Raw genomic sequence first — 144,179 nt, forward strand, 5'->3', positions numbered from 1 at the left:
TAGGACGGTTGCTTCCACAGGGCACTTGTTATGTGCAGTGAGCCTTGCTACTGCTGCTTTCACCAGACTTCTCAAAAGGAAATCCAGATCATGTCCTGGATCTCTATAGCACTTGAGTTGCACTGTGCTCTCTGCAGCCCTGTGTCCTAATGTTACACTGTGCTTGGTGCAAGAGACTGTGGAGTATTCCTCCTTATCTTTTCCAAACAGCTCAGACGTCTTAGTTTCCAGCTTAGAGGCATTCTGCATGACCAATCTCTGCATAATTGCCCCCAAACTTGGCTCACTCTATCTCTTCCCTTCTCTTAAACTCTTCAGTCCTTTTAAATCCCTCATTCTCAGGACTTAAATTGTTCTTATTGCTGGGGTTATCAGATGACCGGGGATTTTCAGATTCTGAAGGCAGGACAAGCAAAGAGAAAGAGGTCCACTCAGTACTCTGGTCTTATGGTAGAGTCCCTAAAAGAAAGTTAACATTTTGCACTGTTAAAATTAACCTCCCGTCAAGTTATATGGTGACAAATAGTAGCTACATTTGTGGTGAACATAGCATAAATAGCATAGTATAGGGCTGTGGAACCTCTATGTTATATACCTGAAATTAATGCAACATTCTATATCAACTATACTCCAAAAAAAAAAAAAATTAGCTTCCATCTCCTTGGCTTTAATTATATTACCAAGGCTTCTCTTTGTTTTCATAGCTGTCATACATACCAGGATTCAAAAAGGAAATATGTGAGAGAAGTTTGCCCTACCATGCCTTGTACCACTACATCTTCTAGAATTTAAGGAGAATATACTTTCAGTTTACATTTGAAGCATTTCCCCCCTTTTCCTCACCTCCAATTTTCTCAAGTAAACTTTGGGAGTGAGCACATGGGGAAAGTGGAGACTTGGCTCAATGAATAGTATGAGAAGAAAAATCACGTGTTACTTAAAATTATTCCTAATCCCAGTCTTTGGTACTAGATTAGGCTTGTCTGCTTCTCTTTCTCTCTTTAAATTATAGCATACCTTACACATATAAAAAGTGTCAAAATTATGTAAAGACCCCCAACTCCTATGTTCACCCCCCCAAATATAATGAATATTTATGTTTTGCCATATTTACTATTAAAGTTAGGCATTTCATTCCCCTACTTCTTTCTGGAGAGGTGGCTCCTATTTTGAAGTTTTGTGTGATGCTGTTGCATGTTTTTACAACTTGGTCACACATTTATGGGTACACAGCTATATGTAATATTATATATATCTGTATAGATATTAAAATATTAGTTATATATAATATTGGCTTGTATATTATATTTGTGTCTTAGAATAGTACATGAATGTATCACAGTTCATCAATCTATAATTTCCTTTCTTAGCTCAAGAAAATGTTTTTGAGTTTTATTTTGATGCATATACAGTTTAAATACTTTAATTATTATATATTATGTATAAATATACCACAACTTATCCATTAGCTCCTGTCAGTGGACACTTAGATTGTTTCAATTTTTTCTATTACTAATAATGTGTCCCTAATAGCTATTGCTTTTTGGATCTTAAAATTAAGCAGTTTTTCTAGGTTAAATTCTAGAAGTGAAATTGTTGGGGCATAGAGTATACACATCTTTAACTTTACTCAATATTGCCAAATTGCTCTCTAAACTCTTACGCCAACTTGCATTCCCTCATTTTCTCCCAACATTTAGTATTGCCAGGCTTTTTTGATAATCAGATGAATGGCAAGTTATTATTATTTTAAAATCTGAATTTCTCTGATTACTCCATAGATTGAGCATCTTCTACCCGATTATTGATCATTTGAGTGTCCTTGTGTATGAATTGCTTTTCACATCTTTTGTCAATTTTTCTCTTTTTTTTTTCTTTATGAGTTTTTAGAAGTTTTTTATATATTCTGGATACTAGATGGGTTGTTTTTAGTCAAATGGAAGTTTTAAATATCTGTGTACTCAAATATCTATGTGATCTATATAATCAGGTCTTCCCCTTCAGAGTTCATGTGTTTAGGGTCTTGTTTAAGAAATCTTCCCTATCTCGAGGAGGAGGAGTCAAGATGGCGGAGAAGTAGCAAGCTGAGACTGCTTCAGCTAGCCGGAGATCAGCTAGATAGCTTATCTAAAGATTGCAAATACCGGAAAATCCATCGGCAGATCGAAGAGAAGAACAGCAATTCTGGAAACAGAAAATCAAACACTTTCTGAAAGGTGTTTTCTTTTTTTAAAAATTCTTTTCTTTTCTTTTTTTTCTTTTTCTTTTTTCTTTTTTTTTTTCTTTCTTCCTTTTTGAACCTCTTTTTATCCCCTTTCTCCCCACTCACGATTTTGGATCTCTTCTAATTTGGTTAAAGCATATTTTCCTGGGGTTGTTGCCACCCTTTTAGTATTTTACTTGCCCCTTCATTTACTCTTATCTGGACAAAATGACAAGACGTAAAAATTCAACACAAAAAAAAGAACAAGAGGCAGTACCGAAGGCTAGGGACCTAATCAATACAGACATCGGTAATATGTCAGATCTAGAGTTCAGAATGACAATTCTCAAGGTTCTAGCCGGGCTCGAAAAAGGCATGGAAGATATTAGAGAAACCCTCTCGAGAGATATAAAAGCCCTTTCTGGAGAAATAAAAGAACTAAAATCTAACCAAGTTGAAATCAAAAAAGCTATTAATGAGGTGCAATCAAAAATGGAGGCTCTAACTGCTAGGATAAATGAGACAGAAGAAAGAATTAGTGATATAGAAGACCAAATGACAGAGAATAAAGAAGCTGAGCAAAAGAGAGACAAACAGCTACTGGACCACGAGGGGAGAATTCGAGAGATAAGTGACACCATAAGACGAAACAACATTAGAATAATTGGGATTCCAGAAGAAGAAGAAAGAGAGAGGGGAGCAGAAGGTATACTGGAGAGAATTATTGGGGAGAATTTCCCCAATATGGCAAAGGGAATGAGCATCAAAATTCAGGAGGTTCAGAGAACGCCCCTCAAAATCAATAAGAATAGGCCCACACCCCGTCACCTAATAGTAAAATTTACAAGTCTCAGTGACAAAGAGAAAATCCTGAAAGCAGCCCGGGAAAAGAGGTCTGTAACATACAATGGTAAAAATATTAGATTGGCAGCTGACTTATCCACAGAGACCTGGCAGGCCAGAAAGAGCTGGCATGATATTTTCAGAGCACTAAATGAGAAAAACATGCAGCCAAGAATACTATATCCAGCTAGGCTATCATTGAAAATAGAAGGAGAGATTAAAAGCTTCCAGGACAAACAAAAACTGAAAGAATTCGCAAATACCAAACCAGCTCTACAGGAAATATTGAAAGGGGTCCTCTAAGCAAAGAGAGAGCCTACAAGTGGTAGATCAGAAAGGAACAGAGACCATATACAGTAACAGTCACCTTACAGGCAATACAATGGCACTAAATTCATATCTCTCAATAGTTACCCTGAATGTGAATGGGCTAAATGCCCCTGTCAAAAGACGCAGGGTATCAGAATGGATAAAAAAACAAAACCCATCTATATGTTGCCTCCAAGAAACTCATTTTAAGCCCGAAGACACCTCCAGATTTAAAATGAGGGGGTGGAAAAGAATTTACCATGCTAATGGACATCAGAAGAAAGCAGGAGTGGCAATCCTTATATCAGATCAATTAGATTTTAAGCCAAAGACTATAATAAGAGATGAGGAAGGACACTATATCATACTCAAAGGGTCTGTTCAACAAGAAGATTTAACAATTTTAAATATCTATGCCCCCAACGTGGGAGCAGCCAACTATATAAACCAATTAATAACAAAATCAAAGAAACACATCAACAATAATACAATAATAGTAGGGGACTTTAACACTCCCCTCACTGAAATGGACAGGTCATCCAAGCAAAAGATCAGCAAGGAAATAAAGGCCTTAAACGACACACTGGACCAGATGGACATCACGGATATATTCAGAACATTTCATCCCAAAGCAACAGAATACACATTCTTCTCTAGTGCACATGGAACATTCTCCAGAATAGATCACATCCTTGGTCCTAAATCAGGACTCAACCGGTATCAAAAGATTGGGATCATTCCCTGCATATTTTCAGACCACAATGCTCTAAAGCTAGAACTCAACCACAAAAGGAAGTTTGGAAAGAACCCAAATACATGGAGACTAAATAGTATCCTTCTAAAGAATGAATGGGTCAACCGGGAAATTAAAGAAGAATTGAAAAAAATCATGGAAACAAATGATAATGAAAATACAACGGTTCAAAATCTGTGGGACACAACAAAGGCAGTCCTGAGAGGAAAATATATAGTGGTACAAGCCTTTCTCAAGAAACAAGAAAGGTCTCAGGTACACAACCTAACCCTACACCTAAAGGAGCTGGAGAAAGAACAAGAAAGAAACCCTAAGCCCAGCAGGAGAAGAGAAATCATAAAGATCAGAGCAGAAATCAATGAAATAGAAACCAAAAAAACAATAGAACAAATCAACGAAACTAGGAGCTGGTTCTTTGAAAGAATTAATAAAATTGATAAACCCCTGGCCCGACTTATCAAAAAGAAAAGAGAAAGGACCCAAATAAATAAAATCATGAATGAAAGAGGAGAGATCACAACTAACACCAAAGAAATACAAACTATTATAAGAACATACTATGAGCAACTCTACGGCAATAAATTTGACAATCTGGAAGAAATGGATGCATTCCTAGAAACATATAAACTACCACAACTGAACCAGGAAGAAATAGAAAGCCTGAACAGACCCATAACCAGTAAGGAGATTGAAACAGTCATTAAAAATCTCCAAACAAACAAAAGCCCAGGGCCAGACGGCTTCCCGGGGGAATTCTACCAAACATTTAAATAAGAACTAATTCCTATTCTCCTGAAACTGTTCCAAAAAATAGAAATGGAAGGAAAACTTCCAAACTCATTTTATGAGGCCAGCATCACCTTGATCCCAAAACCAGACAAGGATCCCACCAAAAAAGAGAGCTATAGACCGATATCCTTGATGAACACAGATGCGAAAATACTCAACAAAATACTAGCCAATAGGATTCAACAGTACATTAAAAAGATCATTCACCACGACCAAGTGGGATTTATTCCAGGGCTGCAAGGTTGGTTCAACATCCGCAAATCAGTCAATGTGATACAATACATCAATAAAAGAAAGAACAAGAACCATATGATACTCTCAATAGATGCTGAAAAAGCATTTGACAAAGTACAGCATCCCTTCCTGATCAAAACTCTTCAAAGTGTAGGGATAGAGGGCACATACCTCAATATCATCAAAGCCATCTATGAAAAACCCACCGCAAATATCATTCTCAATGGAGAAAAACTGAAAGCTTTTCCGCTAAGGTCAGGAACATGGCAGGGATGTCCATTATCACCACTGCTATTCAACATTGTACTAGAGGTCCTAGCCTCAGCAATCAGAAAACAAAAGGAAATTAAAGGCATCCAAATCGGCAAAGAAGAAGTCAAATTATCACTCTTCGCAGATGATATGATACTCTATGTGGAAAACCCAAAAGACTCCACTCCAAAACTGCTAGAACTTATACAGGAATTCAGTAAAGTGTCAGGATATAAAATCAATGCACAGAAATCAGTTGCATTTCTCTACACCAACAGCAAGACAGAAGAAAGAGATATTAAGGAGTCAATCCCATTTACAATTGCATCCAAAACCATAAGATACCTAGGAATAAACCTAACCAAAGAGACACAGAATCTATACTCAGAAAACTATAAAGTACTCATGAAAGAAACTGAGGAAGACACAAAGAAATGGAAAAATGTTCCATGCTCCTGGATTGGAAGAATAAATATTGTGAAAATGTCTATGCTACCTAAAGCAATCTACACATTTAATGCAATTCCTATCAAAGTACCATCCATCTTTTTCAAAGAAATGGAACAAATAATGCTAAAATTTATATGGAACCAGAAAAGACCTCGAATAGCCAAAGGGATATTGAAAAAGAAAGCCAACGTTGGTGGCATCACAATTCCGGATTTCAAGCTCTATTACAAAGCTGTCATCATCAAGACAGCATGGTACTGGCACAAAAACAGACACATAGATCAATGGAACAGAATAGAGAGCCCAGAAATAGACCCTCAACTCTATGGTCAACTAATCTTCGACAAAGCAGGAAAGAATGTCCAATGGAAAAAAGACAGCCTCTTCAATAAATGGTGCTGGGAAAATTGGACAGCCACATGCAGAAAAATGAAATTGGACCATTTCCTTACACCACACACAAAAATCGACTCAAAATGGATGAAGGACCTCAATGTGCGAAAGGAATCCATCAAAATCCTTGAGGAGAACACGGGCAGCAACCTCTTCGACCTCTGCCGCAGCAACATCTTCCTAGGAACAACGCAAAAGGCAAGGGAAGCAAAGGAAAAAATGAACTATTGGGATTTCATCAAGATCAAAAGCTTTTGCACAGCAAAGTAAACAGTTAACAAAATCAAAAGACAACTGACAGAATGGGAGAAGATATTTGCAAACGACATATCAGATAAAGGACTAGTGTCCAGAATCTATAAAGAACTTAGCAAACTCAACACCCAAAGAACAAATAATCCAATCAAGAAATGGGCAGAGGACATGAACAGACATTTCTGCAAAGAAGACATCCAGATGGCCAACAGACACATGAAAAAGTGCTCCATATCACTCGGCATCAGGGAAATACAAATCAAAACCACAATGAGATATCACCTCACACCAGTCAGAATGGCTAAAATCAACAAGTCAGGAAATGGCAGATGCTGGCGAGGATGCGGAGAAAGGGGAACCCTCCTACACTGTTGGTGGGAATGCAAGCTGGTGCAACCACTCTGGAAAACAGCATGGAGGTTCCTCAAAATGTTGAAAATAGAACTGCCCTATGACCCAGCAATTGCACTATTGGGTATTTACCCTAAAGATACAAATGTAGTGATCCAAAGGGGCACATGCACCCGAATGTTTATAGCAGCAATGTCTACAATAGCCAAACTATGGAAAGAACCTAGATGTCCATCAACAGATGAATGGATCAAGAAGATGTGGTATATATACACAATGGAATACTATGCAGCCATCAAAAGAAATGAAATCTTGCCATTTGCGACAACATGGATGGAACTAAAGCGTATCATGCTTAGCGAAATATGTCAAGCAGAGAAAGACAACTATCATATGATCTCCCTGATATGAGGAAGTGGTGATGCAACATGGGGGCTTAAGTGGGTATGAGAAGAATAAATGAAAGAAGATGGAATTGGGAGGGAGACAAACCATAAGTGACTCTTAATCTCACAAAACAAACTGAGGGTTGCTGGGGGGAGGGGGTTAGGGAGAAGGGGGTGGGATTATGGACATTGGGGAGGGTATGTGCTTTGGTGAGTGCTGTGAAGTGTGTAAACCTGGTGATTCACAGACCTGTACCCCTGGGGATAAAAATATATGTTTATAAAAAATAAAGAATTAAAAAAAAAATTAAAAAAAAAAAAAAAGAAATCTTGCCTATCTCAATGTCATTAAAGGAGTCTGCTACATTTCTTTCCGAAACGTTTTATAATTTTCACTTTATATTTTGTTCTTCAATTTACCTGGAACAGAAGGATACAGGAACCTAATTTTATCTTTCTCCAATGGTTGAACAATTGCTCTGTTACAGTTCATGTATAAGTAGATCTGGTAGGGGCTTCCTGTTCTTTTTCAAAGGTATTTTTGTCTCATACCAAACCAGATTATTTCAATTACTCTAGCTTTATAATGAGTTTTGTTTTCCTGTAGGACAAGTGCCCTTCTCTTATTTGCCTTGAAAACTAAGTTGCTTATTCATATGAATTTTAGAATCAGCTCATCAAAGTACGTGGAAGACCCTATAGGGATTTCAGCTGCAACTGCATTAAATGTAAAGATTAATTTGGGGAGAAACTGGTCTCGTTGTGATGGTGATTCTTACCATTCTTTTTTTTTTTTTTTTTAAAGATTTTATTTATTTATTTGACAGAGAGAGATTACAAGTAGGCAGAGAGGCAGGCAGAGAGAGAGAGAAGGAAGCAGGCTCCCTGCTGAGCAGAGAGCCCAATGCGGGACTCGATCCCAGGACCCTGAGATCATGACCTGAGCCGAAGGCAGCAGCTTAACCCACTGAGCCACCCAGGCGCCCTGGTTCTTACCATTCTTGATCATGCTATAGTCCTCATTTACTTAGGTCTTCTTAAATGTTTCTTTACTAAATTCGATACATTTTCCCATAAAGATTTTTGCATTTTTTTCTTAAATTAATTTCTTGACATTTTTGTAATTATTTGTTGCTAGTTTATAAGAATATGATTGATTTTGGTATCACAATTTTGTATTCAGTAATTCTATATGATCTTATATGTTCTAATTATTCCAAGATTTTCACACTGACAATCTTTATGGTATCAAAGTCAAAGTATACATTAAAGTGTATCCCAAAGTCAAGACTCATTACAATGTCATAGTTAAGACTCTTCAGGGGCTTTAACCTTCTGCCTTTGGCTCTGGTCATGGTCCTAGGGTCCTGGGATAGAGCCCCAAATCAGGCTCTCTGCTCCGAAGGGAGCTTGCTTCCCCCTCTCTCTCTGCCTGCCTCTCGGCCTACTTGTGATCTCTGTCTGATAAATAAATAAAATCTTTAAAAACAGAAGACTTCAAATTACCAAGTAACAAATAGACCATTTAGAATTGTGTTTGTTCTTTTCAATCTCTTTTTCTCTTAAGTATCTTATTCTCCCTCTTTTCCCCATCACCTCTTAAACTGACTAGGACTTTCAGAGACTCATCTGAACATAGTTTTCATAGCCAAGTAGTACAAAAAGGCCCTGAAGAGAAAACAGCTGTCCTTTGCTATCTATCCAGTTTTTATAAAATCAAAGCTAGTGGTTTAATTATCATAACCACATAAATATTATTCACAGCACAGCCACACAGGACTTTTTCTTTTCTTTTATCATATTTACTTGTCTTGGAGTTTATAATGCACCTATTAATTTCCAAATTCTCTGTTATTTATTTGTTTCTGTTTTTCATGTTAGAGGTTTACCTCACAGGCCTAGTGATCATTGCCTATCATTTCACTTTTAAGAGGAGGCACTTAAAAAGCTGGTTTCAGTCTCTGCATGAATAAGTAGGATTTGCTGACCAAAGGGTATTATTTTTGAGCTATCTATTTAAGTTACAAATGTCAATATTTTCCCTTGGCTATTCTGTTGGGCTGGGGTGGTGCTACAGACAAAATATTTGTGTCTTCACCTAAATTCCTATGTTGAAGCTCTAATGTGATGGCCCTTGAAAGTGGGGCCTTTAAGAGGTATATCATCCATGAAGATGGAAGATGGAGACCACATGATGGGATTAATATCCTTATAAGTAGAGGAAGAAAGTTAGCCTTCTGCCAGGTAAGGATAGCATGAGAAGATGTCCTTCTGCAAACAAGGATGCAGGCTCTTACAAGACACAGGATCTGTTGAGCAACTTGATCTTGGATTTTTCAGCCTCCAGAAGTGTGAAAAATAAATGTTTGTTATTTAAGCCACCCAACTAATGGTTGTTATTCTTGTTACAGTAGCTTGAACTAAATAAGGTGGGAAGGAAATATAGAGAGAAGTTATAAGCAACCCATTAGGAAAAGGAGCTCCAGGTCTTGCTATACAAATTTTTAACTTAGCCCTCCTCTTTTAAATCCAGGCCCTTGCCAATTCTAGAGTCTTGAAGTCCAGAGCCACCCATGACAGCCTTTCTCCAAAGTAAAGGTCAAATCATCTTTCACCGAGTGGGGCAAAGGGGCAGTTAACTGCCTGTGGACCTGACAGGAAATTTCACAGTGGAAGGTGTTTATAGCCCCTAGTCAGATATCTAATGTATCCTCTTGTTTTCAGGACCATACTCTTTTCCCCATGTTCATGATTAGCCCAATTCCTGAATCTCGGTAGAATTCTATTTTTCTTCTTAGTATTTTTATTATGAGATTTTAAAAACAAGACTTTTTTATTAATACAGACTTTGACAAATAAAAGCATGTATGTCTATGATTCTTACAAGTATAACTCTATTCCACCAGTTTCTTGTTTCTTTTGATTTTTATTTATTGGGTGTTTGTCATGCAGAATTTTTTGTTTTGTTTTATTTTTTTTTAATTTTTTTTAAAGATTTTATTTATTTATTTGACAGACAGAGATCACAAGTAGGCAGAGAGGCAGTCAGAGAGAGGAGGAAGCAGGCTCCCCGCTGAGCAGAGAATCTGATGTGGGGCTTGATCCCAGGACCCTGGGATCAGGACCTGAGCCAAAGGCAGAGGCTTTAACCCACTGAGCCACCCAGGCGCCCCCTTTGTTTTATTTTTAAAAATGATTTCAAAAGTTATGCCTTCCGTGTTTTATGTTATAAAATTTTTTTCTACTTCAAGAGTTAAAAAATTTTCTTCTTTCTTTCAGAACCTTATAGTCTCTCCAAGGCTTTACATTTGGTGGGGACAATTATCAATTATAGTAATATATCAGGTAGCAACAAGTATGCAACATTTTTTTCTTCCAGTTGGCTATTAGTTGTTTCAACACAATCCTTTGGATTATTTATCTTCTATTAAACGATGAGAAATGTCATTTTTATTTTAAATCCCAATTTGAATTAAGGTCCTTCCTAAACTATTCTTTTTCATAGACTTTTTTTTAAAGTACAAATTCATACTCCATTATCACGCCTTTTCGATTATTATTGTAGTTTAATAATAGGTTGGATAATCTAAGGTTGCTAATTTGGGTTTTAATAGGTTTTGCTACCCACCCCACCCCCATAGCATTCTGGAGAACATCTCAGTAAAACTTAGGTCAAGTCCTCACCATGACCCTTCCTATTTCTCTCACATTCTACACACAATCCATCAGCTATTCTGATCCATTCTACTTTAAGAACATATCCTGAGTTTGACCCCTTCTTGCTCCATCCTACCCAAAGCTACCTTCATTTCTCTCATCTGGATTATTGCAGTAGCCTCCCAAATGCTTTTCTTGCTTCCGGGCCTAGAGTCCCTACAGTTCATCTCCATACAAAAGTGTGGAACACATGTAAATCAATGTCAGCATCCTGCTCAAAAACCCTCTGGTAACATTTGAGCTTACTCAAAGTAAAAGACAAATACTCACTCAGCCCCACTGACTTCTCTGACTTCCTAGACTCCCACTCCCTCCAGTTCCAGGAGCCTCCCTGCTATCCTTCAAATACATAAACAAAACCACTTAGCATAATTTACCGCAGGCCTTCGCATTCGCTCATCTACTACCTGGAACTTACTTCCTTTGTATATCTACTTCAGTTGCTGACAAAGAGGGAAGTAAGAAGTTCAGATATTCTGTTATAATTTCTTAAGAAGTAGCTTCTAGGCACTATCCTAACAAACAGAAGATAGAGTATATTTCATAATAAAGTTAACGGCAAAAAGCAAAATACAAACTTCCCAAGTTTTCAGGATACATATACCAGCATAAAACAAACACAGGACATATAGTGAGAAATTATATTTAAAAGGCTAAAAATAAGAAAGAAATAATAAACAATGATAGAACTAAAACATACCTATTATATCCATATATGTAAATATGCTAAAACATACCTACTAAAAAAAAGACTCTGGTTGAATTATAAAGCAAAGAGCATTCCATATTGTACATTCTGTACATAGAGAAAACACTAAATTAAAATTACTCAGAATATTTGAAAATAAGATGAACAAAGATATTCTATGAAAATACATAAAAAGAAAGAGGGGTTGCAATATTAATATCAGATGAGATTAAATTCTGGAAAATAATTACAAACATGACACTTTATAAAGAATGCAATATACAATGAAGGTTTTATGATATGCCCAGCTTATATGTACAATTTTACTCAAATAGCTGGAAGTTGCAGGTGAGGTTGGGAGTGGGCAATGGTAGAAAATCTGGCAGGCTCATGCGTTGCTTTCTGTGGCCTTGAACCATCATTTAAGCACCAACTCTGCTTTTAAGGTCATATCCAATTATTGCCTGTCTAGTTATTTACCAAAATTTTTTAATGGCACATTTCCTTTTTTTTTCACGTTTTTATTTAAGTTTCTGTTAGTTAACCTACAGTGTAATATTAGTTTCAGGTGGAGAATTTAGTGATTTAACACTTCCATACATCACCTGGTGTTCATCACAACAAATGCACTCCTCAATACCAATCACCTGCAGGTGCCTGGGTGGCTCAGTCGGTTAAGTGTCTGCCTTCAGCCCAGGTCACGACCCCACAGTCCTGTAATTGAGCTCAGCATCTGGCTTCCTGCTCAGTGGGGAGCCTGCTTCTACCTTTCTCTTTACCCCCTCCCTCTGCCTGCCATTCTTCTGCTCTCTCTCTCTGTGTCACATAAATAAATAAAATCTTTAAAAAAAAAATTTCCAATTACCTATATCATCCATCCTGCCACCGACTTCCCCTCCAGTAACCCTCAGTTTGTTCTCTATCATTAAGAGTCTGTTTCCTGGTTTTCCTGGTTTTCTTCTCTTTTTTCCCCTCCTATGTTCATTTGTTTTTCTTTTTTTCCCTTAAGTTCCATATATTAATGAAATCATATGGCATTTGTCTTTTTCTGACTGATTTATCTCATTCAGCATAATACCTTCTACTTTCATCCATATCATTGCAAATGGCAAGCTTTGATTTTATTGTATGTATATACATCATCTCTTCTTTATCCATTCATCAGTCAATGGACATTAGGGTTCCTTCTATAACGTAGCTATTGTTTGTTGATAATGCTGCTATAAACAGGGTGCATATCTCCCTTCAAATCTGTATTTTTGTATTCTTTAGGTAAATACTTAAATAATAGTGCAGTTGCTGTATTATAGGGTAGTTCTATTTTTAACTTTTTGAGGAAACTCCATACTGTTTTCCAGAATAGCTGCACCAGTTTTCATTCCCACCACCAGTGTAAGAGGATTCCCCTTTCTCCACATCCTTACCAACATCTGTTGTTTCCTGTGCTGTTAATTTTAGTCATTCTGACAGGTGTGAGGTTATATCTTGTTGTAGTTTTGATTTGTATTTCCATGATGACGAGTGATGTTAAGCATCTTTTCATGTGTCTTTCAGACACATGTCTTCTTTGGAAGAATGTCTATTCATGGCTTCTACTCATTTCTTAATTGGATTATTTGGTTTTTGGGTGTTGAGTTTGATAAGTTCTTTATAGATTTTGGATACTAACCCTTTATTAGATGATGTGTCATTTGGAAATATCTTCTCCTAAAAGCTGCCTTTTAGTTTTGTTGTTTCCTTCACTGTGCAAAAGCTGTTTAACTTGATGAAATTCTAATAGTTTATTTTTGCTTTGTTTTCCTTGTGACAAGAGACATATCTAGCAAGAAGTGTCAGAAAGGTTACCACCTATATTCTCCTCCAGGATTTTGATAATTTCCTGTCTCACATTTAGGTCTTTCATCCATTTCAAAATTATTTTTGTGTATGGTGTAAGACAGTGGTCTGGTTTCATTCCTTTGCCCATTGCTGTCCAGTTTTCCCGACACTGTTTGTTGAAGAGAATTTTTTCCATTGGATATTCTTTCCTTTTTTTTTTTTGTTAGAGACTATAGTTGTGGGTATATGTCTGGGTTTATTCTGTTCTATTGACCTATGTGTCAATAGAGACCCAGCTATTCTGGGTCTTTTGTGGTTCTACACGAAGTTTAGGATTGTTTGTTCTAACTCTGTGAAAATGTTGTGGGTATTTTGATAGGGATTGAATTAAATGTGTAGATTTCTATGTAGTATAGACATTTTAACTATATTTATTCTTCCAGTCCATGAGCATGGACTGTCTTTTCATTTCTTTGTGTCATTTTCAATTTTTTAAAATGTATGTTTTATAGTTTTCAGAGTACAGATATTCTACCTCTTTGGTTAGGTTTATTCCTAGGTATCTTATGGCTTTTGATGCAATTATAAATGGAACTGAATTCTTGATTTCACTTTCTGCTGTTTCATTTTTGGTGTACAGAAATGCAACAGATTTCTGTACATTAATTTTATATCCTGTTACTTTGCTGAATTCCTTTATCAGTTCCAGCAATATTTTGGTGGAGTCTTTTGGGTTTTCTATACAGAGTATCATGTCATCTGCAAATAGTGAAAGTTTTACTTCTTCCTTACTGATTTGTATGCCTTTTACTTCTGTTTGTTGTCTGATTGCTGAGGTTAGGACATCCAGTAGTATAATAACAGTGGTTAGAGTAGACATATCTGTCATATTCCTAACTATAGAGGAAAAGTTCTTAGATTTTTCCCATTGAGGCTGATATTAGCTGTGGGTTTCTTGTATATGACCTTTGTTGTGTTGAGGTGTGTTCTCTTTCAATCTTCTTTGTTACGGTTTTGTTAAAATAATTTTGTTTTAAATAATGAAGGGATATTTTATTTTGTCAAATGTTTTTCTGCATCTGTTGAGAGGATCATATACTTCTCATCTTTCTTTTATTTTTTAATTATTTTTATTAACATATAATGTACTATTTGCCCTAGGGTACAGGTCTGTGAATCATCAGGCTTACACACTTCACAACACTCACCATAACACATACCATCACCAATGTCCATAACCCAACTAATCTCTCCCTATCCCCCCACCCTCCAGAAACCCTCAGTTTGTTTTGTGAGATTAAGAGTCTCTTATGGTTTCTTTCCCTCCTGATCCCATCTTCCTTCAATTTTATTTCCCTACCTCCCAAATCCCTGCCCTACCTCTCAAATTCCTCATATCAGGAAGATCATATGATAATTGTCTTTCTCTGACTGACTTATTTCGCTCAGCATAATACCCTCTAGTTCCGTCCACATCATTGCAAATGGCAAGATTTGATTTCTCTTAAGACTGCATAGTATTGGGGTGCCTGGGTGGCTCAGTGGGTTCAGGCCTCTGCCTTCAGCTCAGGTCATGATCCCAGGGTCCTGGGACCAGGCCCCGCATCGGGCTCTCGGCTCAGCAGGGAGCCTGCTTCTTCCTCTCTCTCTGCCTAGTTGTGATTTCTCTCTGTCAAATAAATAAAATAATAAAAAAAAAGACTGCATAGTATTGTATTGTATATGTATTTTCCACATCTTATCTATTCATCTATTGATGGACATCTAGGTTTTTTCCATAGTTTGGCTATTGTGGACATTGCTGCTATAAACATTCAGGTGCACAGGCCCTTTGGGATCCCTACATTTGTATCTTGAAGATAAATACCCAGTAGTGTGATTGCTGGATCATAGGGTAGCTCTATTTTCAACTTTTTGAGGAACCTCCATGCTGTTTTCCAGAGTGGCTATACCAGCTTGCATTCCCACCAACAGTTTAGGAAGGTTCCTCTTTCTCTGCATCCTCATCAACATCTATCATTTCATGACTGTTAATTTTAGCCATTCTGACTGGTGTGAGGTGATATCTCATTGTGGTATTGATTTGTATTTCCCTGGTGCTGAGGGATGTTGAGCACTTTTTCATATGTCTGTTGGCCATCTAGATGTTTTCTTTGCATAAGAAACAAAATCTTTATAGATTTTGGATATTAGCCCTTTATCTGATATGTCATTTGCAAATATCTTCTCTCATTCTGTCAGTTATCTTTTGGTTTGGTTGACTGTTTCCTTTGCTGTGCAAAACCTTTGATGCTCTCATCAAAGATTAGTTGACCACAGAGTTGAGGATCCATTTCTTGGTTGTCTGTTCTGTTCCATTGATCCATGTGTCTGTTTTTATGCCAGTACCATACTGTCTTGATGCTTACAGCTTTGTAATAGAGCTTGAAATCTGGAATTGTGATGCCACCAACTTTGGCTTTCTTTTTCAACATTCTTCTTGCTGTTCAGGGTCTTTTCTGGTTCCATATAAATTTTAGGATTCTTTGTTCCATTTCTTTGAAAAAAATTGATGGTGTTTTGATAGATATTGCATTAAATGTATAGATTGCTTTAGGTAGCATAGACGTTTTCACAGTATATTTTCTTCCAATGCATGAGAATGGAACGTTTTTCCATCTCTTTTTGTCTTCCTCCATTTCTTTCATGAGTACTTTTTAAAATTTTTCTATTTTTAAACATTTTTTATTTTATTTTATTTTTTATTATTATCTGAGTACAGATTCTTTGTCTCCTTGGTTAGGTTTATTCTTAGATATCTTATGGTTTTGGGCGCAGTTGTAAATGGGATCAACTCCTTAATTTCTCTTTCTTCTGTCTTGCTGTTTGTGTATAGAAATACAACTAATTTCCGTGCATTGACTTTATATCCTGACACTTAACTGAATTCCTATATGAGTTCTAGCAGTTTTGGAGTGAAGTCTTTTGGGTTTTCCACATAAAGTGATAGTTTGACTTTTTCTTTGTCAATTCAGATGCCTTTTAGTTCTTTTTGTTGTCTGATTGCTGAGGCTAGGACTTCTAGTACTATGTTGAATAGCAGTGGCGATAGTGGACATCCTTGCCTTGTTCCTGAGCTTAAGGGAAAAGCTCTCATTTTTTCCCCATTGAGAATGATATTTGCTGTGGTTTTTCATAGATAGCTTTGATGATATCGAGGTATGTACCCTCTATGCCTACACTATGAAGAGTTTTGATCAAGAAAGGATGCTGTTCTTTGTCATATGCTTTTTCAGCATCTATTGAGAGTATCATATGGTTCTTGTTCTTTCTTTCATTAATGTATTGTATCACGTTGATTGATTTGCAAATGAACCAACCTTGTCACCCAGGAGTAAACTCCACTTGGTCATGGTGAATAATCCTTTTAAGATACTGTTGGATCCTGTCGACTAGCATTTTGGTGAGAATTTTTGCATCTGTGTTCATCAAGGGTATGGGTCTGTAATTCTCCTTTTTGATGGGGTTTTTGTTTGGTTTGGGGACCAAGGTAATGCTGGCATCATGAAATGAGTTTGGAAGTTTTCCTTCCATTTCTATTTTTTGGAACAGTGTCAGGAGAATAGATATTAACTCTTCTTTAAATGTTTGGTAGAGTTCCCCTGGGAAGCTCTCTGGCCTTGGGCTCTTGTTTTTTGGGAGGTTTTTGATGACTGTTTCAATATCCTTACTGGTTAGGAATCTCTTCTATTTCTATTTCTTCCTGGTTCACTTTTGGTAGTTTATATGTCTCTAGGAATGCATCCATTTCTTCCAGATTGTCAATTTTGCTAGTGTATAGTTGCTCATAATATGCTCTTATACTTGTTTGTATTTCTTTGATTTTGGTTGTAATCTCTCCTCTTTTATTCATGATTTTATTTATTTGGGTCCTTTCTCTTTCTTTTTGATAAGTCTGGCCAGGGGTTTATCAATCGTATTAATTCTTTAAAAAACCAGCTCCAAGTTTTGTTGATTTGTTCTACTGATCTTTTGGTTTCTATTTCGTTGATTTCTGCTCTGATCTTCATGGCTTCTCTTCTCTTGCTAGTTTTAGGCTTACTTTGCTGTTCTTTGTCCAGCTCCTTTAAGTGTAGGGTTAGGTTGAGTACTTGAGATCTTTCTTGTTTCTTGAGAAAGGCTTGTATTGCTATATACTTTCCTCTCTTGACCGCCTTCGCTGTGTCCTAAAGATTTTGAACAGTTGCATTTTCATTTTCATTTGTTTCCATGTATTTTTAAAATTCTTCTTTAATTTCCTGGTTGGCCCATTCATCCTTTAGTAAGGTGCTCTTTAGCTTCCATGTATTTGAGTTCTTTCTAGCTTTCCTCTTGTGACTGAGTTCTAGTATTAGAGAACTGTGGTCTGAAAATATGCAGAGAAAGATCCCAGTCTTTTGGTACCAGTTGAGACCTGATTTGTGACACAGGATGTGATTTATTCTGGAGAATATTCCATGTGCTCTAGAGAAGAATGTTATTCTGTTGTTTGGGGATGGAATGTTCTGAATATATCTGTGATGTCCATCTAGTCCAGCATGTCATTTAAAGCCTTTATTTCCTTGTTGATCTTTTGTTTAGATGACCTGTCCATTTCAGTAAGGAGGGTGTTAAAGTTCCCTACTATTATGGTATTATTATCAATGTGTTTCTTTGATTTTGTTATTAATTAGTTTATATAATTGGCTGTTCCCATGTTAGGGGCATAGTTATTTAAAGTTGTTAGATCTTCTTGTTGGAAAGACCATTTAAGTATGTTATAATGCCCTTCCTCATCTCTTCTTATAGTCTTTTTCTTAAAATCTAATTTATCTGGTATAAGGATTGCCACCCCAACTTTCTTTTGATGTCCATTAGCGTGGTAATTGTTTTCCACACTCTCATTTTCAATCTGGAGGTGTCTTTGGGTCCTATATGACTTTTTGTAGATAGCATATTGATGGATCTTGTTTTTTTGTCCATTCTGATACTCTATGTCTTTTGATTGGGGCATTTAGCCCATTTACATTCAGGATAACTATTGAAAGATATTAATTTAGTGCCATTATATTGCCTGTAAGATGACTGTTACTGTATATTTTCTCTGTTCCTTTCTGGTTTACTACTTTTAGGCTCTCTCTTTGCTTCGAAGATTCCTTTCAATATTTTCTATAGGGCTGGTTTGGTGTTTAAATTTTGTTTGTTCTGGAAGCTTTTTATCTCCTCTTCCATTTTCAATGACAGCCTCACTGGATATATTATTCTTGGCTGCATATTTTTCTCATTTAGTGCTCTGAATATATCATGCCAGTTCTTTCTGGCCTCCCAGGTCTCTGTGGATAAGTCTGCTTTAATCTAATATTTCTACCATTGTATATTACAGACTTCTCGTCCCAAGCTGCTTTCAGGATTTTCTCTTTGTTATGAATACTTATAAGTTTTACTATTAGATGACAGGATGTGGATCTATTTTTATTGAGTTTGAGGGGCATTCTCTGTGCCTCCTGGATTTTGATGCTTGTTCCCTTTGCCATATTAGGGAATTTCCTCAGTTAGGGAAATTCTCTACTATAATTTGCCCCAATATACCTTCTGACCCTCTCTCTTTCTTCTTCTTCTGAAATCCCAATTATTCTAATATTGTTTCATCTTATGGTATCACTTATCTCTTGATTTCTGCCCTTGCAGTCCAGTAGTTGTTTGGCTCTCTTTTACTCAGCTTCTTTATTCTCCGTCATTTGGTCTTCACTAATTCTCTCTTCTGCCTCATTTATCCTAGCAGTAAGAGCCTCCATTTTTGTTTGCACCTCATTAATAGCTCTTTTGATTTCAACTTGGTTAGATTTTCATTCTTTTATTTTTCCAGAAAGGGATTTTCTAACATCTTCCATGCCTTTTTTGAGCCCAACTAGCACCTTGATAATGTTCATTCTGAATTCTGGTTCTGACATATTACCAATGTTCATATTGATTAGGTCTCTAGCTGTCGGTACTGCCTCTTGTTCTTTTTGTTGTTGTTGTTGTTGTAAGTTTTCTGCCTTGTTATTTTATCCAGAGAAGAATATATGAACAAGAGAATAAAATACTAAAAGGGTGGCAAAGACCCCAGAAAATATACGCTAACCAAATCAGAAGAGACCTGAGACTGGGGGGAGAAGAAAGGAGGAAAAAATAAAACTAAAAAATTAAATAAATAAAATTAAATATATATATATATATATATATATATATATATATATATATATATATATTACTGGTGAATAGAACAGAGCCACCACTTGATTTTTTTTTTAAAGATTATTTATTTATTTATTCGACATAGAGACATCACAAGTAGGCAGAGAGAGAGAGAGGAGGAAGCAGGCTCCCCGCTGAGCAGAGAGCCCGATGCGGGACTCGATCCCAGGACCCTGAGATCACGACCCGAGCCGAAGGCAGTGGCCCAACCCACTGAGCCACCCAGGCGCCCCACCACTTGATTTTGAATGTATTCTGGTCTCTTAGAAGAAACTAACTCCCAAAATGTTAAAGAAAAAAAACCTTATATATAAACAAAAATAAAGGTAAACATGATGAAGGGATGGAATATGACTGTAAAGATGAAAATTTTATAAAGATTCTGAAAAAGGAATTGATAAGTTGGTTGGAAAAGAAAAAAAGAAGAGGAGAGAATGAACAGGCTGGAGACTAGAAGAAAGCAAATGCCATATTTAGGGTATATTTTGATCTATTAGAATAAATTATATTCCAAAATTTTAAAGAAAAAAAACTATATGTATACAAAAATAAGGTTAAATACAATGAAGGGATAAAATATGACTATAACAATGAAAATTTTAAAGTTTTTTCCTTAAAAAGGTATTAAGATAAAATAGTTTAAAAACATTAAAAGAGGAAAGGAGAAAGGTTTAAAAAAATAGAATAAGAACATAAATTCTTAATTTTTTTTTATAATGTGTTAGAACTTTTCTTTTTTTTTATTTTTGCATTATTATTTTTTTATTTATAATTTTTTATTTTTTATAAACATATATTTTTACCCCCAGGGGTACAGGTCTGTGAATCACCAGGTTTACACACTTCACAGCACTCATAAATTCTTAAAATTTAACTTTGTAAGACTAAGGAATCATGGGGGAAAAGCTATGAATTCTATGCATTGCTTTCCCTTAGCTCTGGAGTTCCATAATTCTTGTTGATGGGTGAACTTCATCTTGGCTGGAAGTTCTTGCTGATCTTCTGGGGGAGGGGCCTGTTGCAGTGCTTCTCAAATGTCTTTGCCCAATGGAATGGCACTGCCCTGTGGCTGTATTCTTATAACATTTTATCTTCAGAAACAGATAGTCAGTCAGTTTTGACCCATGGGCAATAGTTTGCCAATCTCTGTAGAGATAGGCAAATCACAGACTTAAACCCCTGAGAGATGGAGCCCAAGACACCTCCAGTTTATATTGGCTCTTGGAGTATGTATAAATGTCATTTTTCTTTTATTAATGTGGTATAGCATATTGATTGATTTGTGAATATTGAATCACTCTTGCAGCCCAGGAATGAATTGCACTTGGTCATAGTGAATGATTCTTTTAAGGTACTATTGAATTTGATTTGTTAGTATTTTGTTGAAAATTTTTGTATCCATGTTCTTCAAGGATATTGGGCTGTAGTCCTCCTTCTTAGTGGAGTCTTTGATTTCAGAATCAGGGCAGTGCTGGCCTCATAGAATGAGTTTGGTAGTTTTCCTTCCATTTCTATTTTTTGGAATATTTTGAGAACATACATATTAAATCTTCTTTAAATGTTTGATAGAGGAGGGCTTGGGTTGTACAGTTGGTTAAGTGGCTGACTCTTAATTTTGGCTTAGGTGGTGATCTCAGAGTTCTAAGATCAATCTCCTCATCAGGCTCCACACTCAGTGAGGATTCTGCTTAAAAGATTCTCTCTTGGGGCACCTGGGTGGCTCAGTGGGTTAAGCCTCTGCCTTTGGCTCAGGCCATGATCAGGGTCCTGGGATTGAGCCCCACATTGGGCTCTCTGCTCAGCAGGGAGCCTGCTTCCCCCTTCTCTCTCTGCCTGCTGCTCTGCCTACTTGTGATGTCTATCTCTCTGTCTAATAAATAAATAAAATCTTTAAAAAAAAATAAAAGATTCTCTCTCCCTCTCCGTCTGCCCTGCACTTGCACACATACAGGTGTACTCTCTCACTCTCTCTCTCTCAGAAAAATAAATAAATCCTTAAGGAAAAAAAAAAGTTTGGTAGAATTCTCCTGAAAGCTGTCTGGCCCTGGACTTTTGTTTGTTGGGAGATTTTTGATTAGTGATTCAATTTCTTCATTGATTATCAGTATGTTCAAGTTTTCTATTTCTTCCTGTTTCAGTTTTAGTAGTTTTTGTGTTTCTAGGAATTTACCCATTTTTTCTAGGTTGCCCAATTTGTTGACATATAATTTTTCATAGTATTCTCTTCTTATTTTTCTGTTTCTGTGGTGGTGTTCTTATTTCTCTTCTCTCATTTGTGATTTTATGTATTTGGGTCCTCTCTCTTTTCTTTTTGATAAGTCTGGCTAGGGGTTTATCAATTTTATTATTTTTTTTGAAAAACCATCTCCTGATTTCATTGATCTGTCCTAGTGTTTTTGTTTTTGTTTTTTAGTTTCTATATAATTTATTTCTGCTCTAAACTTTATTTCACTTCTACTGGCTTTAGGCTTCATTTGTTGTTCTTTTTCTAGCTCCTACAGGTGTAAGGTTAGGTTGTGTATTTGAGGTTTTTATCACTTCTTGAGATAGGTCTATATTGCTATACAATTCCCTCTTATGACCATTTTTGCTGCATCCTAAAGGTTTTGGATAATCGTGTTTTCATTTTCATCAGCGTCCATGTATTTTTTAAATTTCTTCTTTGAGTTCCTGGTTAATTCATTATTCTTCACTAGCATGTTGTTTAAAATCCATGTTATTTGTGGTCCTTCCAGAATTCTTATGGTTGACTTCAAGTTTCATAGCATTGTGGTCTGAAATATGCATGGCATGATCTCAACTTTGTTGTACTTGAGGCATGATTTGTGACCTGGTATGTGATCTATTCTCAGAATGTCCCATGTGCACTTGAAAAGAATGTATTTTGTTGTTTTAGGATGACATGTTCTGAATATATCTGTTAAGTCCATCTGGTCCAGTGTGTCATTCAAAACCATTGTTTCCTCATTGATTTTCTGCTTAGATGATGTGTCCATTGATGTATGGGGCATGTTATAGTCCCCTACTAGTATTGTAATATTATCAGAGTTCCTTTATGTTTGTTATTGTTTTATATATTTGGGTCCTCTCATGTTGGGGGCACAAATATTTACAATTGTTAGATCTTCTTTTTGGATAGTCCCTTTTATTATAATACAGGGCTGTTCATCTCTTATTAGAGCCTTTGGTTTAAAATCTAGTTTGTCAGGTTATACATATTGCTACTCTGGCTTTCTTTTGACATCCATTTGCTTGATAAATGACTCACCATACCTCAATTTCAATCTGCAGTTGTCTTTAGGCCTAAAGTAAATCTCTTGTAGGCAGCATATAGATGGGTTTGTTTTTAATCCAATCTTACATCCCATGTTTTTTTGATTTAAGCATTTAGTCCACCTGCATTTGCAGTGATTATTGATTGGTATGTATTTAGTGTCATTTTATTGATTAAGTCATTGTTTCTGTAGATTTTTTCTGTTCCTCTCTAGTCTTTGTCATTTTGTCACCATGTACATTTGAGTGATTATTGATAGATATGTATTTCTGTTAAATATTTTTTCTGGAGATTTCCTTATTCCTTTCTAATGTTTTTCTCTTTTGGTCTTTCTTTCCCACTCAAAAAGTCCCCTTTTATTTTTCTTGCAGGGCTGGTTTCATGGGCATGAATGCTTCTAGCTTTTGTTTGTCTGGGAAACTCTTTATCTCTCCTTGTATTCTAACTGATAGCCTCGCTGGGTAGAATATTATTGGCTGCAGATTTTCCCCATTCAGCACATTGAGTATACCATGCCATTTTTTTTTTTTTCCAAATTGCCTGGTTTCTGTGTAGATATTTTCAGCTTGCCTTATGTTCTTCTCTTGTAAGTAGGGGCTTTTGTCTTGCCACTTTTAGGATATTTCACCACTATATTTTGCAAATTTAACTACAATATATCTTGGTGTTGGTCTGCTTTATTGATTTTTATGGGAGTTCTCTGTGCCTCCTGGATTTATATGCTTGTTTCATTCCCCAGATTAGAGAAGTTTTCAGCTATTATTTTTCAAATAAACCTTCTTCTCCCTTCTCTCTTTTCTTCTGAGACTCCTATGATATGAATGTTACTATGTTTGTTGGAGTCACTGAGTTCCCTAAGTTTACTCTCATGATTCATAATTCTTTCTCTCCTTTGTTCAGCTTCATTATTTTCATAATTCTATCTTCTATATCACTTATTCATTGCTCTGTTTCTTCCATACTTTTGATCATTGCATCCACTTTATTTCAAATCTCAGTTATTACATTTTCTTCATTTTGACGTAATTTTTTTAACTCTTTTATTTCCACAGTAAGGGACTCCCTGATGTCTTCCATGATTTTCTCAAGCTCAGTGAGTATCTTAATGGTTGTTGCTTTAAATTCCCCATCAGACATATTACATTATATCTATTTTGATTTTATCTCCAGTTGTGACCTTTTCTTACTCTTTTTGAATGAATTCCCCTGGCTTGGCGTTTTGTCTAGGTTTCTGTCTTTTTCTCTGTGTTGGAGAAGCTTGTTGTATTTCCTGCTCTGTAAAGTAATGGCTTTATGAAGAAGAGGTCATATAATGTCCAGAGCCTGGAGCTTCAGGGAGTGTCTCTGATGTGTACTGCATGACACTGATGCTGTGTTTTGGCTGCTATATCCCTCAGGTCAGTTGTCAGCAGAAGGCAGTGTTTGGACCTTGTCTAGAGTATGGTGAGTTTTAACTACGTACGATGTTTTGCTTGTTAAATGAGACCTGATGCTAATTCTATTAGAACTGAAGCCTTTCAGAACTCTGTGGTTGGCAGACATGATATATATATAGGGGTTTGTGCTGTTCTCCTGGGGAATGAGCCTGCTATGCTGGTCCTAAGACACCCTTGCCTGAGAAAAGCAGTATCAGGAGAGCATAGGTTTGGGTGGGACTTGGTGTAAGCAGGTTAGGCAGCATTATGGGTGCTGTGCTGTTTATTAAAGTTGGTTTACACTGAGGGATGGGGGAGAGAAATTGTACCAGCCAGCACCTTTGTCCCCAGAGGGGGAACCTCGTGCTTGCTGCTTTCAGAGATGTGCTCCCAGAGAAACAAATAATTTCCCCCTTGTGTGTTCAAGTATTTTTTTGATCACTGTTTTCATGCTGTCTGTCTCTGGGTTGCTTGTCTGCCTGGAGCAGCACAGTACACTTTGGGCTGTATTCCAGCCAAGTCTGCTAACTTTCAAAACTCCAGACTTTAGGGATGTGGTATAGACAGGGTCCTGTGCTGGTCTTCTGGTGGACTGCCACACTGGGACTGATGCAGGTTTGACCAAGAAGGGGAGTGGCACCAGGATGTAGGAGAGTGGGATATGGAGCAAAGCAGGCTAAACAACCAGTGTCCAGGTTAGCCACCCTTAGCAGATGTTTTTGTGCCCATGCTGAGGTGCAGGGGAGGGAAATGGCACCTTCTGGCTCTTTTGTTCCAGGAGAGGGAACTCTGTGACCAGCACATCTCACATATGTGCTCCAAGAAGAGCTAATATTCTCTTCATGCCTTAGGCTATTTTCAGATAGTGCCATCTGCCCCAGGGTTGCTCGTGTGCCTTCTCTCCAAGAGCAGGACAGTACATTCAGGGCTCTATCCCAGCCAAACCCTTGATCTCTAATCTCCAGTCTTTGAGCCCAGCTGGTTGCAAAAACTCACAAAAATCAGCCCCTCTTGATTTCCCAGCTAGTGGCTTTGGGGGAGTGTTATCTTTGTGCATATCCTTGTGCATTCTACCCACTCACCTTTTTCTGCAACCAGTGCTCCATTTCCTCTGCAGCACCCAAGATCGGTTTCTCTCCCAAACCATGTCTCTGCACTTTCTACTTTCTTTGATGTAGCATCATTTCTCCTTCTATTTGTGCAGTTTGTTTTGTCAGTCCTCACATCAATTTCTTGGGTATTCAGGATGATTTGATAGTTAATCTAGTTGTGTTCAAGGGAGAAGGCAAGCCTAGGGTCCTCCTACTATGCCACCATCTTAGCTCCCCCTCCCAATCACATGTTTCTTAACTGAAATAAGTTTAACAAAAAGAGTTAAATGAGAGTTAAGCCCCCCCCCCAAGAAACCCAGCTGTTCCTCACATCTGAAAAATGTGTTCCATGTTACCAAATTATTCAAATGAAGCAGAAATCCATCTTATTATATAAAATCTTCTGACTTTTTACTGTTAGCTTGAAGAAACAAACAAAAACTGCCTGTTTCTCTTTTGACCACGGGTCTACCAGCACTCAGTTGTTGTGTTAGTAGGTACTGAGGACAAACAAATATATTTCCTTTATTGTCTCCTCCCTCCAGCATCAGCCAATTGTTCTTACAGTTCAGTTACCCCTACTCCTTCTCCCTTCATCCTCAGCCATTGATAATGCCTCTTATGAATTGCCTGGACTGTGAACTCTTTAAGAACATCCTTTCTTATTACATCCCCTCTCCACTTCCTCCTGTCTACCATAGTTTCTGGTACTTAATGGTGTCATGCATTTATTTGTTGATTCATATACTCACTCAACAAATGTTAGATAGCAGAGAAACAGAAGAGTTTATAGGCTAAATGAAAAGTTTTATAATAAGTATAATAAGGACTTGAACAAAAAATAAGAATAGTCCTGTGGGATGCAAAGACGGGGCACCTAATCCTAAATGAAGGGCTAGAGATGCCTCCCCCACTCCCCAGAGGAGGCAATATCTGGAATAATTCTTTGATTCTTGAAGAAACTGGTTTTATCCAGAAAAAAGAAAAAAGGTGTGCAGAGCCATTCCAAGAAGAGAAAGCAGTCTGATATGGGAGCTCATTCCAGAGCATTGGTTGGGAATGCTGGATGATGGTGCCAGAGGGTAGTCAGGATTGGTCAAAAAGAACTACATTGAAGGCGGCACCTGGGTGGCTCAGTCAGTTAAGCATCTGCCTTCAGCTTAGGTCATGATCCCAGGGTCCTGGGATTGAGCCCCACGTCAGGCTTTCTGCTCAGTGGAGAGTCTACTTCTCCCTCTCCCTCTCCCTGCCTTTCCACCTGCTTGTGCACTCTCTCTCTCTCTCTCTCTGTCAAATGAATAAAATAAGATCTTAAAAAAACTACATTGAATAAGTTCATGTGAGACCAGCACACAATGCAAAATAATGCCTCTCTCTCTCTCTCTCTTTTTTTTCCAATTGTTTTATCCCCCCAGTCTATAATTTCTTTCAATTCTCTGACTGGGAAAATCTCACTTATCCAGTGAGATTTACTAGTACAAATTCCAGTTTTTCTGGAAAGATGGTCTCAACCTCCCTCTAACCCTTATGAACAGAATTTGAGTTGATTGAACCTTTGTACTTTGCACATATTTATATTTTCATTCTAATTATTTTGTTTTATATTTATTATCAGTTTTTCAGCTAGGCTGGGATCATCTTATGTTTATAAAGTTAATTTTTTTAAGTTCATCTTGGTATCTAAAACATCCATTAGATATTTCTTATTTGTTCCTTGAATGAATAGATTGTCATCAGCTTCTCAGAGGAAATAGCATTTTAGATGGATGTTGAGAATAAGTAACATTAGACACACACACATGCATGAGGGATGGCATATCATGCAAATGGAAAAGGAGCAAAGATTTTTTTTTCTTAAAGTTTTTATTTTAGAGAGAGAGAGAGAACACACAATTTTGAGGTAGAGGGAGAGGGACAAGCAGACTCTGAGCTGAGTGTTGAGCCTGACCCAGGGCTTGATACCATGACCCTGAGATCATGACCTGAGCTGAGTTGGATGCTCAACCAACTGAGCCACCCAGGTGCCCCAGGAGCAAAGATATTTCTTATTAAATCATTTTGGTTAAAATGACTGCCCAAGTGATTAGAAAAGATAAAGAAATTTTTTAAAAGTTTATTTATTTATTTGAAAGAGAGAGAGAGAGAGAGTGAAAGAGAACATGAGAGGGGAGAAGGTCCGAGGAAGAAGCTGACTCCCCATGGAGCTGGGAGCCCAATGTGGGACTCGATCCCAGAATTCAGAGATCATGACCTCAGCTGAAGGCAATCGCTTAACTAACCGAGCCAGCCAGGTGCCCCGAGGATAAAGAAATTTTGATGACATTTGCTAAAAGGAAGGCTGTCATGAAATTCCGTTTCACACTGAATTCTTCCACTGCTTTGACCTATGTTCAAATATTTCTGAAAAGGTGAAAGTATTTATTTATGCAAGTGCAGTTGAAAAGACAACTATGACAGGTCTTTCTTTCCTTATTGTGTGTATTTTAATACCCAGTTTATATTTGACTTTCTCTATGCAGTCTTTTCCAATTATTGAAATCCTAGGGGCTCCTTTCTCGTTTCCAAATCCCTCCAGACTTTCTGCTGGTACTTCTTCCAATAAAGATTATAACCCCTGAAGAGATGCTTACTTCTTTTGTAATTGCATATTTTATACTTTGAATTGTATTTATAAAATTACTTTTTTAGCATGTGGTTGATATTGTAAGACATCATATTTACCACACATATGCGTATAGAACAATATACATACATTATTGACTCTTCGTTTTACCTTCTCACAGAATTATAAATATATGGAATCCTTACTAAGAAGGAAAAAAAAATCTCAAACTTCAGAAAAATAATATTAGAGAAATGTTCACTCAAGAAATGTATTATTTTAAATATTTCCTTTGTTTAAAATATATTTGAAGACAATGGGAGATCAAAAATTTTATTTGATATTATACATGAAGCTTCTTAGAGCTCGTTTTTTCTCAGCCTACTGATAAGGAACAGTCTGAGATCGCTTGCTTGCTTTGATCTTCCTACTATTTGTAGTTTGATTCTGCCCTCAGGGTTTACATTCTCCTCTTTTTCTCCTAGGACACTAATACAAAATTTAGCTGATTGGAATGGCTCCTTTGAAATCAATTGGTACACTCCCTCTAGTCAACAGTACTCCAGTTTTCCTGATCTTGATTAAACGTTAATGAGAAACTTTTATAAAAGAGACTTTTCACCACCCTGGTATCTTGGAATAGAAAGGCGTGCCCAGGACTCCCCCTGGTGGTGATGGTCACTGGGGACATACATGGGAATGTTTAGAATTTTGCATTTCTCACTAGGCTTTCCTTCTTTTTTTTTTCCCCCTTATTTATTTATTTATTTTGCTAGTTCCATGGATTCTTTCTTTCTTTCTTTTCTTTTTTAATTTTTTCAATTTATTTATTTTCAGAAAAACAGTATTCATTATTTTACCACACCCAATGCTCCATGCAATCCGTGCCCTCTATAATACCCACCACCTGGTACCCCAACCTTCCACACCCCTGCCACTTCAAACCCCTCAGATTGTTTTTCAGAGTCCATAGTCTCTCATGATTCACCTCCCCTTCCAATTTACCCCGACTCCCTTCTCCTCTCTAACACCCCTTGTCCTCCATGATATTTGTTATGCTCCACAAATAAGTGAAACTAGGCTTTCCTTCTATGGAGTGGTTACTAATAGATGAGGCCAAAGGAAGAAAGGGGAAGGATGACATTTAGGAATGTCATTTGGGTTACTTCTCTCAGTTTAACTTTCCAATCTCATCAACTCTGTGTGGTGTGTTTATTGTTTTTGTTCTTTTTTAGTTACTTGGTCTTAGACTGTATCTATCAAAGGATATATTAATCGAACCAACTTTGTACTCAAATTATAGTTTTTGATCAAGAAAAAGATTTCTTTGAATTAAAATGGTCATGGTAATATAGTAGTAATGGCTCATACAGCATTCTGATATGCTAACAGGTGAACAAGAATTGACAGTAGTGAACAATTGAGCATACTTTCCAGGTGTTGGGCACTATGTAAAAGACTTCATATACATTTTATATGCATTCATCTTCATGACAGTGCTATGAGATAGTCCTATTATCCTTGTTTTACAGGGACTCAAATAGATTAATTGGTCAACTAAGGTCATAGAGTCGAAAAGGTGGAGTCTTTAGCTCTTGGCTTTGTTAGGAAACTTCCAACATACTTACTCACTGATGGTTAATGAATACCAAGAATGGTTTTAGTATAAATATCCACTTAATTTTCCTCTTCAACATTACATTATGGTATAGTTTAACTTAAAAATCACTATTATTACTGAGATTATGAAACCTTTCATATTCAGATCAAGTATTTTTCATTATGCAGTGAGAACATTATAGAACACCATTGATTTAACTTCTTGTCCTCTCTGGTGACATGATCAAGGTTGAATACAGGACCTTTTAAGTTCTCGCTAAAGCAATAAGGGCTAACCTCTTCTACCTGGGTTTAATGCTAACTTTGTCTGCTTTCATCTGGTTAGTCAGGGATGACAACTGGATTTTATCTTACACATTAAAAATTAGGAAAAAAAATACTGAGAATACAATCATTCCACAAGAAGTTGCACTGCTGACATAACAAGTTTAGGTAGAGCCAATCAGGGCCATGTTGGATGAGAGGGTAAGGTGATCTCTGGTCTTCCAGACTTGAAACTTTCTCTTCCCCTTCAAACACGAGTTTACTCATTCTGCCTTAACCTGGTTCTGGATTTTTGCCCCTTGTACTCTTACAGTGTTTGTACTTATCTCTGTAAGGGCTATTCAGCTAGAGCAGCCCCACCCCATTTTGTTGTTTGTGCGGTAAAACTAAATTGACCCTGCCCCCCAGGGGAACTTAAAAGCAAGTCCGGGAAACCAGTCCCAGGCAACAAAGCCCAAATACAAGGGTGGGTCTGGTCAAGTGGAGTCAGTGGGGGCACATACTGTCTCCTAGCTACCAAGAAGTATAGGCCGTGCCCTTAGGGTGCCTTTTGGGTGCTAAGGTGGTAGGCTAATTCAAAGAGATACTATGGGGTGACTTGTCGTTCAATTGGCCACCCGTGTTTGACCTAGCATGACTGTGCAGCTTTCTCTGTGTATTGCAATCTCATTGGCCACCTGTGTGTGGTCAGGCTCAACCACATGGCCTTTGCTCTATAAAAGTTAGTCTGAGGCAGGGAGTGGTCATGCTCTCTGTAAGAGGTGTGGCCCCGGCCAGTTGGTTTGATTCTCGATGCTTGGCATGAAATAAAGCTTTGCTTGACCTTCGCTTTCTATCAGTCTCGCTCCTTTAATCACAGACTCATTATTGGGGGACCTAACATTGAAGACCCAACAATCTCCTTCACCTCATCTCTCTAATCATACTAATAAGGGCCTGTTGTAATACCACCTTTTACCCCTCCTAAGACTTGGGGGCTGATAAACTCTGTAAAGGCAGGGATTGTTTGAGTCTTGTTACTTACAGCCTGGCAAACAGTAGGTGCAGAGTAATTAGTTGTAGAAATTACTATAGAAAGACCTTATAATTAACAACAAAACCTGCTTTTTTCCCCAGGAAAAACTGGAGACTATTTTAGAAAAATGTCCTGGGAATGTTAACAGAAGTATGCCAATATTGAATCATTTCTCGGTATTATTTGTGTAGAAAACAGCTCTGAATCTTTTTGTACTACTTTTAGCAGGAGACACGCTTTTGCGGTAAGGAAGCCAAGACAGTTTGTATTATGTGATTAGAAGGAATTGGCTCATGAGATTGTAAAGGCTGCTGACAAGTCCCAAGATTTGCAGGGTGAGTCAGCAAGCTGGGGACCTCAGAGATCCAATGGTGTAGTTTCAGTCCAAAGACTGGCAGTCTTGCAAGAGTCACTCTCGGGAAGAGCAGATGTTTCAGTTCAAAGGCAGTCAGGCAGGAAGAATTCTTCCTCTGGGGAGGGTCAGCTTTTTTGTTCTATTCGAGCCTTCAGCTGGTTGGATGTGGCCTACTCAACATTAGGGAAGACAATCTGCTTTAGTCTATCAATTTAAATGTTAATCTCATCTAAAAACACCCTCATGGAAATAATTAGAATAACATTTGGCCCAATATCTGGGCAGTCTGTGGTTTGGTCAAGTAGACATATATAACTAACCATCACAGAGGCCCACAGAAAATTATTTCTTCGAGTAGCAGAGCAGGGATTTTAAGATGTCTGATTTAAAGAGCTATATTGTTGTGTCAGGGCACACACTGCCTCCAAGGAGGTAATAAATGCAATTAGAAAGCCTTCCAGGTTGACAAACTTCAAAACTTTTAGTCTTTTTCATAGCAGTTCCCCCCTCCCCCCCAAAAAATCCTAAAGCAATGTCCACAGATTTTAAATATTCTAAGTACCATAATTTTCCCCCAATTATAATGCATCATGCACATACTGTCCTCAAACAAGCTGATTTGGGTTGTAGGATTTGTTGGTTTTTATACTAGAAGTTTAGGCATGTTTAAGTATTACTTAGACTAAATTATATCACTAATCTTGTCAGGGTAAGAGAGCTACTTAGTAAATTTTCCTAATAAGCATGTCCAAAGGTATATATGCTGGATGTAAAGGAGCAAATTTGAAAAAAGGAAAGATAACCAGGACTTGGGGGTAAAACAAGACAAAAATATTGACTTTTGGGGGATTATCATTGTATCCTTTTAAAATTACATTCCAATCTCTTACTAATTAAAACAAGTCTTTATTGAGTACTTGCTATGTGCTTATATTGTTCTGGGTACGGGGTATATTGTAATTAGAACTTGAAAATTTTTCCTTCTCAGGGGTTCAAAAAAAAGTGAGTCATGTAGCATGACCAAGGACTTTGGCAAACAAGATGACAAAAGCATAAGGAGTAACAAAGCCAAAAACTGCAAACTGCTGTAAGTGACCAGCCTCTTGGGGGTACAAAGATACTAGAGGAACAGGGACTTGAGTGCATACACTGGATGGCAATGTTTTGAGAAATGTAACTTATGGTTTAAAATTTTTATTATCAGAGAATCTATACTAGGTGGCATCCGGGGTTCGAATGGAAGTGGTAACCAGCAATGGAAAACCAATGTATTTTAGCTTCTGTGCTAGAAGCAACTTCCCAGTGGATGCCGGAAGAAATAGTATTAAAGAACTAGTTGCTTAAGTGATGATCAAAATGCTCTCCATTTGAAGAGACACAGAGATGAAGAGATCGGAGAAAGGGTCATGTGATGACTCCAGGGCAACTGCAAGTTGGGAAGATGAAGGCTGAGGAATTTTAAAAGTATAAAATAATAGTATTAAAGTGAATATACAGCCTTCTTGTTTAGAATGAAGCAAGCCTGTAAGCCTGTATCAAGAAAGTCTCGGATAAAGAAAACGGATTTCTGTGCAGATGGAGTACATAAATGAAACTCTTTCATGGCTGGGAGATTTTGAAATATAACAGATTTAGCTAAGTATAATGGATGATACGGCTGTTAAGAGACATACTCTCTCTTGTCTATCTTGAATATGGAGTTAGATCAGCCACTCACTGCCTAATCCAATAATGAAAATGTTAGTAGACAGGATTACCAGCAGAAGAAATAATTTATCCCCTAGTAATGAGCATGTAGGCAGGTGGGCAATATTCACAATTATTTTAAACATAAGGCTGGAAATCTATACGACTCTATACTTACTAATGAAAACAACTTTTGAACTCAGGAAAACCAGGTCTTAACAGAAATTGACCTCTGCTTATCTGTAAAAGAAAGGCTGAAAGAACAAGAAATAGTCTATTCTCACAGGTAACAGGGGTGGCTGAAAACCATTTAGTTTACGCAATGTCTGGCTGACATTCTGAGCTTGGCATTCTACTCTTCATGTTTGAGGCTGTACTGCCTTTTTGTTATTCAGATTTTAGGGGTAATACCATATCAATACCCCTAATCTATAATCCTAACTATATTCACCAATTTATTGATTAAAATTTTATTCCGTCTTTCCTCTTTGTCATAATTCCTGGCAACTTTAGTTAACTTATACCATTCTTTTGTTTATGAAATACTTAAGTCCACAAAAACATAGATTTTTCTCAGGAAAGGCATATACCCAATTAACGATCCTTTCTAAATTTCTGTGTTGTATATTTTAATGCTTTAAATAATGGATTAAGATGGATAGCCATTATTCTTAGTTTGGACCCATTCCATGATCGTACATCTGAATGGAAATAATAATGATTTCTTGGGGTGCCTGGCTGACTCAGTCAGTTGAGCATCTGCCTTGGGCTCAGGTCATGATCCCAGGGTCCTGGGATCCAGCCCCAGTGTCAGACTTCGTGCTCAGCAGGGAGCCTGCTTCTGCCTGCCATTCTGCCTGCTTGTGCTCTCTGTCAAACAAATAAAATAAAATCTTAGAAAAAAATTCATTCTTAAAAAAAATGATTTCTTCTAAATTTACTTTGCATGAAACCTCAACACATTGTAATCATATGTGAAAATTTTCAAATATATAAACTATCAGAATGAATAAAACTGTATTGTTTTAATATCCTAATAAAACAGTAAGTCCCAGAACTTTAGATAGGATCACAGGTTAGTGTTTCCCAGGTTTCCAGATTTCATGTAGTTAAAAAAAAAAAAAAAGTGGGGACCAATACAGAGCTGTCAACTTTTTATTTTGCCAAGTAAGGATACTTTAAAGCAACTAATAATACTATCAACATTTCATAAAAGGATATTTCAATACCACAAAAGTTGGAATGATCTTATAATAAGAATTAAAGTCAAGCTACCTATCAGCCTTTTACTTTTTTTCCCCCTTCTGGATGCTGAAAATTTAGGGTTGTCCTAAAATTTGCAAATAAATTGCCTAAAATCCCATTTTCTCCAACCATTTTAAATAGAGGCTGAAAGGTGAGTGGCTTTGTCTGAAATCAGCTTGTGTTAAACTCAGAGAGGAAGCATAGCTTCTGACAACTAGTAGATAATACACTCTCACAGAAACATAATCACTAAACATGTTGCTGATTAGGAACCTTAATCAATGTTTATCTTCAAACCAAACCAAACCCAAATCCTTCCTAACTAATGAAAATTCAAATCCACTTACTTTGTAGTATAAAGACTTGTTATACGCAGCCATACATATTATAAGGAAAACCCCAAATCATAAATTATAATTATGTAACCTATATCATAAATGATATAATCTTATCTGTAAGCTTTTAATTATCCAAAATGTTTCATTCTTAAGTACATGGTCTATGGAAGATGCTTAATAAATGTCTGTTGTACTAACAGAGGAGTGTCACTTTCAATCACTGCAAAACAAGATTCTTCCTAACATTAGAAACTCTCAACTTAGCATGGAATCCTATTTTGGAAATCACTGGAACATTAATGTATAGAGAAAAAAAGATAGTGGTGGTGTTGGGGAACCCAATTTGCCTGACTTCTCAAAAAAAAAAAAAAAAGCAATCAGATACTTTGCGGTGCTTAATGAGAACAGTATTTGCACACAGTGATTTTTGGGTAAAAACATCACATTAATTTAACCATACCCACTTAACCTTTTTAGGATAAGTAACAGGAAAGTCTTAATATTCTAAAGGAATTCTAGTTCAAGAGCATGAAACAAATTTTTACCATCACCCTGAGGACACATTTATCTAATTATTTTGGACTAACAAAATTCTACAGTAGATCTGCATTTCAATTAGGCGATCACCTCTAATTCCACCATAAACGTACACATAATCTTATTCCTTTGAAAAATAGTTTTGAGAATTGGCACTAATTCCCCCCCATAGCTATAAAAATGCATGACCAATAGTGTAATTTCAAATTTAAAATTAAAAATACAGTTTAGTGTGTTAAAGGGATGCCCCTTTATCAGAAACCAGGAGTTCATGGATTTTTTTTTTCCTTAAATCAACCAACCTTTAAAAGCATGATGCTTCTTTTGCAGACCCGCTCATACTTAAAACAGGGAGCAGAGGTAAGGAAAGAAATTCACCTTAAGAAACTGATAGGCAGAATCAGGGTTTGTAGTATTTTACATTATATATTTAAGATGTGCCTTTAAGACCCATCCGTATTAAGTCATATAGGCTGCTTACTATCAGTATACACAATTTTGGTAAAAACTTTACCTATTGTAATACACAAAATTGTACATTTAAAAAAATATCACTGATCGTACATGAAATATAGGAATGCTAATATTTGGTTTAATTCCTGTGACTTCCATGGTAATTCTGGGTTTTGGCATACAGAAACTTGTTATTGACTACTACTGAGAATTCAAGTAGACTAAAAGAAATGGTAAGAATATTTTTGTTACCTTTGTCAAGTTGTTTGTATTACATATATATTCTGTCCTGGCTTTTCCTTCTAATCCATAAAACCCAAAGAACTAATCTCTAAAAATTCACCCGTTAACTACTCCTGTCTTAATATTTTTATTGCTAATTATTTTCAGCTTTCACTTTTTTTCCTGAATCAGGAATGAATGCAATATTTCTGAGTCTTTGAAAAATATTATATAAACAAAAACTTGTCTTCAAATTTTTGCTTTTAAGATCATGTAATTTAATAGAATGTAGTTGTTTTTTCCCTCCAAGTTTCTTTACTAGAAATATGCACGTGCCTGATTTTCGAGAGTAGGAAATAAAATCTACCTGTGCCTTTGATCTAGCTTTGTGACTACTATTTCTGTCATGGATGTGTGGCTTTCTGTTCAAGAGGCTTGACATCATGTGTTCCAAATCTTTCAATGTTCCTGCTTCAAGTGCCACTTCTTGGAATAGAACCCTAGAACATTAACATTTTAAGACCTTCTTCATGACTACTTTAAATCTAATATCACTTTGATCTAAATTTCCAGTACTGGTTCCTTTAATAGGTCAATTAAATACACATGAAAATGAATAAAGAAGCTACTGTGCCCTTTTATTTTAGGCCCAGCCCACGTATAATTAAGCAGAATAACATTCCAAGTTCATTTTGATTAAAAACTATGAAAATATAGAAGCTATATTTTCTCAGTGTCATCATCTCTGTCAAGTAGAGAATCATGGTCGTAACAGGTTTTTCCTATATTAAGAGATTAGTATACCTTAATCACACCCAATTTACTTTCTAGGTTAACTAAGTAATATTAAAAGGTGGTAGTTTTCTTTGAAACTTATAAGTACAACCTGCATATACAGGATTTTGACAATAATTTAATGGTAACTTTAATACAGAACTATATTCTAATATAATTACTTTAAACATAAAGAAACGGATCCTTACAAGACCAAAATAACCCACAAGCCATGAAGTTGGTTTTTACTTTTTCCTTTTTTACGTTTTAACAAATGTGCACCACAATGGTTCAACAAGTAAGGCAAATGCCATGAATATGAAAGCTGCAGTTTCCAAGAGACCACATCTAGGACCCAGGGGAGGCGAATTAGACAGAAGTCGCAGTCATTCTAATTAAACAATCAGAAAACATCTTAAGTTTGTTTGCAGTGTCAAAACTGTCTATTTAAGTTTCCTTTCTCTTAATGATCAGAGGTCCCACGTTGTCACCAGTCTCTTCGTTGTGTTTTGTGTGAGATCCATCGCAGAATGGGAACTAGAAAAAGAGAGAATGTCAATGTCTAATTGCAAAATCACTATTAGCTTAGCAGAGTGGGGGTGATGCTTTTTCTCAATAAAAAGATTTTCTTAGCCCACCTTATATAAGTATTCTTAAAGAGCATATTTGAAGTACAAACACCAAGCAGAAGGAAGAAATCAACTTGTGGATAATACAGATAATTAACTGCATTTCCATTTGTGGTATTTGTTCATGGATGTTGAGTATCTTTTCTCTGTTTATATGTTACAGTTACAATTCCCCATCTAGTGAACTATGTCCATTTAGAGCCTCAGTTCATTTGTTTAGAATCAATTTATGTGTTATCCCTTTGATCATCTTTGCAGCAATTTTTCCCAAACGTTTTTGCTAATTTTTTCATGTTACTTTCCTATTAGTTTCATATAAACATGCCAGTATTTCCCTTTTTAACATTCTTCATGGAGACATCTTTTTCCTAGAGTAAATTTCTTTACATGATTTCACATTTTAAATATAACTGACATTTTGGGATTCAGTGGTAGAAAAGTGACAGTAGTAAATTTCTTTTAATTAATATTTTGACAAAGAAAGATAGCAAGAGCAGGAAAACAAGCAGGGGGAGTGGGAGAGGAAGAAGCAGACTCCCCACTGGGCAGGGAGCCGGATGTGGGGCTAGATCCCAGGACCCCGGGATCCTTACCTGATCCGAAGGCAGACGCTTAACCCACTTAGCCACCCAAGCACCCCAGAAGTAAATTTCTTTCCTTTTTTAAAAAGATTTTATTTTTATTTATTTGACAGAGACACAGCAAGAAAGGGAACAGAAGCACGGGGAGCAGGTAAGGGAGAAGCAGGCTTCCCTCTGAGAAGGGAGTCAGATGCGGGGCTCAATCCCAGGACCCTGGGATCATGACCTGAGCAGAAGGTCATGGAATAGAACCCTCTTAATGACTGAGTCACCCAGGCACCCCCAGAAGTAAATTTCTAACAGTGCCTGTCAGTGTGCTCCAAAGAAGTCCTAACAGATGTTCTGATTTGGTTTCATTATGTTTTAAAAAACATATATAATTCTCTTGATTTGTAGCATACATTTTTAAAATAAGTCCTGTTATTAAAAAATACAATTTTAGCTCAAAATTTCCCAGGCTGACTGAACCATGGATGCTTTTTTTGTTGTTGTTGAAGATTTTATTTATTTATGTGACAGAGAGAGAGATCACAAGTAGGCAGAGAGGCGGGGGGTGTGTGGGGGGAACAGGTTCCCCACTGAGCAGAGAGCCTGATGGCAGGGCTCGATCCCGGGACCCTGAAATCATGACCTGAGCCGAAGGTAGACACTTAACTCACTGAGCCACCCAGGTACCTCTGCCATGGACGCTTTTAACTCTGATATCTATTATCATAGTGTTCTACAGAACACACTTTACAAAATGATGTTCTAAGATCCTGTTGCTTCAATATTAATAGAGTTTGTACAATTGTTACACCTTTATTCCTAATTTTACAAAGTAAGTTGTACCTGTAAAAATGCCTATTGATAGGTTCTACATTATCATACTCATCAATCTACTCTGCTGGGGTAATAACGATGTCTAAAATATGCTTCAGTATTTGGTAGAGCTAGGTTTCCTTCAAATTATTCTTGTTAGACTTTTCTTATTTATTCTCTACCTATCTTTATTAAACTTTGCCAATTTTTCTTCCAGATAAACCTGAGAATTTTTTTTTTTGCCAAGTACTATTTAATTTCTCTTAGAATCCTCATCTTAAGGTCTCATGCATACTCTGATAACATTATTTCTGTCTTACATATTTTATAGTTATCATAATTAGGTATATTTTCATACCTAACTACTTATATATTATCAACAGTTTTTGCAGGTACAGCCTTCCTACTGTTAAATGACAAAAATAGGAATTCAACAATGTTTTACGTGTCTCCTCAGGATTTTACACTTAGAAGGTCCAATTACTAGTAAATTATTTTTTCTTTCCTTCTATATTTATACCTTTTATTTCTATTTCACATTAAGTAATGATAGCTAGCATCTTTGTTTTATTCTTGATGTCTGAAGTGTACCTAACATTCTAGAATCTAGAGTCACTGTTTGGTTTAAGGTACACTAACTATTGCACTGAAGAGGCCAATTTAGATGACTGGAATCTTAGCCTTAAGATTAAAATTGCCTCATTACTCACAGTGGAGGCAGTATAATTTTAGATACCTGAAAACAGACAATAAGGGTATATAATCTTCAACTCTGACATTAGAAGTGTCTATTCTAAGATTAAAATCTCATGTTAAAGAAATTCAATTTTAATTTTACTATTTGTATATAATTCCAAGATACAGTAAATTAGCTAAAATTTACAGCAAAAGTCAAGGTACGAGCATATCTAATATTTCCAAGTAAAAATTCTATCTTGGGGTAGATGGCAACATCAATGCAATGTATGTAACGCTTTCTTTTCTTCTTTCCTTTCTCCTCCCTCCCCTCCTCTTTTCCTCTTTCTTTCCTCAATAGGATATGGTACACAGTATATTCCTGTTAAAAACAAGTCCTCACAACAAAAACAATCAATCAAAACTCTCATTTTTTTCTTGGCATGGATAAGAGGCCATAACAATCCACAAAAATCAAACTAAAATGTACCCTATAGCAGAGATCAGCATTTCAAGGTGACATACATTTAATAAACACAGATGATTTTACAGTGAGAATACAAATTTACATTGTAAAAGACTCCATTTTTTATAAACAGCACACACAAAACATGTTACTGAACAGTTTTACATATACAGATTATAAAATGTATTTCTAAAATATAAAGTATTTAAAATAGAAAAGCCTTAAATAACTTACTGAAATAGCATGTTTCTTTCTTTTTGAATCTCATTTTGAAAATACTGAAAAATTCTAGAAAAATAATACATGTTCAAAAATTATCTCCCTCTCTATATAGAATCAAGAACAGGAGAGAAATCTACAGAGAAATCTACAAAGAACATCTTATAAAACGTTAAGAAAGCCATATATCTAAGATGAGAATATACTTTTTATATGATAATCTAGGTATGCCTAGAAACAGAAATTTGTCTGTTTCCTGTTTTATTTTATTTATTTATTTTTATTTATTTTTAAAGATTTTTATTTATTTATTTGTCAGAGAGCGAGCGAGCGAGAGCGAGCACAGGCAGACAGAGTGGAAGGCAGAGTCAGAGGGAGAAGCAGGCTCCCCGCGGAGCAAGGAGCCCGATGTGGGACTCAATCCCAGGACGCTGGGATCATGACCTGAGCCGAAGGCAGCTGCTTAACCAACTGAGCCACCCAGGCGTCCCTGTTTCCTGTTTTAAAAGAAAAAATATTTCTTTAAAAAGCAGCGAACAGGGGCACCTGGGTGGCTCACTGAGTTAAAGCCTCTGCTTTTGGCTCAGGTGATGATCCCAGGGTCCTGGGATCAAGCCCCACATCCGGCTCTCTGCTTCCTCCTCTTTCTCTGCCTGCCTCTCAGCCTACTTATGATCTCTGTCAAATAAATAAATAAAATACTAAAAAAAAAAGCAGCGAACAGTAGATTCTGGCTATTTGTTCAAAAAACTTTCATGCTTTCATAATATATAAAGCTTTTATGACTTTAAAATGTAAACTAAGCATTAAAAATCATTTTGTTCAGAGACACATATATCTTTTAATAGTACCTTATTAATCTCAGGAATTACTGACTTAGGGCAGAATCTTCTCCCAAACTTCATGTGAAGATTAGGTATTTTCATATTTACTCATCAGAGTTTTCACTATAAGTTAATGAAAAAAACTAAACTCCCGCCCCCAACCAGGACCAAGATGAGTTACTACAGGACCGGATTAGCAATTTCTTAAGAATACACTATACATATAAATGGGATATATTTATTGAAATTAATTCATGATTCTCAATATGAATGTCAATTACATGGCATTAAAATCCAGGTGGTGGGTATTTATAGAGGGCACGGATTGCATGGAGCACTGGGTGTGGTGAAAAAATAATGAATACTGTTTTTCTGAAAATAAATAAATAGAAAAAATTAAAAAAAATTCAAATTGTAAATTATGTAACAGTATTTATGTTTTTCAGGAAGTGTCTTGTTCTATTTTTTAACTTTTCTATGCGAGAGAAAGAAAATATGTGTATACTTTCAAATGTAATCTAGGAAGTATAGTAGTTTTTGTATTAATGCAATTATATATCAAAAACAAAAAATACCCTTTCACTGAAGATTTGAAATTTGTTAAACAGTCAAGCAAAGAGATGAAATAACAAAAAACCCACAAAGGGTATATTTAATTCACGTAGTCATCAATATTTAAAAGTAAAACCTAAATAACCGATGGAAAAAAGTTTAGCTCATGAGTGATTCTAAAATCTGTTCTAACATGCCAGTGTTTGTTATTATTAACAAATTCTGGAGAAAAGCTTGCAAACTGAATTGGCTGAACTTCCTGTATGTCCAGAAAATATCATGTATTTGTTAACCCAATTAGTAAACTACAAATCCCACATATTTTTAAAATTAGAGAAGAGAGGACTTAGAGAAGAGGCTTAAAAAATGATTAGGGTCGGGGCGCCTGGGTGGCTCAGTGGGCTAAAGCCTCTGCCTTCACCTCAGGTCATGATCCCAGGGTCCTGGGATCGAGCCCCACGTCGGGCTCTCTGCTCAGTGGGGAGCCTGCTTCCTCCTCTCTCTCTGCCTGCCTCTCTGCCTACTTGTGATCTCTGCCTGTCAAATAAATAAATAAATAAATAAAATCTTAAAAAAAAAAAAAAATAAAAAAATAAAAAAAAAAGATTAGGGTCAACCAAAAAAGGCCTAGAAATTCTTTTCATTTATAAAGCTAGCAACATCAGTCTTCATAAAATACACAAGATTTACTTCTTTTTAAAGGCTTTAATCTCAAGTTATGTTTCTGGCTTTTGGGTATTTCAAGATAAAAATAAATAAATGATCCTCACCTTTTTTATCTGCAACAATTAAAACAAATTATTTTCCTTCTCCAAACTTTGTATTTTTAATGAGTTTGAATTGTATTTCCCAAGGAAGTTGCCAGGGGCCATTTTGACTACCATAAACTCTGAGAAATAGTCTTGCTTTGGTTGAGAAAGAAAAGCAGTAAGATCTGACATAATCTGAGAGGATACGACATTTTATTCCATTCTTAGCGACTTACTTTAAGTAAAATGTAAGATAGTAGTAAAATATATTAAGAGAAATTAAGATTTTATAAGACTATCCTTATGTGGATTGGTCAAGCTATGTAACCGTCACTCAGAATTTTGTTTCAGATTCCATGCACTCTCTTCCAAATCATTAATAGGTTGGAGACTTCCGTAAGGCACAGACACACACAACCTAAAACAAAAACACACCACTAACAAAAGACCTAATTAAAATCCTGAAGTTGTAAATGAAACAAAATGATTCTACACAGTATGTTCAGTTGCATTTCAACTTCATTTGAGTTCCTGACAGTAACTGGCACACCTTTCTTCTATTCTTATTTCTTAGTGTGTGTGCATCTACTGTCCTTGTTCAAACTCTCTCCTGCCTCCTAGATGGCCAAAACACAACTCAGGTGTGTGGGGGTAGGGTGGCAATCTAGCAAGACTATGCTGCATACTCTTCCCTCTAACATTAAAGTCCTCTCACTTTCTTATTTCTAAAATAAAGCTCTCTTTTCCTTCCTGAGTTTCACATTTGAGCTCCCACTCTCATCTTCCACCTCTTTCAACACAGCACTGTCTCAAACACTATCTTTCCTGCAGTCACTTCTCTATTGCCTCCTTTCTTTCTCCTGTCACATATGGATAGCCCTTTTGTGAAATATGATGAAATAACCATGTTTCTGAAACAGCAGGCGGCATACCAATCCTTAGGGGGGGGGGGAGGACAAACAAGGCATATTTAAAAATGTAATTTCTGCACACTGCTAAGAGAGGATTCATTAGGCCTGAGAAAACCACTCAAAAATGTTAAACCCACACAATGGGCTACACTAGTGATTGTACCTTAAGAATGAATCAGAACAGAATTAAAGATTGTATCATATGTAACTTTTCTGAGATAAGTAGAAAGGTGTTTTCATTTTGTTGCATTATAAACACAACTGGTTTATATGAAGAAAAAAAAATTACTGATTATGAACTCAATACAGCCAAAGGTATTAATTAAAGTCTTTTGTACACTGGTAGAGAAATGTGTGAGTTGGCATCTCTGTGATAACCTTACATACCTCCAGAATGGGGGAGTTTCCAAAGATATCAGAATAAGAACATCCATTAACAAGAATGAAATTCAAAGTGAATTCTTAACTGATTCATGTGGGAATAAAAAGTTCCTAAAATTCAGTGAAAATTCAGAACGGACAAATACTAGATGCAAAGAGGATCACTAACAGCATAAAAGATAAGCTTTAAAAAAAGAGAAAACGGGAAATAAATTCACTGGTCTGTCATTTCTTTCCTTGATGTCTACTTATGGGAAATGACTATCTCTGGTTTAATAATCTGGAAACTGTGGGATGAAAAAATAATCCCAGAATGTTTTGTTGAATTATAAAGTCTAATAAACATTTAAACCAGTAGCTTGTGTCCATTTATGATTCTTCCTGATATACTTAAGATCTTAGTCCTCATACGTTCCTATTTGCTTTTATTGACCCTTTCTTTACCCTCTGGGAAAATCCAACCAAGGCAAACACCCCTTACTTGACCCCAAATCTACGCTTTAGATTTCACTAAAGCAGTCATCTTTCTTTTCCTTTCTATTTACTATGAAAGTTACTGAAATTTTAACATATACTCAGACTCAGACTCTTAGCATTTCACTTTTAGTAATTCACACGTTAACCCACTTACACACAGCATAGCTTCTATTCTAATTATTCTGTTGAAATGACAACAAAAGGTCAATTGCCTAATTGTTTAATGCAACTCATACTATAATATTGACCTAGTTGTCTTTACACAAGCCTATGTTCATAGCCAAGTCTTTAAGAATATCATGGCTTCATAATGGAAAGGAGAAAGTTCCAGTTTTCTTCTGACTCTGGCCCATTTCATCTCCTTTTTTGGCTCTTATTCCTCTTTCCAAAAATGCAAAAAATTCCCCAAGATTTCATGCTTGATTTTTATCTGCATCACGGATCTTCTTAAGCATTCTTAATGCTTAAACATAAGCATTCTTACGTTTAACTCCTCAGTTTTGCTGATTTCTATCTCCAAACCTGATATCTCAGCCTTAGACCCACATTTCAGATTATCTGCTGAACATTTCCAATCAAATGTCACCTCAAATTCACTTTGGAATTGAATTCCTTGTCACCTTTCTAGAAAATCAGCTTTTCTTCTTGGAAGTCCTATTTCTGTTAGCAGCACCATCTCTTCTAATACAACAGGTTTAAATTCGTTAATTAGTTTCAGTTTTTCTCCACCAATCTCCCTTATCAATCAGTCAGTGCATTAAGCTTATCCTTCCCTCAAAATGTTTCCTCTATGGGTTCATTCTTTTCCATTCGTAGAGCTATCACTCTCGCATAAGTCTCATAACTTTGGAAATTCCTGACAAGAAGTTCCCCATGTCTGCAGGCACAAACTCCTCGCAAAGGTACTTAAGACTCTCCTCAATTTGGACTTATTCCTGGGGGGATGGAAGAGCAGTGACCAGACTAGATTCTTTATTGATCCCACCACTTTGCTCACCCGAGTCCTTTCCTACAGATTTTAATAAAGACTTCCCCCAAACTGGTAGTTTATTTAAATACCATCACACTTTCCAAGGGCAATTTAACTCCCATGTATATCACTACGCTATCCTAGAAAATTCTAGCACAGTGTAAGCCCTTTCTTTTATTTAAAGCACTGAGTCTACTGTACACATTTATGATACTTGGTATATTACAATTTACCTTTTCTAATAAGTATATAGTAGACACTAAATGATCATTGACTAAAGAACTACTAAACTGACTTAAGATTCCTGAATTTCTAAAGGCATTGTTTTGTATATTTTGGTGATCAACAGCAGAATAAAACCTATAATGAACATTATTTTTAAAATACAAACCAGGTCTGGTCTACAGAATATTACTGAGGATTATTTTCTAGCAACCCCACTAGTACTTATAAATAATCCTACATACCAAATGAACACTGTTCTTTTTAAGGTACAACCTGTAATGGAACTATTAATTTTTCACATTCCATATGTTCATCAAGCAGTTTCAAATACAATGACATTATCCCACAATGTATCACTGGATTATACATCATCATTTTATTGGTGAAGAGAGTTAGAATACACTTTCTAGTACCTAGTTTGTAACGTCTTCCTTATTTGATATACAATTTGTGATAATGGTTTCCCACTGTGGAAAGAGATGGTCCCTGACACGTGCTTTCAGAAACAGATAAATCATTTTTATCGTCTATTTTCTTTCTTTCTTTCTTTTTTTTTTTTTTTTTTTTTTAAGATTTTATTTATTTATTTGACAGAGAGAGAGAGAAAACATAAGCAGGGAGAGGAGTGGGAGAAGCAGGCTCCCTAAGCAGGGAGCCTGATGCTGGACTCAATCCCAGGACTCTGGGATCACGATCTGAGCTGAAGGCGGACGCTTAAGCCACCCAGGTGCCCTATTGTCTATTAAGTGTTATAGTATCATCTTTGGTGAAATCCATCTTATTTAAATACAAATAGTGGCAGTACACTCACCATATTTCTTACAATACATCACATTCAATGTATGAAGCTTTTCAAGATGACCTTAGGAAAGGATTTACCATCTTTACCTCACTACCTGTCATCACTGTCTAAAAGCTGCAGGTATCACAGATAAGAGTTCCAAATGGAACTTGATGAAATGTAATTATCACAAAAGAAGATTTAAAAAATCCTGTTATGTATTTAATTACAGGAGCTATAGCTTAAAGAAAGCTTAGATACAGTGTCAATATATTTATCAGATAAGAAATTTTCAAAGATAGTTTTCCAAGTTTCTCCTGAATTTTCTAAAACTTGTCCTAGAATTCAGGAACTTAAAAAGCTCAAGAAAAGAATCTACCCTTCTGTATTTCTTTGTGTTTTAGGCTGCATACTCTTTCCTGGGAAAGTGGAGGCAAAGATCCACTTGGGGAGGAAATCCTAAGAATAAATAAAGGGATTTTTTTTTTTTCTCTTCTTGGTCAAGAATACAGTTACACTCACCTGAACTCAGTAAGGGAATAACGCAATTTTACTGCATAATAGTTATACATTTTAGGAAATATACTCATGAAGAGAACATGAAAAACAGAGAAGAACAGAATGCATTAGAAAAGAAAGAAAGAAAAGGGGAGCCTGGTTGGCTCAGTCAGTGGAGCAGGTGACTCTTGATCTCAGGGTTGTGAGTTCAAGCCCCATGATGGGCACAGAGATTACTTACAAATGAAAAAAAAAAAGATGAAGAGATATCCTAATAATATCTAGTGATACATGTTTGACAGAATAGTTTAAAAAGAAATGTTACATTAAAGATGGCACTAACATAAAAGACTTGTTTTCCTCACCTTTTTGGACCTCCAACAACGGCAATACACAGCTTTATCTCCCAAATCCTCCATATCAAAAGCATGTACTATCTTGGGGTTGTCTTTCTGGATGTGAAGGTTTACCATAGATTTGTTGCGATGATCTTTAACATAAAATCTTTTGTAAGCTAGATAACCAACTGCAGCTGTCCCAGCAGCAATAGTAACTGCTGCGATCCATTCAACTAGAGCGGGGAAGGAAAACAGGAATAATCATCAAAACCAAAATATAAACTAATAATGTGTATTTTTACTAATATGATATGTTCAGGAAATCTAGTTTTTGAGTTAAGCATTCCGACAGTCAAAAATTTTTACTGTTAACAAAATAATCACAACACAATGGTGTAACAATTCTTAAGATTTTCCCCAGCCTTTACTGAGGCTATTGCGTATTTTCTATTGAAAGATAATAGCTAAATTGAGATAGAGGAAATCTTAAAAATAAAAAAAAAAAGAAAAGAAAAAAGAAAAAAATGATGTTTAATAATAATTTTTAAAGTGTTCATAGATTTAAAATAAAATGTAAACCTGAAGATACCTACTGCTTAAAAAAAAAACCTGATAAAAAAATTCAGATTATAAAGACTACCCCCACCCAAAAAATCAGGAGGTGATTATGTTAACAAACTGACTCATCAGAGTTCATTTAAATAGTAGGTCCTTTAGTGATTTTAAAGTGCATAACCACAAACAGCATTGGTATCTGAAGAGAAAAAACAAACAAAAGGACAAATAAAACAAAGCTGCCCTTAAACATTCAAAGAAATATATCCAGCAGGATTCTGGGATTCCGTCACTCAAAAGTTTTTGTTTTTGTTTTTTAAATGTCAAAGTGCTTTCTCATTAGAGAAGGGCAGAATGTATTAAATCAGAATGTATTAATTTCTTATTTCAGAGAAAACATGAATATAATTACAGTTATATTCTCAATAAAGTCTAAATTTCCATTACCCACCAGTGGATGATGATTTGAATTCCCTACAAACGTCATTTTAAATTTAATGACATTTTTCTACTCAATTATTTGCTTGACTAACAGACCATCTACTTATTCTTTTCATGTAGCTTTTCAAGCAGCCCTTAGAAACCCAAGCACTTAACTACCCCAGTTCCACAGAATGTTGGAGAGTAGAAAGTTCTGCATAGTCTGGTTAGCCTCAGCCTCAGAGGAGAGTTGTCTATTCCCAGCGAACTGCAGGAAGAAGTTGAACAGGGGTCAGGATAAACACACTGGACTGCTTCCCAGCACTTCCTGAGTCAGATCTTCTCTGTGTTTGTAATAAGTTCCCAGACTATCAAATAAAGCTCTAGAGAGATAAGTACAAAAAACACATCCCAAGAACAAATAAAAACATATAATGAATAATTAACTGTATGGCTTATTTGCACTATTGAGTCAAATTTCTTATTTGTGATTAATCACCCTTCCTAATAGTGCCCTACATTAAACTGGAGCTCATTCTTACAAAACTATAATGGGAAGGAACAACCATTCTCACTCTTAGTTCCTTTTATCTTGGGTCCTCTCTTTTAACTCATTCCTTGGATTCTACTTTCAACTACAGTATTCTTTACACAATAGTTTTCCTTTCCACAATATTTCTATTCTTCCTTGCTAAAATCCTTTTAAAATAAACATTAACATTATGTCCTTCCCAGGTGCTACATGACTAAGACAAGTTAATAAGTTATTTGACAGCTTCAAACTTTGGACTCACTAAAGAACGTTTTTAACTACACATTTTGTGTAGATTGGTCTTGAATTTTAGTGCAGCTTCATGATATTACCCTGTAGCAATTCCAAACAGGGCTGAAACTTCACTCTGATTTCTAGCTTGGTTCATGATAGTCCTTTCTGATGTATTATTTACCATGGAACTCCCATGAGAAGGGACACGGCAGGAGCTGTAGCAATCTGCTTCTAAGTTAATGGAAAGCCACTCTGATTAGCTAATGTACGTATCACAAAATGGGCTAAAATACTGCTATGCATAGTATATATTCTAGTGTATTTGCTTAAATATTATCTTTAGTATCAACTTAAAAGGAGGAAATACCCCAAAAGAATAAATTAAGACAATAAAAATTGTGAAATCTTAGTTATACCCTACTTTTTAGGTGAATTATGAAGTAATCCCTAACAGATTTGCTTTAATAGTGCCTACATATATCAAAAAGGTCTGAAACCCAAAGAACTAAAATTGATTAAGATTAATTTGTCTCACAACGTAAGAAAGAAATCCTATAGGAATTTCTACCTGAAAACCGTAATAGGCCAAAAGAATCTTTCTTAACCATCAAAACAGTCTTCTATTCTCTTTTCTCATATTAGCCACTGAATCCATATAGTGACTTTTTTTTTTTAAACCTTTACCTCTCTGGAATTTTTGACAGTGGAATAAATGACAGAATAACTGACACACAAAAGAGGCAATAGCAAATGAAGAAATGGAAACTGAGTCTAGATATTATTGAAAAGTAGCTGCCCCACAGGGAATCAAAACATGCAGTGTTACTCTACCCCCTAACAAAGGTGACTTATGACCCTATATAAATGTCATAGTAGCGTATGTGTGCTAGGAAAACGGCTTTGCATTTGCTCCAGTGGGTTTTTTAGAATCAGGACTAGATAAATTCTTAAGAATTTCCATCCCCCACCCAAAAACCTAATTCTCTAATCTCATAGAAACAAATGTAAAAGTTCCCAGAATAAGAAATATGTTACTGTTTTATCATTTCATGATAAATGAATCATATATATATATATTTTTTTTTCTGGCAAAAAGCTGTGGATGCCACTGGCAACTCTAGGGGAAAGAAGGAAAAGGAAACTGTAGAGACAGGCAAGAATGACGATTGCCTGAAAAGTCAACAATTAGAATAGAGAAAGAAATGAAAACCCAATATAACAAACAAATAAAAACAACAAAACCTAAGTAACATTTAGTTTTTGATAGTAGGCATATTCTATTAAGAATAAACACAACCTCAAAGGCAAAATGAGACTTTACTAAAACCCAATTTTCAAAGACATTTCAGCTGGCACCTTTCAGACATTCTTTCCTAACTGGGGTCCAGAGAGCACTGAGCACTACTGCTGCCTCTGGTTTTACCCTCACTTCCCTTCTCTTATAAACATCACTCAAGGTACAGTATTCCTACAGTTAGATCAAACCCCACCCCTCCCAATCTTGCTTAACCATGCTTTCTCTCTCTACAAATACAATGAATAAACCAATATAAAGAACAAAATACAGGAAATACATTTCTAAATAATCCTTTCCATTCTTACTCTTCCCTTGGTCTACTATTGTATAACATTGATTTGTATAGCAGAATACTGGTTTTCTCTCAGGATAATTCAGATATCGAAAACAATCTCTTGTTTATAACCCATTCCCCAGCTTTTCTCTTCTACTGTGGTAATTATTTTAACTTAGACAGAAATCTCACCCTGTTTCTGTTCCTTTAGTCCCTTATCTGTCCAAAACTGTCCTCTTTCCCCCAGTGTCAACTGCCACAGAATCAGAATGTCCTTTTCTTCTCAGGAGAGGGGGAGGGGAACTATGTTTAAATCTTTCCCTCCCTAAGGTCTCTCTCCCAAATCGGCAGGCTGTGCCTGGTAGTTTTTTTCTTAACGCCTGGCTTACAGGTGGTGTTCAATGTTAGTTGAATAAAAAGAAAGAACAGATTATTAATTTGAATTTGCAACTCCATCTGTCTATTTTTATCATCACATTGCTCTTACACCAATTGACTTATCTTTGGCCTCATCTTAACCTACTGTGTAAGTGTGGGACTTAAACATTTCTTTATATTAAAAATAAAGCTTTAGGAATGCCTGGGTCGCTCAGTCAATTAAGTATTTGCCTTCGGCTCAGGTCATGATTCCAGGGTGCTGGAATGGAGCCCTGAATTGCATGGGGTTCCTTGGTCAGCAGGGAGCCTGCTTCTCCTCCTGCCTGCTGCACCTCCTGCTTGTGCACTCACATATGCGCTCTCTCTCTCTCATAAATAAAATCTTAAAAAAATAAAAATAAAACTTTATTATGGAACACTTCAGACATATACATGGATTACTATAATGAACTCCCATTTATCCTCACTCAGCTCCAACAAGGATAAACTCACTGCCAATCCTGTTTCATCTATAGTCCCTAATGTCCCCCAATATTTATTTATTGTTTATAACCTAAAGGAGCAGATTCAATGACTTTTAGAGGTATCAAGGAGCAACACATATACTAAACTTCCTAAAAGTCATATACTGGGTTGAGGAGGGGTCACTAAAGATGGGGGACTCCATTGCAGTGAAAGATGCTTAATGTTAGAAACTGTAATAAACTAATAGTATCTGGTATCACATAAAAAAGTAAGTTCAGCATAAGTACATTGATTATACGTCAATAAGGGAAAACCAAAGGTTGGCATCACCCACTCAAGGTATATCAAAAACCATCTCACTGAATAGGATCTCTGGATTTCAATTCCAATGACTTATCCTCATTGACTTGCCCAGATTTATGTCCTGGCCTGATCCCTATTAATTTTATTTATAACCCACAACCCATTCTTTTTCTTCTGAATACAAACAAGAATTCTACATGGATAGGCAACACCCTTTTATTTTTTATTTAACATATACTTAAAAAGCACATACTATTTTTAAGCCCTTTATAATTATTAATCTATTTAGTTGAGAAGAGACATCTTTTCATCTTCCCCAAATTAAAAAATCAAAATTTCAGATTTTTTAGTGTGGTTTAAAAATTGGGAACAATTTGAGGTCTAAATATTATAAGGTGGACTCCCAATATATTATCTGTCCCTTCCTTGCCAAACTACTGTGTTTGGAGAAGAAGATAAGAAGGTGCTGGATAAAGTGATTTACAAAGGTTTTGAACCTTTGCCCACAGTCCTCCTAACAAACTTTACACTTTTAAGTGAAATAAGAAGTAGTTACTTCTCATTACAAAGTTGAGTACTTCAAGTTTAAGCTGATAACCCTCTTCAACAAGCAATTTCCTATTCCTAGAAAAAAGCAAGGAAAGTCACCTTTGGATTCCCTTATGATTGGATTACACACACACACACACACACACTCACACACACGCACACACACACACAAACAGCAAGCTAATGGGAAAGTTTCCTTTGGATTCCCTTATGGTTGGATTGAACACACACACACACACACACACACACACACCCTTGTCTCGATTGCAAGAAAGATTGGCCAACACTTATGGTTGGATTGAACACACACACACACACACACACACACACACACCTTGTCTCGATTGCAAGAAAGATTGGCCAGCAGGGAGTCTGAAGGAGTCCTAGGGTTCACTTACTTCACATTTCAATGGGCACTACACCCTAGGTTTAAAATACACAAAGTGACTCCACATTTTAAAATCGTGTTGGCATCTTTCCATATCACAAAAGTGCAAACTGTCTTCCTATAAAATTATCAGTGGCTCAAGTCATACGATAACTTATTTTACACAATAGTTTTATTCCTGAGAAAATACAGGCTTGGATTTTTTAAAAAACAAAAACAAAAATCGCTATTTTAAGAGCACCAAGGTACCTCTATTTAAAGATGAGCATGCTTTGAAATAAGTTTTATAAATAATCACTTCCTACAAACTTCATTAGTAAGTTAAAAATGTCATGGGTTATCACCCTAACTCTGCCAGGTAACTTTTAGAAACAGACATGAAATTCTCCAATTTAAAGAACAGATTACAAAATTAGGTCTCAGGTAAACAGAGAGCCTTTACAGAACCCGGGAACTCTAGATGCTCAATATTTACTAAATGAATCAACAAGGCTCTTTTTAATTAGCTTCTGGACAATCTCTTTACTTTTACTTTACAATTGTTAAAGGTAACCAAACTATGAGGCGTGGCGTTATATACCTGGGCAGAGTATTTTATTACTGGTGCACAGTATTATATTTAACAGTTCTACCACCACCAAGAATTGTTATAATGTGAATCTCTACATTAATAGATTCTAGCAAATCTCTTAATTTTAACTGGGCCTGTTTCCAAACGCCAGACTAGAGCAAAGGAAGCAAGGCTGAGAAAGCCGAGAGTTCAAAGAGCTCCGTTTTCAATCCTCTCTCCTGGACTACTGCCACAGAGTGGCAGATGCCAGAGGGATTAAAAAAAGGAAAATTAAAAAAATGAAAAACCCACAATAACAACAACAAAAAACCTGGGAAAACTGAAGGTCTTGGATTGGGTTTCTTTCCTTTAAAAAATGTACAAAACTGAGATGTGATTAGTCACGCATTGCTTCAGGGTTGCAGAAAATTGATGGTCTGACTCCACGGTGATTTAAACTTGAGAAGGGGGAGCAGTTCTTTTTTTTTTTTTTTTTAAAACAAAACAAAACAAAACAAAACAAAAAAAACCTTTCCTCTTTTCCAAGCTCTGTGATTTAAGAAAACAGAGGTGTCTCAAGGGAGAACAAGAAAAAAAAGCTAGCGGCGGAATCGTTAGGTTTTAGGACACGGCTAGTTAAGGAAAACGTGGTCCAGACTTGGGTAGATGCTTCCATGGCCCCAGTACCCCTTAGGCCTGGAGAGATCACCAATTCATATCGACATCGCCCCCGTTCCTGGTTTGGCCCAGGGAGTCCGCAGGCCCGCCCTACGCTTGCCCTTCTACATCTCAAGGTTACAGGGCTGGCGGGCTCGCAGGGCAGCGGTAACTAACAGCCCAGAGAGGCGCTGAGGAAGCAGCAACCGGTGCGCAGGCCTCCAGCCTCACCCGCTCCCAGGCCCCACTTCACCTCGTACGCTGGAAGTCAGACTCATGGCGCCGTCGCTTGCAAGGAGTGTGCACAGGACACTAGGCACAAAGAGGTTCTTGCGGAGGCCCGGAGTCAAGGTTCGAGAAACGTCCTACGCGTACCGACTCCTGGCCGCTACGGCGCAGGCGCCGCGGCTGGCCGTGAGCCGGTGTGTATTGCTACTCTAGTTGATGCTGAGCATGCGCGGAGCTGCGTCCCAGTCTAAAGTCTTGAGTCCGGATTTTGACAGCGGGAAAGTAGGGAGGAGAAGACCTAGAGTGGTAGCAACTGAGTGTGCGCAGTCGTAGGGGGCGGAGTCCTGGAGCCTGGGGCAGGGCTTGGAGAATAGAGATTCCAGGCCAGATTTAAGTCTTTTACAGGTGTGCGGGTTTCTTACGGCGAAGGACAGGTGCTGGTAGTACACTTGACATAATCAGGTATCTAAGATTTTATCTACAGTTTTCTTGCTCAGTTCGGCCACGACCAGTTTCCATTATAAAATGCCAGTGGCAGACAAGTCCTATTTTAGAACCTCACCTCGCTCTCCATGTACGTCACTTTCTAATGCTTTTGAGCCAGTTATCCATTGAGGACCCTGGAACCGCGCTAGGGGCTGAGTAGGAGAAACAAAGCGGCTTATTTCTTCAAAAAAAAGTGTACTCGAAAAGATACTAAGATTATTCTCTATCTCCTACAGTCTGCAATTAGTGTCAGTTACAAAATATTTTATAAAAGCGGTTTAGGGGCCCAAATTTGGGGAGGGGGGTTAGAATTAACTCAAAGGATGTTTTGAAGGTGCATTTTCTAAGAAGCTGCTTGTTTTTACTATTCTTGTTTCCATGCGGGATGGGAGCTGGAGGAAGTTGATTGCAGGTAGCCTCCCAAGCCACGGCACCACGGCCTCCCAATTCTCAACACGTGACTGATTGCTCCTCACACCTGGAAGCCCCTGGAGTCTTTGAGCCGGACCCCAGGAAGCGCTGAAACGCCCACTGAATGAATGAAGCTACAATAGCCCGGCTGGTACTGTAAAGCCAGCTCGGCGGTGGGGGGGTGGGGGTGGTGAGAAAGACCGCGAGGGCCCTTGCCCCATCCGGTAGCCTTCGGTGCGCGCTGACTGCGCCGGGCTCCCGCCCCGCTGCAGGGGGTCCCGTCGGGCAGCTTCTGGGCATGCTCAGTAGCAGCGGCGGCAGCGGGTCGCGCAGTCGGAAGCTCGCGGCTGCAGCGGCGGTGCAGGCGGCGCTGACGCGCTCGGCAGCTGAGGGGACTGGAGGACGGCGGGAGGGGGCGGGGGCGCAGGAGGTGGGGCCGCCCTCGCCGTCAGGGCCCCAGGGAGAGCGGGGCGCCGCCGCGGCCGCCGCTCCTCGGCTCGGTTCCGTTTCCAGGGCTGAGCCGGCAACGGTAGCCGCAGCGGCAGAGCAGCAGGAGTCGGGAGCCGCGCTCCGCTGAGAGTCGGGCAGGGGAGCGCTCGCGCTTCCGCGGCGTCATGGGCCCCCTTCCCGGGCCTCAACGGGCACCAGCCGCGGGAACCCCCGGGCCTCCTCGCGGCCAAGCCTAAGCGACCCTCGGGTTCTCCGGCTCCCCCTCCTTCCGCCTTATTTTTTTCCTGCTCTCACTGCGGCTGTACCTTCAGCTTCGGCTCTCCGTTATGGCAACGGAGCCGCCTTCCCCCCTCCGACTTGAGGCGCCCGGCCCCACAGAAATGCGGACCCCACCGGTGAGCGAAGCCCCCCCCGAGGGCACCCCGAAGCCGGCAGGCGGCAGGCTCTGCTTCCTCAACGGATGCGTGCCCCTCTCGCATCAGGTGGCTGGGCACATGTACGGGAAAGACAAAGTGGGTAAGTGGGGGGTGGCGTGGGGCTCGCCGCTCCGCTTTCGCTTGTGTGAGCCCCCGGCCGGCCGAGGCAGCTTGGCGCTCACTGGCTGGGCTAGACTCCCCTCCGGTTTGCGCACAGCACCCCAGGCCTATTCCACTGTCCCCCGTAGCCTCGAGACCTATGCAGCAGAGGCTCGAAAGGGAGGGGAGATTTCTAGGGCGGGGGGTCGTCAGGGCAGCAGCGGGAGGTGGTGGGGGAGAGGAGTGCCTGGTCTTCCCAAGAGGGTGGTTGTTGATTGGAGACGGGGTTATAAGTGAAAAATAGGAACTTACTGAACGGGGAAGTGAATTCTCCCCTGAGCACAAGGTCTGTTTATTATAGGCGGGGAGCAATTGCACAAGAAAAGGAATGAAATGCAGATGATGCTAATCTAGTGTTTCTCTCCTGTGTGCAGCTGCATAGCTGGAGGGGAAGAAAAAACACAGGGCTTATTTCACTTACTTATTTACTGGGAACGTTTTATTGGCTTACCCAGGATCTTTCTTCCCATTCCTTTGAGAGGTTTTTCTGGTGTCTCCTGGGTTTTTCAGGAGGCGTGGTTCCGGTAATGCAGAAACTGGAATTCGTGGTAGGAAATATACCCTGCTGTTACTAGAAAGGTACACAGTTAAGGCATTCAATTATTCTTGATTATCTTTTTAAGACTGTGTCATGGTCTGTGTAACACATTTTGTGAGCCCACCACGTTTAAAGCACAATGTAGGACCTATCGCAGTTGGTTCTCTTGGTGATGTAAAAGTTGAGTTTAGGAACCGTAATTCATCTAGTTTACTCACACTCCTTCTCCGGGCCATGATTACTTGGGGAATCTGATGTATGAGTATGTGAGTAATGCAGATCTTAGACTTAGAAACCATTAGATACAGTTTGGTTTATGTTAGTAAAATGATTCGGGCTTAGGGTAGTAAGATAATATTGACATTTTTAGAAGAGTAACTGAGGCTGAGCCTGGTTAAGTGGCAAGCCTGAAGTCACGTCACTGCGTGTTAGAATGGGGAAACCAAGCGTCATGCCTCAGAGCACTGTACATCGTGTATTGTTCTTGCAGATAACTCATCCAACAGGGATTTTTGAAAGTGGATGAGTATTTGTTTGAATCTTTGTATGTATGTTATTTCTCAAGGAGCGGTATTTCTTCCTGCTTTTATCTTTACCCACCTTTCTTTTTTTTCATGGTGAAAGTTAGGTGTTAATGATGTCATGTAGACTCTGCCTTTGTCCCCACTGAACTGTGAGTTCCTTTAAGTTAGGGACCAAATCTGTTTATCCTCATAGCCTTGTCCTGGGATTGGGGCTTAGTTAAATTGAGAAATGTTGAAAGAGTGAAAAATGACAGTTCTTTTAGTTCACAAAGGCAAGGAAACAAATATAGTTCTCAAGGTACTTAGCCTAGATGTAAGGAAACAACTTAAGATGCTTTGCACAGACACATTCTTGTGTGTGTCTCTTCTGGTATTGAAAGTTTGAGAGTAATTATGGAATTATTGTTAGTAAATTTATACTGCATACCTACTGATTTATTTTAATGAATTGTAATGATAATATTCCTAATAGTATTTTAGAAGCCTTAAAAAAAATAATTGTTTTCCTAAGGGTCCCTAGAGATTGACTCATGTACAAAGGAAAATAGATAAAATACCCCAGAATACACACAATTTCAATGGTGATTGTCATTTGAGAGTGTAACCACTGCTTATCAAAGTGTGTAATAGTGAACCTATTCAGCCTATTCACAAATGTACTCTAAATGTGACTTTATGCCACATTGCAAACAGTGGCTGAAAGTTGTTTTGGCACCCAAATTACCTAATTGAAGGAGTAGTTAAGATTCTAAAAGTCCTTAATTTTATTTATTATTGCATTCAATTTAAAAAATTTTGTAGGATACTCTTGACTAGGGATTGTCTGTATCACTAGTGCACAATGCCTCGAACATACTGTGCTAGCAACCTAATAAATATTTTATTGAATTTAATTCATAGTTATTTACACAGCCTAGCATATGTTATTAATGAAAGGACACCTGAATGATGATAATCTTATGTATTCATAAAATGGATAACAAGATGCTCAGTAATTCAAAGTTCAAGAATTTGTTGTATCTCTCTACTATCATAAATCACTTACAGTTGTAAAGTACTTTGTGTAGATTATACTTTGGCTTGGCTGTCAACTGAAATTTTCAGAGTAAATTTTCTTAAAGACATTGTGTAGATATTTGTTTTGCCTTTTAAAATTTTTCTTACTACCATTAACTAAGGGTTTTTCAGTTTTGGATTGATAATCTATCTTACCTATTTCCAAAAAGAAGTTGTTGGCTTTGTTAAATTAAAAATTAAAAACATGAAACCAATTGCACAAAAGTACTTGAATGTAAAAATAGATCTTGTTATAGTTGAGTAATAAGAACATGTTATAGTTCTGCTATCAGATTAATATTTTGTGTTCTTCACTGAAGTATGATTTCAGTCTTATATCTAAGAATACAAAGTGTTGGTTTTTTAATTGTAAAAGTAGTACATAATCTTTTAGGAAAAAAATTCAAATGGTATAATAGTACCCTTCTCCCTACTCTCCCTCTCTTATAGGTAGTCACTGGTAACTATTCCTGGTGCAACTTCTCAGGTTTTTGTTTCTGGGCCCATATGTAAATACACTAACAGAACTCTAATTTTTGTACAAATAGATATATTAGCAACTTTTTTTTTTTTAAAGATTTTATTTATTTATTTGATAGAGATCACAAGTAGGCAGAGAGGCAAGCAGAGAGAGAGAGGAGGAAGCAGGCTCCCCGCTGAGCAGAGAGCCCAATGCAGGGGTGGTGGGGAGGGGTCTCCATCCCAGGACCCTGGGAACATGACCTGAGCCAAAGGCAGAGGCCTTAGCCCACTGAGCCACTCAGGCGCCGCGATATATCAGCAGCTTCTTAAAAATTCTGTATTATGTAGTATATCCATATTTTTGTATTCATAATACACTTTATATTTAAAAAAAAAAAAACTGGTGTATTCCATAGTGTGACTCTATCACAATTTATTCCAACAATTCCGTAATAGTGCATTTTTGTGCAATATAGTATACTTAACACATTGTGCAACATTATAGGGAGGTTTCACATTCTTAAGAGGGAGGAATTTGGTTTAAATTCCCAAAGCTCACCAAAGTTAGCATGAAATCCTTTTTCTGTTTTATTATTTAACATGTACCATTAATTTCTTTCAAAATTCCTTAAAGTTTCAAACAAATATTGAAATCCTGTATTTGTTTCCTGATCAAAGGATATAGAAATGAGGTGGTTAGGGTAAAAGAAGTATTTAAATTGGTGTTATCTATGTTGGCTTATGGTCTGTTTCATTAGATATGTTCTAAAACTAATTGACTTAAAATAATTTCAGACTTACAGGAAAGTTGCAAAGACAGTATAGAGAACTTTACATTTTATGGAATTTCTTTCTCTTGCATATTATTTATTGGGAGGAACTATTTGAGGATAGGTTGTATATATCTTGTCCCTTTATACAGTAATATGTCAGTGTGTATTTCTGTAACCATGGCATATTTATCAAATATATGAAATTTAACAGTGATACAGTGCCTTTATCCATAATCCATATTCTAATTTTGTCAGCTGTTCCAGTAATGTCTTTTATCATACTTGTTTTCCTCAGTCCAGGATTTAGTTAAAGATCATTTATTGCATTTAGTTGTCATGTCTCTCAGAATCCTTTAATTTGTAACAACTCCTCAGCCTTTATCTTTTATGACATTGTCATTTTTTAAGAATACCAACTAGTTATTTTATGAAATGGTCTTTAATTTGGATTTCTGATGGGTTATAAGATTCAGGTGATGTGTTTCTGACTGGATTATTATAGAAGTGTGTTCTCCTCAAGGTATCACATCTGGAGGCCTACAATGTCCATCTCTCCATTATTAGTGATATTTATTTTGATTATCTGGTCCAGTTGTGGTCAGGCTTCTCCAGCATGTAGTTAATATTTTTCACTTTGCAACTGATAAACTGTGGAGAGACACTTCGAGATCATGGACATATCCAGATCCTCCTCAGACTTCATCTTAGGTTTGGCATCTATTGGTGATTTTTGCCTGAAGCAGTCTTTACTCTGAAAGTTGAAAAATTGTGATTTTTCTCCCCAGTTCTATCACTACCTCTATTTATTTTCACAGTCAGCATTCTAAAAACAGCCCTCAATTTACTCCTGTATATGTCCTTTATTAATAGTTTGGACCCATAGATTCTTATTTTATAGTGTCATGACCCATTATAGAATGTATTTATTTTGGTGTTCAAATTGTCCCAGATTTGTTGAGTGGGAGTACTTCCTTCCTTTTTGTCACAAGTTATTTTAGACTTATACGTTCCCTTCCCAATTCTAGAGCCAGCAGTTGCTCTCAGGAGTCCTGGTTCATTTTCAGTGGGAAATGGTATTTTGAAACTAAGATCTGGGTGCTAGATGTGCTCATTGCTGTTGGAGTATTACTGCTTCTTGGCCCTTCCAAAGAACTAACTGAGAAGAATGTATAAATATTTAGAAATCATAATTTATACTGATATTTCCAATTTCTTTCCAGTACCACAGAGTTCTTTTCTTTCCTAATTCTAAATTTGTATTTCCTATCTACCTCAGTGAGAATCCTGGCTCGCAACACTGTTAATGTTCTTTTGGGTGTGTGTGTTTTTTGGTTTGTATGTTTTGCTTGTTCCTGTGATTTTCAGAATTTCTATACCTCTACTACTACAGAAAACAAACCTAGAATAAAGAATTCAAGATGAGATTCCCTTATACTAAGGGTATGTGGTTGGAAACACTTCAGAAGCTATTGGGTTAGGGGTTTGTGGGGTGAGGGGGGGTTGGTTATTTTCCCCCCTCTTCTCTAAAGTAATATTGTTTATTTGAAAAACAGTTGGATTCATTTGTGTTTAAATTCAGTTCCCTCCCTTCATTTTTATTTAATTATGTATTTTTGAATGTTTATAAAATTAACATTCTTCCAAAACTCAAAACTTTACAGAGAGATCTATCAGAAGTATCACTTCATTCTCTGTCACTCCACCCATTTCTCAACATCCTTTGTAGGTAACGAGTCTCATTTTCTGATTTATCCTTGCTAAGTTACTTGTTGCAAGAACATGCAGAGATATATATATAAATTTTTGTATTTTTCTTTCTTTCTGGCACAAAAAGTAGTACACTTTATCTACTGTTTTGCACTTCAATTTTAAACTTAATATATCTTAGAAATCAGTAGTATCAATTCATAGAGTGCTTCCTCATCCTTTTTAACAGTCAGTTGTACTCCATTGTGCATATATACCCCTGGATTTCTTGGATTTGCTTTTAGACTTGTATTTATTTTCATTGATTTGTTTATTATAGAAGTAATATCCCATTGTCTTAATTCAGTGAGGAATTGAGTATTAATGTATGGTGGAATAAGCATCCTGTTTTCTTTTTTGAGATTGTCTTGATGATTTCTGATCCTTTGCATTTCCATATAGATTTTAAATCAACCTGTCATTTTTCCCAAGAAAAGGTAAGATTTTTGTGTTTGCTTTGAGTCTATAAGGTGCTATGGTGAAAATTGATTTCTTTATAGTACTTGCATCTTCCAATACATGAACATAGCAGATTTCTCCATTTATTTAGGCCTTCTTAAATTTCTCTTAGTCATAGTTTTCATTGTAGAGGTCTTATACAGCATTTGCTAGATTTTGCCCTAAGTATTTGATGCTACTATAAATTGTACTGCCTTTTTTAAGGAATTTTTATTTTATTTTGGGAAAATTTCAAACTGAAAAGTTGCAAGAATAGTATAATCAATTAATGTATACCATTCATCTAGGTTTACCTGTTATTAATATTTTGCCACATTAGCTTTATCACTTTCTACTTGATAATGATTTAGCAGAATCATTTAAGATTAAATTGCAGACATTATGACCCCTTTTCCTCTAAATAATTCCTAAAAATGAGAACATTCTCTTACCTAACCATGGTACAGTGATCAAATTGAGAATATTTAATATTAGGCTTTTGTCATTTTTTCCCCCTGTAATATCCATTGTAGCAATTTCCCCCATCCAAGACTGCATGTTGCATTTAGTTGTTAGGACTCTTTAGTTACTTATCATTTGGAACAGTTTTTCATTTTTTTTCTTTTATTTCATAACTGTGAAATACTTAAAGAGTATAGGCTTCGTCAGAACACTATTTGAGTTACATTGTATTCTTGAAGCATTATAAAGCACAGGATGTCAGTTGCATTACTGGTGATGTGACTTTGACAGCTTGGTTAGGTGATATGTGCCAAGTTTTCCACTGTGAAGTTTTCATTTTTTTTTTATTGTAATTAAGTAATTTGAGAGGAATAAAAAAAAGACTGATGGAGACTTAAAATCCTGTTCCTCAGTTTTCATCCAGCGTTGTAAGCATACATTGACGATATTTGACCAACTTATTACTGTGGTAGTTGCAAAATGGTAATAACTGTCATTCCTGTTAAATTTGTTAGTTGGCATTCTGCTTTAGGGAATTGTAGGTTTCCCTTCTCTCTCTCTCTTGCTTTCTTTCATTATAAGGATTTTTGCAGACTCTAGGCAATGGGTCTTATCCATTATTGTTACTACTTACATTGATGCTCATCTTGTCCCAAATTTGGGCAGTGGGAGCTTCTTCAGGCTGGTTACTTGGTCTTTTCAACATTTCCCATTTTTCCTTTTTTTTTTTTTTTTTTTTAAGATTTTTATTTATTTATTTGACAGACAGAAATCACAAGTAGGCAGAGAGGCAGGCAGAGAGAGAGAGGAGAAAGCAGGCTCCCTGCTGAGCAGAAAGCCTGATGGGAGGCTCAGTCCCAGGACCCTGGGATCATGACCTGAGCCAAAGGCAGAGGCTTTAACCCACTGAGCCACCCAGGCACCCCTCCCAATTTTCTTTTGAAGCACTTTCTCACTTTCTAGCATAAAAAAGATGTTCTCTGTTTATCTTGTACTTTTTCTGTTCCAGCCCTGGAGCAAGCTTATTTTTCTTTAAGAACCTGGTTCCTTTAGGGAAGAATGGTATTTAAAAACCAGAGTATGGGCACTAGGTATACTCATTGGTCCTTGGGTATGGTTGCTGGTTTTCCTTAAGCAGATTGGACTAAGAGATACGTAATTTAATATTTTTAAAATTTGGGTTCATACCTATACCTATAATTTGAACCTAATACCACAGGGTTTTTCTTTACCTTCCCCTGTTTATATATCTCTTCTTTCTCTTTGAGAATTCTGTCTTATCCAAAATATCAACGTATTTACTCATACTGAAATATTTCAACCAACTTTGCATTCCTGGAATAAGTCCTCATGGTCGTGATAATATATTACTGGATTAAGTTTACTGATGTTTCATTAAATATTTTTATGACTGTGTTCATGAGGTCTATAATATTAAGTCTGTTGGGATTTTTAAAAAGAATATGCTGGTTTCATAAAATTAGTGGGGAAATGTTCCCCACTTTCCTGTTTTCTAAAAAAAATTTGGGAAGAGTGCTATTATCTTTTTCTGTAAATGTTTGATAGAATTTACTGTTGAAACCATTTTGGCCTACAGTTATCTATAAAGATATTTAAAATTATGAATTCAGTGTTCTTCATAGACCTAGGGCAACTCAGGTTTTCTGCTTCTTGTGTTTTAATAATTTATGTGTAAAGGAGTTTATTCATTTTATTTAAGTTGGATTTATTGGTATGAAGTTCATAACTGTCTTATGACTTTAATGCTTATAGCATTTATTGTGACACCCCATCTTTCATTTATTCCTCACTATGGTAATTTGTTTTTTTCTTGCTCCATCTAGCTAGAGTTATATCAGTTTTATTGATCTCAGAGAATCTTTTTCATTGATTTTTTTTTTTTTCCTGTTGTCTATTCTTACTTCATTGTTTTTGTTTTTATTTGCTCCTGCCTTTCCACTTATTTTGGGTTAATATTTTACTTCTTTCTAGCATCTTAAGTTGGAACTCCCCCTTTCTTTTTCTTTTTTTCTAATAGAAGTATTTAAAACTACTCATTTTCCTCTGAGTACTAAGCAGTACTTCAGGTACATTTCACAAATGTTGTTAGTTAGTTTTTATTATTATTTAGTTAAAAATGTTTTTTAATTTCCTTTGTGTATTTTGATCCATGGATTAACTACAAGTGTGTTTACTTCTCATCTCTTTGGTATTTTCCCAAATATCTTATTTCCATTATGGACAGAGAATATTCAGTCCTTTTAAATTTAAACTTTTTTTTTTTTTTAAATCATTTAGCACATGGTCAGTCTTGGTAAATGTTCCATTTGTACATGAAAAAATGTTCCATTTGTACATGAAAAAATGTCTATTCTGTTGGATATAGTATCCCGTAACTGTCAATGTGATTGTTTGATACTGTTGTTTAGTTTTATGTGTCACTACTAATGTTTTATCAATTTTTGAGAGAGTAATTGCAGGTTTGTCTCTCTTCTCAGTTCTGTCAGGTTTTTTTTTTTTTTTTTGTCATTTATTTTGAAGTTCTTATTAGGTACACACATTTAGGATTGCTGTGTCTAAATGAATTGACTTATGAAATGTCCCTTTTTGCATAATACAGCATTCCTTTTTCTTGAGTTCTCTATTATTAACATAGTCTGATATATGGTAATAATATGTTAACTTTCTTATGAATGGTAGTTGCTAGTATAGTCCTTTTTCTTATCCTTTTACTTTTAACTCCTCTGTGTCTTTATATTTAAAATATCTAGGAGTTTGGGGGCGCCTGGGTGGCTCGGTGGATTATGTGTCTGCCTTCACGTCAGGTCATGATCTCAGGGTCCTGGGATCGAGCCCTGCATCGGGCTCTCTGCTCAGCGGGGAGCCTGCTTCCCCCTCTCTCTCTGCCTGCCTGTCTGCCTACTTGTGATCTCTCTCTCTGTGTCAAATAAATAAATAAAGTCTTTAAAAAAAGTCTAGTAGGAGGTTGTATTTTCTATCCTATTTAGAATTCCTGTCTCTGTGTTTTTAGGTTTTTTATTAGTTTTAGGACATTTTAGACATTGTCTTGTCAAGTATTTCCTCATACCCTTTCTGTCATTTAAAAACTTTTCCCTTCGTCTTTTTCAATAACTTGTTTACATAATTGAGATTAAATAGAATGTATAATCATTTTAGTATATTTGAATTTTTCATGTCATATATTTTTTCTCATAATAAAAGCAGTGTGTTTATTATAGAAACTCCTGGAGAAAGTTACAAAAAAAGAAATAAAAATTACCTAGAAAGTTCTTGCCACAGATAGAAATTTTAACATGCACTTATTTTACATAGTTGTAATCCCACTACCTACATAATTTTTTCATTTTAGTAAAAAAAAAAAGCCCCACAACATTAAATTTACCATATTAATCATTTTAACCATACAGTACAGTAGTGCTAACTATACAAACATTTTTGTGCAACATATCTCTCAGAACTTTTTCATCTTGCAAAAGTGAAACTCTATTCCTTGAGCAACAAATTCCCCTCTCCCTTCCTCCAGGACCTGGAAACCAGCATTGTAATTGCCGTTTCTAAGAGTTTGACTACTTTAAATACCTTATGTAAGTGGAATCATGCAGTATTTGTATTTCTGTAACTGTCTCATTTCACTTAACATATGCCCTCCATGTTCATCCATACTGTAGCATGGAATGAAGAATTTCCTTTTTGAAGGCTGAAAAATATTCCATTATATGTATAGATCACATTTTTTAAATCTTTCATCTGTTGATAGACATTTAGGTTACTTCCACTTTTGGCTATTGTGAATAATGGCTTCAGTGAACATGAGTGTGCCTTTTCTTTTTTCTAGGATTCTAATAGTTATCTTAGGCTGTTCAGTATTATTCCACAGATTGTAGATGCTTTCTTCTAACTTTTTCCACTTTTTTTTTTCTCCTGTTTGTGTTTCAGTTTGGGTAATTGCTGTTGACCTGTCAACAGCAATTCCTTCCTCTTCTATATTTTGATTCCTTCTATATTCTGATTCCTTCCTCTTCTATACTTTGTCTGCTTATGAGCCCATGGAAAGCATGTTTTTGTCTCTTTATTCTTTTTTCTTATTTTTTTTTAAATTTCTTTTTTTATTTGAGAGAGAGTGAGCAAGAGAGGAGAGAACACAAGCCAGGGAAGGGACAGAGGGAGAGAGGAGCAGACTCCCCACTGAGCAGGGAACCTGTTGGGGGACTGGATCCCAGAACTCTGGGATCATGACCTGAGCTGAAGGCAGACACTTGCCTAAGCCACCCAGGTGCCACTCCCTTTTTTCACGTCTAACATTCCATTTGTCTCTTAAGTTTCTGTACTGAAATTTCCCATCTTTGCATGCATGCTATTTACCTTTTCTGTTATAATCTTTAACATGTTAATTGTGGTTATTTAATTTCCTTTGATAATTCTGACATTTGTATCATCTCTGAAACTCTTCTATATGTTGCATCTTCTTTTGGTAGTGTTTTTTTCCCTTGCTTTTTCATATGTCTTGTAATATTTTATTAAATTCTGGACATCACATGTGAGACTGAAAGCAAACAGTATTTATAACTGAAATGAATGTACCTCTTCTGCTAGGCAGTTAGTGTTGGTGATTGAACCAATCTAGTCCGGAATAGAGCCAAGTTTGAATTTTGTTATACTTTCTGTTATGAACTGAATGTTGTATTGCCCCAAATTCATACACTGAAGGAACAACCTTCTTCAGTATGATTGTATTTGGAGAGGGTCTTTGTGGGGATAATTAAGATTAATGAGGGCTTAAGGGTGGGCCTGACCCAAAAGGATGAATGTCCTTATAAAAAGAGATATGAGAGTATGTTTTTTCTCTCACTGTCTCCACCATGTGAGGTAAAAATAAGAAGGCAGCTGTCTACAGGCTAGGAAGAAAATTCTCACCGGTAGCTAAATAGGCTGTCATCTTGATCTGTGACTTCCAGCCTCTAGAATTGTGAAAAAATAAATTTTTGTTGTTTAAGCCACTTAGTCTACAGTATTTTGTTATGGAAGCTAGAGCAGACTAATAACACCTTTAGTGCCCCTCAGGCTTGAAGTTTTTCTATTGTAATCTTATGTTTAGAATGGGGTTGATTTGCCAGAGGAGTTTTCTCAACATTCCTGTTTAACCCTCTACTTTATGTCTTCTTTGTGTACTCAGGCTTCAGAGATAATTTTTCTCCATGTTCATGCCTTTTCTCCAAATGTAGGCTACTGTTGCTTATTACTTGATAATTACCAGCCTGATGCAAGGCTGTAGGGGGTGTTTCTTGTTGTCTTGGTCAGCTTCAATATTAGGTAGGCCCTCTGACCCTGAGTCTTGGGATGGGATTTTTAGATTTCTGACTCTTAAGTGAAAGTAGAAGTCCAAGAGGTTTTTTTTGTTTTTCGTTTTTTAATTTAATTTAATTTTTTCAGTGAAGGAATTTTTTTTGACATAGTCTCTTTTTTTCCTTACGATACTTATTTGAGCCCTGTTGTGTTCTAACATGTGATTTGGTGAAAATCTCAGTATTTGAAAATTTAAGATTTTAGCATATAAATTTGGTAATGAGTGTTGTTGGTATAGGGACAGGACCAGTGCTAGTACATATGTGATGGCTTTAAGAAAAGGGTTCTCCTTTGAGTGGGCTGATAATGAGAAGTTGCCCCTTCCTGCTTCAGACTTGGTATCTGATTTCCATCCCCACTTTTCCCAGTGGTTATGTGCCCTCAAACTATCTGTACGTAGTGCATCTGAATCAGGAAAAACTTTTAGTTGGTTTCTTATAATAAATGAGAAAAACTTATTAAAAAGTTACAAAATAGGAAGTTCATATAGTACCACCTTTAACATATTTGTTTTTTTCTGTATACAAGAGTGGAATCAGTTTACACTACTGCTTGTGATTTTTTTTAACTATAAATTACTTTCTCCCAGAAAGACTATTACTGAAGAATTTCTATAAAATTTAGAAATATATTCTAAATTTATTAGAAAGTCTGAGAGGGCTCTAAAGGGAATAGTAATTTGAGACAATAAAACCACACATCACAATTTGTGTTCTGGTGCTTTGCATATAACAAGCACTGAAATCTATTGGTTAAATGTTGAAATTTCTGAAATAAGGAAAACAGACCCCTTAATTTTTATGAAAGTGATTTATCTGTAACTTTAAGAACTCATCTATTTTGTGATACAAGGTATACCATTATCAAAGCATTAAAAAATAGCTGATTTTTGTTCTATAGGTATCCTGCAACATCCAGATGGCACAGTTTTGAAACAGTTACAGCCACCTCCAAGGGGTCCAAGAGAGCTGGAATTCTATAATATGGTAAGTGAGGTAAGGTTTGTTTCATTGTATTCAAAGAGTTTTTCATAGTTCTCTGATGACTAGGTAAATTCATTTAACAGCATGTCCTGGTATATTGTATATGTGACTAAAATAAAAGCTTCATGAATATAATGTGTATCTCTACAGTCTAGTATTTTCCACTATACTTCATTTTTAAAAATTTATTTATTTGTTTTAGAGCACACGCATGAGCAGGGGGGTAGGGAAAAGGCAGAGGGAGAGGAACTCGAATAGACTTCGTGCTGAGTGAAGAGCCCAACTCGGGACTTGATCTCACAACCCTGAGATCATAACCTGAGCTGAAATGAAGAGTCGGCTGCCCAACTGACTGAGCCAATCAGGTGCCCCTAGTCTACTTTATTTCTTAAAGATCCTTATTTCGATCTGCTAAATTGATTTCAATTAATGGATTTAGACCTACATTCTAAAAACCCCTTAATTGGGACACCTGGGTGGCTCAGTGGGTTAAGCTGCTGCCTTCAGCTCAGGTCATGATCTCAGGGGGATCCTGAGATCGAGTCCCCACATTGGGCTCCTTGCTTAGCAGGGAACCTGTTTCTCTGCCTCTGCCTGCCACTCTGCCTGCTTGTTTTCTCTCTCTCTCTCTCTCTCTCTGACAAAAATAAATAAATAAATACCCCTTAACTGAGAGCCCATTGCAGAAGTGCTGAATTTAAGTAAGTGTTTTTATTTTTACTACAGGACTTTTTTTAGAACCTTAAATGTGCTAATACATACTATGAATCTTTAAATTTGGGGAAAGGGACATGGCATACTTAACATCTAATTACCTCTATGAGTAGGAATACTTTTTAGTGCATTCACAGTGTTTTCAACTCTCAACTCTGTCTAGTTCCAAAATGTTTTCATCACACAAAACCCTGTACCTGTTAAGCCATCCCTGGCAACTGTTAATCTGCTTTCTATGGATTTACCTATTCAGGATATTTCATATAAAAATTTGTTTTAAAAGATTTTATTTATCTATCTGACAGAGAGAGATCACAAGTAGGCAGAGAGGCAAGCAGAGAGAGAGGGGGAAGCAGGCTCCCTGATGAGCAGAGAGCCGAAAGTGGGGCTCGATCGCAGGACCCTGAGATCATGACCTGAGCCAAAGGCAGAGGCTTAACCCACTGAACCATCCAGGTGCCCACAGGATATTTCATATAAATGGAATTATGTATAATATGAGCCTAGCCTGGTTTTTTAGCGTAGAGTTTTTTTCTTTTAAAGATTTATTTACTCATTTTAGAGGGAGAGAGAGCATGAGCAGGAGGTGGTGAGGATGAGGGAGCGAGAATGTCAAGCAGACTCTGTGCTGAGTGTGGAGCCCAACTTATGGCTCTGTCTCATGACCTGAGCTGAAACCAAGAATTGATTGCTTAACCAACTGCATTACCCAGGTACCCCTAGCATAATGTTTTTAAAGTTCATCTACGTTATAGTATGCATCAGTACTTTGTTCCTTTTTTTTGTTTTTTTCATTTTATTTTTTAAAATTTTTTTATAAACTGTATTATAATGTATTTTTATCCCCAGGGGTACAGGTCGGTGAATCGCCAGGTTTACACACTTCACAGCACTCACCATAGCACATACTCTCCCCATTGTCCATAAACTTTGTTCCTTTTTAAGGAAAAGTAACATTCCGTTTTACTTCCATACCCCATTTTGTTTATCCATTCACCCACTGATGGACATTTGGGTTGTTCTCATCTTTTGGCTTTTGTAAATAGTGTTGGCTATGTACATTTTTGCATTAGTGCTTGAATACCTGTTTCCAATTTTGGAATTGGTGGGTCATTTGAATATTCTACAGGAACTGTCAGTGTGTCCCAGAGGGGCTTTACCATTTTTTTATATTTTCACCAGCAATGTATGAAGTTTCCAGTTTCCCCTCATCCTCACCAATATTTGTCAGGGTTTTTGTTTGTTTTTAATGGCCATCCAAGTGAGTGTTGAAGTGGTTTTTATTTTTTTGTGGTTTTTGTTGTTGTTTTGTTTTGTTTTTGTTTTTGAGAGTGCAATGCTAATTTCATTGCAGTTTGTTTGGTTTGCAATTCCCTAATGGCTAATGATGTTGAGTATCTTTTCATGTACTTACTGACTATGTATATTTATTCTCTGGACTAATGTCTTTTCAAATCCTTTGCTTATTTTTTCATTGCGTGGTCTTTTTAATTTAGTTTTAGTTCTTTATGTATTTTAGATAAAAGTCCCTTATCAGGTAAATGATTTGCAGATATTTTCTTCCATTCTTTGGGTTGTCTTTTCACTTCCTTGGTAGTGATTAGAAGCACAAATGTTTTAAAAATTTGAAGTCCAATTCATCTGTTTTTTATTTTGTTGCTTGTGCTTTTGGTGTCATATCTAAAGTCATGAAGATTTATGCTTATTTTCATCTAAGAATTTTGTAGTTTTAGCTCATTTAGATGAAGTAGAAAAAAACAGTACAAGCCAAAACAAAAAACAAATACTAATATAAATGCTTTTCCAGTATTAACTTGTTTAATCCTCAGAAAAAACCTGTGAGTTAGGTTCTATATTATCCTCTTTTTATACCTGTACATATGAAGGCATCATTAGTTGAAATAATTTTACCAAATCATTCAAATAGTTAATGATGGCCCTAGGATTTGAATGTACTCAGTCTAGCTCTTGAATATGTACTTTTAACTGCTACACATGCCCTCCTTTTTGAAGAATGTATTTTATATTCCCTCTGTAAAAGTCTTTTACATAATTTGTTCAGCTTACTCTTTGTACCTCATTTTTTGTTTCTGTCATAAATATTTTTTTGAATTGTTTCCCAATGATTGCTAATATATAGGAATGATATTTGTATTTCTTTTATCTAGTAATCTCATTGAACTATAACAGTTCTAATTGTTTCCTGTGTAGACAGTTAAAGCTATGGTGATTGGAAGGGTTTTTGTTGTTATTGTTGTTTAATATTTTATTTATTCATTTGATAGAGAGAGAGAGGGAAGCAGGTTCCCTGCCCAGCAGAGAGCCTGATGCAGGGCTCGGTCCCAGGACCCTTATATCATGACCTGAGCCAAAGGCAGAGGCTTAACCTACTGAGCCACTCAGGTGCCCCTGTTATTGTTCCTTTTGAATCCATATATTTCTTTTAAGTACTTCCAGTACAGTGGTGAATGGAAGTAGTGATGGGGGAAAGAAAGGGCATCTTCTTCTCATTTAAGAAAAGTACTTCTAAATTTCTCCTTTTAAGTATGGCTTTCTCTTAAGTTTCTGATACTTCTTCCCAGATTAAGGAAATTGCCTTCTGTGGGCGTCAAGACTGTCAAAATATGAAGGTACACTCTGTCAGTTTATTAGCACCACGCTCTAACCAGCTGAGCTAACCGGCCCACCCTCACTCTGTCAGTTTAATAAAAGGGCTGTTTACAAAGGTGTGGTCACAGTTCAAGGCCACCTACAAGAGATAATGCTATATCATCTCTGGGCCTGAAAGGGCAAAGAAAGGGACTGGTTACTAGAACTAAGGGAAGGTAACTTTACTAGAAGGTATGAACTGAGAAGGAGGAAATTAAAGAAATAAATAACCTTACCTCAACACTTTTCCTACCCTCCACTATCTTGTACTATTAAGAGACACTGGTTACTAGAACTAAGGGAAGGTGACTTTACTAGAAGGTATGAACTGAGAAGGAGGAAATTAGAGAAGTAAATAACCTGACCTCAACACTTTTCCTACCCTCCACTATCTTGTACTATTAAGTCCATCACTGGTGGACAAGGGATGCCCACCGATCTAGTTGATTGAAGTTAGTTTCTTGGGAAAAGGGGAAGTTACACAACATCCATTCTATTTTTATTTCAAGAATGGGTATTGAATATTTTTCAGCTACCCTCTCTGTATCTATTGAAATGATTTTATGAGTTTCCTCTTTTAATCTGTTAATGTAAATGTCATAATAGATTTCTAATCTATTGTCACCTTTCATTTTTGGAGTAAAACCTACTTGTGCATGTCCTTCTAATTTTTTCTTAATAATATGCATTACTGGATTTTGTTTGCTAGTGTTTTATTTAATATTTTTTCCACCTATTCCCAAAAATGAGATTAAATTATTTTATTGACATATTTTCCTTGTCTAACTTTGATATCAGATTTCTTATATCTTCATGAAAGGAGGGGCATTTCTTTTTCTATTTTATGGAAGAATTTCTATCAGATAAGGATTTTGTTCCTTAAGGGCTTTTTTAAAAAAAGATTTTATTCATTTATCTATTCATTTTATTTATTTATTCATTCACCTATTCATTTTTAGAGATTTATTTATTTATTTTTATTTTTAGAAATTTATTTATTTCTCTTGAGCAGGGAGCCCAGTGTGGGGCTCAGTCCCAGGACCCTGGGATCATGACTTGAGCCAAAGGCAGACACTTAACAATAAGCCACCCAGGTGCCCCTCCTTAAGGACTCAGTAGAATTTAACTGTATCATTGTAGCCAGTTGTCTTTTTTTTTTCTTTTTAATATGCTTTTTTTTTTTTTTTTTCCATTTCATTCCTTCTTTCCTGGATTTTTTTTTTAAAGATTTATTTGTTTATTTGAAAGAGAGAGAAAGTGTGAGCATGAGAAGGGGCAGAGGGAGAGAATATCGAAGCAGACTCCTGCTGAGCATGGAGCTGGCTGGACATAGGACTTGATCTCACGAGCCATGGGATCAGGACCTGAGCTAAATCTAAGAGTTGGATGCTTAACCTACTGAGCTACCCATGTGCCCCTGGGAAGGGATATATTTTTAACCACTGATTCTGTTTTTTAATATCTTGACTTTTCTGTCATTGTGATAGTAAAATATAGTTGGATTACATACAACTTCTTTTATATTCCTAATATTATTTGCTTATTTGTTGCTTCTGTCTTTTTGTTGATCAGTTTGGCCCCCAGCAGCATCTTTTTTTTTTTTTTTTTTTTGGTCCCTGGCATTTTTAGAGTGTAATGGTAGGGGAAGGGAGAGGATGACAGAGTTTTTACAATTCAGTAGTTAGATTTTCTTTTACTCTCCCTGTTTCAGTATAGTAACTCTGTCTTCATCTGTGAGAAACAAAGAGAACCTTTGGTTCAGATCTTCAGAGTAGACCTTTATGAAGCCCAAACATTACACTCAGTTTAACGCTTTTGGTTCCCTCTTTATTTCAGACCCCTACGAGTTTCCTTTTCTCTTCCTTGGGAGCTCAGGTATACATTTAAGAAAATGTTTATTATATTTTATCCTACATTTTTCCAGGTAGAAAATTTTTTTTTGTTGTTGTTGTTTTTTTTAATCATCTCTCCCTCCTCCCATATTTAAGAAGAGAAAGTTTACCTTTTATATATACTCTTCCAGTACTTTTATCTTTTTTACTTAAAAATATATCATGGATTTTAAGTCCATATCAACATAGATATATACTTGGTTCCTCCATCCTGTTGTTATGTCTTCATGAACACTGTGCCCTCACTGATGTTATGCCAGGAACAAAAGGTTGGTAAGGTATACCCTTCCCTTACTTACCTTGGCCTAGAGTTGACTAATACCATTTCTGCTCACATTTCAATAGGGAAAACTGGGTAATACAATCTATCACATGGATATTTAGTGAGTCAGCCACACTTGAGTTTATTTTGTAGAATTGTTTTATGTATAACTACTAGACATGAATATGGCTTGACAAATAGAATTGTAATACTGAGATTTCACAAATATTTTACACCAGTGAACTTTAATGGTTTTGGATAATTGGGTAGACCATATTGTGAGAATTCATTGGATAATATGTTTTACAAGTTGTTTTAAACCAAAAATATGTTCTTTCCCTACTCTTCTAGGGAAAAAACTAAGAATCTAGTTCCAGGATATGTGAACATTTCTAGTATTTTCTAGAATTATTACCGGTTATACATCAAGGAGTTAAATGACAAATAATTAGACTTACATTGAGTTAAAGGATAATTTTTTAAAGGTAAAATCATAACTCCCGAGTGCCTTTGTTAAGTCAGTTAACTATCTGCCTTCAGCTCAGGTCATGATCTCAGGGTCCTGGGACTGAGCCCTGCATCCAGCTCTCTGCTCAGCAGGGAGCCTGCTTCTCCGTCTCCCTCTGCTGTTCCCTGTACTTGTGCTCTCTCAGTCAAATAAATAAATAAAATCTTCTAAAAAAACCATAACACCCTTACAGATATAAAATGAACATGTGTTAAAGATTTTGGTAAACTCAGCAGATATTGAAACTGGTTCAAAAGAAAACCCAAAGCAGCACAAATTTATAAGAATTAAAGGGAAGTTGAAATAAGTATATATCTTCTGCCCTCCCATGAGGGGTAGTGGAGGGTGGAAGGAAGTGAGCTGAACTTCTTCCAGCCAGAATTTTTTTACATTTCCATGGACAAGAATTATTTTGCATTTGTTGAAGCTTTATCTACAACTTAGTTGTAAAATAGTTCAAGGACAGTGAAAGGCTAGAATTAGATAACCAAGAAAGATGTGCTCTAAACAATCATACTTTTTTGTTGGAGACACAAAGTAATCTTTTTTTTGCTTCCAAATGTATTTCCAATTGAAACTCAATACGAGATTATGATTCACCAGTATCATTTTATTTGAGAAATGTGTAGGGCAATTATAAAGCATTATAAGAAACTGCCATGCAAATGTTATATTTCTCTCTGTTTCAGGTTTATGCTGCTGACTGTACTGATGGTATTCTTTTAGAGCTACGAAAATATTTGCCAAAATATTACGGCATCTGGTCACCTCCCACTGCACCGAATGGTAATCTTTTCTTAAAAATCTGTTCTTTACTATTAATTCATGACAATGACTTTTTATTTTGATTTTTAAAATTATTTTTAAAGATTTTTTTTGTTTTTGAGAGAGAGAGTATATAAGCATGGGGAGCTGGGGGCAGAGGGAGAAGCAGACTCCCCACTAAGCAGGGGAGTCTGATGTGGGACTTGATCCTAGGAGCCTGAGATCATGACCTGAGAGTGTCTTTTTAAATGCCTTTATATAAATTTAAGCCTAGTTTTATACAGACAGAATATATGTGGTTTTCTTTCTAGTCTTTTCTTCACTTCATTAAGGGAATCGTACTTCTTTCTTTCTTTTTTTAGGATTTTATTTATTTATTTGAAAGAGAGAGAAAGTGAGAGAGCAAGCGTGAGCAGTTGTGGGGTGGGCAGTGGGAGAGGAAGAAGCAGACTCTCTGTTGAGCAGGGAGCCCAATGTGGGTCTCCATCTCAGGATCTGGGATCATGAGCTGAGCTAAAGGTAGACACTTAACTGACTGAGCCACCCAGGTGTCCCTGCTTTTGTTTTTCATACCCAGTTTCTTAAATGGTGTATAGCGTTAATGACCAATGGGAAACCTAGGTGGCTTAGTTGGTTGAGTGTCCAACTCTTGATGTAAGCTTAGGTCATGATCTGAGTCATGACATCTGGCCCCCTGATGGCTCTGTGGTCAGCAGGGAGTCTGCTTCTATCCCTCCCTCCCTCCCTCTTCTTCTGCCCCTTCCCACCACCCTCCACTCACATGTGCACATTCTTTCTCTCTAAAATAAATGTCTTTAAAAAAAAAATTAATGATCAATTTCTTATAATTGAATAACAAAATCTATGTACTTAATACTGTGTAAATTTATAAATGTTCTTTTTTCCTTATTTATTGGGCAATTTCTTTTTTCATTTTGAGTAGGAAAACCAAGAAAAATATTTTGTTTACATAACTTCCTCTGTCTCGTTCTAGGCTTTAAATTGCAATCTTCTAGGGGCGTCTGGGTGTCTCAGTCAATCTGACTCTTGATTTCGGGTCATGATCTCAGGGTTGGGAGATTGAGCTCCATGCTGGGTGTGGAACCTGCTTAAGATTCTCTCTCTCCTTCTCCCTCTGCTCCTCCCCTCTTCCTCTCTTTAAAAAAAATCACAGTCTTAAAAAAAATACTGCTAAGTTTCGTGGTTAGAAGACAAAATGATCTATGTAAGGTCACATCTCTTTCTTAATGAATACTTGAAGTATTTGCCTTTTCGAAGCCTTTGACAGAGCAGAATTAAACAAATAGCATGACTGCTTAATGATTGAAGAATCATTCATGAATAAGTGAAGAGTTTCAAACTTGAGTGAGTTTGAGAAAAACCCAGAGGCTTGTTAAAATGCAAATTAATAGTCTCAACTCCCAGTGTTTTGATTATGCAGATTAATGTTAGAGTTTAGTGATATGCTTGTTTAAAAAAAAGCTACACTTTTTTTTGGATGTAGCTGCATTTTGAGAAGAGGGAGAGAAGGAGCTCCAGCTTGGGCTTGTTCATCAGCTTTGTTTTTCTTCTTTTCTTCTACTTATTTACTAGGTAAGGAAGTGTCATTTGTAGGGAATCATGGTATCTTCCTGGTATTCTCAGTTAGGTAATAGTAAATCTATGATTCCCCGGGTATTTAGGATTCTTCTGTATTTCAGTAATATGAAAAAAAAAAATGAGTGAGTTTAGCTTTTGTCTTCCTTTTTTCTTTTTTCCCTTTATTTCTTTCCTTTCTCTTTTCCCTTCTTTCTTTGTCTTTTTGTCCCAAATATACAGTATATCCTGATTGAGATCACCATATTACTTAAGTTACTTCACAAATCTTTATGATCATCTTACTTCATAGAGGTTTCCGTTGTAACATAAAATAATTGGATTCCATTAAACTTTGCCACTGGTTGCTGTTTAATTTTGAGCGAATCATTACTTGTTGTTAAAGTGACTGAAAGATTAACAGAGGTCGCTGAGGATGGTACTGTATTCAACATCCAGATAAGTAAATACTCATTTTTAAAAACGTTGTTAGGAAGGCGTAGAATAACTGAGCAAACAGCATCATTATTTTGAAAAGTAGAGTATATAGAAAGAATCTGGGTAAGAAGAAATATTTTAATTAAAAATAACATTTTATAGCTTGGAATTACTAGCATATGATTTAAATATAAAGGACTTACTAGCAATTAACAATCTTCTTGGTTTTCAGTACTAAATAGACATCTATACTAAAATAGAAAGAGTAGTTTGAAGTCCAAAGACTTGGGTTTTGTTTTTTAAAGATTTTATTTATTTATTTGACAGATAGAGATCACAAGCAGGCAGAGGCAGGCAGAGAGAGGAGGAAGCAGGCTCCCTGCCAAGCAGAGAGCCGGAAGTGGGGCTCCATCCCAGGACTCTGGGATCATGACCCGAGCCAAAAGCAGAGGCTAAACCACTCAGCCACCCAGGCACCCCAAAAGACTTGGTTTTACCTTGATTTTTTCGAAATTTTGTGAAGTTGGTAATCATGAACCTTTTTTTTTTTTTTTTTTTAAGATTTTATTTATTTATTTGACAGAGAGAGACACAGCGAGAGAGGGAACACAAGATAGGGGATAGGGGACTGGAAGAGTGAGAAGCAGGCTCCAGGCTGAGCATGACTCCCGATGTAGGGCTCCATCCCAGGACCCTGAGATCATGACCTGAGCCAAAGGCAGACACTTAATGACTAAGCCACACAGGCACCCCAACTCATTAACCCTTTTGAGCTCTACTTTTTCTTTTATAAATTGAAAATAATACCACATAGATTTGAGGAGTTGCATGTTATGTAAGAATGCTTTGAAAATTCTAATATTCTTATTTGAATTTCTCTTACGGAGAAGTTGGTGCTACTGGGATAAGAAAATGAGGTGAGGAAAATGAGAGGAGAAAATGTAAATAAAAGGGTGGAAAGGACAGGAATCAAACTGTATATAGAGTGGTTTAGTAATTGAATAGTTGCCTTGGTAGATTTCCTATTGTTTTTCAATTTTTTTGCTCTGGAGGAAGTTACACAAAAATTCTTGCACTGTGCAGGTGTTTAGCTTTTTTTAGAGAATCCATGGGATCATTTTTCTGTTATCCTTTTGATAATGAAACAAATATAAATATTTATATCATGAAACCAAATATTTTCTTAAATTTTAGAACACTGTGGTTTGCATTACTGTATTTTACGTAGGAATAACTGGCCTCCCAACCCACCCACCAGGTGGGTGCTTATGGTAGTTTTATAAATTATTTATTATTTTTCAGGTGCTAATGGTAGTTTTATAAACTTGATGTAGTTCTTACAGCCCAGAGTAGTAAAATGTAGAAAGTACTGCAAATTTGCTTAGCAAATTATTGTAACTTAAGTGAAGTGTAAGATCATGCTGACCAATAAGGTTTGTTCCTTTTGATTTTTTTATGATAGCTTTATTAAGATATAATTTATGTATCATAAAACCCACTCATTTAAAGTATACAATTCGGTAGTTCTTAGTATATTCATAGAGCTATAAAATCATCACCATTAGCTAATTTTAGAACATGACCAATAGATTTTTTTTTTTAAGTTAAAACATTTATAAATTATCTTTGAAGATTTTGAGTTACATATATTAAATCTCATCCTTATCTATATAAACATATGATGCCTAGGATATATACCATCAAAAAGATTTTATTGATAGTTATCTAGGGAGATAGAAAAGTATATCTTTAGTGGGTTTGAGCAAATTGAGAGTTTTTAAATGTACTTTCCAGCTTGATTAATTGTTAGGTGTCTGGATCTAGCTACTAGTCAAATTTTAGGAAGCATGCACTGAAATAAGCTCCTATACACTTAGGTCAAATTTGGAAGCTCAAGGTCTCTGCCTGTGATTCTTTCTACTTTCAGATTATCTTGCCTTTAGAAATGACCAATGATTGCAGTTGAAAGCAGAAGCAAAAGGTCTTCTCTGTTTTTCCATATGGCTTCCTGGTTGGGCGGGGGCTCCTCATCTGGCCTTTTCTCCTTTTTTGAGAGGTTCAGAAATGAAGATAGTAATTAATACCTACTGGACTTTCTGGAGATGGTGGGGAAGAATTTGATGAAACTTGGAACCCATATTCTCATAATTTATACAATCAGTAATATTTAGTATAAGAGCATCTAAATAACTCTTCAACTCCCTGAATGCCCTCTCCCTAGTCCTTCCTTTAAAGAAATTAATTATCTTTACTCTTTAGTTATATGTAGGTCTTTCAGTTTTTCTACACTATTTCAAATGTTTCTACTTTTTTCTCTTTGATACTGGGAATTTTCTGCCCCTTTCTTAGGGTGTCAGGAATATATTACAGCAGTAGAAAATTTGCTATAGGAACTTTTTATGCATAATGTATTACAAAGCAATGTTTTACATTTAATTTATATTAAAGGTAATTATATTTAATTATACATATTTAATTAGAAAATATATTTAAAATAGGAAGCTTCCTTCAGCCATAGTAACCTTGGGTAATCTTACACTGTCGTCAACAGCATGAAGTATATAATATTTTGAGCATGCTAACTATGTCATTGGTAAAGCCATTGAGAAATTTTACTTAGTAATCTGCTTATAACAGCATGAAGTGCTGTATTTCTGAATACCTGGTAGTTATTTTCATGATCTTTGCCTCAAAAAATTAATGAATTATAGAAATTCTGTGTATGCTTCCATGAATTTGTAGATAAATAATGGATTTATCTCTTATAGCCATAGCCTCTTAAACTTAACTGTATTTCTAGTCATTGTGATCTCTTATAATGAGTTCCATGTATTTCTGAAAAGTAGATGGCCTTTTATTTATTATACAATTATTACAGAATATCTCCTTAGATCTGAGTTTCATAAATGCCAGTCCTTTGACCTCTGGGAGACTGGTTGTATCAGTATCTGTTGTCTTAAATAGAGGTTTTCAGAATTTAAAAAAGTAAATCTAGTTATTATTCTATCAATCTTTATAATGTATACAACATACAGTTATACACATGTATGTGTAAAAATCACCTCTCTTCATTCAAAATCATATCTTGCAAGTTACATCATATTAAATAATCATAATTATTTTCCAAACATTGTATGAAAGTATTTTCATTTATTTCCTTGACCTTGGTCAGAATGAACTTAAAAATAATCCAGATAGAACTTATTCTTAGTCCATCCGATTTTTTGGATGAGTTTCATTTTTTTTTTTTTAAGATTTTTTTTTTTTATTTATTTGACAGAGAGAGAGAGAGAGAGAGACAGCACAATTAGGGGGAGCAGGAGAGGGAGAAGCAGGCTCCTTGCTGAGCAGGGAGCTGGATGCAGGGCTCAGTCCCAGGATGCTGAGATCATGACCTGAGCCAAAGGCAGACGCTTAACCGACTGAGCCACCCAAGGTGGCTAAAACCCTGGATGAGTTTTAGAACATATTTTCTGTTTACCTGAAAATTAAAAAATACTACTTCATTCTATAGCCAGAGGGGCCTGGCTGAAAAAGCATCCTTTGTTATCCAGTCTGTGACATTGCTTTACAAGTGAAACTCCCCTGTAGTAAAATGCCTTTGAGCATTTAAGTTACTAAATCTCAAGATTGACTTCTTTTGAATTAAGCTGTATGCTAGTGAAATAATTTGCTAATCGCATTTTGCAGAAAGAATTAATATTCAGACTTTACTCTAGTGATAACCTGTTTAAAAAAAAAATCTGTAAAGGTGTCAGTGCTCAGATCATGTCCCATTTTCCTATTTATCTATTTCATTCAAAAGTACTTGTGGCAAGCTGCTAGATATATGACATTATAGCCTTAAAAAAAAAAAAAACCTGCATCTCTGAAGCAGGTTTTGATGTTTATTTTTACAACTAAGGGAAGGATAGAAATTACAATCTCAAATTCTGAGTTTCACTTACAAAAAAAAAAAAATCAAGGCCAGGGAACTAAAAGAAAAACACTAAGCCAACTCAGCAGGTTTTAATTTAAGAATTATTAACTTCCCCTGGGGCTAATAATACATTATATGTTTATAAAAAATTAATTTTTAAAAAAAGAGTTATTAACAAGGTTAATAATATTTTAGCAGTTGTTTGGTAATTTGAGTCATATATCCCATATCAAGAACCTGAAAGTAAAGTAAAGAAAAACACATTTGGCTAGTTGAAATATATGTCAAATAAAACCCAAGATGCTCAGGCCTGTTTACTGAAGGAATGACTCAGTTATTACAGTGGTAGTAAGGCCAAATCCAAAGTCCCACTGGGCAGTAGGAATGAGAAAAGCAAACATTTATTCATTCAGCAAACATTTATTGTATTCCTACTATACATGGGATTTGCATTTGTATTTTCCTCCTTCCCAAGACGGGAAGAGGAAATAGAGATTTTATATTCTGGTTTGTAATCTACTCTTGCTTCTGTCATCTCTAATTATTACAAGAAACAGTTTATTGTTTGTTTTTAATCACTACCAAATTGGCAAGTAGAAAATAATAATCCTACACTGAGAAAAAGATGCTATGATAGTTAGCTAAGTTCACATACTATCTTTATACTCTCCTTAAGACTTTTGAGGTCTCTTTGAGTTACAGAAAGTAATGATACACTTGTGTATGTCAGGGATTTACTGTATTGGGTTCTAATTAGTTTTTTCTGATATTTGAAATATAAACCTTGTTACTGAAATTTTTATATAACTGTAGCAAAAGGATGGCTATGTGTCCTTTACTTTCATTCAAGGTAGCTGGAGATGAGAGGAGAGAATACAAAGGCACGGTTCTGTGCTGCTTTCTTCCCCATCATCTCATCCCATCCTGTGGTTATCTTTGAAAGCACAGAATCTTGGGTGGGTTCCAATTTCTTGATCAGAATATTCCCACAGTGCCCTTACTTTTCATTGTCAACAGTCCTGTGTCTGTGTCCAGACCTTTTGTTTTCTCTTACTGAACATGTCTGTTTTTGAGAGTCCTTTTTTAAAATGTGTCCTACTTCTTCCTCTGTGCCAGTGCTAGTTTCTTGGACTATAGTTTTTTGTCATTTTTGGGCTTGACTTCACCTGGTTCTACAAAATCATGACCTTGCCCCCATCTTCCTTTTACTAAGGGATAAAACTTACCTCTTTATTTCCTATCCTTTTTTTTTTTTTAAGATTTTATTTTATTATTTATTTGACAGACAGAGACCACAAGAAGGCAGAAAGGCAGGCAGAGAGAAGGAGGGGGGAGCAGGCTCCCTGCTGAGCAGAGAACCCAATGCAAGGCCCTATCCCAGAACCCTGAGATCATGACCTGAGCGGAAGGCAGAGGCTTTAACCCACTGAGCCACCCAGGCGCCCCTGTTTCTTATCCTTTCAAGGAAAAGATTTATGCCCCTTGAATCTGAGTGGCTTAAAATTTTCACAAGCTCTATGAGGATTGTTCTCATTTTTGGTTCAATACAGCCTTCTTTGTTGTAATTTAATAACTATGCTTGGTGTGGGTCAAGGTAAAGGAAAACAGGACAAGTCTTTTTTCTCTAGTCGCCTTTTATTCATAAAAAATACATATCTTCTCTAACTTTGCTACTTTAGTAAAAAGTAGATAAAATCTTTTCTGTTTTTGAGAAAAAGTTTTTAGGAGAAATGCTTCACTTATTCATAACTGAAAGTTATGATCTCAGAACTTTGGGAAGATGCTTTCATCAAGTAAAGAATTTCTTTCCTTCCTTCCCTTTGTACCTAGACTTTACTTTCAAGCTTAGCTGTAATTAGTTCAGTTACAGTCTTTAGTAACTAGAACTTATAATTTTTTACTTGAATCTCCATTTATAGTAGTCTTCTGTGGGAAGATGTATGCAGGATGCCAAAGTAGTTTACAGATGAACTTTTTGATGAATGCTTATATTCTGAAAAGCAAGATACTTATTTTTCTTTTGAGACTAGTAATACTAGAATGTGTATTTGGCAGTGACCATAATGTAGATAGATTTACCTTCTTTTTAATGATTTTATTTATTTATTTGACAGAGACAGACACAGCGAGAGGGACACAAGCAGGGGGAGTGGGAGAGGGAGAAGCAGGCTTCCTGCTGAGCTTGGAGCCCGCTGTGGGGCTCCATCCCAAGACCCTGAGATCATGACCTGAGCCAAAGGCAGACAGTTAAACGACTGAGCCAACCAGTCGCCCCTAGATAGATTTACTTTCTTAAACTATGCTTCTGTTGTGTATTCTGTGGGAAAGATTTATTCCTACTATTAATTTTAAATGAAAATTTTTAGGAATTATTAAAATACTAAGAGATCTGCTGAAGCACAGATGACATAAAATGTATTCAAAAGGGGAATGCATTTTGAAAAAGCTTTTGAAATAATCTCATTTTAATGTCCTTAGGAACTTTATATCTATTTCATCCTTTTGCTTATGATTGAATATTAATTTAATCACTTCCTGCAAGAGTTTCTCTGTGATATTTATACTTGTTATAAATTTGTTGGTCAGTTTTTTCTTCTTCTTTCAGTTGGAATAATAATAATTGTTGACTCTGGTTTTATTTTAACCTTTTTCTCAGTTTTAAGATTTTCTCATTTTGTTTTCCTGTGGAAGTTATTTGGGTAGTAATGTGTTTTCCTATTACTAATTAAGGTTTTTCTTTAATAACAGATTTATACTTAAAACTGGAAGATGTGACCCATAAATTTAATAAGCCCTGTATAATGGATGTAAAGATAGGGCGAAAGAGTTATGATCCTTTTGCCTCATCTGAGAAGATTAAGCAACAGGTCAGCAAGTACCCATTAATGGAAGAGATTGGGTTCTTGGTGCTTGGCATGAGGGTAAGAGTGATTATTGGTAACATTTCTCTTTACATGTTCTTCCCTTGGAAAATATAGATGTTATTAGAATACTTACATATTAGAAGATAATATATTTTGGATTTGGGTTATTCATATCTCCCCAATGCAGGTAGAGATTTTAATCTCCTTTGTTCACTAATAGATGGTGGGTGTCTGGAGTTATTCTGACACATAATATGTAATTAATAAATGAATGAATGGCTGAACCATAAGACTCTGACTCTGATAATTTTGTTTTAAAGAAGCTTAAGTTTAGGTGCAAAATAATGTGATAAGTAAAAGTGATATTACTCGTGATTTTTCCGTGAGAAAAGTGTTAAAGTTTATATTTTTATTTTTTTCTATTTTTAAAATAGAAAAAGAAAATTTAAAATTGGGTTATTTCTAGAGACTGTATTTTAAAACAGTTGTTTTATTTGCTCATGATTCTGTAGGTTGAAAGTTTGAGTTGGGCTCAGGTAGACAGTTTGCTGATCTCAGTTAGGGTCCCTCATATGGCTGTATTCCTCATATGGCTGTGTTCATTTGATGACTCAGCTAGGTCTAAAATGACCTCAATCTCATGTCTAGGAGATCATACTGTTGGCTGGGCCTTTTTCCCTGTGATCTCTCGTGTTCCAGCAAGCTTGCTGGAGCTTCTTCATATTCCAAGAAGGGAAGAGTGAGAGCTATAAAGTCTCTTGAAATTTACATTAGGAAGTCATTTGATGTGACATCTGTAGGACAAAGAATATCACAGGGCCAGCCCATATTGATAAGGAAAAGAAATAAACTTCAATTCTGATAGTGGGAATGGAGAGGTCACAATATAAATGGTAGTGCACACAAGGTTGGGAAGGATTGTTGAAGCCATCTTTGCAAACAGTATGCCACAGTTAAGAAGTAATGTGGAATAAAATTCTCTAAATACATGGTATGCTTTCTAGATGTGTGGAGGCAAAATTTGGATATATGATAAATGATTGTTTACCTATATAAGTATAGTGGGTAGTTTTGAAACTCATCATGTAAGATGATATATGTATAGGTGTTCCTTTTGATTTTTAAACTATAATACAGAAGTGTTATAGATGAATTGTTAGTGTGATGGTAATAATAGCACAGTTAAATTTGGTATTCTGGTTATAAATAAAACCAAAAAATATACAGTTATTTCATTTTAGAATACTATAATTAAATATGGTTATATGGTAAAGAAAAAAACAAAGGTAATGGAATAATGTTAAAACAAACAAGAAATAAGCATGGAGCCTGACGCAGGCCTTGATCTCATGACCCAGAGATCATGACCTGAGCCAAAATCAAGAGTCAGACACTTACAGGACAAGCCACCCAGGCACCCCTCCACTCAATATTAAACTTATTCTAGTCTGGCTTCTGTTTGATCATCCCTCCAGATTTGCTCCTTTCTAAGGTCCCTAAAGACCTTAACAATCTTCATTGTTAAATAGGTCCAAATGACATTTTTTCATTATTCACTTTACTTTGAAAAGCAACTTTCAGTGCTATCTAAGTTATCCTTGAAACTTTCCCTCTTCGTGTTCATGATACCCTCTCTTGGCTGTTTCCTAAGAGCACTTTCCTAAGACCACGTGTCTTATTTACCAGCTCATTTTTTTCTGTTTACTCTTTAAATGTTGATGTATTCTGCTCAGTTCCATTTTACTCCCTCGTTTTTCTTTCTGTTTCTTCCTGAGCAGTGTCTTTTGGTCTTAAATGGTTCATTTTTACTTACACTGGTTAAACCCAAGGTGTATCTTCTACCTCTGGTTTATCTTTGCTCTCCTAATCCGACATTTACTTGGATAATGTAAAGACATCTAGAATGACTACATTAAAAACTGACACACATCCCTCTTGCAAACTAACAACCACAACAATAGTAACATCTCTATTATTCCCTATCCCAGTAAATGGCATCACCATACATACAGTTTTACAAAGCAGAAAACTTGTAGTACTATCACATCTCAGAACCATTCATCAGTTCTATTGATCTTAATTTCCAATGTCTCTTGAGTCACATTATCCCTTTCCAGACTCTACTCTTAACCGATCTCTCAAGTTCAGTTTTGCTCTCTTCCAGTCTGTTCATCAAATATTGCAAAAGACATACCTAATTAGGACATTACCCTATTTAAAAATTCTTCAGTGGATTTCCATTACCCTTAGGGTACGTATACAGGATAAATAAGACTCACAAACTCAGAAATCTATCAAAAGATTGAGCATTCTTGGGATATGTTGTTTCCCCAGACAAGTAGTTCTTCTGTTTGTATTTTTTTAATAACAACTTTTTGAGATACAATTTATATATCCTTCAATTCACTTATTTAAATATATGATATGATTCATTGGTTTTAGTATATTTATGGAGTTGGGCAACCATCAACACATTCAACTTCAGAGTATTTTCATCACCCTCAAAAGAAATATAATAACTAGCAGTTGCCCCTCTTTTTCTTCCAGTCTTTTAATTCCTTTCTATCCCTATATATTTGCTTCTTCTGGACATTTCATATGAATAGAATTGTACAATATAATAGGTGGTCTTCTTTTTTTTTTTTAAGATTTTATTTATTTATTTGACAGACAGAGATCATAAGTAGGCAGAGAGGCAGGCGGAGAAAGAGGAGGAAGCAGGTTCCTTGCTGAGCAGAGAGCCCAATGCGGGGCTCGATCCCAGGACACTGAGATCATGACCTGAACTGAAGGCAGAGGCCTTAACCTACTGAGCCAGCTAGGCACCCCTAATAGGTGGTCTTTTGTGACTGGATTCTTTCACCTAATGTTTTTAAAAGTTCATCCATGTTGTGGCATAGATTGGTATTATGTTCCTTTTTATTGCTAAATAATATTTCAGTGTCCATAGTGAAATAATATTTCAGTGTCCACATTTTCTTTATCCATTCATTTAATTTTTTTAAAGATATTATTCATTTATTTATCAGAGAGAGAGAGCACACAAGCAGGGGGAGCAGCAGGCAGAGGGAGAAACACTCCTTGCTGAGCAAGGAACCCGATGCTGAACTTGATTCCAGGACCCTCAGGATCATAATGAAGGCAATGCTTACCTGACTGAGCAACCCAGGCATCCTGTATCCACTCATTTATTGATAGACATTGGGTTATTTCCATGTTATGTCTATTATTAATGCTATTATGAGTATGAGTATAAAACTTTTTTACATGTACATATTTTTATTTCTTTTGATAGATTTCTGAGTTTGAAATTGGTAGGTCCTGTGGTTAAGTTTAACTTGTTAAGAAACTGCCAAAGTGTTTTTCCAAAGTTCCTGCACCATTTTACATACCTACCAGTGATGTTGTGAAGGTTCCAATTTCTTCACATCCTTGCCCAACACTTGTTACTATCTTCTTTTTTGTTTAACCATTGTCATCCTAATTAAACAGTATGTTTACTACTGTATAAAGGAAGTTATGAGAACAAAAATAACAGGAACACAAATTGATCCAGTATGATCCTCACCAAAATCCAAACTGGCATTTTTTTTTTTAGCAACTGACAATTACAACTTAATCCTAAAATTCAAGTGTAAATTTAAGGAGGACCCAGAATTAGTCAAAACAATCTTGAAACAAGAAAGAATAAAATTAGAGCTGTCACAGTTTCTTCAAAGCTTCTTCCAAGGCTACATTAATAGACAGTGTGGTTCCAAAAAAAAATTTGCAAATCATATATTTGATATGGGGTTAGTATCTAAAATATATAAAGTACTCATATAATTTAATACAATCGACATCCCGATGGGTGTGAAGTGGTATCTCAATATGGTTTTGATTTACATTTCCCTAATGACAATTATGTTAAGCATCTTTTCATGTGTTTATTGACCATTTGTATATATTCTTTGGAGAAATGTCTATTCCTATCCTTTGGCTGTTTTTAAATTGGGATAGTTGTCTTTTTATTAACGAGTTTTATACAAATACTTGATGAGATATGATTTGCAAATATTTTCTCACTTTCACTTTCTTGACAGTTCCTTTGAAGCACAATTTAATAGATTAAAAAATCTAATTAAAAAAATGGGTAGAGGAACTACATAGAGATTTTTCCAAGGAAAACATCCAAATAGCCAACAGGAACATCAAAACGTTCTCAACATCACTAATCTCAGGGAAACACAAATCAAGACCACAATGACAATTACCTCACACCTGTGAGAATGGCAAACATCAGAAAGACAAGAGATAAGAAGAATTGCCCAGAATATGGAAGAAAGGGAATTAACACTCCTTTGGGAATTAAACTCAGCATCTCAGCATCAAGCCACTAACACTTTGAATAGTTTGAATGCGAGGAATGTAAATTAGGTATAGCTACTATGGAAAACCGTATGGAGGTCTCTCAAAAAATTAGAAAATAGAACTACCACATGATGCAGCAATTCTACTTCTGGGCATATATTCGAGAAAATGAAAACAATTATCATAGAGATACGTGCAATTTATACTCTAATGTTTAAAAATTTCCCTCCAGGAAAGTCATGCCTTTAAACAAACAAACAAAAAAATCCCTTCTTATCACGGACTAGACTGTAATTTACCAAATATATCAAATATTCAAAAATATATTTAAATACTTTTCTGTTCAGGTAGTAGTAGAAGAGGTTTTGCAGGCAGAGTAACTTGCCAGTTTTCTATGCTGGTTTAGGATCTCTCTTTTTTTATATTTGTTTGTTTAGATTTTATTTATTTATTCGTTTGTTTATTTAAGAGAGTGGGTGTGAGCAGGGGGGAGAGAGAATTTTTTTTTTAATTAATATATAATGTATTATTAACCCCAGGGGTACAGGTCTGTGAATCACCAGGTTTACACACTTCACAGCACTCACCATAGCACATACCCTCCCCAGTGTCCATAACCCCACCACCCTCTCCCTGCCCCCCACCCCCCAGCCACCCTCAGTTTGTTTTGTGACATTAAGAGTCTCTTATGGTTTGTCTCCCTCCCAATCCCATCTTGTTTCATTTATTTTCCTACCCCCCAAACCCCCTACGTTGCATCTCCACTTCCTCATATCAGGGAGATCATATGATAGTTGTCTTTCTCCAATTGACTTATTTCGCTCAGCATAATACCCTCTAGTTCCATCCACGTCATCACAAATGGCAAGATTTCATTTTTTGATGGCTGCATAGTATTCCATTGTGTATGTATGTATGTATGTGTGTGTACACACACACACACACACACACACACCACATCTTCTTTATCCATTCATCTGTTGATGGACATCTGGGTTCTTTCCATAGTTTGGCTATTGTGGACATTGCTGCTATAAACATTCAAGTGCACATGCCCCTTCGGATCACTACATTTGTATCTTTAGGGTAAATACCCAGTAATGCAATTGCTGGATCATAGGGTAGCTCTATTTTCAACTTTTTGAGGAACCTCCATGCTGTTTTCCAGAGTAGTTGCACCAGCTTGCATTCCCACCAACAGTGTAGGAGGGTTCCCCTTTCAGAGAGAGAGAATCTTAAGCAGGCTCCACTCCCAGCACAAAGTCTGACACAGGGCTCAGTCTCACGACCCTGAGATCATGACCTGAATCAAAATCAAGAGTTGGACACTTAACAACTGAGCCACCCAAGTGCCCCTAGGAATTATTTACTTTTAATGACTTTCAGTAATTATACTATATTTCATTGATCCCAAGATGATGTGGATGATAAGACTGAAGAAAAATGAAATCTTGCCATTTGCAATGACATGGCTGGAGCTAGGATGTAGTATGCTAAGTAAAGTAAGTCAGAGAAAGACAAATACCATATGATCTCATTCATGTGAAATTTAAGAAAGAACACAGATGAACATATGTGAAGGGGGAAACAAAATGAAGGAGAGAGGGAAACCATAAGAGATTCTTAATGGTAGTGAACGAATAGGATTGATGGAGGGAGGTAGGTGGGGGGTGGGCTAGATGGGTGATGGGTATTAAAGGAGGGCACTTGATGAGATAAGCAGTGGGTATTGTATATAAGTGATGAATCACTGAATTCTACTCCAGAAACCAATATTGCATTCTATGTTTACTAACTAAAATTTAATTTAAAAAAGAAAGCTTTAAAAAAAAATTAATTTTCAGGTGCTTGGCTGGCTCAGTTGGTGGTACACATAACTCTTGTTTCAGGATTGTGAGTTCGAGCCCCATGTTGGTGTAGAGATAACTTAAAAAATGAAAAATAAACTTGAAAAAAAAAAGACTGATTGATTTAATAACAAGATTTATTGAGATATGTGTTACAAAACAGGTAGAAACAGAGTAGAGCCTGTAAGAGCAAGGGAGTCAAGAAAGGAGCGTTATAGAGTGACTTTAGAAAAGATGGTACAATTTTTCCATGCTCTCTGAAAGTAGAGTGCTCCTATGAAACTTTTTGTGATCTGATATGGCCTCAAGTGAAAACTCAGTTACCGTTAACTTATATGGAAAAGTTTTGAGTTTTCCCACACTCAAGAAATAACCCCTCAGGTTCTTCTGATACCTTAGGCTCCATCTTGCTAATGGATGCACAAAATTCATCAAGTAAAGCACAGATACTCACAGTTCAAAGGTATGGCATCCTGATCCTGGAATGCTGACTGCAGTTCCCTGTGAAGGAGTTGGTGGTGCTGCTCTTGCTGCTGGGGGTTCATGTTGCCTCTATAACAGTTACCTCCAAACAAAGGCTGAACACTATTTTCACTTTTTGCCTTTCTTTATAGAAATGAAAATCCTCTTTGGCCTCTTTTGGTTAGCAAAAACAGATACTAATGTAGTTCTTTCGTGAAAGTAAAGTGGTGTTACACAAACTTCTGAAAAGCAAGAGATATCCTTTGAACTGGCAACAAGGGAAAGTAAAAAAATTGAGAAGTAATGTGTATTGTGAGACAGGAGTTTATGTAAAGTGACTGAAACAATGTATATAGGTAGGTGAGGTGTATATTTTCTTAAAGTGTTAGATTTAAGAGAAGTAACCTGCTTTAGGACTTACTGGGTTTTTTAAAATAGTGTCCTTATGGATTGACTATTATATACATTCTTGTTTATTTTCCAGTTTTGTATTGATTCTGAAACCAAGATGTAATTATAGGGATTTATTATATTTATTAGCCAAAAGTAATTAAAATATAGTGTGTAGAAATTTATCTGAAATTTCTTTAAATCATAGAATTCAAGATTTTAAATGATTTAATTTTCAGATGTTCCACTGTATTTTTGGCAACAACTTAAAGTTTTGACAAAGAAATACTTTTTTTTTTTTTTTTTTTTGACAAAGAAATACTTTTGAAGGGAAGTACTTTTTCTTAATCACTGATTCCTAGTTAATTGGAGAAATGATTCTTCTCTTTTGGTATTTATTGAGCACATTATTTAAAGATCAGACTCTTATCTTTTTTTTCTTTATAATATGATAATAGTAACCTCTTACATCTTGAATTGACTTAATAGGAAAGGTGTTTTGCTAAAGATATTATTTGTTTGCTCCAGATTTAAGTTCACACAAAATGAGCAACTCATATGGTGAAATATGATCTAGGAAGGGCTAGAACTTGCTTTTGCTTGTTTTTTGTTTTTGTTTTTAAGTGGGCTCCACGCCCAACGTAGAGCTTAAACTGTGAGATTAAGGGTCAGTCACATGCTCCCACTGACGGAGCCAGCCAGACTCCCCAGCTTTTGCCTGTTTGCCTGTTATTCTGCCCTACTCATGTCTCCCAGCTTTCCTTTCCATTAAACTTTTTTTTTTTCTACATTGTTTTCAAGATTGGTGTGTAACTTTTGATTTATAAGTATCTTTGCTGCTGACCAAGATTGGGCAGTCAGTAGAGATAGAGAGTAGAGATGGAGATACTCTATTTCTTTCCATTCCAGTGTTAACTGTAAAATAGAGGAAAAGAGAAGATCAATAAAGGAGTTCCACTGAAACTATTTAATTTTAGTCTGTGTGTGAAATGTAGATTCTTATATGTGAAATACAATTTAGCTCAGATAATACACCCCTTATTCTAATAAGTAGAATAGTTTTTATTTTGAAAATCATGGGTTTTTTTGTACATTTTCTAGTTTATGGTTCACATAACTATGTACTTAAAAATTTGAAAATTCTCATTTTTTGCATTGATCTATTCAGATTATTAATTTTCTCAATTTCATGCTTTTTTATTGCAATATAATTGACATATAACATTGTGTAATTTTAAGGTATACAGCATGTTGATTTGATACATTTATATATTGCAATATGATTACCACCTTAGCATTAGATTAGCTAATACCTCTATCATGTTGGAAATTCTTATTTATTTAATTAATTAATTTACTTTTTTTTTTCCCCCAAGAATCCTCTTTTAAACCTGTTTATGTGTATAGAGAACACGAGTGGTTATTTTAAAACACATTTTGGATATACTTAACAGTTCTTATAAAAATAATATTTCCTGTAGCCACGTGTAATTTTTGATGTTTATAAAGTACCTTCTTCCATTCATAGTAACACTTTGCTCAAGATAAATTACACACACACACACACACACACACTTATTTTAAGGATTTTATTTATTTACTTGACAGAACAAGAAAGTGCAAGCAGTCAGAGCAGCAGAGGGAGAGGGAGAAACAGGCTCCCCGCTGAGCAGGGAGCCTGATGCGGGCTCAATCCCAGGACCCTGGGATCATGACCTGAGCCAAAGGCAGTCACTTAACTAGCTGAGCCACCCAGGCACCCCAAATTATATTTCTTTAGTAGGCAGTATGTGTGTGTGTTTAAGAACATGATTGTAGGGGCGCCTGGGTGTCTCAGTGGGTTAAGCCTCTGCCTTCTGCTCAGGTCATGATCCTCAGGGTCCTGAGATCGAGTCCCACATCAGGCTCTCTGCTCAGCAGGGAGCCTGCTTCCCCCTCTCTCTCTGCCTGCCTTTCTGCCTACTTCTGATCTCTGTCAAATAAATAAATAAAATTTAAAAAAATAGTGATTGTAATTGAACTTTTCTCAGTTAAGTATAGCATTTGAAATAGATGGTAATTAACTGTAACAGACTAAAAGATATTATATCAATTCCCAAATCAGTATATTTTTTTTGTTGTTTTTAAGATTTTATTTATTTGACAGACAGAGATCACAAGTAGGCAGAGAGAGAGGAAGGGAAGCAGGCTCCCTGCTGAGCAGAGAGCCTGATGCGGGGCTCAGTCCCAGGACCCTGGGATCATGATCTGAGCCGGAGGCAGAGGCTTTAACCCACTGAGCCACCGAGGTGCCCCCAAATCAATATATTCTTAATACTTCCTAAAAATATTTATTTAGGGGGTGCTTGGATAGCTCAGCTGGTTTAACATGTGACTCTTGGTTCAGCTCAGGTGGGGCTCTGCACTTAGTGGGGAGTCTGGTTGAGATTTTATCTCTCTGCCCCTCCGCCCACTTGTGCATGCTCTCTCTCTCAAAAATAAACAAATCTTTAAAATAAATGTATTTATTTTAAATTTGAGAAGGTACATTATTGTATGCCTCAAACTCCAAAAATTGTAGAAACATACACAGTGAGAAGTCACCTTCCATACAGGATGTTATTATTTTAACATATACAAATACTACATATATGTGTTCTTTTATCAAAAAACCTACTTTGAACATGGTTTTGTATATTACTTTTTTTTCCATTTAACATATCATAAAGATCTCTCCACAGTGGCACACTGTTACTACACCGTGACTTAACCAGCTCCCTTTGATTGTTTCCAGTCTTTTGCTATTACAAATAATGTTACAAATGAATAAACAGAGACCTACATCATTTCACCAGTATGCAAGCATATTTATGGCACAAGTTCCTATAGGAGAATTGCTGGGTTATATGCATTTGTAATTTTGGTAGATATTGTCAGTATCCCTGATAGGGAACAGTAATTTTGAACCAGGAGCAGTTTTGCTCCAGGGAAACTTTTGGCAAAGTCCAGGACACTTGATTTTTCACGATTTGGGGGAGGGCTGTGCTCCCCTTGTGTTCGAGAGCTGATTTATGTGAACTGTTGAGATCCTTTTTTCATTTTTTCACATAAAAGTAATCATGCCCTTTGTTCATTATATAAATTTTAAATACTTTTTCTCTGTGTCTATTTGTCTTTTGATTTCTGCTTGGCAAAAACACTATGAACATTTTTTAAAACATACTGTGTATGAATGAAATTTCTGAGTTCTGTTTAGAAATGCCTTCCCTAGTATCAGTTATTCTTCCATCTTTGTGGGGATACTTTTATCATTTCATTTTGTGCATTTTGATATTTGATATATTTGGACTTTATCCTTGCATAAGGTATAAATACAACTAATTTTTTTTCCAGATCACTACCTAAAGACACTATCATTACTTAATTATCCATCTTTTTCTATTGATTTAAAATACTGTTCTCACAGACTTCTCATGTATTTGATTCCAAAGATATGTTTTAATGAAATCAGTGTCTTAGAGATATCTGAACTCCCATGTTTATTGCAGCATTATTAGTGATGGTTAAGATACGGAAACAGTACATGTACAGATGAATGGATAAGGAAGATGTAGTTTGTATATATACACACACAACAGAATATTATTCAGCCACAAGAAAGAAGGAAATCCTACTGTGCTATAGTATGGATGAACCTGAAGGGCATTTTGCTGAGTGAAATAAACCAAAGAAAGACAAATGATGTGTGGTACCACTTACACGTGAACCCCCCCTCCCCCCAAAAAAAGAAAGAAACCAATTTCATGGAAACAGATTAGAATGGTGGCTCCTAAGGGTTGGGGGGGGGGTGCGGAAATAAGGAGATGTATGTCAAAGGGTACAGACTTCCAGTTACAGGGTAAGTTCTAAAGGACCTGCTGTACAGCATGGTAACTCTAGTTAAAAATATGGTACTGTGTACTTGAAATTGGCTGAGAGTAGCTCTTAAGCCTTCTCACCACACATGCACAAAAAATGAGTTAACTGTGAGGTGATGCACATGTTAATTATCTTGATCTTAGTAATCATTAACAGTGTGTATGTGCAGCAAATAATCACGTACACTATGTATGATTATATTTCTCATACGTTCCTCAATAAAGCTGGAAAATATAAATATATTTTAATATCTAGTAGGATGGCAAGGCTAGTCCCTCATTACTCTTATTTGGATTTCTCCTGCCTATTGTTTTTTAAAATATGAACTTCAGAATTAGTTTTTATGGCTAAAAAAAGTTTTTATTATAATCTCACTTTAGTTGTTGAATAAGTAGTAGTAAATTGATTTAGTTGTTGATTTAAGTAAATTAAATTGTTAATTTAAGTAGGATTAATACCTTTATGATGCTGAGTTTCCATTCTGAGAACAATGGGGGTGATTTGTATGTCTTAAGAATGTTTTAAAGATATCTTTATATAGACTTACACTTATTTAGTTTATTTCTTTGTTGTTGCATTGGTAAATAGGGTCTTCCATTATATTTTCTAACTGGTTATTTGTAAATATGAAGGGTTATTTCTGGGTACCAATTTGTACTCAGTAACCGTTTCAAGTTCTTAACTGTTTGTATTAGCTTTTCAGTTGATTTTCCAATACACAATTATTATCTATAAAGAGTAATATATTTATCTCCTTTCCAAATTATTATACCCTTTCTCTTGTCTATATTTGCTAGGAATTCCAGAATGATATTAGATAGATGATTAAAAAAAAAATGTGGTAGAATACTTTTTCTAAAAGCTTCTTGTATTTTAGGACAAGATGTTTCCTTGTTTCCTTTTTAAACTCGAGGCTAACTTTTGGTGGATTGATGTTGATAATTCTTTCATATTGAAAATATTTATCAGTCCTTTAAAAGAGTTTTTATCAATAGAGGATATAAATTTTTTAGATGCCTTTTCAGCATCCATTGATATGATATGAATTTTTTTCTTTTTGAGTCTGTTAGAATGAAATATGAGTAGATCTTCCTACCTTAACTATCATTGCATTGTTGGGTAAACCCCACATGGTCAAGGATGATTAGTTTTTAATATTCAGTGCTTTTTCTCACAGGTTTACCATGTTCATTCTGACAGCTATGAGACACAAAATCAGCACTATGGAAGAAGCTTAACAAAAGAAACTTTAAAAGATGGTATGGATTGAAAAACTTATTTCAATACTTTTATTACTGCACAGTTATCAAAATAATTCTAAAATAATTTCGGTCTCAGTTCTTTGGTATAATGATGGTATAATGATTTGATCCATAATAAATAAATGTAAACCCTTAAATTTATACAGTTGGATTATTCATAATTCCTAGTTTGTAATACACCAAAACTATGAATCCTTGAGTGCCTTTTTAAATTTTAGTTCATTTCTTATTATACATTAAAAAATAATGAACATCTGTGAACCAGCCATATAGTTCAAGTCCTGAAACTAGAGGTTGTCTTTCAAATCCTAGTGTGTAAATCATAATGTATTAAAACTGCTTTTTACATAAGAGACTTTAAGATGTATATTGTTATATGTAATATATTTTTATCCAAATCTCCCATGTCTAATTTAGCTGTATATTATAAGCTTCTAGAACCATATAGTAAAAATAAATGGCATTAGAAGTAGTTTAAAGCCTGTTAACATAAATGCCTCTAAAATAATTACAGCCGAGCTATTACGAAAGCAATGATACCCTAATAGATTCCTGGAAATAATATTCTATTAAAAACTTTATTCTTAGCTTTGCCTGAGATGGGAAAGAGCTTACGTGTAGTGTAGTTTGAAAAAAATTTTTAATTTTATATATAGAAGACAAACACACACAGTGTGATCTTAACAGTATCTGCCTTGGTTTACATAACCAATAGTAGGATAATACTCAGATTGGCTCTTTGTTAAAATATTTTGCAGGCTAATGTGAGTATACATTTTTAGCAATTTCTACCCATAGTGGAGGAACAAACTATTTAAAAGCAGAAATCAAGTTATATATACCCATAAATTTTCACATATGATAAAATAGGCATAAACAATGTGAAAGAGGCTTAATAATCTGATAGTTTAAAACACATAAAAGTCTCAGTTTTGAATAACATATTCAACCTGGAGTAGCTTTGATCCCCAAAGTGAGCTTAACTTTTGTGAAGACTGATTTAATCAATATTATTAAGAACAGAAAGAATTTATTATAGTTATGATTTGGTATTTTGGTAATGGGCCATTGTTGCCATTACAAGTAGTTGTGATTTGACTCTAGGTTTTAGATTAGCTCTTGAATGTGACTCTAACAAACAAGTAATCTAATTAAAAATAAATCCCTCACACTAGCAAATGAAGCAGATCTTGGAATCACATTCCTTAAGAGAATATATATATAGAGAGAACTAAACTACCAGTCTTTGTGTAATAATTTTTTTAATCTAAATAGTATGTTTTACTTTACCGAAGTGTCATTTTCTAATAAGAGAATCTTCACTAAAAATTATGTTGAGGTTCATGTTTCTATGTCTGACTAGAATTTTACCTGTTCAGCTAATTGCAAGGGGTGATAGGAAGAAATTGAAGAATTGTATTTAAGATGAGTTTATTTCCCATGTGACAGCTAGTTCATAATTTCATTACAATCCTAATATTTTCCTGTTTATAGGAGTCTCCAGGTTTTTTCATAATGGATTCTGCTTAAGAAAAGATGCTGTTGCTGCCAGTATTCAGAAGATTGAGAATATTCTGCAGTGGTTTGAAAATCAGAAGCAGCTTAATTTTTATGCAAGTTCATTACTGTTTGTTTATGAAGGTTCATCTTGGCCAACTACTACAAAATCGAATGACAGAACTTTGGTAGAAAAACTTCTGTCCAAAGGGCAACTGTCAGACACAGATGTACTAGAGTACAATAATAACTTTCATGTGTTAAATTCCACAGAGAATGGAAAAATAGATGCTTCAGTAGGCAAAAGCCTCTCCAAGATGTATGCTCGTCACAGAAAAATGTGTTCAAAAAGGCATCACAGTCAGACTTCATTGAAAGTTGAAAATATAGAGCAAGACAATGGGTGGAAAAGCATGTCACAGGAACATTTAAATGGAAATGTACTTTCCCAACTGGAAAAAGTTTTCTATCATCTTCCCACTGGTTGCCAAGAGATTTCAGAAGCAGAAGTGCGAATGATAGATTTTGCTCATGTGTTCCCTAGCAACTCAATAGATGAGGGATATGTTTATGGGCTGAAGCATTTAATTACTGTACTGCAAAGTATTTTAGACAATTGAATCTTTTGCTGCAGTCTTTGTAAAGGATGGGACAATCATAAGAGCAGCAGTCAATATCTCTGTACATGTAAAGCTATGTAAAAAATTTATATTGTGAGTCTACATTTTGTCTTTATACTTTTGGTAGGAGGGTTATCTTTTTTATAATCTTACTCAGGAAAACTAATTATTTGCTCATTAGAAAACTATGAAGAATAAAGAAACTTAGGAATCTTAAGCAGGGAATGTGGTGGTACATGGCTTAAACATCTGGCTGAACAAAGATGCAAACCATTATTCAGTCATTAAGAGTTTATTTAGCTTTCTGTAGCCAATTTGTCATGAACTCTCTGTCCACTGAACCTTGACAATGAGCCATATCTAAACTCATTAAATTAATGGAACACTTTTAAAAATCTAGAAAGCACAGGTTGATGTCCTTGGTATTACTATGTATGAAGTCATTAAAACTGGAGAAAATTCTACTTCAGAACAATTAAGTACTGTTTAGGTTTTATGTTAAAAGTTCAGACCAGCATATCAAAAGGTGCTTCTTAGTAAAGCGATTTAGAATTATTGCATTCCAAAAGCAGATTTTCTCTTTTAATTTCCATTAAAATGGATATTTCAATATATTATACTTCATGAGAAAAATAATTAAAAAATAATTAAACAACTAGAACAACAACAAAAATCTTGAAATTAATGTCAGTAATTATTCTTGTCAGGGTTAGGAGAAGAAATAAGTTATTTGCAAGGAACAAAATGGTTTTCTTTTAAAATCTTTCATTGATGTGAAAATTGGAATATATATTTACTACATTTGAAAAGTGCTGTAAACCGTATAATACCTTTTGCTCTAAATGCAGCTTTAAAAGGTAGATTATTGAAGCTTTGTCTTATTTCTCCTTTAAGTAGCTTGAGAATTTTCTCATTTAAAATTCATGTATTTATATGTCCCCATTTAGTTCAACAGTAGTATAAGTATATGTTGCCAAAAAAGTGCTTCTCAGAATTTTAGAAAGCAATGAAGGACACCATCAAGTATTGTGTTATCAAAAGTACTATGTAAATTAGTGCATCTCTATGATTGGTGCATATCTAAATTCATCCTTCTATGTCACTCTTAAACAGTTTTATACCCTATTCCAGAGAGAAATTATGATTTAATTTTGTGATAGGTGGGGGGAATGCTATTTTTCCTGGAAAAATGAGATTTTTAAGTATTTTCTGCATTTCACACTTACCACCTAAAAGGATTTACAAATATATTAGCTGTTTATGAAAGCATTAATTGTACTTTGACTTACTAATAACACATCTAAATAGTTAACAGTTTTGCCATATTCCTGAAAAATGTTTCAGATTTGTGGGCTGTTGGACTTTTCCCTCTTTTTCCCCCTAGAATTACAAATTAAAGTTTTAAACTAAGCAGCTTTTTTTGGTGTGGAGGAAAGTATCACAATTTTATCTTTATCTCTAAGCATACTTTGCAAATATCTGAGCACAGACGGAAGTACCAAATGCTCTATGATTCTGTGTTTGGTAAATCTATTAAACCTGAATTACTTTAAAATTCATATACATTTTGTTAGAGCAAAAAAAAAATTTTTTTTTAGAGTTAGTATAAGTATTTTTCGTAGAGACTTCATATTTTTCTTACTGCCTAAATGGGTATTGGCTATAGCTTTTTGGGGGAGATAAATTTCAAGTGCTCATAAATAGTCAAATTTTTAATTTTACCTTTTTTCTCCTACCGTATAGACTTCTGTTGTTCTTATTTGGACAGTAGTTCAGTAAGTCTTAATAAGCTCAGTTAATTAATAATTTTGAGTCTTTTAACAAAAATTTTTTTGTAGGGGATGGTATCGGTCTATGTACAGTAAATTTAATAAATCTAAGTATTACCAGACTTTTGCACATTTTAGCTCAATAAAGTGTGAATCAGCTTTCTAGATTTTCTTTATCCATATTTGGAAATACAGTTTTGGAAAAATCAGTGTCTTACCTTTTTGATACAGTAGATAATCTTGGTTTTAATAAAACAAAAAGCGCTTTTATCATTTGTTTTTCAGGGAAGGGATTAACATTTAATTCTGTTTGTTTACATTTTTATCACTATTATCCAATGCCCATTTTATGTTACATTATAAGTAATCTTACATATCACAGAGGAAGTATCTGTTTATGTAATCTAGATGTGAATATTATACTGTCTAGCCCAGTTTAACATTATGTTTAGCCATTTAACATTATGCTGAAATTTACCACTGTGGGGAAGAATGATCACTATTCACCAACCATATTTAAACATGTACATGTTTAAGAAATAAGCATAATAAGGATATAGTTTGGGTTAATAGGACTATCATAGGTTTTTTTTCCCCCTAGGAAACATAAATAATGATTTTAGTGTATTTCTTATGGAATGCACTCATGAAAAGGACTTTAAGAGATTGTGGATAGTATAATAATACATTTCTCTAATTAAAATTTAAATTGTATAATAGTTTTATAATAAAGTATTTACACTAATATTTTAATATGGATAGAAGTTGCATAGATTCAGATAAATTAAAAATTGATAAATGCTAAATATTTTATCTAAATAGTTTTTCAAGAAACAATTGTGGAAATGTGTATATTAAGTGGCTCTAACATGGAGCTTTGTGGTATTTTCAACTCAGTATTCATTATTCTTTGTTTTATATGTCTAGAAAGATCATACTTAGTATTCCTCTTTACACTACAATTTGCTATTATGGGGCTTTAGATTGTGTTAAACTGAATAAGAACTTTTTTTCTGATTTTCAGTATAATTTACTATTTTATGATTTCTAAGGCAGTGTTCTTCATATTATCTCTATATTGATAATATAACTTAAGAAAAAGTGATTAATTTTCAAAGATTTCAGTTGTAGTTTTCATATTTCATGCAACTGAAAACTTTTGTTTCTAGGATTTGGAATACTGTAGAAAATACAGGATGAAAGAAAATGGTATGAAACAATTTTATTTGAGAAATTACTGTTTTTAAAACACTGTCATCATTTTAGTACTCTCTTAACAGTTAGACATTTGATACTTTAAAACTTGATTTGCTCTTAAAATTGTTTACAATGCTTTGTAATAATCTTTCTTATTCAGTGCCTTTAACCTTGATTTGATATGATTGTAGCCTCAGTTATCATTCCACTACATCCTGCAATATTTTTATAGCCTAGACAGCAATTTGTTTTAAAAAAAAAATGTCATTTTGATCATGTAAAGAGGTAGCAATTGTCTATCAATGCTTTGGGAAGACAAGTAGAGTTACCCATAGGCCATTCTCCTTAATTCATTCAAAAATATCGGATGTCTACCATGTGCCCAGCATTTTTGGCCCTGAATATGCAGTTCAGACAAAGCCCTAACCATTGTCTGCATTCTGTCTGGATGGGGTGGGTCTGGGGACTTAATTAAAAGAGAGCTACAGAAAAATATGCATTGTCAATAGTGAAGCTAACTAGCATTTGAGTTTGTGTAAAGATAAGGTAATGATTATTGAGCTGAGATAAAGCAACTGACAATATGTTGGGTGAAAAATAATACTTGCAGCATTATAACCTCTATTTGACTCTTGAGTTCAGGTAGTAATTATAGATAGGATAAAAAGGCCTTAATTTTTCACTTTTTTTGCTGGTAAAGGTACGTTTATTTTTAGGCTGTCCATTTAGAGTAGTGTTTTAACAGAACATTACTGTGAAAAACATTCCATTACATATTCATAAGCAAATTACTGCACATTTTTAAAATTGTATTTTACAATTTCATACAAGTACTTTAGACCTCAGTCTCATCTTCAAACCACTGGTATTTTAAATTTGGCAATGAATACGAAATTTTTGACTTACAGAGTGATTGTATTGTTACTTAAAATGCCTGTTAATATTTTAGGAAGGTTGGAATCTCCGTTTTTTGGTGTTTAAATTGTTACTTATGTTAATAGTGTCTAATAAGAGGAAATAGCATTTGTGCAATTAAATTAGAATATACTTTTAAAAGTTTTAATTGTTAAACTTTGTCATCATGGGGTTATATTTTGGCCTGGTGTTCACTTCCAATCTGTTAGTAAGTTTAATTATGAAGTGAAATAGTTTCAAATAGTAATGCACCTGCGTATAAATGAAATTGGTGTGCACAAAGACACTTTACTATAGGGAGTTGTACTGGAAGATTTATGAAAGCATGTGAAATTGCACCTAAAATTGTATTAGTGACTATGCTAAATTTATTTTACTTGATGAATGAATGTATTTAGTGTAGTCAAAGTTACTTTGGTTTAAATGTCTACACAATGTCTTTTTTTAAATGTGTTTGTAATTTGTAGTATTGATGGGGGGTATTTGGACTTGGACTGCAGGGGTTATTGTCAATGTGTGATTTGTGTTTTTATTTTATAGAATCATCTAATGTGATATACCGATTTTTATAAGTGATATTTAGATAATTCTAATAACTGTATATTTGACAACCTATTAAAATGTTTTGCAATTGGAGCTTTTCTTTATTAATTGTATTATGCTAACAAACTCATGGTAATTGAAAAATAACATACTCATTCAACAAATATTTGAGTGCATGTTATGTACCAGAAACTACAGGAATCATGAAGGATTCAAGGATGATTAGGACAAGCTAGTAACAGAAAAAAAAAAATGCATTGCAAATGAAAAAAATGTTAACTTTTTTGTCTGAATATTTTTCTATGAGATGTACTAAAGTCTTTGGAATCAACCTTGTAGGGGAAGTGGAAAACAGGAGAACAAACTGACTTGGCTGTGAAGATACATATTACAATTGTAAAACTTCAGAAGTGGGTAAGATAGTTTTGCCTGTATTTGAAGTTTTGTGAATCAGCTACTTAATCAGTGACCTAATTATTTTCATTCATTAATTAAAAAGAGAGGGTATATCAAATGCTGTCCCAATATTAGGCACCATATTTGGCTTTGGAGATTTTGAAAAGCTGCATAAGAGATTCGGTACATGTTCTCAAGATATGTACTATCTGGTAGAAAGAAAAAACAATATAAATATGGGGTAAAATATTATTGGGGTATGACTGATACTTAACCAGTATACAGCAGGGCTGTGAAAGAGAGGAGTCAGTTCTGATAAAATGCAAGAGGAAGAAGGGATTTATAGTCTCATTGCAATTGTGAGTCAAGGCTCCAAAAAGCTAGAGGGCATTCCTCTTTATGCCTGCTACTATGAACCATGGGAAGGAGCAATACTATGTGAAGTAGTTTCTAAGACTGGCTGCCTAACTGCTGAGAATAACAGAATCCCATAGCTGTAGTCCCCTAGTTACAGCTAACTGTAAGAACTAAGTAAAAGCTGAAATGAAGGGGTGCCGGCTGGCGCAGTGGGTTAAAGCCTCTGCCTTCGGCTCAGGTCTTGATCTCAGGGTCTTGGGATCAAGCCCCACGTCAGGCTCTCTGCTCAGCAGGGAGCCTGCTTCCTCCTCTCTCTCTCTGCCTGCCTCTCTGCCTACTTGTGATCTGTCAAATAAATAAATAAAATCTTAAAAAAAAATGAAGTAAGTGAAAATGACCACCTGAGAATTTCATTGAAAATGCAGATTCCGATTCAGCAGGCCTGGATGGGGTCTGTGATGCTCCTGGCCCATGGACTACTCATTAGTAGCAAGATTTTCAAAAGGTTCTTTTGGTGTAGAATGTGCAATAGAACTTGGATCACTTTTATCCAAGCAACCAGAGCTATTTGAAAGCCAGGGAGAGTGTTGAGAAAGAATGTGAGAAAATAACAGGCAGTAATGGCTCACGTTAATACCGTCCATTCTTCTTTTTTTTTTTTTTTCCCTTAAAGTCACTTATTTATTTATTTATTTATTTATTTATTTATTTGATAGAGATCACAAGTTGGCAGAAGGCAGGCAGAGACAGAGGGGGAAGCAGGCTCCCTGCCGAGCAGAGAGCCCAATGTGGGGCTTGATCCCAGGACCCTGAGATCATGACCTGAGCTGAAGGCAGAGGCTTAAACCACTGAGCCACCCCAGACGCCCCAATACTGTCCATTCTTGAATGGAAGAAAAGTTCATCCGCTATGTCAGGCCATTAAACTTTCCTCCTCCAGGTCTTAGGGCTCCTGTAATAATAGGCTAATCTTTTTCTATTTGCAGCTGTTAGCTTTTCACAGGTGTGAACGATGCCTACTTTGCCAACTGAAGAAAACAGTCTGCATATGCTTGTTAATTACATTGTATTTGCTTTAGGGAGAAATAATGTGGTACAATTGGTTTGGACACTCAGATGTTTTGAGTCTATATGTTTCTAAAGAGAATTTAGGAAGGTTTGGGGTTTTTTTAAGGTTTTTTTCTTTTTTAGCTGATCACAAGCCCTATTTTTTTTTTTTTTTCAATTTCAGTGTTCCAGAATTCATTGTTTATGCACCACACCGTATTTTTAAAGAGTGTGGCATGCAGGCAGAGAATTTTAGACTGTGAAGCCCAATGTGGGGTCCATTTCACAACCCTGAGATCATGACCTGAGCCCATATCTAGAGTCGGATGCTCAATGGACTGCGCCACCCAAGCATAAAGGAAGGTCGTTAAAATTGTTGTTAATTAAACTAATATAATTTGACAAAGTGCTTTGGGATGGGCACAAAAAAGATGCTGAATGTGGAAGCGTCATGTGGACACTTGTTATCTATGGAAGAATGAACAGTATCACCTCAAACATTTTAAAGATTGTAAGTTTAAGGTAAATAGGCTGAATTTATAGCTTATAGGGCTTTGATCCAGTTCAAAGAGTATCTTTATTTTTGTGAGTTTGTAAAGAAACCATAACTTTTAGTTCTCCTCAGTCTTAACTTCCATTTTCCACTCCTTATTGTGGTCAACTCTAACCCATCCAGGTTATGCCAGCGGCAGAGAGACCAATCTCAGTAATGGGCTAGCCTGACCACTCTGTCAGCATGATTGCTGCATAACACCCTAAAATGTAGGTGGCTTAACAATTGTCCTTTATTATTTGTATGGATTTGCAAGTCCGTTGGGTGATTCTGCTGATCTTGGCTAGATTTACTCATGTTTCTATAGTCAGCTGTCAGGTCAGCTGAGTTGGGGGCTGGGAGGGGGTGGGTTGTGAGCTAGTCCAGGATGGCTGGGATGACATGTCTTAACCTTCTTTCATCAGGCTAGCCCCAGCATTTTCTTTTGGTAGTTGTGGGAGTCTAAGAGAAGACGCTGAAACCATGCAAACAGGTTTTCAAGATTGTTTGTGTCAAGTTTGCTATTATTGCCCAACCCAGTTAGTGTGGGCAGCTACGGAAGGGCATGATGCAATTAACCACATGCTCCAAACTCAGACCAACTCATATAGGACACCAAAATATTGTCCTGGCTTATCATGGTCTATGTTTTCATCAGGCAGCAAAGTCAGATCAAGTGGACAATGTGGGCATTCCATAAGAATGATCCGTTGATCAGAACAGAGGCAGCAAGATAAACTGTGTTCAAATTTAAAAATCTCGTCTGTTTTCCCTTTTTTAAAGATTTCACCCAGGTTCCCACACTTTACCTCCCCTAGGTAGAACCCTCTGGGTAGTCTCACAATGTTGCCATCCTCAGTTTGTAATAATATGTTATTTGAGGAATGGTTTGGTACGTCCTCCCCACCCCCACCGAAGTTTTTACTTAAATTCAAGTTAATTAACATACAGTGTAATACTAGTTTCAAGTGGAGAATTTAGGGATTCATCACTTAAATACAACACCAGGTACACATTGCAAGAGCTCTCCTTAATCCCCATCACCTGTTTAACACCTCCTCCCATCAGTCTCACCTCCTCCAGTAACTATTGATTTGTTCTCTATAGTTAGAGTGTTTTTTGGTTTGCCTCTCCACCCCCGCCCCCATGTTCATTTGTTTCTTAAATTCCACATATAGAGGTGCCTGGGTGGTTCAGTCAGTTAAGTGGCTGCCTTCGGCTCAGGTCATGATCCTGGATTCCCGAGATGTAGCCCAGCATTGGGCTCCCTTCTCAGCAGGGCATCTGCTTCTCCCTATCCCTCTACTCCTCCCTCCACTCATGATCTCTCTCTTTCTGCTCTCAAATAAAATCTTTAAAAAGTCCCACTTATGAGTGAAATATGGTATTTGTCTTTCTCTGACTGACTTATTTCACTTAGAATAATACTATTTAGCTTGGTCGATGTCCTTGCAGATGGCAAGATTTCATTCTTTTTGATGGCTGAATAATACCACAAGGTATCCTAAGCAATCTTAATGGGGTTCCTTGGTGATGACTTGAGTGTCAATTTTCTTTCAAGTGTATATAAACTTACGTTTCTATGACAAAAATTATGCAAAAGACATGTACTTTCTATTACATATTGCAGATAACTCTTTTCCAGTTGATGAAACTATGTTTTTAATTGAACTAGTACTTTTGGTTCAGTTTTTAGGTACAAGAGCTACTTTATTCTAAAATATTATTTGAACTTGAATGCGCTGTTTTATTGTCAGGTTAGCTAGATTTTAGTTTTCATTTTCTCTCCACTTTTTTTCTGTTATTAGTATATAATATACCACTGAGGGTGAAAATCCTTTTATTTTTAAAGTTTTATTTATTTATTTGACAGAGAGCTCATGAGAGAGAGAGAGTGAGAGAGGCAGGCCGAGAGAGAGGGGAAAGCAGGCTTCCCGCTGAGCGGAGAGCCTGATGTGGGACTCCGTCCCAGTACCCTGGGATCATGACCTGAAACAAAGACAAAGGCTTAACCCACTGAACCACAGGTGCCCCTAAGGGCGAAAATTATTAGAAAGAATGTCTGTTTATTTCATAATTTCTCTTTTCTATGAATTTCTCATTCATTTTTCAAGGAGGAGATACTACTATGCTTTTTACCCTTTTAGTATGTTCTGAATATATTTCTTGGGGAAAATAAAATTAAGAAGTCTTCTTTTAAGAGAAACAACATCTCTCTACTTATCCAAAGCAGTCAGGGATTTTATCCTTAATTTCCAGTTTCTAGGTTTTTTTTTTTTTTTTTTTTTTTTTTTTTTTAAAGATTTTATTTATTTATTTGACAGAGAGAAATCACAAGTAGATGGAGAGGCAGGCAGAGAGAGAGAGGGAAGCAGGCTCTCCGCTGAGCAGAGAGCCAGATGCGGGACTCGATCCCAGGACTCTGAGATCATGACCTGAGCCGAAGGCAGCGGCTCAACCCACTGAGCCACCCAGGCGCCCCAGTTTCTAGGTTTTTAGTAATTCTGTATAACATCAAATAGGTGTAGTTACTGAGCAAAATTAGACATTTTGCTCAGTAACTACACAAATCCATGCTATGTAGCTTTTCCTGGCTGTTCGATCTTTATTTTTCTTTTATAGCTTTTGTAGAGACATTGCTTTTACAGAAGGGCTCAAGTATTGGAGTCTTAGGAATATGATATTCAGGGGCACCTGGCTGGCTCAGTCAGTTAAGCATCTGCCTTCAGCTCAGGTCATGATCCTGGAGTCCTGGGATCCAGCCCTGCTTCAGGCTCCCTGCTCAGTGGGGAGTCTGCTTCTCCCTCTGGCCCGCACCAAGCTTTTCCTTTGTCTTCCTCTCAAATAAATAAATTAGATCTTTTAAAATATATATATATAATATAAACTTTTGAGGTAAGCCATAAATAGCAAATAATGTATTAGAAGCTTCACATAACAAAGCTACAAATAACTTCAGGTGTCACAACGTTCTTAAACTCTTTATAGTAATCCATCCAAAAAGCATTGTACAATTTCTTATATTTTCAGAAGAAGACATTAAAGGTAAGTAGTGACTGTTTTTTCCTCTACCTAAACAACTTTAGGCCAGGAGGTGTAGCCACTTCCAGAATCATTGTTATTCCTGCTTCCTTCCTTAAACATAACAAAGCAAAAGCAAACTCCTGTGAAGTACCTATCTTTCCTTACTGTGCCTTCTACTCACGGCCCTCCAGTGAGTAAAATACATCACTGTGACCTGGCTCACAGTCAGTCTCTCTGTGAAGTTTTTTAAAGGTGATATCCGTGTATATGCACTCAAACTGGTGGCTGAAGTCTGAAGAAAGGTCTTACTGGAAACTGTCCTGTAATCTGTGGAGTGTGATGCTAAACTCAAGCAGTTAGCATCAGGATTATATTGCAGTATTTTAATGTGTGTTTCTGTTTAAATCACCTTAGTATGTGTATACATATGTATGTACGTATATATACACACAAATTTATATATTTGATTCATTAACATCAAAATCATGGCCAACAGCACTATAACTCATCCCTGATCAAAGCTTATCAAATATATGTGTTTCTTTGCCAGACACACTTCTCTTAGATACACTAGGTAGAAGTTCAGCCCTGCTCAAGGGCCATTTAAACAATGATATCACCCAAAAAAGGCACAAAATTACAAAAATATAGCACAAAACAAAATACAAAAAAGAGATAATATGAGAAGTGAAATGAAGGTAGAGCACTGCCTTGTTCAACTTCAGCTGGGCAACTCAAATTTTTTGCTACTCTGTGCATGTCCACAAATTATTGTAAAAATGGCATGAATATTGATTTGAAGCTATAATAAATTTTACTGAGTAGGTGAATTTGCAAATATGGAATCCATGAATAGTTAGGCTCAACTGTAATAAAGAGTGAGAATGTTTATATCAGCCACTGCATTATTTACATATTATAATCATTTATAACTCAATTCTTTTAGTTTGGGGTCTAGGCATAATTAGTTAGAAGCACCTATCCCGGGCACCTGGGTGGCTCAATGGATTAAGCCGCTGCCTTCGGCTCAGGTCATGATCTCAGGGTCCTGGGATCGAGTCCCGCATCGGGCTCTCTGCTCAGCAGGGAGCCTGCTTCCTCCTCTCTCTCTGCCTGCCTCTCTGCCTGTTCGTGATCTCTGTCAAATAAATAAAATCTTAAAAAAAAAAAAATAAGAAGCACCTATCCCACATCCTGTAAGAAGTTCAGTATACTTCTCCAGGGCTTGTTCTCAATAGAAACTAGCCCCAAGTGTGTATTTCTCCAAGCATTTCATTTCGTTTATCTCTACAACTGTACTTTCTGCTCCATACAAAACCAAGAGTGGGACTCAGCTCTTTTTTCTTGATTTACTCTCAAACTGTTTGCACAAGGCATTTGTATAGCAGACTAGGGAAGGCTGAGAAATTGAAAACTTGGTTATGCTGTAGTAACAAAAACAGAATAGAATATTAAACATCCTTGCCCTAAATTGTCCTTTATTTCCTCCATCCAATCTCCTGGAACTTTATTAAAAATAAATAGCTACTATAGTCATTAGTCTGTTTTTTCCTCTTTCCTAGCAATATCTGTAAATAGAAGAACAGAGATTTAGTTTAAGTCTAATGAATTATGGTAACCACAATTGGCTGTGGCAATTTTAAGTCCATTTTCCTCCTTTATGTAGCTAATTTCAAATCCATTTAATCCTCACAAAGTCTTTATAAGAAAGATTTATTTCAGATTTACAGACTAGGAAAAGGCCTATTAGAGGTTAAGTAACTTATCAGAGTTCAGACTTTAATACAAGAAATTCAACCTAGATCTAAGAGGCCACGGTGCTTAACCACCACACTAGATTTGCTTACTACTCAGTTCTTTAAATTCCCTAATAAGGAATGTCTGGATGAGTAAGAATATGCCACTTACTGACCTATAGGAAAAAACACCCACAATCAAATGCTGAAAATATTATCCAAATTAGAAATGTGGGTTTATGAACTCTTACTCTCCACAGAGGTATTCTGGGCAACTGGCTGGCTCAGGAAGAGGAGCATGTGACTCTTGATCTCAGGGTCATGAGTTTGAGCCCCAGGTTGGGTGTACAGATTGCTAAGAAAAATAATAAATATAACTTAAAAAGCAATCAAGAGGGATGCCTAGGTGGCACAGTCATTTAAGCGACTGACTGGGTTTTGGCTCAGGTTGTGAGATCCAGCCCCATTATCAGTTCTGCACTCGGTGTGGAGTCTACTTAAGACTTTCTTTCCCGGGGTGCCTGGGTGGCTCAGTGGGTTAAAGCCTCTGCCTTGGGCTCAGGTCATGATCCCAGGGTCCTGGGATTGAGCCCAGCATCAGGCTCTCTGCTCAGCAGGGTGCCTGCTTCCTCCTCTCTCTCTGCCTGTTTCCCTGCCTACTTGTGATCTCTGTCTGTCAAATAAATAAATAAAATCTTTAAAAAAGAAAAAAAAGACTTTCTCTCCCTCTGCCCGTCCCCACCAAAGCTGACACACAACTCTCTTAAAATAAATAAAATCTAAAAAGAAATAAAGAGGTTAAAATTCTGGAAGTAAAAATTGAATAATCTCTATTTAGTGTAGAATATGACACAGGAATGGAGATTTTAAAATTGTATTTAATTATACTGGTTAGCTATTTGCAGCATTGTAATGGTTTTCTGATGTTGTTAGGCAAATTTGAAAGGGTGCAGATTAGAGCTAAAAGTACCATGGTGGGAATATGTTTACATTATATAAATTAATTCAAAATTTTAACTTACTGCTAAGTAGAACTTTCTCATGAATACATAGACAAAGTAAATGAATGCTATCAAGATATACCATGTACGGAAAATTTTCTTTTATCCTTTTACATTTTATTGAGGTATAATTCAAGACCTGTTAGCAAATTTGAGATTTAAATTACAATCGATTTTAGAATTTTCCATTACCCCCAAACTGTTCCTCAGCCCATCTGCAATTTTTTCACTGTTTTTAACAGGCCTGAGGTAGGAACACACATGCACACACAGGCTTTACTACTTGAATTAAAAAGGAAAATCGCCTGGTACCACCTAGTGGTGTTTATGTAGATAGCAAGTTGATACTTTTCTCAAATCCTCGATTTGAGAATCCTTCAATGGGATCACTACATAAGCTACAAATATTTATGGTTTATCATTGAAACTCAACTCAAAAATACCCATAATCTTATCTAAAAGCCTTACTAGATAAATTTATTGAAGTTTAATTTTAAAAAGTAACAGTATCTTTTCTTTGAATGAGAGTTTAGTGGGGACCCCAGTATGTTTAGGTTGATAAATGCTTAACAGCTTTATTTGAGGCAAGGATAAATCATTTGAAGCCAGGATCCTAACCAACTTACTCCCTGACTTGGTAAGAGTAACTTTATAAAGAAAAGGCTGCAGAGAAATACACAAAAATACAAAGAGTGGTTATACTTAGGTATTTGAAAATGAGTTAATTTTTCCTTTTATTTTTCTCGAGTATATATTTAGAATTGAAAAAAAAATAAGCTCTATTTTCAAAAGTGAACATCAAATTTCATCATATCACAAAAATGCCTAACAAAGTACCTTAAAGGCAGTAATTTTTCATGACTATTCCCTTTCTTGGTTCCTCCCTGTTGGTAGCAGTAACTGCCTCACTCATAGGTTAAAACTGAAGGTGGTGGTTATCTAAGGGACACCTGCCTCAGCCTCTCAGTATGACTCCTTGCTGGGGACTCCACCTGTTACCTCGTTTCATGGGAGCTCAATGGTCCAAGGTTATTTAAATATGATCAACAGTGTTATTATAGTGAAATGTACATATTTCTGATAGTATTACTAGAAAACAGTGCTTTATTATAAAAAATTATTCAGGGTGAAAATAGTTTTGGCAAAGAGTTATGCAATTAGGGACATCAAATTGAATAATAATACTTAATTTAGATTCCAGTTCTGGCTCTGATTTATACGATCCACGTAACTGTGGTAAAACCACCTGACATCTTTGTCCTGAACTTCTCAACTGTAAACTGGGGATAACAAAAATACCTTGTAAAGTATTTGTAAATTGTTACGGGAATTAAATTAAACAATACATGAATACCATATATTAAGCTCTAACTATAAGGTATTGTTACTATTATTGCACTGGTAGTATTATTTTCTGTGAGTGGTGTAACTTAATATGTGACTGGGGAATTCTGATCACACCACTCCTACAAGTGTAGATAGAACATAAAATACAGTATAGGAGAGGTAGATGCCGGTGCTGTCCGTGGTTCTGAAACCACCATGATTCAGCAGCCTGAGACTGTTTGGAAACCTCAAGACACTGGTGATTCTTTTATTTTATTTTTTTAAATACTTTATTTAAATTCAATTTAGTTAATGCATACTGTATTATTAATTTCCAAGGTAGAATTTAGTGATTTGTCCATTGCATTTAACACCCCGTGCTCATTACCTCAAGTGCCCTCCTTAATGTCCCTCACCCAATTACCCCACCCTCACTCCCCTCCAGCAACCTTCAGTTTGTTTCCTAAAATTCAGTGTTTTGTACTGTTTGCCACCATCTCTTTTCATCTTATTTTTCCTTCCCTTCCTCTATGTTCATCTGCTTTCTTTTTTTTTTTTTTAAAGATTTTATTTATTTATTTGACACACAGAGATCACAAGTAGACAGAGAGGCAGGCAGAGAGAGAGGGGGGAGCAGGCTCCCTGCCGAACAGAGAGCCGGATGCGGGGCTCAATCCCAGGACCCTGGGATCACAACCTGAGCCGAAGGCAGGCTTAACCCAATGAGCCACCCAGGTACCCCTCATCTGCTTGTTTCTTAAATTTCACGAGTGAATTCATATGGTATTTGTCTTTCTCTGATTGACTTATTTTGCTTAGCGTAACAGCTTCTAGTTCCAAACCATGTCATTGCAAATGACAAGATGTCATTCTTTTTGATGGCTAAGTAATATTGCTATATATATATATATATATATATATATATATATATATATATATATATATATATATATATATATATATATCACTTTTTCCTTATCCATGCATCTGTCAATGGGCATCTGGGCTCTTTCCATATTTTGACTATTGTGGACATTGTTGCTATGAACATTGGGGTTCATGTGCCCCTAAAAATTAATGATTTAGAAAACAACAGACATTGGTGAGGATGCAGAGAAAGGGGAACACTTTTGCACTGTTGGTGGGAATGCAAACTGATCCAGCCACTCCAGAAAACAGTAAGGAGTTTCCTTAACAATAGAGCTACCTTATGATCCAGCAATTGCACTACTAGGTATTTCTCTAAAGGAATATATTTTAAGGTGAGAAATATCTTTCATACTAACTAAAGAAGAAACACTGAAGAGAAAGTGTTGAGGATCTGCAATGTTCAAATCACTACTACAGTGTCCTGGGTTCTCTGGAAAGAACTACCTTGTATTAAACATCTTGATAGCAAGGTTCTCCCCCCACTTTAAAAAAAAATTATTTTCAGTGTTCTAGAATTCATTGTTTATGCACCACACCCAGTGCTCTATGCAATATGTGCCTTCCATAATACCCACCACCAGGCTCACCCAACTCCTCACCTCCCTCCCCTCCAAAACCCTCAGTTTGTTTCTCAGAGTCCACAGTCTCTCATGGTTTTTCTCCTCCTCCAATTTCCCCCAATTCCCTTCTCCTCTCTATCTCCTCACATCCTCCATGTTATTCCTTATGCTCCACAAGGAAGCAAAACCATATGATAATTGACTCTGCTTGACTTATTTCACTTAGCATAATCTCTCCCAGTACCATCCATGTTGATACAAAAGTTGGGTATTCATCTTCTCTTATGGAGGGATAATACTCCATTGTACATATGGACCATATCTTCTTTATCCATTCATTCATTGAAGGGCATCTTGGTTCTTTCCACAGTTTGGTGACTGTGGCCATTGCTATGAATACTGGGGTACAGATGGTCCTCCTTTTCACTGCATCTGTATCTTTCGGGTAAATAACTTATAGTGCAATTGCAGGGTTATAAGTAGCTCTATTTTTAATTTCTTAAGGAATCTCCACACTGTTTTCCAAAGTGGCTGCACCAACTTGCATTCCCACCAGCAGTGTAAGAGAGTCCCCCCTTGGGAGCCTGGGTGGCTCAGTGGGTTAAGCCTCTGCCTTCGGCTCAGGTCATGATCCCAGGGTCCTGGGATCGAGCCCCACATCGGGCTCTCTGCTCAGTGGAGAGCCTGCTTCCCTTCCTCTCTCTCTGCCTGCCTCTCTGCCTACTTGAGATCTCTCTCTGTCAAATAAATAAATAAAAATCTTAAAAAAAAAGAGGGTCCCCCTTTCTCCACATCCTCTCCAACACATGTTGTTTACTGTCTTGTTAATTTTACCCTTTCTAACTGGTGTAAAGTGGTATCTCAGTGTGGTTTTGATTTGAATCTCCCTGATGGCTAATGATGATGAACATCTTTTCATGTGCCTGTTAGCCATTTGTATGTCTTCTTTGGAGAAGTGTCTGTTCATGTCTTCTGCCCATTTTTTGATGTGATTATCTGTTTTGTGTGTGTTGAGTTTGAGGTGTTCTTTATAGATCTTGAATATCAGCCCTTTGTCTGTAGTGTCATTTGCGAATATCTTCTCCCATTCCGTGGGTTGCCTCTTTGTTTTGTTGACTATTTCCTTTGCTGTGCAGAAGTTTTTGATCTTGATAAAGTCCCAAAAGTTTATTTTCACTTTTGTTTCCTTTGCCTTTGGAAACATATCTTGAAAGAAGATGCTATGGCCAATGTCGAAGAAGTTACTGCCTGTGTTCTCCTCTAGGATTCTGATGGATTCCTGCTTCACGTTGCAGTCTTTCATCCATTTCAAGTTTATCTTTGTGTACTGTGTAAGAGAATGGTCGAGTTTCATTCTTCTATACATAGCTGTCCAATTTTCCCAGCACCATTTGTTGAAGAGACTTTTTTCCACTGTATATTTTTCCCTGCTTTGTTGAAGATTATTTGACCATGCAGTTGAGGGTCCATATCTGGGCTCTCTACTCTGTTCCACTGGTCTATGTGCCTGTTTTTGTGCCAGTACCATGCTGTCTTGGTGATCACAGCTTTGTAGTAAAGCTTGAAATCAGACAGTGTGATGTCCCCAGTTTTGTTTTTCTTTTTTTAACATTTCCTTAGCAATTTGGGGTCTCTTCTGGTTCCATACAAATTTGGGGATTGTTTGCTCCAGCTCTTTGAGAAATGCTGGTGGGATTTTGATTGGAATGGCATCGAAAGTATAGATTGCTCTAGGCAGTATAGACATTTTAACAATGTAATTCTTCTGATCCATGAGCAGGGAATAGTCTTCTATCTTTTTGTGTATTCCTCAGTTTCTTTCATGAGTGTTGTGTATTTCCTCGAGTACAGTTGCTTCACCTCTTTGGTTAGGCTTATTCCTAACCAAAGAAACATAAGATATGCATACTATATTATTAATTTCAAATATCTTATGATTCTTGGTGCTATAGTAAATGGAATTGATTCTCTAATTTCCCTTCCTATGTTTTCATTGTTAGTAAGAAACAACTGATTTCTATATATTGATTTTGTATCCTGCCACATTACTGAATTGCTGTATGAGTTCTAGTGGTTTGGGGGTGGAGTCTTTTGAGTTTTCCATATAAAGTATCATGTCATCTGCGAAGAGAGAGAATTTGACTTCTTCATTGCCAATTTGAATACCCTTTATTTCTTTTTGTTGCCTAATTGCTGTTGCTAGGACTTCTAATACTATGTTGTGGTTACTAGGACTTCTAATACTATGTTGTGGTGAGAGTGGGTATCCTTGTTGTGTTCCTGATCTCAAAGGGAAGGCCATCAGCTTTTCCCCATTGAGGATGAAATTTGCTGTGGGTTTTTCCTAGATAGATTTTGTGAAGTTGAGGAATGTTCCCTCTATCCCTATGCTTTGAGCGTTTTAATTAGGAACAGATGCTGTATCTTGTCAAATGCTTTTTCTGCATAAATTGAGAGGACCATATGGTTCTTCTCTCGTCTCTTATTGATTTGTTCTATCACATTGATTGATTTGCAAATGTTGAATCACCCTTGTGTCCCATGGATAAATCCCACCTGGTCATGGTGGATAATCTTTTTCGTATACTGTTGGATCCTGTTAGCTAAGGTCTTGTTGAGAATCTTGGCATTCATATTCATCAGGGATATTGGGCTGAAATTCTTTTTAGTGAGGTCTTCACCAGGTTTGGGGATCAGGGTAATGCTGGCTTCATAAAAAGAGTTCGGGAGTTTTCCTTCTGCTTCAATTTTTTGAAGCAGCTTCAGAAGAATAGGTATTTTTTCTTCTTTGAACTTTGATAGAATTCCCAGGGAATCCATCAGCTCCTGGGCTCCTGTTCTTTGGGAGGTTTTTGCTCACTGCTTCAATCTCATTACTAGATATTGGTCCATTCAGGATGTCAATTTCTTCCTGATTCAGTTTTGGAAGTTTATAGGTTTCCAGAAATGCATCCATTTCAATTAGGTTGCTTAACTTATTGGCATATAACTGTTGATAATAATTTCCGATGACTGTTTCTATTTCCTTGGTGTTAATCGTGATCTCTCCCTTTTCATTCATAATTTTATTAATTTGGGTCTTCTTTCTTTCTTTTGGATCAGTTTGGCCAGTGGTTTATTGATCTTATTGATTCTTTAAAAAAACCAGCTCCTAGTTTCGTTGATGTGTACTACTGTATCTCTAGTTTCTATCTCATTGATCTCTGCTCTAATCTTGATTATTTCCCTTCCTGTGCATGGGGTTGGCTTAATTTGTTGTTGATTCTTCAGTTATTTAAAGTGTAAAGAGACTTTATGTATTCTGGATTTTTAAATTTTTTTGAGGGAGGCTTGGATGGCCTATGTATTTCCCCCTTAGGACTGCCTTTGCTGTATCCCATAGGTTTTGGACCAAAGTGTCTTCATTCTCATTGGTTTCCATGAATTGTTTAAGTTCTTGATTTCCTTCATGATCCAAGCATTCTTAAGCAAGGCGGTCTTTAGCTTTCAGGTGCTTGAATTCCTTCCAAACTTTTTCTTGCGTTTGAGTTCCAGTTTCAAAGCATTGTGGTCTGAGAATACGCAGGGAATAATTTCAGTCTTTTGGTATCGGTTGGTTCCTGATTTGTGAGCCAGTATGTGGTCTATTCTGGAGAAAGTTCCATGTGCACTTGAGGAGAATGAGTATTCTGTTGTTTTAGGGTGGAATGTTCTGTATATATCTATGAGATCCATCTGGTCCACTGTGTCATTCAATGCTCTTGGTTCTTTATTGATTTTCTGCTTGGATGATCTATTACTGAGAGAGGCATGTTAAGATCTCCTACTATCAAATGTATTCTTATCAATATGACTTTTTATCTTGATTAATAGTTTTCTTATATAATTGGCTGCTCCCATATTGGGGGCATAGATATTTACAATTGTTAGGTCATCTTGGTGAATAGTCCCTTTAAGAATTATGTAGTTCAAACACACTTTTTAAAGCACTTCTATCTTCAGGAATGAACACATTAGTGGAAGGACAGTTTTTCAACTGTGTTGTTTCTTAGAGTTAAGTCAATGGCCCTTTCCTTCAGCTTCAATATGCACACCTGAAAGTGCTTGTATCTTCACAAATCAAGATGTTATTTCAAAGGTGCATTCTCTTTGCACAAATGACTTGCTTCTTAGAATGAAGTAAATGCTACTTTCCTGATGCATTCACACACACTTTTGCAAATGCCTCCATCTTGATGACAGAGGATGAGAGTTGAAAGATGGTTTTTTGACGGTGTTCTTTTTAGTGTTCAGTAGATGGCATTTTTTTTTTTTTTTTTTTTAAAGATTTTATTTATTTATTTGAGAGAGAGACAGTGAGAGAGAGCATGAGCGAGGAGAAGGTCAGAGGGAGAAGCAGACTCCCCATGGAGCTGGGAGCCCGATGCGGGACTCGATCCCGGGACTCCGGGATCATGACCTGAGCCGAAGGCAGTCGTCCAACCAACTGAGCCACCCAGGCGCCCCGATGGCATTTTTTTAATGGATTCATTGGAAGATGCTTGAAAGAGTGTTTCTATATATGGTTCTTTAGTAAAGTAAAAGTTAAGGAAGTATAGGGCACTATATTTGGTAAAGTAAGTAAGGGCACTTGGTAAAGTAAGTATAGGGCACTTTCCTTATGCAACCACACATACATGGGAAATAGCTCTATCTTCATGAAAGCATAGGGTACTTGAAGGAAGCTTTCTCCACAGACTTCTTTTTCCAAGTTCAGCCTACAGCACTTGCCTTCCCCTTTCATGCATACATGGGAAAACACTTCTGTCCTCATAAAAAGTCATTTTGGTTGAAAGAGGTTTTTGTATATGGTGTGCTCTCTGAGGGCAAATAGTATTGGCCATTTTTCTGTGCTTTACACACACAGTTGAAAATGCTCTTATCTCTGTGAAACAGGTCAGTTACAAGACACCCTGTCTCTGGGAATCTTTTTAGAATTAAGTATATGCTACTTCCTGATGCTTCTGCATGTCCATTGCAAAAGACTTCGATTTCTGTGAGTGACGATGCAGGAGAATGGAGGTTTCTCTACAGTTTTCTTAGAGTTAGGGACAGGGCACTTTCCTTATGCTTTCACATATCCCTTTGTCAAGGCTTCTATCTCCATGAAAGAAGACACGCTTTCTTTCTGCCCCCAGAAAGCTCCCATGTGTGGGGGCTCTTGGGGAGCCACATGGGCCCGTACTGTGTTACTGGATGGCTCCAACATGTACTGAGCGAGACAGCACTCTAGACCATGGGCGCCAGTGCAGCCCGAACCGCCACCCAACGCTGGCCAATTCTCACAAGCTTTCTGCCCAAATCAATATTGACTTGGGCAGAAATCTCGTGAGAACTGGCTGGCAAAACCCCAGTGAACTCACTTCCTGTGGTGCATGTCTGCAGGGCCTCTGCCTGGGCCTGAACCTGACCTGGGTCCTGAGTGGTCATGGCTGGAACCCTGCAAGAAAGCCCTCTATGAGTCAGGTGCATGGGAGGCCAATGCCTCCTGCTACTCAGCCCCCTGGAGTGCCCGGTCTGGCGCTGGCGGATCAGGCCTGCCATGCCCCTAGGCCCTGGCCCAAATGCTTGGTTGGGATTTCAGGCTTCCATCCCCAGTGGACTGTCCCTCGAATCCTCCAGATTGGGGACCCCTGAGCCACACCGCATGACTCCACCTGCCACGCAGGAGGAAACCGTGCTGCTCGGGGCTGTGCAAAACCCTCCGAGAAGGATTTACCTGCATGCCCCGCGCTGAGGCCATCCCCCACCTTCGGTGTCCCACTGGGCCACTAACATGGAGGCTGACTCCTCTCCCTCAACCTTGCCCCTAGAAAGCTTCCATGAGGAGGGTTCCTCTCAGGAGCTGCCTGGGCCCAGCCCATTTTCTCAGATGGCTGTGATATGTACCTAACAAGGAAGTGCTCTAGACCCCAGGTGACAGCGTGGCCCAAATCACCACCCAATGCCAGCCAATTCTCACGAGCTTTCTGCCCCAATACATATTGATATCGATTTGGGCAGAAAGCTCGTGAGAACAGGCTGGAAAACCCTGGTGAACTCAATTCTTGTGGTGCATGTCTGCAGGGCTGCTGCTTGGGCCTGGCCCAGGGTCCTGAGTGGTCACAGCCCAAATACAGTGAGAATGCCCCCCTATGACCCAGATGCATGGGAGGTCAATGCCTCCTGCTACTCAGTACCCTGAGGTGCCCACCCGGGCTCTGGTGGATTGGGCCTGCCATGACTCTAGGCCCAGGCCCAAACCCTCAGTTGGGTTTTCAGTCTTCCTTCCCTAGGGGCTGTCCCTCAAGCCCTCAAATTAGGGAACTCTGAAATACACCCCATGAGTCCACCTGCCACCCAGGAAGAAAGAGTGACATTCAGAGCAGCAGAAAACCCTAAGAGTGGGAGAAACCTGCATGCGGCCCCTGAGGCCACCCCCCACTGGGCGCCCCACTGGGCCACAAATATGGTCGCTGAGGCCCAGCCGAAACCCCTCCCTCAACTCTGCCCCTAAAAAGCTTCCCTGCATGGGGGCCCTTGGGGGGATCCACGTGGGCTCTGCCTGTGTTCCCAGATTGCTGCTACACACACCTAGGGAGAAAGTGTTAAATATCGCGGGCACCAGAGTGGCCTGAATCGCTGCCCAATGCCAGCCAATTCTCACATGCTTTCTGCTCAAATGGATATTGATTTGGGCAGAAAACTCATGAGAACTGGCCAGAAAACCTCCGGTGAACTCGCTTCCTGAGACACATGTTTTTAGGGCCGCAGCCTTTACCTAGAATAGGGTCCTCAGTGGTCACAACCCCAACCCTACAAGAAAGCCCTCTACATGCCAAGTGCATGCGAGTCCAATGCCTCTCACTGCTCAGCCTCCTGGAGCAACTGCCTCAGCGCAGGCAGATTGGCCTGCCATGTCCCTAGTCCTTTACCATAACCCTAGTTTGGGTTTTCAGGCTTCCATCCCATGAGGCCTGGTCCCCATGACCCCCAGATTAAGGACTACTGAGTGATACCACAGGACTCCACCTGCCACGTGGGAGGAAACCTTGTGGTTTGGATCTGCGTGGAACCCTCAGGGAGAAACCTGTAAGCCCCCCTTGAGCCACTCCCACTATGAGAGGCCCCCATGGTCATAAAACTGGATCCTGCTGCTGCCCAACACATGCCTCAACACATGCCCTGAGGGGAGCCTGCATAAGCACCTGCACATTGGACCTGCCATGCCCTTAGGTCCTAACCCTAACCCTAGGTGGGGTGTACAGGATTCCATGCCCAGAGGTCTGTCCCACAAGCCCGCTGATGGGCATCTCAGAGACTCACGCTAGCATAGATTAAGGATGCCTCAGTGACACCCCAGGACTGCGCCCGCCATACAGGTGGAAACGGTGCCCTCTGGAGCTCTGAAGAACCCTCAGAGGGGGAGAAACCTACATGCCACTTTGAGGACACCCCCAGCTTCTATAGCCTCCCTGGACACAAACTTGGAGTCTGACGTGCCACCTGATGCCCACCCTGACATCAGCCCACTGGGGAGCCCACCTCAGCACCGGCAGATGGAGCCTGCCTAGCCCCTAGGCCCTTACCATAACTCTAGTTTCTGTTTTCAGGCTTCCATCCCAACAGGCCTGCCCCCCAAACTCCCCAGATTAAGGATCCCTCTGCAACAATCCAGGAATTCGACTGCCATGCTGGAGCTCCAATTTCTTCAGAGAACCCCCATATGAGGACCCCCCCATGTTCTGCAGCCCCCCAGCTACAAACCCAGAGCCTGATGCACTGCCTGACCCTCATCCTCAACTCAGCTCTTTAGGGAAGCCACCTTCAGACCAGCAGTTTGGGTCTGCCACACCCCTAGCTCAGCTCTCCTCAGGGACCCCTGTCAGCTCTAGGCAAACCTGGAACTCCCCTGCCTACCACAAAGCCCTGGGATCCCCCACCCCCATTTTTCTTAATTTACACTGGCCCAAGGCTTTCATGAGAAAGGGGGAAGGCTACCTCCTGAATGCTTAACACCTCCTCTCCTCTTCTGCCAAATATTTCTCCACTTACCTTTGTACCTGGGCAAACTGGAAGGAACATATCAATGGAACATGTACATGCTCTGAGATCTGAATCTTTCATTGCAGCTTTCTGAGGACTCCTTATGCAATCAGAAACTAGTGTATCCTACCACAGTGTGTTTGAAAATGATCATATACAGACTAGAAGAGCAAAAACCACTCCATATTTACCTCAGTCTTCCTGAGGTAGTACATGGTCTTCTTTTCCTCATTGACTTCAATTCCAATATGTTTCCATGCAGTGTTCATTCCTTTGCTTCAGGGGTAGGATTTCGTGATTCCTCACTTGACCCAGAGCTCATCACAAGTGCCCTCCCTAATAGACGTCACACATTTAACCCTTCCCCCCACACCCCTGCCTCTAGGAACCCTCTGTTTATGCTCTAAGGTTGAGTCTTTTCCTCATTGGCCTTTCTCCCCTCACTATGTTCATCTGTTTTCTTTCTGAAATTCAATAGGAGTCAAGTCATAGGATATTGGTCTTTTGTTACTGATTTTGCTTAGCTAAATCCACTCTAGATCCATCCACATCCTTGCAGATGGTAAGATTTCATTTTTTTGAACCTGGCTTCTATCCCATTAAGAAGATGTGGGAGATTAAATATATATATATATATATATATATTTAATATATATATGTGTGTGTGTGTGTGTGTTTGTGTGTGTGTGTGTGTGTGTGTGTGTCTGATCACTCATCAGTGAATGACATTGGGACTCCCTCTATCATTTTTCTATGGTTGATAATGCTGCTGTAAATATCACGGTGCTTGTACCCCTTTGAATGTGCATTTTTGTGCTCTTTAGGGAAATACCTAAGAGTATTTCCTAAGGAGGAAATGGAAAACCTGTGGGAAAACCTGACTCACCCAGCATCAGGCAAACAGCTACAGAAATTCACCCCAGGGTTCCTGATGCCAATCCCCATGAAGCCATCAGAATGCCTCTACCCCAGGGAATTCCCAAAGACTCTCCTGACTTTACCACCCATAAAACTGCAGAGAAAATATGACATGTCCAACTATCTAGATAGTCCATCAAGTGAAACTAGAAAGTCAAGCTTCCCTTTTTAATCATCCAAGTCTCCTTGGAATCCTTTTGCATTTTCCCTCTGCCCTCATTGGAACTCTTTGGATAAAAAAGATGAATCCATTAGGATACATCACTTTTGACAAAAGAGAAGACGTCATCCAAGTCTCTATCTGACCACAAACAGCCACCTAACTCTAGATGCTGGCCATTCCACCACAGCCTAGGACCAATGGAATAAACACCAGTAGATGAAGGAACACATCCTATGTTCAAAACACACACTGTGTCAGTCTCATCTTCCCTTTCGAATCCAAGGGATTGCCAAGGAAAGAGATATTCCAAATACCTTTGTAAGCCAGAAATAAACAGAGAAAATGAGAACCTCTGCCAGGTGCTCCCTGCAGGGAAACTCAGGAACTCTGGCACCCACTTTACATTGCTGACAGCTGCTTTAGTGTGACTTTATGGCTCCACTGGAGACAAGAGAAAACCCAGGAAGTTTGGGGTGAAAGAGAAGTTTTACCTCCCATCCTGGCATGGATGTAACATTGTGCCCCATGGGCCTGCTGTTTTCTCTGAAAGCTGACGTCCTGGGACAAGCTGCATAACTGAGTCACATGCTGATTTCCAAACTTCAGGTCTCGTGGAGCCAGAGTGAAGAAGGGTTGTCAGGTGGGGATAAGCAAGCACCTCCCACCTAAAGCCTGCACACCTGCTCCGATTCCTGGGAGGAGAGACACATGCTTGTTTCTTAAGTGGTCATTAACTTTCTTCTAAAGCCGACCAATGCCTTTGTCCTTTTTGGAGAAGCAAATTTACTCTTCCAAACACTCAACTCCTCGGTTCCAAATGCACCACGAGTCAGGTTTGGTTTCCCCCCGAGTCCAGACCCCCACCGGGAGGACCCTCATGAACAATCCTGATAGCACATTGCTGGAAAACCTGGGGCAACAGGGCACAATGCTGAGTGGGGGCCCAGCTCCAGGGGTTATTAACATCACTCTGGAGCCTGGAGAAACAGAGTCTTTAGCTCACCACTCCCTCCAGTAAAAACAAGTTGACTGCAACCTCACCTTTCAGCGTCTCTCACCCAGCACTTCACCACTGCCCTCAAACCCAGCAGGCTGCCACTGACTCTTGTTTCCCACCGCAGCTCGCCACTGCCTCCAGTGGTGTCAATAAGTATTGCCATGCCTTGAGCGGTCTCTCACACCACAGCTCACCACTCCCTCCAATGGCATGAATCGGCACTGCTGGGCCTTCCACAGACTCCTAATGCAGCTCACAACCCCTCCACAGGTCTAAAGCTACACTGGCACTGTCCCTCCAGAATGGGGACCTCTGGGTCACAACTCCGGAGTCCGCCTGCCACCCAGAAGGAAACTGTGCCATTAGAAGCTGTGCAGAACCCTAAGAATGGAACAAACCCACATGTCTCCCTGAGGACACCCGCAACCTCGATGCCCCCACCCCAGCCACAAACTCACAGCCTGACGTGTTTCCTGACCCCCATGCTCAATTCAGCCCCAAGGGTTCCTGCCTCAGTGCCAGCAGATCGGGCCTGGATACCCCTAAGCCCTAACCCAAACCCTAGGTTTTGTTTTCAGGCTTCCGTGCCCAGAGACCTGGCCAACAAGCCCTCCAGATTGTAAGCCCCCCGAGCCACACCCAAGGACTCCCTGCCAGCCACCCAGGAGGAAACTGTTCTGTTCAGAGCTGCCCAGAACCCTCGGACCTGGAGAAACCCGCATGCATTCCTGAGACCACCCTCACAGCAGATGGCCCACACAACAACAAAACCCGGAGCCTGATGTGCTGCTTGAGCCCCATTCATGACTCAGCCCCCAGTGATCCTGCCTCAGCACCAGCAGATTGGGTCTGCCATGCCCCTAGGCCCTAACCCTAACCCTATGTTGGCTTTTCAGGTTTCTGACCCCAGAGAACTGTCCGCCAAGCCCTCCACATTGGGGACATCTGAGCCACACCCCAGGACTCTGGCTGCCACCCAGGAGGAAACTGTGCCAATCGGAGCTGCGCAAAACCCTCAGAGCAGGAGAAAACTGCATGCCCCCCTAAAGCCACCCCAACCATCAGCAGCCCCCAGCCACAAAGCCAGATTTTGCAGTGGTGCTGGACAAAGGCCCTCAACTCAACCCTGAGAGGAGCCCATCTCAGCCACAGCAGATTGGGCCTATAATCTCCCCAGGCCCTAACTCTAACTCTAGTATGGGTTTTCAGGCTTCCATTTTGAGGGGCCTGGCTCCCAAGCCCCCTGGATAAAGGACCCCTGAATGACACTCCAGGACTCTGCCAGCATGGTAGGAAAACTGTGCCATTTGGGGCTGTGCCAAACCTTCAGTTGGGGAGAAAACTGCTGCACCAAAAAGCCACCCCAACCATCAGCGACCCACAAACCATAAAGCCAGATTCTGCTGTGGTTCCCCAAAAATTCCCTCAACTCAGACCTGAGGGGAGCCCGCCTCAGTGCCACCAGATTGGGCCTGTAATGTTCATAGGCCCTAACCCTAATCCTAGTTTGTGTTTTAAGGCTTCCATTCTGAGAGGCCTGGCTCCCAAGCCCCCTGGATAAAGGACCTCTGAGTGACACTCCAAGACTCTGCCAGCCACACGGTAGGAAACTGTGCTATTTGAAGCTGCACCAAACCCTCAGAGGGGGAGAAACCTGCATGCCCCCCTCTAAAGCCAACCCCATCAGCAGCAGCCCCCCAGCTGTTGAGCCAGATTCCACCATGCTGCCGGATGCATGCCCTCATTTCAGCCCTGAGGGGAGCCCATCTCCACTCCAGCAGATTGAGCCTAGGCCCTAACCCTAACCCAAGTTTGGGTTTTCAGGCTTCCATTCCGAGGGCCCTGACTCCTAAGTGATACTCAAAGACTCTGCCAGCCATGCAGTAGGAAACCATGCCATTTGGAGCTGCCCATACCCTTAGAGAGGGAGAAAACTGCACGCCCCCTTAAAGCCACACCAATCATCAGTAGCCCCCTGGCCATAAAGCTGGATTTGCTGTGATGCTAAACAAATGACTCCAAGTCAGCCCTGAGGGGAGCCCACCTCAGTGCCAGCAGATCAGGCCTGCCATGGCCCTAGGCCTTAACCGTAACCCTAGGTAGGGTATACAGGCTTCCGTGTCCAGAGGCATGGCTCCCAAACCTGCCAGACTGGGGATGCCTGAGACTTGTGCCTGCACTATTCCAGCCTCCTAGGATGAAATGGTGCCATTTGGAGCTGTGCAGAAACCTCAGAGCAGGAGAGACCTGCATGCCCCTGAGGCCACTCCCAGGATCTGCGTGCCGCCTGGACCCAAACCCAGACTCCCACCCTTCCACCTGACACCCGCCCTCAATTAGGGATTAATTAGGATTAATCCTAATCCTAACCCTAGTTTGGGTTTTCAGGCTTCCATGCCAAGAGGCCAACATGACAAAAAGCCCTCTATGAATCAGGCGCACATTTGGCCAAAGCCTCCAGCTACTCAGCCCCCTGGGTTGCCTGCACCAGCACTGGCAGATGGAGCCTGCCATGCTCCTAGGTCCCAGCCCTAATCTTCCGTTGGGTTTCATGCTTCCATCCCCAAGGGCCTGTCCCTCAAGTCCTCCACAATGGGGACCACTGAGCCACAGCGCATGACTCTGCCTGCCACCCAGGAGGAATCAGTGCCATGCAGAGCTGCAGAAAACCTTCAGAATGGGAGAAAGCTGCATGCCCACCCTGAGATCATCCCCCACATTTGGCGCCACACCATGCTGCAAACTTGGAAACTGACGCCCAGCAAGAATCCCTCACTTAACTCTTCCCCCAGAAAGCTACCCTGGGCATGGGCCCTCGGTGGAATTGCGCGGGGCTGACCCATTTTTCCAGATGGCTATGACACACGCTTAGCAAGAAAGCAGTCTAGACCGTAGGCGCCAGTGTGGCCCGAATCGCCAATTCTCACGAGCTTTCTGCCCAAATAGATGTAGATTTGGGCAGAAAGCTCGTGAGAATTGGCCAGAAAGCTCCAGTGAACTTGCTTCCTATGGCGGGGACACTCAGCTTGAGCCCAGCTTCAACTCAAGCCTACAGGTAGCTCGCCCCACAGCTGGCAGATCTGGCCTCCCATGCCTCTGACCTTAATTCTAACCCTAGTTTGGATTCTCAGGCATTAATCCCAGAGGCCTGGTCTCGAATCCCTCCATATGGGAACCCCTGAACTACAAAACAGGATTCTTCCTGTCCCCCAGAATGTAATCTTGCTATTTGGGTTTATGCAAAACCTCTAAACAGGAGAAACCTCCATAGCCCCCTGAGGCCACCCCACATTCAGTGCCCTTCATGGATGCAATCTCCAGCCTGAACCACAGCCTGACACGTGCCCTAACTTCAGATCCCGGGAAGCTCATCTCAGCATCTGCAGATCGGTCCTACCATGCCCTAGTCCCTATCCCTAGCTTGAGTTCACACTTCTGTCTCCAGACTCCTGATCCACAAGCCCTCCCAACTGAAGACTCTGGAGTTATACCACAGGACTCTGCCTGCCCTCCAGAAGGAAAACATGTCCTATGGATCTGCACAAAACACCCAGATTAGGAGAAACTTGCAAGGTCCCCAAAGTCACCCTACTGTCATAGGCTGCCCTGGACATTGATGCACAGTCTGACACTCATCGTGAGTCCTGCCCATCAAATCAACCCCTTGGATAGCTTGCCCCAGAGCCACCAGCTCAGGCCTGCCATGTCCCTAGGCTGTATTCCTATCTCTACCTTAGGTTTTCCAGCATCCTCCCACCTCCCACCACAGAGGCCTGGTCTCAAATCCCTCCAAATGGAAACCGCTGAGCCATAAAACGGAAATCATTCTGACCCCCAGAAGGTCACCCTGCTATTTAGAGTTCCGTAAAACCCTCAGAGTAGAAGAAACATGCACCACCCCCAAGGCCACCCCCACTTTCAGAGGTCTGCCATGGATACAAACTCGAGCCTGAGCCACAGCCTGACTGCCAATATAAACTCAGACCCCAGGCAGCTTGAATCAACATCTGAAGATCGGGCCTGCCATGCCATAGGCCTGACCCACAGACCTCCGTTCCCAAAATTCTGGCCCCAAACTTCTCCAGACTGGTGATCCTGGGGCCACAGAGATTACAAGGGAAACCACATTCTTCCAATACTCCATCCTCAGAACAAAACTATGAACTGTACTTGTCAGTCCTGTGTGCAGGCTCACAGTGAGTCCTGTGAAGGCCAGACACCTTCTTGAGAGCACTCAGTCTCTCAATCCTCTCCTAGGAGAAGGAGGATGCTGCTCTTCCTGACTTCTGTACCAACTAGAGAATACTTAGAACAAGTCTTGCCATACTCCATGCAAATGCATATTTTCTGTCTACAGAACGATGGAGGGTGAAACACCACAGATTCTCCACACCTTCTTGAACCTAGGTAAGTTGGAGATACAGCTTGGCCAGTGCTATTATCCCCAACCCCATACACACACACACACACACACACACACACACACACACACACCCTTCCCTTGTGCACTCCAGACCCATTTCCATCCATTTCACTGATTCTCAGCCATTGTCTCTGCAGAGAAGTACAGTAACACGGAGATCCTGGGATTGAGGTCCTAGGTGCTAAGTCAGCACCTTGGACCCACTTACTATCAGAAATTAATACTCATTTTATTAACTGATGCATCCCAGAAGATCTTGCCACCACAGCCAACAGAAAAGTCATTACAACAGAGGTCTTAACAACGTGTGCCAATCTCCATGGCTCCACTCCCTGTTTCCGGGGATTGGCTCATCCATGGGCATGTGACCTGGTCCCAGCCAAAGAGGTGGGAGGATCCTCGTCTCAGCCTGCAGAGCCAAGCATGGGCTGGGCCACCCAGGCCAGGGGCTTTTCCATTGCAACTGCAGAAGTGGCCTAGGCCAGGCCCATGCCAGTGGCAGAGAGGGCCCAGAAATTCACGTGTTCCATAACATTGCTGAGGGCTGAATCAGACTCATCCTGAAGCCCACACATGCTATATCCTCTGCTAACTCAGGAGAACCCTAAATGTGCTTATGGTCTTGGCCTGAACAAGATGACCATCTGTGTGGTGTATAACTCGTAAGATATACCCACCCGGCAATGGGGACTTACTCAGCCAAAAAATACCTACATGGAATTCAACCACAGACAAACGTATTATGGGAAGCTTGAGGCCTACAGAGAAATGGCTGGGGTGGGGGTGGGAGGATTCCTGAGGCCTTAATTGTTGGCCAATCTCACTATCATCTTTTGTCCTTTCAAGTAGAGGGGCCGGATTCAGGCAGGATAGATCCCAGAGTACTCCCACCCAGCCACTGGGAAAGTGTACTCCCACTCTACCATTGGAAAAGAAGAGCCCTGTCCCCCATCAACGATCATGTTGCAAATCTGGGGTGTGGGAAACTACCACCCATGGGCCAAATGGAACCTCCCCCTGTATTTTGTCAATCAAGTGTGCCTGGAACATGAGTTATGGATGGTCTGTGGTTGCTTTCAAGCTACAATGCAAGAGTGGAGTCATTGTCAGAGAGACCACACGGCCTGCAAACCTAACAGAAAATCTTTACAGAAGACTTTCCAGAATAGTCTGTGCCGATTCTTGGTTTAAAGATCCTAGGATCATGTCCCTTCTTTGAGTAGAATGTAGCACCTTCTGGGAAAAGATCCAATTTCTTCATCCTCAGAGGCAAGGACTTCCATCCTTTTAGGCAGAACTCCATCTCATGCCTCCTCTATATACACCTGGAATGGCACGTCTACAGGTCTGCAGCCCAGTGGGAATTCACTGTCATTTACATGGCAGTGATGCTCAGAAAAGGAGGTGTAAGTGTGAACTTGTGAGTGTGAACGTGTGTTGCCTCTTTATTAGGCACAGTGTGCAAGGAGAAGACAATAGAGTAGCATGCTTTCTGTCCCATAGGAATGGTCGGCCACACCATGTGGTTCCAGGATCTTGGAAGGAAGTCACCTTTGTAGAATAAACTTCCTCTGGGAGGACTCCCAATTCCCTTGTCCTGGACACAATGTTCCACTGAGGCTGGGGACACACAGAGAGACAGAGACTGCCCCTGCCCATCGGGGTTTTGAAGCATACCTGTTGTTCCAGGACAAAAGATCTTGTAACTATTCATCCATCCATCATCCAGCCAGGCATCTGTGAGAGATCTACTCCAAGCAGAAAGGACAGACTGAGAGACAACAACTGACAGCCTTGTGTGACATGTGCCATGACAGGGGACACTCAAGAGTGCTGAGGGTGTGCAGGGTTCACCAGACCTGGCGGTAGGGGGACCGGAAATCCTCCAGGAGGGTGATCACAGCTGTTTCACTATGGGGGATGCTATGGAGGACTGGAGGTGTGCAGGGTTGGCCAGACAGGGTGGCACGGGGACCAGGAGTGCTCTAGGAGGATGTCTGAGATGTGCCTTTGTGTGGCTACACATGTCAGTGTGACTGGGCATTGGCCAGACTGGAAATGACAGCGTGGGTGAGGGGCGGTATCCCTAAATTGTCTTCTGCAAGGCAAAGTTCAGTAACGAGATTTCTTTCAGTATGATTTCATATCACATGTGTCCTTGAGTCCCTAAAGCTCATTGTGTATAACATGAAGTATGTAGTTTGCCATTGCTTTCAAGCAAGCCTGAGGTGCTGGGGTCAGAGTGCACTGAATATTTCATACTCTGCTTTCAGAGTATGATGACTTTTCCTGCCTTCACCTCCAACCCAAGGACAGGGAACCAAAGCAACACAGACCTAGACCTTGAAATGTCAACAGAAATTTGAAATCCCAAGTTCTCCCAGGAGCTAAATGTTCAGGACCATGGTGACAGAAAGGGAAAACAGAGAGTAAGGAACCAAAAGAACATGTCATGTGCATGTGAACTAGCCCACTTCTCTACCTGTCAGAAGCAAGTCATGCCTGACCAGAGGGAGTCCCACCTGCACCCAGTCCATCTTTTTGCTGCCCTTGAGCAGGGCAGAGGATGTGCTGAGCTGGGTGTGGATGTCGGAGGGGAGACGGCCTGCTGGCCACAGATGCTACCTGTCAAGTACCTATAGGACGAGCCCCTGGTCCCCAGATAAGATGAAACGGTATTTATGTTTAGTGACCTATATCCAGGGATAGGGAATATGCTCAGTGGTTTGGTGACTATATCCTCTTCCACTATATTTTTTTAAAACCCCTTAGGCAGGTAAGATTGACATACAAAAAGCTGCCCATAGTTAATGTACATAACTTGACTGTGACCCTCACCGTAATCTCTACTTAAGATATGCCCAATTTAGAATATTGCTCATAAATTAGAGGATGGTGTTTAGGAGCTAAGGAATTCAGGGACCAACTTTCTTCTGTCTTCTCCCTGGAAGCTGGTAACGCAGAATATATAGGGCCACGTGCTATCTGGAGAGTGGCCACATGGGGGCAACAGTGAGTAAACATTGCCCCAAATCCCACTGCAAAGCCAATTCTTCCTTTATCCTGTCAAACCTTGTTCATTCAATGTTTACAGATCATTGTAGAGATTATGAGAAGTGTAACTTTGCTGAATTTTTAAAAACCAAACTAATCCTTTCAACCTGTTCAGAATAGAAGATGTTTTCTAAAATCTCAGAGTTGGCAAGCAGATGAAGGCTAGGGACCTGGGGAAAGGCTATTACTGTTGAATCTATTCAGGTCTACTTAGGAAACAAGGATGAGTTTTATTCCACTTCTTTGCAGTAAGAATCGGTGTCCACTCACAGTACTGAATCCATACAAAATAGTACAGCTCAGAGGAAAACAAAGGAGAATCAGCAGCCTCCAGAACCAGAGAAGGAGTCACACCCAGGAACTAAGAAGACCAACCGACCATGGAGGCTCTGCTCAGGCTAATTTGCATTTCTGTAGATCCTCTGGAGCTAGAAAGCCCCCAATGCCCCTGGGGGTCTTGGGTCAGGGCACACCCTGATGCTGCACTGTTGGAACCCATGCCAAGCTTCCTGGTCCCTTCCTCCATGAGACACCCCCTGCTCCTGATGACCAGCCTGCTTCTTGGAACTCCCATTCCCCTTTCAGACCAGATCGTTCACTTTTATTATCATGGCCATAATACAGAGTACATTTAACTACTTTCTATTCTGTCATTTAAATGGTTTTTGTCATCTTTGCTTTGAAATGATACATTGCATCATCTACCCTGATGTAGAATCCCTTAGTTGCATTCCATGACTTAACTGTGGACTCTAAGTGCCCTCACAGTGTCATGGGTACTAGTGTCCTGGGCAAGGTCCTCATTAAGCCAGCCCAGTGGTTGCAGTGAAATCCTGACCCTGGTGCTGCTATTTTTGTGCAAGGCAGCACAGCCGAACCTTGGTTTGGGTACAGGATTGCTCATGGCCCTTTAGCCACATCAGATGTCATGGGGGCCCACCCTGAAGACTCTTGCTAGTCCAGTGTTTCCCTGGGGAATCTCCATGGAACAGCCATTGTGTCCAGTGGGGGAACTCATTAGGAGTGGGGAGGATGGGAGTCAGGACTCCTGAGATAGAATTCATATTGGAGACTGCCCAGAACTTCCTAGGAGTTTCATTCCATAATCTTGCATGAATCAATTAATCTAAAAACACTTCCACATTTTAGAAAAGATGAGCCTGAAGCTCTGAGGAAGTGACTCTCCTAGGTCATACTGGAAATCAGCAAAAGAGCCAGACTGAGATGGGATCCCCCAGCTGCAGGATCCCCCAGAGCAGCTTTAGTTAGAGCTGCAATCACCCATTTATCTTTCCTGGAATCCCCAACTGTCATGAAACTCTTTATGGGGCATATTGTGGGAACAAAGATCATGTCAGTGCCACAGAAATCTTTGAAACTGGATATAATGAGACTCTATGATGTCAATGGAGTCCCAAGCCATAGGCCAACTCAGAGTTTGTCTGCAAAGATAGGGTTGGTGGGAAACCCACATGTTGACAGAGGGTAGAAGATGGGAAAAGCTAGGGAGAGAGGGGTGCTCATGGATGACATGGTGGTGTCCAGCAGGACACGCCCCCCAAAAGCCCCCCAGTGGCATCACAGAACTCTCCCCTAAGGTTTGAAGCTGAGCTTCATACATAGGTCATAAGTGCTCCGACTAGCTCAGGGAAGCATGACACAGGACATAATAAAGCCACAGCTTTGAAAGATGTATATTCATGGAGCAATAGCTTTCTCCAAATATATTCTGATATGGTAAAAAAAAATTCACTGATAAAACATAGATATTTTTAATTAAAAAGAAAGCCATACTTCTTCAATTAATAAATATTTATGGAGTATATACTTCATGCAAATATATGGCTCTAGTCCCACCTGGGGGCTTGTGAAGAATGTGGGATATAATCAATGGATCAATTTTTAGGAAGGAATGTAGGCTAAGGGCTAAGGGATCCATTCTATTCAGAGTGGCCCATTAAGGAAGCCCCTGAGAAGATGCTTTTAGCCAAGACCAGAAAGACAGAGAGGGAGACAAACTACAGAGACTCTTCATTACAGAAACAAACTGAGGGTTGCTGGAGGGGAGGTGGATGGGGGGTGGGGTAACTGGGTGATGGGCATTAAGGAGGGCATGTGATGCAATGAGTACTGGGTGTATACACACCTGATCTACTATTGAACACTACATCTGAAACAAAAGATGTACTGTAAATTGGCTCATTGAATTAAAGGTAAGCAAAAAGAACTCAAGGAAACACTCCTAAAAATTTGTATTTTTAGATACTGAACAGTCAACACAATGTTGAGAAGAAAAACAAAGTTGGAGGAGTCACAATTCCAGATTTCAAGTTATGCTACAAAGCTGTGGTCATCCTCACAGGATGGTACTAGCACAAAAATACACACAGTGACCTAGGGAACAGGATTGAAGCTCAGATATAAACCTGCAATTGTGTGGCCTATTAGTGTTCCACAAAGCAGGCAAGAATATCAAAAGGAAAAAGGACAGTCTTTACAACAAACGGTATTGGGAAAACTGGACAGCTTCGCACAGAAGAATGCTTTTTCTTTCTTTCTTTCTTTTTTTTTTTTGCTTCCTTATGGCATACAGACACATAAGCTCAAAGCAGTTTCAAGACCTTAATAGAAGACCTGAAACCATAAAAATCCTACAAGAGGGCACAGACAGTAACTTCTTGACATGGACCAAAGCAATATTTTTCTAAACTGTCTCTTGAGGGGTGCCCGGGTGGCTCAGTGGGTTAAGCCGCTGCCTTGGGCTCGGGTCGTGATCTCGGGGTCCTGGGATCGAGTCCCGCATCGGGCTCTCTGCTCAGCGGGGAGCCTGCTTCCTCCTCTCTCTCTCTCTGCCTGCCTCTCTGCCTACTTGTGATCTCTCTCTGTCAAATAAATAAATAAAATCTTAAAAAAAAATAAAAAAAATAAACTGTCTCTTGAGTCAAACGAAATAAAAGCAAAAATAAACAACTGAGAATGTATCACAATAAAAAGTTTCTACACCGCAGAAGAACTAAGAAGAAGTAGTAATAATAAGACAATCTACTGAAAGGGAGAAGATATTTGCAAATATCCTATGCAGTAAAGGGATACTGTCCAAAATACGTGGAGTGGATACACCTTAACACCCCAAAAACAAATAATCCACTTAAAACAGTCCAAAGACTTGAACAGACATGTCTCCAAAGAAGAAATACAGATGGCCAATGGTCCCATGAAAAGACGTACACCATCACCCAAGCTCAGGAAAATGCAAATCATAAGTATAATGAGATATTACCACATACTGTCCGAATGGCTCCCATCAATAGCAGAAGGAATGACAGGTGCTGGGAGGATGTGGGGAAAGGGCAACCCTTGTGAACTGTTGGTGGACAAGCAACCTGCTACAGCCACTCTGAAGAAAAGTACGGAGGGTCCTGAAGGCATTAAAAATAGAGCTACCCTAGGATCCAGCAACCACACTATTGGGTATTTACCCAAAGAATACAAAAACAATAACTCAAAAGGATACATGTACCCTCATGTTTCTTGCAACATTATTTACAAGGTCACAATATGGAAGCAACCCAGGTGTCTGTTGATAAAATGATAAATGAGATGACAGATGTGTACACACACACACACACACACACACAGTGGAATATTACTCAGCCATTAAAAGAATGAAATTCGCCATTTGCAGCCACATGGATGGATCTAGAGAGGATTATCCTAAGTGAAATCAGTCAGAGAAAGACAATACCATAGGATGTCACTCCTGTGTAGAACTGAAGAAACAAACATACATTTAAAAAAGGAGAAAAAGGAGACAAACCAAAATACAGATTCTTATCAAAAGAGAACAAACCAATGGTTACCAAAGGGTAAATGGCTGGAGGGATGAGTGAAAGAGATGAAGGGGACTGAGAATACACTTTTCTTGATAAGGACTGAGTGATATAGAGAATTACTGACTCATGCTATGGTACACCTGTAACTCATATAGCACTGTATGTCAACATGGATTAAAAGAAACAATCAAAAAGATTTTTCTTTCAGTAATCTATTTGAAAAAGCTTTGGTACACAATGTTCACATGCTCTATTAGGGAGCATTTCCTTGTCAATATTCATTCACTCTATGCCTGGAATTCAAATTTCACTGAATTCTTCTATTTTACTTGTTAATCCTAGCCCACAGGAGCCATGGTTCCTTTCTATCCAGGATCATCACCTATGCATTCAAGAGAGTATAAGTAGAAATAGATGCTATGTCATAATCCAGAAAGCTATTATTGTTTATGTTTTAGGATTAGATGGTCACAGAGTGTGGGACAGGTTTCATAGCAGGTTTGTTCTCTAACCTGGATCGTTAATTCAGGGGTCATTCCCTGGATCCATTTGGCTAATAGGTTACCTGTGGGTGAGCTTGCTTCCAAGCACATCCACGGAAGACACAAATGTCGGTGGGCTCAGTGTGGGATAGGAAGAGGATCAAGTACAGACAAGGATACAATCCCTCCCCTGATCCAGGAACTGCCATGGGTGCGGGTATGGGAGACAGAAACAACAGGAAACCACCAAACTCACCACCTGAATGCAGGAGACACAGGTCAAGGGATCTCAAGATGCGGGGCATGGAGGCTGCTCTGAGCTTCCTCTGGGAGGGAGTGGGGGAGGGTATGAGAAAGAGAAACTGCCTGCACCTGGCTCATGCCAGCTGGTCACTGCTCCTGGCACACATCAGTCTACACTGCTGACACAACCCAGGCTCAGGATGAGCTGGCTTGGGTCCCTCAATCCTCAGTAGGACAGCTGACTCCAGGGCTCAGGGACAAGCTGAAAGAGGTTCAGGGAAGGCTGCCCCTCCCAGATCATCACCTCTTTGAGCAGACAGTGCTGTGGGACCTCTAAAAACCCACTGAGAGGTTTGAAAGACATGCCATGGATGAACTAAGGCATGGAGAAACAGAAAACAATATTGTTATTAAGATCAGAGCTGTCAGCTCAGGATGTGGGGACAGCTTCCCTGAGGAGTACTGAGGGGAGGGAAGGCCAGCCTGAGAAAGGAGATGTGGCTTTCCTGATTGGGGACCTGCAACCCCCCTCCAGGGCAAAGCATTATCCTCACCTCACAGGACCAATGGAAGTGTTCCATCAGGGGGCTGACAAGTGCTGACTCTCAAGAAGGCTACCCTGGCATTGGGTTGCACAAGGTAGAGAAGAGAATGAGGCCCTGATGGAGGTGGACAATACCCTGGGGGGCCATGGGGCAAGAGCAGAGGCTCATGGCAATGAAGATGATGAAAAGTTGGAGGCAGCCACATGGGAGCTGGTTAGCATCAAAGTGCCATGGGTATAGTGCCCACAGCTATAGTGACTGGGTGCCTTCTGTGCCAGACACGGTTCACTTCAGTGGGCTCCAGATGAGTGCTGACCACAATCCTAGGAAGCATGCACCACCGCCACCTTCCTCTCCCCATGCTGGTGCTGGGAATCACAGTCACCAGATTGCGATTGGTTTTCATGGAAACCAAGCACTGGCTCCCACCACACACTGCCCCTCTGGTGGCAGTCTAGTGTGGCCCTCGTGCCTGGCCAGAGACTGCTGTCTACCTGTCTCCACACAACTCAACTGACACTAGAGTGTCCATGAATTCCATAGGTTCTGGGGACAGATCCACAGGCCCCATTACCCCACCCACTATGAACACACAGTGGGTCACTCATGACCTCATATATTGTCATGAAACTCCCCATGCCCTGTTTCTGTCACTTGCTACAGAAAGCCAGGTTCTGATCCCCCAATTTACCATACATCCTGGTTGCTGACTTGGGGCCATGCTATGAACCCACAATGGCACCTTTCTGTTAGAGAAGGCCACCCTGTACCTCCTGGAAAATGTTTCTAAGGAAGTACAAGTCCATCAGGGCTAACGTGTGAACAGTGTGGTACATAGCCTGCATGGTAGTAATCAGTAATCTAACAAGGGTTGACCACCTCCCCCAGTCTCACAAACCCTTCCTCTGTCCCCATGGAAGTCATGGCCCACCCTCAGAAAATACCCCAGGAAACTAACCTTTAAACTGAATGCTCCCTTCATGCTCTGGTTCAAATCTTGTCCAATCACAATAGTATGAAACTAGAAATCAGTCACAAGAAGAAAATGGGATAGTCACAAATATGTGGGAATTTAACGAGATGCTAGTAAACAACCAATAGTCAAATAAGCAATCAAAAGAAAATTTAGAAGTACCTTGAGACAAATGAAAAAGAGAACCTATGAAAAGTTATGGGATGCAGCAAAAGTTTTTTTAAGACGGAAGTTCATAGAAATTCAGGTCCTCATCAATCCATCTGAAAGCCCTCCAATAACCAACCTAATACACATGGGAAAAGAAGTGGGAAACACACACACACACATACACACACACATGCAAGGAAATTTCCAAATCAATAGATAGAATGAAATAACAAAGTGGAAAGTGGAAATAAATCTAATGGAGACTAAAAAGACAAAAGATCAAAGAAAATACAAGTTGCCTTTTTTGGAAAGATAAACAAAACAGAAAAACTTTTAGCTAGACTCACCAAGAAAGAGCAAGAAATCAAATACAATCAGGAAGAAAAGATAATTGATTCCTGTCTCACATCAAAATGCTAGAGGAGAACAAAGCCAACAACCTCTTCAACCTTGGGCACTGCAACTTCTTGCAAGACATGTCTCTAAAGGTCAGGAAAACAAAAGTAAAAATGAACTATTGGGACTTCATCAAGAAAAAAAGCTTTTGCACAGCAAAGAAAACAATTAACAAAACAAAAAGGCAACCTATAGAATGGGAGAAGATATATGCAAATGGCATGCCAGATAAAGGTCTGGTATCCACAGATCTACAAAGAATTGCTCAAACTCAATACCCAAGAAACAATGAAACCACTCAAGTGAGCAGAAGACAGGAAGAGACATTTCTCCAAAAAAGAAACACAAATGGTCAACAGACCATGAAGAAAAATGCTCCACATCACTTGTCATCTGGGAATTCAAAACCACAATGAGATACCACCCTCCAGTAGTTAGGATGGCTAAAATTAGCAGGACAGGAACAACTGTTGGCGAGGTAGTGGAGAAAGGGGAACCCTCTTACACTGTTGGTGGGAATTCAGGCTGGTGCAGTCACTCTGGAAAACAGCATGGAGGTTCCTCAAAAAGTTAAAAATGGAGCTGTCCTATGACCCAGCAATTGCTCTCCTGGGTATTTACCCTAAAGATACAGATTCAGTGAAAAGAAGGGGCACATGCTCCCCAATGATGTTCATAGCAGCAATGTCCACAAGAGCCAAACTGTGGAAGGATCTGAGATGTCCTTCAACAGAGGAATGGATAAAGAAGATGTGGTACATACATACCATAGGATAGTATTCAGCCATCAGAAGGGATGAATGCCTTCCATTAGCCTCAACATGGATGGAACTGGAGGAATTTATGCTAAATGAAATCAGTCAAGCAGAGAACGACAATAATCATATGGTGTCACTCATATGTGGAACACAAGGAATAGTGTGGAGGACCACAGGGGAAAGGAGAGAAAACTGAATGAGAAGAGATTAGAGAGGGAGACAAGCCATGAGAGACTCAATCATAAAAAACAAACTGGAGGAGATGTAGGTTGGGGGGGGTGGGGTAATTGGGTGATGGGTATTAAGGAGGGGACACGTGGTGACGAGCTCTGGCTATTAAATACAACTAATGAATCATTAATCATTATATCAAAAACTATACATTGGCTAACTGAATTTAAATCAAAAATATGAAAAACTTAAAAAAAAAGAAAGAAACATGAGCTATTACAACGAACATCACAAAAATACAAAGGATCATTAGAGTACTATGAGTACATAGAGGCCAACAACTTGGACAACCTAGAAGAAATGGATAAGTTCCTAACAACAACCTAGAATGAACAGTGAAGGAAAAAAAAAATCTGAACAGACTGATCACTGGTAAAAAGATTGATTCGATAATCAAATCCTCACAAGAAACAAATGCCCAAGACCAGACAGTTTCACTGAGGAGTTCAACCAGATGGTAGAAGAAGAATTAATACCAACCCTTCCCAAACTGTGTTTAAAAAGGGAGAGAAGGGCATATATCAAAGCTCATGTTATGAAGGTAGCATTACCCTGTTACCAAAACAAGACAAGGACTCTACAAGAAGAGGAAAGACTAATATCCCTCATGAACAGAGATGCAAAATCCTCGACAAATTATTGGCAATATTAATTCAACAATCCATCAGGAGAATCACACAACACAATCCAGTGGGATTTATTTCAGGGACGCAGGAATGACTCCACATCTGCACATCCCACCAATAGCATGTACCACTTTAACAAAATAAAAGAAAAAAAATCCTAGGAATGTTACAACAGAGCAGAAAGAACACTTGACATGACTCAATATGCATTTATGATAAAGACTCTAAACCATCTGGATACTGAGGAAAAAAAAAACCTCCACCAAACAAAGGCCTATATGAAAAGCCCAGAGCTGACATTATACTCAAGGATGAAATGCTGAAAACTTTCCCACTACCAGCAAGAACAAGATAAAGATGCCCACTCTTACCACTTTGATTCATCATCATATTGAAAGTCCTAGCCAAACCATTTACACAAAAAAGAAAGAAAGAAAGAAAGAAAGAAAGAAAGAAAGAAAGAATAGGAAATCTAAATAGGAAAAGTAAATGGTCACTATTTGCAGATGACATGATACTATATGTAGAAATCCCTAAAGAAAAAAAAAATCCCTAAAGAGTCCACACAAAAAAAATTTTTATTAACAAATAAACAAATCTGAATAAATTAGAATAAACAAATTCAGTAAAACTGCAAAATACAAAATCAATATACACAGACATGTTGCATTCCTTTTTTTTAAAGAATGTATTTATTTGACACAAGGAAAGAGCATAAGGAGGGGGAGCAGCAGAGAGTCAGGGAAAAGCAGACTCCCTGCTGAGCAGGAAGCCCAATGCTGGACTCATTCCCAGAACCCCAGGATCATGACCTGACCTGAAGGCAGACATTTAACTGACTGAGCCACCCAAGTGCCCCAACTTGTATTTCTATATACTGATGCCCAACTTTCACAAAGAGAAATTAAGAAAGCAATGCCATTGACAATTGCATCAAGCAAAAAGAATCTAGGAAGAAAAGTAATCAAGAATGAGATAGACCTGGTATACTGAACACAAGGTGGAAAATGAAGGAAAAATGTGTGCAGGTTGGTGGGTGAATGTATGGGCCAAAGATTTGGAAGAAGACACAAATAAACAGAAGCATATGCCATGCTCATTAACTACAAGAGTTAATAATGTTAACATGTCCACCGTACCCCAAACAATCTACACTTGGGATGAAATCCCTATCTGAATTCCAATGGCATTATTCCAAGAAATTAAAAACAGTCCTAAAATTCATATAAAATCACAAAAGACCCCAAATACCCAAAGCAATTTGGAGAAAGAAGAGAGAGGGAGAGTCCAGAATGGCAGAGGAGTAGGACACCTTCATTTCATCTGCCACAGGAATTTATCTAGATAGCTATAAAACCATTCTGAATACCTGCAAATTCAAGCAGAGATCCAAGAAAAGAATAGCAGCAATTCTACAAACAGAAAAGCGACCACTTTCCATAAGGTAGGAGGTATAGAACATTGAGTCTAAGCTGATAGCGGGAAGATAAGCCCTGTGGGGAGGGAGCCTCTGTCAGCTGGCTACTGCCAAGTGCTAGCAGCAGCAGGGCACAAAACCGGAACTTCTAGAAGACTGCTCTGGTGAGGGATTCCACTCTGGTGGCTAGGCAGTATTGAAAGCTTCGATGGGACAGTGTGGTCCTAGGATCCTTGAGGTCCCAAGAAGACCAGGGTCACTTGAGGACAGCAGAGCTCCCAAGTATCAAGCAGGGAAGGCAGCTGCAAAGAGTGAGCCCCGGGGTGGGCTCTAAGCTGGAGGTTGTCAAAAACTGTGATCCACATCACAGTCTGGCCACTGCTCTTTGAGAAGAGGTCCAAGAGGTGGCACAACTGGGGAGAGTCCCCTTCCTCTCCCAGGAGGAGTGGTGCCTGAGCATGCTGCAGGAGTCTGATGGGTTTGGAGACTCCAAATGTGGTCATGTACCAGAGACAGAAATGCTTGATCACAGGTCTGGTGAGCATGGAGTGCAGACAGAGATCAGGGAGTCACCAAGGATTGACTGCTTTTCTGTGAGGGCACACTGAGAAGTACGACCCGAGCTCTCAACTCTGGGGCTAGAGGTAGGGAGGCTGCCATGTTCACTCTCATCCCAAAAGATTAGGATCACTCCCTACATATTTTCAGACACAGTGCTTTGAAAATCACAAGAGAAAATATGGAAAGAATTCAAATAAAAGAAGATAGAGAGCATCCTACTAAAGAATGGGTTGGGGCACTTTGGTGGCTCTGTGGGTTAAAGACTCTGCCTTCAGCTCAGGTCATGATCCCAGGGTCCGGGTATCTAACCCCACATTAGGCTCTCTGCTCAGCAGGGAGCCTTCTCCCCCGCCACCTCTCCCCACCTGCCTCTTTGCCTACTTGTGATATCTGCCTGTCAAATAAACAAATAAAATCTTAAAAAAAAAAAAAAAAGAATGAATGGGTCAACCAGTCAATACAAGATAAATTTTAAGAATTCATGGAAACACATGAGAATGAAAACACAACTGTTCAATATCTTTGGGATGCAGCAAAGGCAGTCCTAAGAGGGAAGTATAGAGCACTACAAGCCTTTCTCAAGAACCAAGAAAGGTCTCAAATACACAACCTAGCCCTATACCTAAAGGAACTGGAGAAAGAGGAGCATAGAAAGCCTAAAAACAGAAGGAGAAGAGAGATAATAAAGATTAGAACAGAAATCAATGAAGTAGAAAAACAAAAGAATAATAGAACAAATCAATGAGACTGGGAGCTGCTTCTTTGAAGGAATTAATAGATTGATACACCTCTGGCCAGACTTCTCCAAAAGAACACAGAAAGGACCCAAATCAATAAAATCATGAATCAAGAAGGAGAGATCACACCCAACACCAAAGAAATAAAAACAATTTTAGGAACAAAGTATGGTAACTCTGTGTCAAAAATCAGTCTTGAAGAAATGGATGCATTTCCAGAAACTCAGAAATGACCAAAACTAACCAGGAAGTAAAGGAAACCTGAAGATACCCATAATCAGCAAGGACATTGAAGCAGTCATCAAAAATCTCCTAGGACGATTCACAGACCTGTACCCCTGGGGATAAAAATACATGTTTATAAAAAAAAATTAAAAAAAAAATCTCCCAGGAAACAGGAGCCCAGCTCCAGACCGTTTCCCAGGAGAATTCTACCAAACATTAAAAGAAGACTTAATACCTCTTTTTCTGAAACTTTTCCAAAAAATAGTACTGGAAGGAAAACTTTCAAGCCCTTTTGATGAGGTCAGCATTACCTTGATCCCAAAACCAGACAAAAACCCCACCCAAAAGAATTGTGGATCACTATCCCTGATGAATATGGATGCAAAAATTCTCACCAACATACTAGCCAATAAGATCCAACAGCCCATTAAAAGGATGATTTGCCATGACCAAATCAAATTTATGCCTGGGCTGCAAGGGTGGTTGGACAACCGCAAATCAATCCATGGAATCCACTACCTTAGGCAACCTGGTGGTCCCCCGCTCCCAGGAGGTCACCATATTGATGCCGAACTTAGTGTGGACACCCAGTCGGCATAGCGCACTATAGCCCAGAACTCCTGGGCTCAAGCGATCCTCCTGCCTCAGCCTCCGGAGTAGCTGGGACCACAAGCGCACGCCACTGTGCCCGGCTGGAATCCACTACCTTAAAAGAAGAAAGAACAAGAACCATAGGAACCTCTTAATAGATGCAGAAAAAGCATTTGACAAATTAATACACCCCTTCTTGATCAAAACTCTTCACTGTGGAGGGATAGAGGATACCTCCACATCATGAAGGCAAAACTGAGAGCTTTTCCCTTCAGGTAAGGAACAGGACAGGGATGCCCATTCTCATCACTATTGTTGAACATGGTACTAGAATTCTTAGACTCAACCACAAGACAACAAAAAGAAATAAAAGGCGTCCAAATTGGCAAAGAAGAATTCAAACTCTCATGCTTTTCAGACAATAGGATACTTTCTGTGGAAAACCCAAAAGCCTCCACCCCCCAATTGCAAGAACTCATTCAGGAATTGTAAAGTGGCAGGATATAAAATCAATGCACAGAAATCACTCGCATTTGTCTAGAGCAACAATGCAACAAAGAGAAATTAAGGAGTCCATCCCATGTATAATTTCACCCCAAAACACAAGATACTTAGGAATCCATCTAACCAAAGAGGCAAAGGATCTGTCCTCAGAAAATTATACCATAGTCATGAAAGAAATGGAGAAGATACAAAGAAATGGAAAAGCATTCCATACTCATGGATTGGAAGAAAAAATACCGTGAAAATGTCTATGCTACCCAGAACAATCCAAAGATTCAATGCAATCCCTATTAAAATACCATTCATGTTTTTCACAGAACTGGAATAAATAATCCCCCAATTTGTGTGAAAGCAGAAAAGACCCCAAATAGCCAAAGGAGTGTTGAAAAAGAAAATCAAGGCTGATGGCAACCTAATTGCAGATTTCAAACTCTATTATAAAGCTGTAATATCAAGACAGTATGTATGGTCCTGGCACAAAACACACAGATCAATGGAACGGAATAGAGAAACCAGAAATGGTTTCTTCATTTCACCTAATCTTCCTCAAAGCAGGAAAGAATATCATATCCAATTGGGGGGGGGGAGTGTCTTCAATAAATGGTGCTGGGAACATGGGACAGCCATATGCAGAATAAAGAAACTGGACCAATTCCTTATACCATACACAAGAAATAGACTTCAAATGGATGAAAGTCCTCAATGTGAGACAGGAATTCATTCAACTCCTTGAGGAGAACAGAGACAGGAACCTCTTTGACCTCAGCCAGAGCAACTTCTTGCTGGACACATCTCCAAAGATGAGGGAAATGAAAGCAAAAATGAACTGTTGGGACTTCTTCAACATAACAAGGTTCACAAAGCAAAGGAAACAGTCAACAAAACCAAAAGACAGCCAACCAAATGAGAGAAGATATTTTGCAAATGACATATCAGATAAAGGGTTCATATCCAAAATCTAGAAAGAACTTAACAAACTCAACACCCACAGAACAAATGATCCAATCAAGAAATAGCCAAAGACGTGAACAGACATGTCTCCAAGGAAGACATTCAAATGGCCAATAGTCACATAAAAAATTGTCAACATCCCTCGATATTAGGAAAATACAAATCAAATCCATAATGAGATACCACCTCACACCAGTCAGTTGGCTAAAATGAACAAGTCAGGAAATGACAGGTGTTGGCAAGGATGTGGAGAAAGGGGAACCCTTTCATACTCTTGGTGGGAATGTAAGCTGGTGAAGCCACCCTGGAAAACAGTGTGGAGGTTCCTCAAGTTGAAAATAGAGCTACCCTACAACCCTGCAACTGCACTAG

The 144,179-nt window shown here is 38.1% G+C and overlaps 2 protein-coding genes across 4 annotated transcripts; one reads left to right on the forward strand and one right to left on the reverse strand.

The window, feature by feature from the left end:
• Window positions 1–34,137: 34,137 nt before the first annotated feature.
• On the reverse strand, window positions 34,138–53,731 carry CISD1 (CDGSH iron sulfur domain 1). 2 transcript variants are annotated; one of them, XM_059170223.1, is made up of 4 exons: window positions 50,149–50,194; window positions 47,800–47,887; window positions 46,672–46,877; window positions 34,138–37,104 (listed from the first exon to the last, which is right to left on the reverse strand). In XM_059170223.1, exons 2-4 carry the CDS (start codon window positions 47,837–47,839, stop codon window positions 37,015–37,017), a joined length of 336 nt encoding a protein of 111 aa, XP_059026206.1. In that variant the 5' UTR covers window positions 47,840–47,887; window positions 50,149–50,194; the 3' UTR covers window positions 34,138–37,014. The 2 variants fall into 2 exon arrangements, with proteins under 2 accessions (XP_059026206.1, XP_059026207.1); XM_059170224.1 differs by lacking the exons at window positions 47,800–47,887; window positions 50,149–50,194 and adding an exon at window positions 53,500–53,731.
• A 1,056-nt stretch (window positions 53,732–54,787) lies between these two features.
• On the forward strand, window positions 54,788–102,170 carry IPMK (inositol polyphosphate multikinase). 2 transcript variants are annotated; one of them, XM_059170221.1, is made up of 6 exons: window positions 54,788–55,337; window positions 67,660–67,754; window positions 74,457–74,553; window positions 83,213–83,385; window positions 95,452–95,533; window positions 97,031–102,170. In XM_059170221.1, the coding sequence occupies exons 1-6, from the start codon at window positions 55,148–55,150 to the stop codon at window positions 97,651–97,653; spliced, it is 1,260 nt and encodes a 419-aa protein (XP_059026204.1). In that variant the 5' UTR covers window positions 54,788–55,147; the 3' UTR covers window positions 97,654–102,170. The 2 variants fall into 2 exon arrangements, with proteins under 2 accessions (XP_059026204.1, XP_059026205.1); XM_059170222.1 differs by having other exon boundaries at window positions 54,790–55,337; window positions 67,660–67,745.
• The last annotated feature ends 42,009 nt before the right edge of the window (window positions 102,171–144,179 follow it).

The sequence above is a fragment of the Mustela lutreola genome, chromosome 4, assembly GCF_030435805.1.
Source record: "Mustela lutreola isolate mMusLut2 chromosome 4, mMusLut2.pri, whole genome shotgun sequence".
Lineage (NCBI taxonomy): Eukaryota > Metazoa > Chordata > Mammalia > Carnivora > Mustelidae > Mustela > Mustela lutreola.

Bases quoted from the DNA above. Each gene is read 5' to 3' on its own strand.
- CISD1 (XM_059170223.1), bottom strand. From the start codon at position 47,839: ATGCAGAACTTTCTACTCTCCAACATTCTGTGGAACTGGG. The intron at 46,878-47,799 runs GTAGTTAAGTGC...TCCCCGCTCTAG, and splicing joins CAACATTCTGTGGAACTGGG to TTGAATGGATCGCAGCAGTT. The intron at 37,105-46,671 runs GTGAGGAAAACA...CTCTTTTTCTAG, and splicing joins GTTGTTGGAGGTCCAAAAAG to TTCCCATTCTGCGATGGATC.
- IPMK (XM_059170221.1), top strand. From the start codon at position 55,148: ATGGCAACGGAGCCGCCTTCCCCCCTCCGACTTGAGGCGCCCGGCCCC. The intron at 74,554-83,212 runs GTAATCTTTTCT...CTTTAATAACAG, and splicing joins ACCTCCCACTGCACCGAATG to ATTTATACTTAAAACTGGAA. The intron at 95,534-97,030 runs GTATGGATTGAA...TCCTGTTTATAG, and splicing joins AAAAGAAACTTTAAAAGATG to GAGTCTCCAGGTTTTTTCAT.